Below are 144,179 nucleotides of genomic sequence, written 5' to 3'. Positions count from 1 at the left end.
CAGACTTATACACACACAAATACAGACACTGACTAGAATGAATGTGGTCTAGTGATGTAGGTTAACTAACTAAACCTGTGTCTTCACCACCCAAAGTTTCTGGGATTGAACTTTACTGCAAACATTTTGGATAATGTAATTACACATGTCAACAAAAGCGATAACACAGGTCTTGTTGATTTTAGACATTTTAATGTAAAATTGTGACACATATTTTGAAATGTAGGTGTGTGGTAATGTGGTGGCTCCACGATGAATGGAAATAAGATGAGGATGACACAGCTGTGACCTCTACAATATACACTGTTTCTGTGTGAGATTCACATTTTCAAGGGAGCACTAAACTCAGGGGCAGGAGACAGGTAAGTGCTCAGGGTCAGGAACTCAGGGTCAGGAAGGTCTGAATGGTGATCTTTCCAAGAAAGGGCCTCCTGAATAATGTTTGTTAAAGTTATATATTTAGAATTTCCTGATCAGCTTTATTCCTTCATTTTGGTAAGACCAGAGGAACACTAGTACATGCAGCTTCAGTAAATTAGATATTTGAAATCAGGAAAAAGCAAACTGAATTATTGAGGTCAATCAAAACTGAGAATCACAAATCTAATTGATTTGATTTTCTGGCTGTATTAGTTCTAGTCATACAAATTAAAGCTGTGCGATTGGGTGTTTCTCCTTAGAGCACATACTTGACTTCTCTGAATTTACACCTCAACTGGAGGACAAGATATCTTTAGTACATTTGTCCTGTAATCAAATATCATATATCATGAATTACAGTTTCTGAAGTAAAGATATTTATCAGCAGTTTAAAATATACTTTACATTACTCTGGTTTCTGGACTCAGACACATTAAATCTAAATATGTCAGAATCAGCACATTTAAAGCTTTTATGCTGAATATTTTGCATAAACACACATTTTTGTAGATACACAAATGCACATATGCACGAGGAAAAGCATACGAACATAACACAATGGCTTTTCTCAGCTTCCACCCTAGTTTCACTCTATCTCCATCCACACGCTTTCTCCTCTCTCTCTCTCTCTCTCTCTCTCTCTCTCTCTCTCTCTCTCTCTCTGAATATTTTAGTATTGATGAGCCCATTACTGATGATAACCCAGTGCAGCGTCAGCATCCTTTCTCCTCTCTCTCTGTCTCTGACACACATACTCGCTCGCTCATCAGGAGTCAGGTTACAACTCTGCTGCTGCTTTGTACTTCTGTGCATTTCTGTGCACGTGGTTCAGTGCACGTGCATGTGTGTGTGTGTGTGTGTGTGTGTGTGTGGCTGGTGGGGATCTGACTTCCTGGTGTCACTCCAGTACATTGCAATTTTGTTCAGGGTGACGGCAGTTCACGTGCATTCCTGCTGGCACACGACTGCACAAAACAAAAAACAGATTACATGGCTGATGCTTGTTTGCTGCAAGACGATAACAGCAGATAAACAAAGTGCATTGAATATGAACGTGTATTCTTGAAAAGGCTGTCAATAGCACCAACACACTCAAGCATCAAACCCAAGGACGTCTAAACTTAGACAGAATATGCACATGATTCCTGAAACTATACAGAGCTCGGTCGATATTAGACAATGTTTCTGACAAATAATAACTGACTCGCACAACTTTAATACAGAGACCGAAGACCCTAAATCTATGAACATATGCATTTAGTGACAGCATCATGCTCCATGTTTGGGGTTGTGTCCTGAAAATCCAGTTAATCAGACACCAGTTCATACAGGGCAGGTAGCTTCCAGACCGAAACACAACAGAGATTTCGCCGCCCTCATTTCGGTGCCTGAGGGTGGACTCTCTACTTGTCTCTGGCAACTCGTGACGTTGGTCTACATTAAGTTAGTGACTGTATTTCACATTTAATTCTGACACCGGGACGAGCAGCCAATGTCCGACCAATAACTGAGAGCGGTGAGCTGACAGGCAGAGTTGTAGAGTTGGTGGTGGTATGCACCCTGTTGTTGGCGATCCACCAGTAAACCGAGAGAGGAAGAAGAAGAAGGAAGGGAGGAACATGACAAACTTAGTGAAGCACCTGATGACTGCCTGCGTCACCCCATACCAAACACATCACGTTAGGTTAGATTATATGTATCATTTAACTTTGCTTTGTACTTTTAAAATGTGTGTATTTAAGTTAAGGTTACTTTAAACTGTTAAAAGTAAAAGGTGTTATATTTTAACTTCCAATAAAAAGCTGATCTAATCGTCTATTGTTGTTTTGTGGTTTAGTACTGGTAATGATAACGACACCAAACCCTGTTCATGACTGACTCCAGCCAGAGGGAAGCCAGGGAGACGAGCGGCTGAAAGTAATAGTATCAAAGATAATTGACCTTCACCTGGCAGATTCATTATTCCTCCACAACTCCAGTTATTTCCTCCTGGACCGGCTGTTAATGCCCGGTGTGAGAGGATTACTCTTTTTCTGATGAGGTGAATTATCCTGCAGTGATTTCCATTACAGAACTGAAACCAATGAAGAAGAAAGGGGATAAAGAGGACTTTTCAACTTTGAGCCAAAAAGGAGATGAAACTTGATATCAGAAAAAGAAAATACCCCAAAATTTGTCAGTGCATAATGGCATCACACTGTTATTATCCACAAAGGATGCTATTGACCCACTGACTACAGAGATCAAGGCATGTCCTGAGGGACCCTCTCCCTGTATATACAGTGTAGTGTGTGCGTACTGTTTGATCAGCAATGCGTTTATATTACAATCACTAAACTCAGTCAGCAGCACGCACGTCACTAACTTTAGCAGGAGCCATTGTGTGTTTACATGGCAAACTTGAATTTCATACACCCAGCAGAAGCCTGCTTCAACATGAGAGCGACCCTTCCAAGCAACAAGTGGGCCGTGGATATTTAAAAGATCATTTGTCCCCAAACAGGTGCCACCAAGAACACGTATGACGGACAGACAGTGGGTGAAAAACAGCAGGAGCATATAATGCAAAGCAGTTTATAACAACAACACAAAATACTGCCTGAAGAACGAATCCACAGAGTTTAACAAACACCTCCTCCGTGACACCTTGTCAGCACATGATAAACACTATAAGCCTCAGACAGGATGAAACTGTCCTGCTTTAAAGCATTAAATTGTCATAATGGTAACGACAGCCTCCATTTTACAATTCTTATCCTGTCAAAAACTTTTGTCTCCAAATTGTCAACTTTTCATTACAAGGGAATACATGCCTGAGGATCGGGATTTTATTTAAAGAGACTTTACTTAAGCTGAGGATGATGCTTGTTTTAAAGGAGAAAAATGTAATATTAAAACTTAACATCACCACATCTGATGATAGCGAGAGTACCACTTTCTACAAAAGAACAATTCTAAAATGATTGATAAGTTGTAGATAAATGCTTTATTGTGGTTCATTAATGATTTATTCTTGATTTGTATTGTTATTAACATAAATAAATAAAGTTTATGAATAAGAGGAACTAATCAGGGGTGTGTATTTGTGTTTTGTGTTGATTCTTCTTGTCTTTGTAATAGAGCAGTTACAAAGTTGTAAATTATTGAATGAGAATTAAAAAAACAACAAGGGACAAATGAACGATGATATCAAGATAAAATGCTTCATATTAGTAAATATTGACAATTATCACGATCAATGTTATAATTTAGAGTTTACCCTATTAACTGTTGTGTTTAACTCTGATTTATGTTCACAGAATAACAAAGTTGATAAACAGAAAAACATTTTACAAATCTTAGGTCGATCATTGACTATGATTCAGTTAATATACAATAAATATATGTTTAACTTGTGTTATTATTAGATTGTATATATATCCCAGCCTAAATATGATATTTGTTTATCCCCCAGCCTTTAAATAACTTAATAAATTAGAAAGTTGATTAGAAAGGTCCTGTAGACCTCATTTTGCCCAACCTGGCAACCTGGTCCCTTTAATGGCTTCCAAAATTTTATTATTACTTATAGCACATTTATAAAGGGTGCCACATAAGTTCCATCCCAGGTTGTTGCTGGACACCGAGACTACAACAGATCAGGCCAGACAGTATTTCAATCAAGGTAGATTCCTCAAAGTCAAAAAGCCTTTAGATTATTTCAACATAAAGAACGAGAGAATTCAATTAGGACTGTCATGGCAGATTTATCAGTCCCTGTTGGAGTATGGGAAAGGAAAGCAGCTTTATCCAAAAAAAACTGGAAGACACAAAGGCACAGTAAGGTCACTGAACTCCCTGTGGAGCAGTCTAGACACACTATGACAACATTTTAGTGATATTACATGATTGTGAGTGAGTGAGTGAGTGTATGTGTGTGTGTGTGTGTGTGTGGGTGTGTGTGTGTGTGTGTGTGTGTGTGTGTGTGTGTGTGTGTGTGTGTGTGTGTGAGTGAGCTACAGGGCTCCTGTCCACCGGTTCACTCTGGCATTTGGCAGCACGGTTAACATGGGCTCTTCACTGTCAGGGGGGGATAATGACACCCAGCAGGTCCCACTCACACTACTACACCGCGCTATCACCACTGTGGCTGTGGCTCAGTGCGCGGTGCCATGTGTCTGCAGCCATCCACTCTGTGTCTGTGCGAGCTACAGAAGTAAGAGGCGCTCCGGGACAGAGAAGCGCACACACACACACACACACACACACACACACACACACACACACACACACACACTCACACACAGTTATTATAGCGGACGCACTTACATCTCGGAGGACGGTGGCTGGCTACGGCAGAGGAGCGCGTGTCCGCACGCTTGTCCCATCGCGCATCCTGCCTCGCGCCTCACCGGTTCACCCGAACAACTGCAGTCAGAGGAGGAGAGGAAGAGGAGGAGGAGAGGAAGAGGAGGAGGAGGCTGCCTGTGCGTCTGTCTGCTGGGGGTTTCGAAGAAGGGGTGAGGGAGGATGTGCTGGGTGCGCTCTCTCTCTCTCTCTCTCTCTCTCTCTCTCTCTCTCTCTCTCTCTCTCTCTCTCTCTCTCTCTCTCGCGCGCGCGGGGATTGGTCGAGACCCGGTAACTGATACCGGAGCTGCGGTGCGCGCGGATATAAGGAAGAGAGAGAGAGAAAGGGATGGATGGAGGTAGGGAGGAGAGATACAAGAGGTGTGTTCGTGTTTGTGTGTTTGCGTGTGTGTGTGTGTGTCACGTTCAACGCCCCACGTCAGTCAAACTCCGCGTGCGCTCTATAAAAGTAGACCTCCGCGTCTCGTGCTCCGGCCCCTTCCACTAATCCATGATTGCAAATGAAAAGTTGTGTTGAATAAAACTTCCACACAACTGCCCCCGTGCACCCCCACACACAGACCCTGGACAGGATAGCAGGAGACCTTTCTGTCCCTTCACAAACTAAACAAAAAGATCTTATCTCCTTATGACAAAGCACGTGTTGCGTTGCCTCCAGTGTGTCTGTCACGGGACACACAGGTCCCAAGGTCCAACATCTTCTGCCTTTTATGGCCTGTGGGGAGGAAGCAGCAGGGATCCAGGAGATGTCTGGTGAAACCGGAGCCTTTGAAATGTTTGTTCACATTCAAGAGCTTGAAATACTCCACTCAGATGTCAGGAGTTTCTTCCCCAGGACTTTTGGATAATGGTTTCACTTGAGGCCTACTGCGAGTCAGTGAACAAATGTGACGCAGCATGTGAAAGTATCCATCACTGTGCAGCCTCCAGCCATTGTCCACCCGCAGGCTGTTTTCAGTTGTGTTGCCTGATTAAACCTCCACTCACAGTCATGGTAGCAGGTAAGCCCAAGCTTGTTTCAGGGGCTGTTCCTTTGGAGGATGCGGACCATAAATGATACGGCCATAGACCACGAAGCCAAATCCAAATGAGACGGCCTGGCCTGCGGGGGATTTACAGGATTTGGGTTTCCAGCTTGCACCTACCTTACCCGTAGCAACAGACCTGAAGCTGAACTCCACAAGAAAGTTTGAATGCCCATTGGTTTTAAAACATATAAACCGTTGGCTTTTTCAGTTGAGTTGGAGCTTGATCCTTACATTTAAAATTGCAAGCATCGTATTTGGTCATGAGCATTTTGGTTTAGGTTGGCCTGAACGGAAACCACCTGCTGGATTCTTCGCTTCTTAGGAATGAAAGGACCTATTTGAAGGAGCTTATGAAATCGTTATAATCTGTCCACAATTCCAGGACGCCATCCCTGAATTGAGGCTACTGAATACGTTAACATGGAAGGCAATGTTACGATATTAAGCTCATTAAGACAATAGTCTGGATAACGTACTGCCACGTAAACAAGGGAGTAAAACATTTATGCGATTAAGACGTGGATTATTTCGACCTTAGTCACATTATGTAGACATTTATATAAACAGTATAATGTCCTGTTGTTCTCACAACGAGTTCTCACAACATTTTGAAATACTAATCGGACGCCATAATCGGACCATATGCTTTTTAACATGTCAACAGGAATTTGAATGGAAAGCTCAATTATCAACTCATGTAACCATCATAATCACACTAATGTTTTACTCTTGATTAGGTCAATAGTCGGAGAATTTCTGTCCAAGTGAACAAAGTCCCTGTGATTGATTGGCATCATGTCCGTCTCCTCCTAGGCGTGTTGCATCTGTTCATCATCATCATCATCATCATAATCATAATCATCTCGTTCCTGATTATTTGTTCATGAGTTGGACGACCCCCTCCCCCCCACAGCTTCAATCTGAGCAGCAGACTATTCAGCCATAACTGCAAACACCTGTGTGACCGAGCAGGGCCCCTGTGTGTCCCGTGTTGTCTCGTGTTAATCCTTGTCGCAGCCGTGAGTTCCTGTTCCAAGAGGCTCTGAGATGTGGTGCTGGGGCTCCTCCTGTGTTTACATTATAGATGCCCCTTCATCATTATAGATTGCCCCTTCATATTTTCCTTTTACCTTTTGACAGAGAGTAATAATCCTGTGGCTGTGTTCTCTGAGCTGCTGCTGTTTTACTTTTTTTCCAGCCAAGACATCACTGGTTAAAAACTGGGTTTACAACGGACAATAAACGGCTTTGATGGGATATAAAATTCTGAGAAAGGTGGGCCCGACACTGATTGCAGAAATTTCCGGTCAAACATATAGTCATAGCAAGAAAAACATACATAGGTGAAACCACTAAAATGAATAATGCATCTCTAGCAGGAAGTGCCTTAGCAAGGCATGATGGTGAGCCAGTATGCACGACCAACATTTTGTAAAACAGAGTTAAGAGCTTCAGTATTAAGGCTGGGATGTACGACTGTTATGCCTCCATGCCGGCGAGAGACAGTGGCCGAGGGCATCATGTTTTAAAGTTGTCTGTTCATCCCTGTGTCCCATTCTTCGGAACAAAGTATTTCAAGAACACCTTGAGGGAATGTCTTCGAATATGGTTCAAAAGTTTGCTTGTACTCAAAGATATACTTATTCGGTCAAAGGGAAAGGTCGCTGTGACCTCACAAAACACATTGTTTACCAAGTGAAGGCATTAACTCAAGAACTCCTTGAGAGAACCCTTTCAAATTTGGCACAAATGTTCACAGAGACCCAAACGTGCTGTTAAGATGAAGTTGGTCAACGGTCACATAAGGTAAGGTCACAATTAGTTCAATTTGAGGAATTAAAAAGATCTGATCAGTACATTAATGTCCTCTATTGTAGTTGCAGGCCTGCATTCAATGTATTTCAATCCCAACAGAAACCATGTTTACGTACAATCTGTGGCTTGTGGATGATCTCCATATCACAGTCCAAACAGATGAAGTCTGACTTAAGCCAGACTATCTCACTGTAAGAGACGAACACCAGAAGAGATCCAAAAATTAGATCTGCTACATATCCCTCAGTATCTCTGTCCATCGCAGCAGTCTGTTATGTATCCAGATACTGGACTCAAATAACCTAGTAGGAATCTATTGCTGAAAAACCCCTGAAAAGAAGCCAATTTACTGTAAACCACGGACCTGAGGGGATGTTTTGTTTGTTCAGTTGTCACGTAGGGAAAAACCCATACGGGGGCATGTGGCACCTAATTTTATAAAACACTAATTTAGAAAATACAGAGGGACAACGTGTCTGGCAAGGAACTAGAATTTTAATAGAAGCCTTGTAGGTCACCCAGCAGGCAGTGTCAGATTCAAGTGAGGACAAGGCAGAGAGAGACAAAAAACATGGAGGGGGAATAGAGAGAGAAGTGACAGGAGAGGTGGAAGAGGAACCGGGGGAAGAATGATTCAGAGGTGAGCTGCAGTAGATCGAGAGGGAGACCGTGAACCTTAATATTTCAAAAGCCACGTTTGCCCCCATGTGTGTCTACGTGCGTCAATGTGGGTGTGTGCGCACACGTCACATCTCGTGTAAGGGCAAGGAGACCTATGCTATAGATCGATGGTGCTCAGCTGTTTCTCAACATGTATTTGTGTGTGTGTGAGTGTGTGTGTGTGTGTGTGTGTGTGTGTGTGTGTGTGTGTTGTTTTGGAGGACACTTTAAACTAAAGCCTGTGGATTCAGGTAAGTCAGTGTTTGCTCTAACTGTCCACTGGGACTTGGGTCAAAGAAGTGTCTGCAATTGATATATTTTCCTCTGAAGCATCAAAAAGCTGAATTTCTGAGCTGACGTTCATTGACGGAGCCGGTTCATAGATTTACTTAAGCAGGCTTTTTCCTGTATTGAGAATTGTGAGGTATTCACATTTCTCGCTCAGTGGAAAACGCTTCTAGTGATTATGTTTGTCCTAGGCCAAATAGATCACTATGGTCTGTTTATATATATATAGCACTTTTCTAGCATTAATGACACCTCAAAGCCCTTTTACATTCACACACACATTTTTACATTGCATCTATGATCAGCAATTTATCTATAAGAATGGCAGAGCCATCAGGGGCAACCCGGGGTTCAGCATCTTGCCAAAGGATACTTCAGGGATCAATGGCTACAAGTCGGTCATTATCTAATCAGAACTGTGGTCTGATGATGGTGCATTGGGAGAAGCCAGGGGACTGTCAAAGAAATTAGGTTTCCACTGGCAAAGAAGGTCCATGGACGGTTTTTATAGCAATCCATTTGTTTGTTGAGATTTCTCAGTCTGGACCAACCAACAGGCCAGCACTGCCGTCCACTGATTCACACCACCAGCTAGGAAATATAGTTTTCAATGTCATTGATTCAGTTGGACTTTTAATTTGCGCTCTCTTCATTAATCTAAAATAATCGCTTTAATCTTCAGCTTGAAATTCATCTCAAGCTCAGTGTTGCCTTGGTCTCCCACAAGCAACAGTAACCAGTGTGGTGAAACCTTTTTAACAAGCGCACAGAACCAAGCATGCTGATGGTATCATATAAAGATAAAACGGATTAAATGCTTTCAACCAAAGAGAGGGATGGTAAGAGGCTGCAGCTTTAATGTGACAGCAGTGCATGACCGGTGGCGTGCAATAAAGTGCACTGAAGCTTATTTTTTATGAGATAGGAAATTCCTGTTGTTCCAGTTTGTACTCAAACACAGAGAGACGAGCTGCTGCTGTAAATAAAACCAGAGTGATGAACAAAGCAGCCACAGCGCCTTTCATTTTGAAACTCTTTTTACATACGATTAAAACTGTGGCGACCCATTAATGTGACCCCAAACAGCCTCCTCCTCATTAAAAAACAATTTGTTTTTGAAATTAGAGACATTTCATCTCGCCGAGCACAAATCCAATGTGTTGAAATTGCGTAGCAGTGAGATGTTGTGTGTTATGTTTTAATCTGGCAATAAAAGGCCAGACAGAGTGTGAGACGTGCTTCTGTTTATGGCTTGGTGGGATCAATATCAGTACCACACTGGATGTTTGACTTGAGTCTCCCATGGCAAAGTCTAATCAAGGTCTGCAAATCAGATAAGGTCAAGAAAAACAGCGCGACTCGACGACTCCCCTGACGTCAATATAACATTTTGTAACCGTGAAACCAACATCTTCTTGTCGCGTTTAAACAAATCTGTGCAGCGAGAAATAAAACTTGTCAAGCTCGAGTTGATTGAGTTCCCCAGTGTGTTGCCCCCGTATCAGCTCCTCAAGCTGATTACATCAGAACCTGATTAGAGCCTCCGTCCTCAATCTGGAGTGTTTACTGACATTTATAGGCAGACCGATCTATCAATCGCTAATACTTCCTGGAATTTGAAAGTGCCGACTGAAAGAAGCCTTAATTATTTATGATTCTTTTCTGTGTCCATGGACTGATTGTTAAATAGCTTTCTGTTGAGCAATAGAATTAGTGATAATGCCGAGTTTAAACCGGCTCTGAGATACCATGCCTGCAGCGGACAATCAGAGTGGGAATATGTTTGAAACTGTAAGGACAAAAATAAGAAAAGAGAATGGAAATGTCTTGAAAGCTGCACTTGAAACGCAGCTTGTGCATGATTTATCAGCTCTCTCAGATGGAGCGGAGTCAAATCACACACTGTGGGCCGGACTGGGCCAGGTTGGCAAAGCAAAAGTGTTCTTTTCTGTGTTTATTGCTCAGATCACTCTGCCTTCACACTCAGCTCTGTCCACGTCCCTTTCTCAACAAATACACACAGAACAAATGCCTAAAATGTCCTGTTTACAATTTCCGGATAAGTGACCTCTTGCCATATAGATAATGACTGACCGGAGTGGTGTTATTATTCTGTGCGGTTAACGAGTAGGTGAGAGTGGATTGTTGTGTGTACAAAGTATATGTGTTTGTTGCTGGAGACCTTAATCTTAAACCTGCAATAACAGATTTTTGTCAAGCAGGACTTATCATGCCCATTTACATTGACATGGTAAAAGCAGTGGCTTGTTGACATATACATCAGATATGGAGAATTAATTTCAATGATTCAGTTGGAGACGTGTCTATTGGTCACCTGATACCTTTTTGCCTTTTTAATCTCAGTTTTTGGTCGCCTCCAACTACTCAGGGAAATATCCGTCTTTCTAGCAGTTAACTGCTCCAACATGTTCACCAGGTGGTTAACACTGTGTCTGCCATTTGTTGAGAGTCAACCAAAACAATGAAGTTGAAAGACATAATCAGAACAATGAGCTTTAAAAATTCTTCAAAACGCTGCATAGATCGGCTACATTATTTTAGCCTTATTGTATAGAAGACAGATCAGAGAATTATCACATAATCCGTGTGGGAGACGTCCTATGAGGGATTTTGACTTATCAAGTGATTGGATTTGTCGTTTAGATATGATGACATTTTGGGTAATAAATCGACTGGTGGCAGAGAAAGTAATCCCCTGTGGCGCTCACATGACTTTTCCGACATTTCTCACTCCTCCTATCTATCCCTCCTTATCGTAATCCCTTCTTTTCTCAGACTATTCTCCCTTCCCTCTTCCCCTATCCTTCCTGACTTCATCCCTGCTCTGCTTGTTTTAACACCTTCCTGAAACCTGCGATTTCTCCTTTCTCATTCCTTCGCCTTCCTCCATTACACCCTACCCCTTCCTTCTTCCATCCTGCCATTTCCACATGGATTTCCAACAGGTAAGCCTCTTTTCATCTCCAGCCAAACTCAGCCTTAACTGAAAACCCTATAGGTGCTGCCATCCTCACATGATCTTACATGGTTTTATCACAGTCAATTACGGCCCAGAGTTGTCCTCAGGGTGGAGCTTTCCCAAAACCAATTATAACCCTTCTCAAACTCTTTATCCTGCACCTTAGGATTACTTTGCTCCAGGTCAGGGCCTGCCAGCTCAGAGCTAAAAGCACAGTTAGTCCAGTTGAACGTGCCTGTGTGAAATAGTCCAGATAGCTGGGCTACACTGGTTCTACTTGACTTTATGATAAACGAGTATTCTCAGTTTCCGAAATGAACAGAGACGTAACCTCATTCTTGAGAGTGGGTTGTCTTTTGAGATACAGTACATGTACGTTTAAATAGTAATTGTGCATGCATGTTCACTGTATGTGCAACATGCATATTCACTATTCCTGCATCTTTCCCTGTGATATTTAACTGTGTTGACATGACTCTGCACCCTTGAATACATCAAGTTAATTACATTAAATCAGGAAATACAGAAAGAGAATTATGTTCAGCCCAACATTACACAGCTGTCTTTGAGCTGCTTCTGTGGGCATGCTTTAGTAGGCTGCTGCTTTTATAAATAACTTATCAGGGTTTATTAAATCTGCTGAACGGTTATTCTCTTTTACTGATGAATGGCAAGTTTTCAAGTGATATACTGTTATTTGTAATAATTCCCACAGCATACCCTCTGTAAAACTTCACAGTTTTCCTAGGATTAAAGGCATTGTGGTAAAATACGACTGGATCTTGTAAGATTAAGTTCACTTACAGTCCAACATCAAGGTGACAGATAGATCCAAGATGGCACTGAAGCTCCTGCATGGTCAGGACCATAGACTATATATAAAGATGGATGGCGCATCTCCACTGCCTCCCACTCTCCAGAAATGAAGCAAAAAATATCCCAAATACCAACGCTTCCATCTCGCGCATTTGGAGCCAGAGTCTGCCGATATACCCTCTCCACTGATAGCCAGTCAGTGTCAGCTGTATCAAATGAATTTATTAAACATAAACTTGTCAGAGAATATTATTTGAACTTTTGTCCCATCCACTAACACGGAGGAGGCAAGGTTTATGACTATACTGAAGCCAGCCACCACTTTTGGAGAGTCACTGTGTCATCCCTCTTTATACACAGTGTATGGTTATAACCAATAGTCGCTCTGGATTAAAATGTAAGTTGACCTTAGGCGGCGTAAAAAACATTTAATATCATTCCCTGTTTCCTTTTTTAATCAAAATATTTCTGAGTCCATGAGGAACGTTCTTTTCCAACAGAGCCTTACAGTGAGTTTTCAGTCAGCAGAAAGCCAGCTGATCACAGTTAGTCATGCGCTGCCACAATTTCTCTTTGTGGGTGTTAACATTCATTTATACAGAACTGGAGTTTTTATTCTCCTTGTGTCACATGAACAGCTTTATTTATTTATTTGCCCCGGACCAGCACCATGTCCTGTGCAGCGCTTTAACATAACCTGTAAAATCTTTACAGACTGTTAACAGCCAACCAGGCTTTGAGCTGAATTAACTGGGCCTCTATGGAGCGCTCAATGAACTGAGCAGGTTGAGTGGACATACAGTCCCTGAGAGCCGATCAGGAACCTTACATGGTTTAACAAACGCCAAGTAAAACGGACGGTAAAAAGACGACGTGATAAATGACCTTTTTCTCCAGGCTTTAAAAAAAAGGGACCGGGTATTTCTCATGCCCCTCGTCTGTGATGTGTGAGTGTGTGTTTGTGTTTGTGTGTTAGAGAGAGAAGGACTAGGAACTGTCTGACTGCTTCATCAGCTGGGAGTTATAGTCACTTTGGCTTGTCATAATATCCTCTGACTGCATGCCCTCAGATTGTCATTCCAACTGAGTTTGTGTGCGTGTGTGTGTGTGTGTCCGTGCGTGCATGTTTAGAGACAGTAACAGAGGGAGTGTTTGTGTGTGTTTTTTTAGGAGGAGACAAATGGCTGCTGGGTGAAATAACATCATGAATTAAAGGGAATTCATATGAGACGTTTGTGCTTATCTTTCCATTAATGTACTTAGAAAAGACCGCCTGACATTCACACTACCCCCTGCCATGCACACACACACACGCACGCACGTATTTGGAGGACTTTGCATGTGTGTAAGTGTTTTTCAATAAATGTTTCTGATGGTTCTTTGACAACCTTGTTACACTGCTCATTCATTAATTTGCTGTTAATGTGATGCACGTCAAAAAGCCAAATTAGTGTGATTGGATTTGCAAAACCAAGTAAACAAGTAACAGAACTTATTATAAATTCTTGTCCATGTTGCCATCAATACAATGGGACAATTTGATGTTTAAGCATGAACCAGTGGATGTGTGACCATGTCCGTCAACATATCAATACTCTTGTTACTTACCAGCAAAATGCAAACGAGTATAATGTTAAGTAAGAAGTTAATTATTTCCAAAAAAGATGCATCCATCCATTCAACAGAACTCCACTTATCCTTGTCTGGTCACTGGGGGACCTGGAACCAATCCCTGACGTCATAGGTCGAGAGGCAGGCCACACCCTGGACAGGTCGCCAATGTGCCGCAAGGCCAACATACAAACACAAACAACCACTCACAGGCCGTGTGAATTTTGAAAGGTGCTCTATAAATTTGGCGTATTATCATTACTGTTAATGACTGTCATTATTATATATTTTGATTTCAAATATCCAAACAGCCCTGTTTATATTTAAATAGAAAATGTGTAAAAGAAACAGTTTTTGACCAGGGGACTGTGAGGGCTATTATTAAAAAGCATGAACTGATGCTCCAGTTACTACCTGCATCATTTTGCATCACTGGTATGTAATGGCCCAGAAGTCGCCATCCATAGCTGTGCATCAGCTGCAGCCTTTCAGCTTCACTGAATTTATGCCAACTGATCTTGGAAGGTCTCTGTCTTCAGGCGCCTCCTTCAGCTCTTTGGCTGCCACCAATGAAAAGCAGCGACCAGCTCCTGGCCACAGTGTGATGCAGCTGCGTCTCTGATGGAGGTTTTGAACTGGGTCCATATCAACTCGGTTTCATTCGGCCGGCGGGGATATGAAAGGTGTTCCAAGAAAAAAAAAACCTCAATGCATTTTGGCCATGGTGCGCCTGTCTGGCTGCTCCCCAGAAACATGATCCAGCTCATCTATCCACAGTCTAGCTCTTATTTCACATCACCTGTGGCTCCGTCAGCTGCTGTGGTATAATAAACACGTTCCAACCACAGAGGACCTTTCTTCTTATTGATACACAATCACAAGCCATTCTCAACTTTTCATTCCGTTTGTACGCCATCGAATGACTAATTCAATTAACACTTGAACATATACGGTGTGATAAGAACTACCTACATTTTTACTTTGACTTCCACGTCCCATCAAACAACATGGAGAAGGGAGAGTCCATGACATACGATGCAGCCAACCACCAGGAAGCGTTGATTTAGCGATCATTAATTCTTATTCTATACTACTTCACTTCTACACTCTTCTATGCTCTGGCTCATTGCTAAGCTAAGTTTAGCAATGAGACTGAAAACAGGTAGTTACTATACATGCTGTTACATCTCCTCAGCAAAAAACGAAATCATCACCATGCCTATTTTACTAAGCTTCTGGCTTTAAAATGTGATTCAAATGTTCGGAGCAACTGACTCAGACATTTGCGTCCTCACATAAAGTTCAATGCTTGACTGAAAGCAGCTGTTTACAGTCTTTATGCTAAACTGAGCTAAGCTGATCACTACTTGAATGTTCAAGTTCCCCGGGGAAATTCGATTTTTAAACTAAATTTTCAATTCGCTCTCTGAAAGAAAGTTTATTTCCCCAAAATGTTGAACATAGTCTTTACCTGTGCTGCTGCATGTGATTCATATCGGCCATGACAGGGGACAACTCCTGAGTTGCACTGCGTCTCATCTGAGGGGTTGGAGCTGTTAATCTGACACACAACTCAGGAAAAAAACAGGCAGCCCTATCTAGGCTCTAAGAAGCAATTCCTGTTACCGGAGCCCAAATCTACTGCTAAACCCACTTTGTTTGCATTTACGCAAACACCAGAAAACCAATTCATTACAGAATTTGAGTTTCCACAAGTATCTTCTGTATCAAATAATTGGAGCAGGGATTATCCCTTAAGTGCAAAGAGACATGGGTAAACACACAGACTCTCACGCAGATGGTGGCATTCGTTGGAGAGAGCTGATAGGTTTCTCTCGACTTAGCGGCGGCCCCGGTGCTTCACGCAGGAACGCACGTCGTATGGTCGTTTGTGGAGTCACGCAGCCGAGACACAAGCAGCGAAACCAATAATGCAGTTTGAAGGAAAGAGGGGTAGACGGCGGGGACTTTGCGAGAAGAGAGAAATGAGGAGAGACAAAAGAGGATTATGGTGCAATGTCAAAAGTTCTGCTCACAAAACGTGACGGGAGATTGGACAATTGTGACTCAACAGACTTCAAATTACTGCACCTCTTCTGTGTGTGTGTGTGTGTGTGTGTGTGTATGTGTGTGTGTCCATCTCATTTAGGATACAATCTGTGTAATTTACAGTTTTTGGAAAATGTATTTTCTTGATAAACAACCCCCCACCCACACCCGCTTTACTGTGTGCAGAGTTTAGCCCTTTTCCAAAATAGCTTACGTAACTCTGATGGCATAACCCAGGACTACACACACACACACACACACACACACAGACACACACAGCCCTGTGGCTACATCATCTGCACAGTCTCTATTTTCTCTCTTGCTCTCTGAACAGCACCCGTGCTGCTTTGTGCTCAGAGGGCTGATCCTGACCGCAGACATATGATGCATGAAGGCCTCCTTCGTCTCTGGAGTGACCATCTTTTTTTTCTATCCGCCTGCTCTCGGGCTCAGACATTTTTATCACGTCATCACTGGATATTATATTATGTAAAATAGTAAGATTAAGATAGGTACATTGAGACGGTTGCTGGCCCGGTGGTTAGAACTGTGCCTGGGTTTTCATCTTCTGCTCGTGTCTAGGTGGGTTTCCTCCAGATACTCCAGCTTCCTCCCACTGTCCACAGACATACAGATTGGGGGTTAGTTTAATTGAAGACTCTAAATTGGAGGTAGGCGTGAATGTTAGCATGAATACTTCTTTGTCTCCATATTGGATAGTCAGTATAAATAAGGGATGAGGCGGTGGTCTAGTGGCAGAAACTTGGACTATGGGCAGAGAAGGTCTCTGGTTCGTCTCTGATTCGACTCCACGGAGAGAAAACAAAAGACGAACCTGGATTGATCTGTCCAAAAATCCAAGAGTCTCCCTACCCTGTCTAGTGCCCCTGAGCAAGGCACCTTACTCCCCCAACATCTGCTCCCCGAGCTCTGTACATGGTCGCTCACTGCTCTGTGTGTCCTGCACCAGATGGGTCAAAAGCAGAGATTAAATTTCCCTACCTGCATGAGTGTGCCTTTGCATGTCTGTGCATGTGTTTGGGACTAATAAATGCATCTTAATCATCTTAATCTTAAACGCAGGTGTGCATGAGGTTATTTGTTAATATAGGTACATCGAGACGGTTGCTGGCCCGGTAGTTAGAACTGTGCCTGGGTTTTCATCTTCTGCATGTGCCAGGTGGGTTTCCTCCAGATACTCCAGCTTCCTCTCACTGTCCACAGACATACAGATTGGGGGTTAGTTTAATTGAAGACTCTAACTTGGAGGTAGGCGTGAATGTGAGCATGAATACTTCTTTGTCTCCGTATTGGATAGGCAGTATAAATAAGGGATGAGCTATGGTCGGGGGGTTAAAATAAGCCGGTGTTGTGTAAAAAACTGATCGTCCCCCGTAAACTGATTGCACCGCCTTTTACATCTGTATTTGTAAGTTTATATACGTCTCCAGCTGCTTCTGGATCAAACCATTATAACTTGTGCACAAACTTAATATCAGTTTGGTATATACGTAAGACAGTGATACTGCTCAACTCAAGAAAATGTATACACCCACACATACACTCACCGAACACACACACACACACACACACACTCACAGTTCCAGTGTTCTGTCTCATACCTGTCGTTGCTGATGCTGACGTCATATTCTGCTAAGCTCACTGGTTCATATCATGGAGTTTTTGTCAGGAAGTTGTTTTATGCTAATCTAAGTAAAATGAAAAAATAAGTCTTCATGTCTCCTGAGGCTCAGTTTCTTTCTAAGGATCCAGTCAGAAAACAATAAGCTACACTAGTTATTCTGTGACTCTGACATGAGAAACGTGCGCAACTTCACTTCCTAAACAATCACATTGTGATTCTGATTCTGAGGGTGCGCTTAATTTATTGTTCCTGTGCAGACCTATTTTAGATTTTATTTCACCATCTTACCAAACTTTATTGATGTCATTTATTGTGTGTGTATGTGTGTTCAGGGATGCTTGAAGCTGGGAGCAGGAGGAGAATATGAGCCCCCTGATGGTCAGGGCAGAAGAATCGGTGAGAGTGTAAACTCTGTATAAACAGTGTGCAGGGAGTTTGAACTTTGCATTCTCTATTAACTTTGGATCTGCTGATGAAGACAGATTCCTGTGTGTGTTAGCATTTAACTGACGCTTATACTCTGAATGTTCATCACAAGATCCCCTCGCAGCCATTTATCATCATCATCTATCTCCTGGGATGAACACTGTATTGTTCATCAGGGTGTTTTCAGTCTGTGCCGTCTTTGAAATGCTGCTTAGCATGTCATAACTTTAGAACAAATGCCTATACGCACATAAAGTATTCCTAGTCCCTGTCACCTCACAGTTAGAAGGTTCCTCTTCAACGGACCCAGTTTTTGCACAGTTTGTCTTTCACATGTGTCGCTCTCACAACAACAGGAGACCATTTCCAGGACATTGAGGTGAGGGGTGGTGTCTGGGTATAGGGCCAGCAGGGGGGGGGGGGGCACATGACGCACAAATTCATTCATTTTTGTTTGCGTTCTCCCCTCGGGATCATTTCAGGAGACTATATGGAGTTCAGTGAGTCTCTGAAATGTGTTGTGTAGCTCCTCGTATTGTGTTCATTTTCAACACAGTGTGTCTGCACGACAGTGGTTTGTAATGACAGTAGCCGTCCTTCGAGACAGGAGGCGATTAAGACCCTGGGAGGGAAATCTATACACAACGCTGTGATCGTCTGTGTGAGCGAGGGAGACGGAGGGAAAAAGAAGATAAAAGAAAAATAGGTATACTCTCTGTCAACGTGATTATTTCTGCCACTGTGTCAGCAGAGAAGTGTGTTTGCCAGCACACACACGATGCCACCGCCGCAGCTGCCTTTACAATATGATACGCTGATATCATCTGCCCCGCGGCACATCAGGCCAATCAACTTGAATTAATCTGTACAGTGATTAACAGGCAGATTCCTTAGCCTGTTGGCCTGTGCACATCCTGTCCCAAACACACACACACACACACACACACACACACACACACACACACACACACACACACACACACACACACACACACACACACACACAGTGGCTAGTGGTGCACTCGCCCACAGCGTCTTTACAAGACTGACTAACCTACTAATAGCACTCTTCTCCCAGGCCCTCCCTTTCTCCTTTCTCCTTTCTCCTTCCTCGTTCTTCCTCCTCCTCCATCCTTCCCATCACAGCTCCATTCCTCTTCCACTCTTCTGCCCATCCTTCATTGAGCTCAGCCCAGTGCATTTCCTGATTGTCACGGTGTTCAGCATCTTTGGAAGAAAAAATAAGTGGTGATTATGAGATGACAGCATCTTAATAAATTGTTTGGATATGCTGCTTCCTATCTTCTTTCCTTCTCCTCTTCATCTATCATCCCCCTCTTTCTATTTTACCCTATCTTAATCACCTCCAGTTTCTCTCCTTTCTTTCAGTAAGCATTCATTTCGCATTTTTTCAACGCCTCTCCCCCCCCCGTACCTATTCTTTCCTCTTCCATCTTCATCTTCCTTGTCTGCCTCTAGTACCATCTTTTGTCCCATTTATATATCTCCACCTTTCCATTATCTCTCTCTCTCTCTCTCCACCTTTCCCCCTTTCTTCTCTTCCTCCCTCCAGTCAGCCTCGTTCCCCTCCTTCTCTTCCTCCTCCTCCTTAGTTCCTCCATGGTGATTGTATCTGGGAGATAAGTCGGGTGTCAGACATGAAAATGTTCTCCAATTTCTCTGTGTCGGCTGCTGGTGAGAAATCAGCTGCTGAGAGATAAAGTCAAAGAAAAGACGAAGGCAAGGTGGGAAGTGGAAAAAGAGTTTAACAAAGAGAGACTGGTGGAGGGGAAGACGGAGGCAGAAATGGGACGAGCATGTCATTAGCCATCGCTCATTGCTTAACTTTCATTAAGCAATTGAATAACGCTGTGAACAAATCTTAATCTTAAACAAACCAAATAATTGATTAACAACTTTTTATGTTTATAATTTTTTAATAATTTACTGTACTTTTACGGGGTTTACACTTAATTTAGAATCAGGTTTTTACTCTGCGTACTGGTTTTGTTTCCTTTGGCAATTTCCACCTGTTTCTAGTCTTTGTGCTGAGTAACTTAAACACTACAGCAAAGACATTTAACCTTTAACATCTCTTAAAACACTAGATATTGCAAGATCAAAATATGAGGAGGCTACACGCTCTTCATAAGTATTAATGTATCGTTAGTATAGCATGTAGACTGTTTATAAAGAGGGATGAGGAGACTGCTCCCTAAACCAAAGAGTCTTGATCACCTGCTGGTTAGACTCAGATCTCCTGATCTGAGTCTAATGTGTGGCTTTTATTATTTATGTGTTTATTCATGATGCATTGTTAGGTATTTAGAAAGGCCTGATGAAATACAATATACCTACTGCTATTATTATCTAACTATCTGTTATTATTATATAATAATTATTATCATTATGTGATTATATGAGAGTTATTTTTTTCATTTTATCAGCTTAAACGTTTTTCAAACTTCATTGTTTTTGCTGCACATGCTCTAAAGTATGTTTGGCCAGTTAGAGGTGAGACATGAGACAAAGATGGAGGACTGACAGAGACTGAAATAGCTGCTACAACAAACCTCTGGATGCGGTGTTTGCTTTCTGCGCTGCACCTCTCCCCTTTAGCCCGGCCGGGGCAGGACAGCGAGACAGTCGCTGTCTGATTGATTGTGCGGGAAAAGGAGAAGAGGAGAGCGGTTGCCATGGGGACAAGGAGAAGGGCCTCTTTCCCATCTTTTTTTTTTTCCTTCCTGCTTTTTCTCGAGGACCAGTAATTGGTGATAAGCTTGAAGGGAGGGGCTGGAGGGTGGTGGCAGACGCAGCCGAGCACGAATGATTTCGCAGGACTGGAGAAGTGCTGCGGGACTCGGCAAGTGTGAGTGTTTTTTATGAATGTATATATTATGTTAGAGTAAGACATTACTGTGTGTGTGTGTGGGGGGGGGGGGGTGTGTGCGTTTGTGTGTGTCTGTGTGTGTGTTCGTGTGTGAGTGGCCCTGTACATTTCCATACAGTCAGCTGGAGGTTACTGAAGTGGAGGTGTTAATGATATGTTATAAAGGAAATTGTTCAGATGAAGTGTTTCCAGCTGAGAGATGCTCCCCGTGTCCCCGCATACAATCGAACTCCCTCTGGATCACACAACTTCGCTCCAGCTCTGTTTCCATTTGCAGCTGCAGCCTGCAGGAGTGGTTTCAGGGATAAGAAGGACGACTGCACACAAACAAACACACACACACACAGACACACACACACACACACACACACACACCTGGGTGTCAAAGGGTAGAGAATCGAATGAGGAGAACAGCTTGGATTCACTTTGTTTACTTAATTCATGCCCTCTACACTGAAGCTGTGTGTTTTCTTGTGGCCCTCAGAGAGAGCATGTACTTTTTCAGCGTAAAGGTCAGAGAGCAAATTAGACAGGGAGACTGTTTGTGTTTATCTTGTGCAGAGGTTCGGAGTGCAGCACAAAAACATGATGATTATTGGAAACAACTTTTCGGAGACTTGTAGAACCAGACACAGTAGCTGAATGTGAGTGTTGTACTAAAACAAACATATTTTTACACTATTTTCCGTTCCGTTATATAAAAAAGCATATTATTCTTAGTTTTGGCAACTACTATCTATGATTGTGTGAAATTTGGTGCAGATAGATTGAATTTAAGGAGAAATTTTAGTCTTGGTGGGGGCAAGAAGTGTATAAATTCACCCGTTAACACACAATTCACGAAGCCCTTTATACACTGCTATACCCAAAACAGTTTATTGCTAAGTGCCCAAGGACAATTTGCCTGGATAAAGCCGAAACTGGAGGAGCCAGGGATCAAACCCCCAACCTTCTGGTTAGTGGACGAACCGTTCTGCCTCCTGATTCACAGCTGCCTGTAGTCTTAGAGTTTTGACATGAACACACACAGGCTTCACATCCTGCTGTTCTCAAGGCCAGCAGGTTTATGCAAACGAGTTACATTACCCGTTTGAAATTTGGAACATAACATTTGCACTGTTCTAATTTCAGCAGATGTCAGAGGCAGATGAGATCAGACAGTCAGTGTTGCAGCGTCGAGCATCGGCGGCTCCTCTCCGACAAGCTGATAGCGCACTGAACCACAAACCTCAACACGCTCAGCTCTCCTGAGAGAAAGAAATAACATTTGTCAGTGGGAGTAACTTTAATAGAACCGGAATTACAATCACCTTCATTCATATTTTCCTGTCAGTTCTTTTGTTGACATTTCATTTGAGTCTTCCCTCGAACAGCTCGGTCTGGATTGGCTGCAGGCCTCCTGTTTGTTTAACGGGGTAAACATGTTACATTCAGATCGATATGGCTGCAGGCCTGACGGAGCTGATAGATGTTTTCCTGTACTAAGTGAATTAACGTGTCATGTAAACCTGGCTTTCCTCGTTTCGCTTCTGCACTCTGGTCAGACGCCACGACGACTCTGGAGAGGAACTCTGCTTTGGCTGTGTGATATGAGACGTTCAACAAATCTTTAATTCAAGTGAAAACGTGGCCACGGCTCAGACTCAATGGAAACTCTGCACAGGAAAGCGATACAACATGTTTTAACCAACAGTCAGTGAGTATAATTACCACATGAGCTCACTGTACCTTCACAACTTCACTCATTTATGTAAATGAATGCCTGCAGAGGAGATTTTACATGTGATTAAACTACAAAGTTGCCGCCGACTCTTTAACCTCTCGTCTCATTAACTTCACAGAAATGACAATGTTATTCATGGCTCCAGTTCTCCAGGGAGCAAAACTTGACAACCAGTCCCTTCCCCCCCACCCTGCAGGACACCATCACAGCACTGGGCACCGAGGTGTCACAGGTGGTTCCTCTTCCTGCAACAGGAACGCTGTACAACCAGCTCTGCTCCCAGTAGAACTACATGCACCCATTATGGACTTCTGCTCTTTAATTCTGGTTTAACTCTCATGTGCAATATTCATCCTGTCTGTGCAATACAGTTGTTCATTTGCAATCCATTCACTGTACATATTCTCACACTGCACGTTTTTGTCCACAGTTTATCTGATTTTTTTATTCCATTCATACTTCTCCATATTCTGAATATCCCCTTACACTATTACACCAATTTCCCCTTTGTTGGACTGATAAAGGATTATCTTATCTTATCTTAAACCCTTGGCAGAAGGCCGACGTATCCTTCCCTCCCTCTCACCTGCACGCATCTCTTCACACCTCTTCAATCTGCCTGACAGATGCTAATATCACCGCCTGCTCCTGACAAGTCAGACACCGGGAGGGAAAAGGCTCAGGCCCCCTCAGTGTGAACCGCCTAATGCGGCTGGACACGGCGAGCTCAGCCCCACCGAGGAACATCAAAATGAAACGCAGCTCGGCCTCTGACAGGAAAGCTTTGTACAGTCAAACCGCGGCGAGGATCAACACCTTTGATGTGATCAGCCCTCGCTTGGCTGGTTTCCTTGACAACAAAGCAGAAAGACCAGGGTTTCTGAGGCTACAATAATTTAGTGTCTGACCAAAAAACCGGGCAGAGGAAAATACGTGAGGAACACGAACTGCACAGTCAGGTGTTGGCAGGTTGTGGCAGGTGGAGGAGTGATTATCCAAATGTGGAGTGACGTGTCCCACTGCAGGTGAACGTAGAGGTAGAACGTATTGGAAACAACTTTTCGGAGACTTATAGAACCAGACACAGTAGTTGAATGTGAATGTTGTTCTAAAACACACATGTTTTTACACAATTCTCCGTTCTGTTATGTAAAAAATCATATTATTCTTAGTTTTGGCTAACTACTATCTATGATTGTGTGAAATTTGGTGCAGTTAGATTGAATTTAAGGAGAATTCTTAGTCTTTGTGGAGGCATGAAGTGTGTAAATTCACCCATTTACACACAATTCATGAAAACCTTTATACACAGCTATATCCAAAACAGTTTATTGCAGGGACACGGGGTGACAGGTCCATGTGACGGAGGGGTGAAAGCTGCAGAACATTAACAACGAGCCGTGTTCAGACAATCCAAACATTTTGTCACATTGTGTTCATTACATCCATCTCACCAACGTTCAGTAGAGCGTTGCGGTGTCCTGAGTAGGTATAAAGTAAAAAATTGTAATAATAAATAAAAGAATCTTGGGGGAAGAAGCTTAACAGAAGCTGCCAGTTCTGCTCCTCATGCTGTGACATCTTTGACCGGAAGGCAGAGGGGCGTACAGTCCATGACGACGAGCTTGATGCTCTTGGTCGGATGCTGTTTGACAGAAATGTCATGGAATGATGGGAGTGGAGTCCCGATGATCCTTTCAGCCGTCCCGACCACTTTCTGCAGGGACGTCCGGTCTGAGACCTACAGTCTCCCACCAGATGGAGATGCAGCTGGTCAGTACGCTCTGAGCGGTGCCCCTGGAGAGTGTGGTAAGGATTTGTGTGTGTGTGTGTGTGTGTGTGTGTACACAAGTAAAGTGTTTATCAAAGAGAGACATAAACAGACTCCCACCATAAAGGTGGCTGTACAAACTAGAATGGGACATGCCTCCGTCGAGGCCCTTACCACTAATAGGTATCAGTTCTCTTGATATACATATATACATATACATACACTGTAAACTGTGCATATATCTTAACCATTAACATTCATCTGTATAAGCCCATGTATTTGTGTCAGATGAGGATTCAAACAGGACAGAACCGCATCACATAGAACAGCAACATCATTAAGTGACTTTTCCTCCACTCATTACTCACTGTGTTCAAAAAGAAAAAGCTCATCTCCTCCCCTGAAATCTGAGGGAAACTCAGGGACTTCTGGGGAGTTATCGGTCTCAACTGCTGTTTTATCTGATCGCAGTGCAAAACTTTGTCAGATTCACTGAGGCCTGATTTGGATTTGGGTAAATCTGTCTCGAGAGAAGTTAAGAAAAATCATGCATGGTTCACCGACTGTTCAGTTGAATTGCAAATGAATTTCAGTTTTATGGTTTAATTCAAACGAAGCCACCTTTATCTGCTGGAAAAAACCCCTGAAACATATCCTCAGTCTTGTTCTTACACAGTCACGGTCACATCATCAAGATCAATTTGAAGTTACTAAGTTAATTATTTCGACCAAGGAGGTTTGTCTTTTCTCTCCTGTCTGTCATTTTTTCTTTTTTTTAATCTATTTGTCAGCAGGATAACAGGTCAGCAGGTTTTGTTCTGTTGTTGATGTTTTTGTTGGTTTTATCGTAAACAGAATTGTGCAAAAACAGCTCAACTCAGGTGAACCCTGGGCCAAAGGAGAACCTTTCACATTTCAGTGCAGCTGCAGATCAAGGGGCAAAGACAGGATATTTTATTTACTTTCTATAACTGAAAGAAAAATGTATCATTTGGTTCTCAGTCAGAACATTCACTTGTCTTCTTTCATTTATCTACTCAAAGAACTGGGCAATCATGTGTAGATTTAAATGACTTGTAACTGCACGGCCTCGGTGGAAATGCTGCTGGTCTCAAAGTGGGCGAACATAAATAAGAGTCAGAGAGCAGCAGCCAAGATAAGATGCTTTTATAGCTAAAAACACTCACCTGATTCAGTAAAAGATAAACAGAAGATAGACCGGCCAAAAGGAACAAAAGAAGAAAAGCCTCACCGACTAACGGCACTCTACTGAGAGCCACTCTAGTTTGTGTCCTTTCTGAGTGTGTGTTCTGTTGTGTTAATGTTGCAACAATAACGATCATGACATTGTACAGGCAACTAACCATATTAGGTATTACATTTACCATTATACTATATATATTGAATGAATTTTACATTTGTTGTGTCATTATAACTGACTATTATAACAAGAATTTATGAAACGTGACACATGGGGCTGTGTGGGTGTTGGTGCATCAGGGATTTGTTGGTCTGCTTCAGGACTTTGTTCTGTGTCTGTGTGCAAACAATGACCACAGTCAGTATGTCCTTACGGACTCACACTGGCTTCCTGGAGCTGACTCAGTTAAGGCCGAACTTCACATAAAGGAAGCAGCTTTCCCGTCCAATGATGCAGTGAAATCCAATTTGCGTGTGACTCCCTCGCGCTGCACTCAAGGCTGTGGGCTCTGAGTGGAGATGAAGAATTCTGGCTCCCACAGGTGGATGTCCAGGTTTCTCCCAGAGCCCTGGCTGCTGTTGTCCCTCCTATTGTCTGTCTATCTTTGGACTTGTGGCACCACAGTGCTTTCGTTGAATTTGCATATTATTTCTGGGAGCTGGCAGGTGGGCTGGCAGGACCTGGCAGCTGCCGCCCTGCTGGCCCAACCCCTCAAGCTTGCTTCCCCAGTCTTGACTTTATCTTCTTCTTCCATTTGCGGCCCTTTCATCCTCATCCTCACCCCTCTGCTTTATGCAACCGCTGCTATGACCTATATAGTAAAGGCCATTTTAGTGTGTGTATGTTTAAGCATCCTCCCGTGTGTATGTGCGTGTGTGTGTGTCCCTCCCGGTGGGTCTCCTGTGCGTGTGTGAACAGTATAGTGAAGGTCTCCAGTGAGCGAGTCCCTCACGGGGCGCTGTCGGTGTGTGTCTCGAGGTACAGAGTGACCCTGATGTGTCAGATGGGCTTAGAAGAACGAACAAAGAGCTGGTGGACCTCCGTGACTCACACACACACACACACAGGAAACTTCCTCAGGGCTCTCCCTATGATCACTGTACCGCCCCCCCCCCCCCCACACACACACACACCCACACACACTTCCTTGAAGCACATCTATAGGCTCTACTTTATGGCTGTCGTGCAGCATGACATTACCATGAACCCCGCAGGCCTTACGGAAGTTTCTGTCCCTATATATTTGTGTTTACATTATACACACGTGTGATGCGTTGTGTACACGTTTGTTGCACAGCTTGCCTTGTCACAGGCGCCCTGTGGGTCAGATTATAATTTGACAGTGCACGTGTGTGTACGTACATTCATTTCATAAAAGCGCAAGAGCTGAAAGGGCAACAACCTTGTGGTGAAACACGTTTTGTCTTTTTCATTAAAAGGAAACGACACACACGTTAACTATCTGAATGTGTTTATTAGATTCTTAATAAGCTAAATCACTTAAATTCAGAGTTACAGAATTAGAAAATGGAAACTGAGGAGAAACCCTGCACATCTGAAGTGTTCACCTCCACCTGCAGGACCTTTAGACTTTGTTTTAAAACACTGACATGTTCAAATGACCAATTTGAAATTATTTGCACATACTGAACTTCCCATGACTAGAGTCTCCGCCCTTTTTTGATGCCGCCGCCAATCAGTTAAATTTCAGTCTGCGCACTCTCTCATACCAGATTCATTAGGTCACCTTGACCTTTGACCTTTGGCTGCTGAAAACTAATCACTTCATTTTTTCAGGCCAAGTGAATGTTTGTATAATATTTGAAGAGATTCCAACGAGGCGCTCTTGAGACACCTCACTGACTGGATCGGGGCGGACAACACAAAAACCTAATGCCTCTGTCCAATGACCTGCGCAGACAATAAGGGTCATTCAATGCAAACAAGATGAGATGGCTGATTAGTAACATTCAGAGGGAGGATGCAGAAAAACAGAGTTGAGTTCACATCACATCCTCAAAATGAAACCTGGTGGTGGCGCTGTAACTTCAGAGTGTATGTATACCTATGCAGAAGCCTCAGATAACTGAAGCAGATTAGACAAAGATATTGCAACGGGATCTTGTAACAGGACTTTAAGACGTTTCCTTCACAAGTGGACTGGAGTCGTCTTCTCCCGAGGTCCGAGCTTGACGACGCCTATTAACACATACACAAATAATCTGTACTGTATATACACATTATCGCTGTCACTATAAAAAGGTGTTTAAAACTAACATATAGCAGAACAGACCAAACAACAATCTACAGTCCAGCCTCCTCTGCTGTCCAAATAAATAAAAGATCTTCACAGCTAGTAGACGCTACAGGTGGCATCCAGGCAACAACACTATGCAGGGAGTGAGAGTGGGAAACATTCAAAGCATCTCGTAAGGCAACTGTGGGCAGGTTAATGCTTTAGAAAAAAAACACATATATACAAGTTTAGGCCCAAGAAAAAAGAAAGATCCAAGACGATGATGGACTGACATTTGCATCTTGTCGTTTGTGCACGGTTGTGTCATTTAAAAAAAACGATCCTGTGTTGATTGATTGTGATTGATTTACAGCCTAAACCTTAAGAAAACCGCTGGTTAATATAAAAACTGCACAAGTTCTGTACACTGCCACCGAGCATTGTTTTTGAGCAGGACCTGCACACAGAAGGACAGAGAGCTCTGCACCGGTCCAGACAAAAATCTGATAAGGCCGGGGGGGAAAAACATGGCTTTGATAAGTAAATATGTTTTTAAAATGTGTCTTGCATAAGGTGCACTGAATGAACTGATTTGAACAGAGAATAAGGGACAACATGGATCAAAGTACACTTCTCTTGTTTTAGCTCATGTTTAAAAAATGTTTAGCTCTCACCTGTGACCTATTTCCTTTAATCTTTACAACATAATGTTTTTTTCAGCACATGCTTCACTTTCCTTCACCCCTCACAAATACACATATTCACACATGGACCAATCGACAAAAGCACATATTCAGTGGAACCGTGACGAAGGCTGTAACTCTGCGGCAGAACATATATCGACCATTTCTCAGCTTTCTCTCAGGCCCAGTCTCAACTGAGACCAATCAACTGTCAGATATCAAACTTCAGATTTACTTACAATAGCATTTGTTTCAGCTGTTGAGCTGCAGGGTGATTCCAACAGCTCGTCGAGCAGTGACACAGAAAGAGCTAAAACGTCACAGAATTAGACATGTGTTTATGGTCTATAAACTTGTATCTTCTAATTAAAAACTAAGCACTCTATGCATGTGCCTACACTAACCCGACTAAGGCATTGACACTGTCCTGTAAAACCTTTCAGTGATTTCCTGACCAGTAGAAACATTGAGCGCAGATCCTCCACGTCGAGCTGATTCAGCAAACCTTCAGAGCGATTGTTGTCCGTCAAACTGTCACTTTAATGCCACCGCTGCTTCTACTATACATCCAGTTCAATTCATTTGTGCTGGGAAACCAGAGTGGGTTCTATTTTACACATGGTCCTGTCGTCCACACTGTATTTGGTCCGTGTCCTTTCCAGCAGACGAGGAGCAGACGGAGGTCCGAGGCCATAATCCCGACCCAGTGTGCGAGTCCACAACTGCTCTGTACAGTCACAGAACGATGATGTAATCGGGATGTTTAAAGTCCGTGATGAGGCCGACCATCTGCCCTTTAAAGAACAAACACCCAGATGCACAGTGATTAAATTCAGTGTTTACAACTTTTCCTTTCACAAATACTATAAATGCGTTTTCAAATCTCCTCAGTGAAACAAACATGTAGCTTTTTTATCCTTAAACCCTAAAATCAACTTCGCAGCAGCATCTAGGGATCAGGCTCAAAATGTCTCGGAGCCATGGCAACCAGACATGAGGCTGCCGATATGAAATGGGCTCGATGAGCAGCGGTCAAGAGAGCAGACACACGGCAAATACACAGTTCCACAAATACATCAACCCATCACCTCTGATCTTCCACTTAGACTCTGGGATATGTCAATTTCAGTGGAATTATAGTACAGGCTCATTTAATATAAGGGCTGCTTCTAAATAATTATTTTTACGATTGATTTATTTGTTTACTATCATTTTCATTCATTATGTTGTCATTTTATGTGGGGAATTAATGAAAAATGCAAAATAAATGGCATACCTCGAAGGCAAAGGAAACAGTACAAAACCAAAACATATGTTATTTGAGATGTATCACAATAAGTGTCACATTTGAGAGACTAATTAATAACTGAAATGTTCGATTCCTCATAGTAAATTATAGATTTTCTGTTGGACTAATTTAATAGTCATTCCAGCAATATTTAACAGTCACAGAGTCATTAGCTAGAATCTGAGCTTTTTATACCAGTCATAAGCTGCAGTAAGATTTACATGACCGTCAGCTGAGCATTTTATTCAGGTGGAAATTATTCTAAAGCTTTTTTAATTTATACACTTGATTGCTTGTGTCATTACTGAATTCATTATCCAAGAGCTCAGCATATTTTACAGCTGGAGCTATAATGATAAAAAATGCAATTATAGAGAGATAACAGAGTTAGTTCTGATCCGCTGTTACATCCTCACAGCCACAAGTTTTATCATCAACAACATATTTACATCAACTCAGATTATTAACCACACAAGAACCAAAATGTATTTAATCAGAAAATACTACAGTTATATGCTATCCACCTCCTAAGTAAAAAAACTCAGCGCTCATCCAGTGTCAGGATTGGCTGAAGATATGAGGGTTCTCTTATCGTAGACTCTGCTTAATGTTTTATGATGCCTGATGTTGACACAGTATTTAGCTCTATTGTTTTCCATTCTGTTGTACATAGATAATATTTACGTATACGTTGAAAGTTTTTTTTTTTTTTCATTACTGTTTCTTTCTAAGCAGGATTACGCAAAAACTACTGCTCCCATTTCCATTCTATTTAGTGTAGTGGTAGACTTCTAACGAATCAATTCAGAAATATTAATGAACAAATAACGCTTACAGGTGTGATATGTATGATTCAATTTAAAAGGGACTTTGGGGCTTTGGATGAGGTATGTGCTCTACTGGGTGCTATACTCGTTTTGATGTTGTTGGAGGTGCTGAGTGCTTCCTGGTTGTATCTGTGGACACTGTCTTTAATTTGTAGTTCATTCAAACTGAGACTTCAATTCCCTGGATGCTTGTAGTCACACAGGCCAAGCTGATTGACAGTTGTCAATTACACTCAGGTGAATCACGTGTTGTTGGGTGGCCTCTTGTGAAACCGCATGCATTCGAAGCCTGGACTTAAAATATATGTGATTACAGTTTTCAGTGTTAGGATGCATCTTTCCCCTCATTATCCACTTTATAACTAACCCGAGTGTGAAACTGTCTCACCTTCCTTGCAGCAAAGATTATCGAACATCTCTAAAGAGCTGAAAGATAAACAACAGAGGGGTTATGACACAAGCAGCTGGAGACAGTGATGGACTGAGGACAGAAGAAGAAGAAGAAGAATAAACCGGATTTCATTAATGATACCATAAATGATCTGAACAGTGACTTTACTCTGACTACAATGGGTTACTTAAAAATGTTGATCTTCGAGGAAATAAGTGTGAAGGAGAAGTGTTACAGTGTGAGAAAACAGATTTATACATCAAGTTATATCAACAATCAAGACAAGAGTGAGAGAATAAGTCAGACATCCTCCCTTTCACTCACATACACACACGAAAGCATACACACACGAAAGCATACACACACGAAAACACACACAGACACAGAAACACACAGACGGACGGACGGGTCTCATGTGAGCTGTCAGTGAGTCTAATGCAGACAGACACCCACTGACACATGGTCAGTGTACCATGTTCGTGTACTCCACATAGAGAATTTGACATCCTCTACGTGGAGTGAATATGCAGTGAATCCCTCCTCCACCTTCTTCACCCAAACACAAACACCCTGCGTACATCCAGCCTCTGCTGCCATCCCATCACCAAGGCACTACCACCTCGTCTCCCACTGGCAACAAAGACATTTGATCAAGTCAATCCATTAGTGAGATGTTAATCAATACAAAATAACTGGAAGGCAGCAACAGGCCGACCCTGGGATCTCCTTGATGCCGGTGGATGTAACAGCAGACTTACGTTGACTGTCTTATGTGTTGCTGCATTCTGCAGCAAACTAATGAGAGGCATGTGATGACTGCAAACAGCAGGAGGAGACAACTGCACATCAGACTGTGGATATTTTGTCTCAGAGGGCTGAGACGAAACGCTGAGTGAATTATTCTGGATGGCTGCGCTCAATTCTCAATGAAAATATAAGAACAGATGGAGTGGGTGATATTGATGTTGTTGAACAGGTCTGGTTTTATGTCAGTGTGCTTCAAATATAGTCCAACAAACCTAAAGTGATGATGTTTGTCTAATCTTTGCCGAGCATACAACTCTATGATCTGATATGGCAGCAGTGCTGTGGAGCTGTGTTAAAGGGATAGTTCCCCCCAAAAGATGAGTTTTAGGGGTTAACAGCGTTTCAGTCAAATCCAATACAATTGAAGTAACTGGGCGACCCCCCCCATCTTTAAAACACCACAGAAAAACAACAGAAAAAGACTCTATAGTGCTCCTGTGGTGATCATGTCATCCAAGCTTACAGACACTTGGATGACTACACAGAATGAACCATGAACAGTATGGAGCTATTTAAGGTGGGGGGTTTTCAGTTTGAAGACATGATCAACATCTACTTAAATTGTATTGGATTTAGCTGCAACGCTGTTTCCAGCCAAATTCAGTTTTTTCAAGTGTGTTTTTTTGTAGTTTCCTTTGAAGCCAGAGCGTCACCAGAAGAATTCAGTCTTGTTAGTTCTCAGTCCAAACCTCCTACAATATGAAGCTGCTACTGTCTGCACCTCTTCACATCAACTGGATTCTTAGACATTTATAGACCTTGACTCAAATAATAATTTATTTTCTGGACCGGAGATCCAGGCTCCTGAAAACACACATTTGTGTTTCATGAAGGAAAGAGCCCTGTAGTCTATTTTTGGTCAACGTTGTCCAAGAATCCAGATCCTGTCATAATGATTAAATCATGGATGAATCATTGAGCAGAGAGTATTGATCCTGCCCAGGTGCAACCCTCACCACCTGTGTCATTTTGACAGGAGAGAATAAGAAAAAGAAAACGTGCAGAGCTCCTCGTGCACCCTCTTACGTCTGCAATAATCAAAAGGTGATAAAGGTTTTACACAGTTTGTACAAGATGAACGCCAATTGGTTCTCCTCTCCTGAGGATCAAGGTTGAGGGTGTGGACCACCTGTTCAGCATGACTGTCTCTGATCAGCCCACAGCTTTAAATTCAGCTGAAGGGTTTTTCCTAGATTATTCCCAGTTATTGGTCAGTGACTCACAGCAAGCGGGTCTTGGCTGAAAGCTGCTACGCTGTTCCGCATCTCATTCTCACTGCCACGCAGCGGTATGAGTGACACGTTACCATGACGCGTGTCCGGCAGCACGCGGCTCACCCGCGTCAGCTTGAGTCCGTCCTGAGGCCACACGTTGCCCTCGTTCTTTAAATGACGAGTGGACAAGGACAGGGGGAAAGATGAGGGGAGGGGATTTTATAAAAAAGAAAAAAACAGGTGCAATAAATGAGTATCAACAGGATTAAAAAAAGATTTTAAACATTGTCTCTGATGATAAATGACCTATTGGCATTAATATATTATATTGAATTGTTTGTAGTCCTTAAGACCACTTCTAAAACTTATTGGATAATTTTCTTAAAAGGTCCTACAAGGAAGTTTTCCCTTTCGTTGATTGTGGTGCCTCTGTGGACAAAAGAAGTAGTGTTCCACTGTGGCAAAACATTCAACATATTCATTAAAAACAAGTCAGTAAAGACAATCGTCTAACAATATTAGAATTGATTTAATATAAACATTGAGTATTAAATTAATTTATACATGTAAAGGAACAGACAATACTTAATGTATGGGGGCATAAAGTTGGCTCAAATTTCAAACCACACCATTACACACAGCTGCTTGCCGGATGCACAGCGGTGAGGTAATGTTTCGTAATTGTCATTCTGATCTTTTGTGAGAGACGTGGAGTTGGTGAGGAACAGACTCGGGAGTGCTGGTCTGTACGAGTTAGCCGTTAGCCTAGCGCATAGTCCAGCCAGCTTCCCCGCTTCTGTTTCCTCTCCCTCCGCCTAAACATGGGCTTTTCCAGCTAAATGTCATAAACTGTTGCTCTGACTTAGCAGCCAATCCGTACAGTTGACAGACATTGAGAATAGTTTATAGAAAAGTGTGTGTTTGTGTGTGTGCATAAGATCACACCTGAATACTTAGAAAAGTAGCGAACCACTCCCTCATTTCTGTCTGGGTGTCACAGCAGAGATACCTGCAAATAAATAGAGGGTGATGAAGAGAGGGAGACAGTATGATACAAATCAGGAGGTAGAGTGTGTGTGTGTGTGTGTGTGTGTGTGTGTGTGTGAGAGAGATGGGAGAGAAGACAAGGCTCAGAGGCATTCAGAGGGTAACTTTGGTACATTTTTGTTAAAGGGAAGAGGGTCGAAAGTGTGAAAAACTTAAAGTGACACACTCTCCTATGACGCTGTGTAGTAGCACCACAAGCATAAACATTGAGTATGATTCCTAACTTAAATACTGAACTGAAAGAAATATTGATTAGAACCTCCAGGGTAAAACTTGTGTCCCCTCTCCAGGAAGTGTGTCTGTGTCTCTCTCATTTCTGTATGTGCACGTGAATATTTCCTGCCACTCAGGTTGCAGTCGCACAGCCCCAAGGGTCATCAGTGATGCTGTGGTGCCGAATGAATAAGCTTTATTCACAATTGTTATGGGCACAGATTCAACTCTTATTCAAGTGCGATCCACCGAGACACAACAGAACTCTGATGCAAACAACACAGAGAGAAATGTAAATACAATGAGGACAGTTCGCACGCACACGCACGCACACACACACACACACCTCTCTATAGTTGTAAAAGGTAAATGTTCTGAATTTATATTAAGCTTTTCTAATATTGATGACCACCCAAAGCGCTTTACAGCACAGTTTGCCATTCACCCTCACATTCAAGTGCATCTATATGCAGCACTTTTGCTAGCTCTAGAAAAACGAGGGGCCATTCGTTGTTCAGTATCTTGACCAATGACACTTCAGCAAGCAGATGGGGGAGACTGGGATCGAACCACTGACCTTTTGACTTGACATAATGCATTACCTTATCCTAACAGTCACAACTATATACCTAACCCTAACCTAATTCTAACTCTAACACTACAACCTACTCTTAAACCTAAAATAAAATAAATACATTTTTTAGGACCAGCCAAAAGGTTGGCACAAAGTCAAAATGTCCTCAGAGCACATGTGCAAGAGGGACATCAACCTGCAGGACTCCGTAATCTTAAATGTGACCTTTCAAAATATATATTTTTCTCTTCTTTTATATTTTATCTTTATATTTTTAAAGATTCCATTTGATCCAGGTATCCACCATCTCATCCAACTAAAATCTTTGTTTGCAACATAACTCTGGGTGAATGTTACTTGGGAGAGGATCTCCAGATGTTTCCTGTTTGGAGAGGATCAGTTGCTGGTGTACGTGTGAGGGACCACGTCCTTGCGATTAGAAGTGTCTGCTTGTTGGGGAAAAGGCGGTATCCATGAGTTCATGCTGAATCCCGCCTGCATGCCTAGATGGTACGAACTTTACGGATGTTGCTACAGCCTCCATCGCTAGATGGATTTTTCGCAGAGCTGCTGATGGTGCCATCCAATTTCAACTTTTACAAATAAACTACTGATCCTGTGATTGAGTTAGCAGCATTAACTATAGGATGCTCACCTGCACACACATACATTCTCTATATGCACGTACATCACTCTCTCATACAGGATAGATGAATGGCTCAGAGGGGATGTCAGAATTGACAGGTTATCAAGGGGGATGAGTTTTGTCATTTTGGTTTAAAAGGCCTCCTGAGTAGAAATAATACATTTACTTTTTATGCCATTGTAGATAATCATCAACTGCAGAATATATTTTTTTCTGTTCATTTATTACTATGGATTTCCATGAAACTACAGAATAAAATCTAATTAACATAGCCAAAATGAATCAGTTCTCTTTGAGCTTAAAAGCAGTGATCACAAGAGTGTGCTGAAGAAGTAGTGCCACACACTGGGTATATTAATAGGGCCTAATTGCTTTGCTGGAATAGAAGTAGTAACAGGAGGGTGCAGCAGGGTGAAGTAAGGCCCGGAGATAAGTTCAGTAGTGTCTGCAACATGGCACCTCCTCATCCATTTACTCCTTCGTATTTTCATTTTCTTTCTTATCTTTCACCACTCTCCCTCTCTCCAACTTTCTTTTATTTGAAAAAAATGTAAATTTCCGACTCGGTATACAGTATCTCCTCTTCAGTGTGACACTTTGACTCTACCTTCCACTTTCTCCCCCTTCCTTCTTTATCTTTCCTCCACACGCGCTCCCTCTCTCAGGTAGCTTTTTTTTGTGACAATGTGAGTATAACTAGGGGATGATACTGCCCACAGCCTCACGAAAACATCACAACTGTTTCAACTGTGCTGATGTCTAATGCTGTTGACACTGTCGTGCATAATGTAACATGAACACATGAGCAATGGGTGTACACATATAGACACAGAGGGATGTATATGTGGACAGACATGGTGGAGAATAGATATGCGACTGTGTTGGTGGTGGTGGTGGTGGTGGTGGTGGAGGGCTTGTTTTTTTCCCTCCTGGGTGGAAATGACCCTTTCTATGCGTCCTCCTCCAAACACTCACACCGTGATCTGACCTGTTTTTCCCACCTACAGAGAGAACTGCCAGCTTTATCCAACACTGGCCATGTTTACATGTACATGAAAGACGTGATCACACTGCCATCAAGAGAAAAATGCCACCGCATGCTGAACACAAGGACATCAGGAATGTCAGAGCAACTGAATAACTTTGCACTAAAGGCTGCAGTGAGACACAAAGCTACAGGAACGTTGTGTTATAGTATAAGGTCGAACTGCAGAGCGTTAGCTTACCATATCTTACACAGCATGGTGCAAATGCCTGGTTTCAGACAATAAACTGTATATAAAGATGGTCGACATTTTTCCACTTCCTCCGCCTATCCGGAAATGAAGCCTAATATTCCAGATACAAATGCTGCCATGGAGTCGCAGTTAAGAAGTCCTGCTACCGAAGTGCTCAACAAACTCTAAGTCAGTCTCAGCTGTCAGTCATTGTTTATATCATCAAATGACTAGAGAAAACCAAACTTACAAGAAATATGAAGAACTAGGAATATTTGTCAGCCTGACAAAAACTAAAACTATAAAACAGACAAGATCGTTGAGAACATTTATTAGACTTTGACTTTTTTGTTTTGTCCATGTCCCATCCACTAACATGGCAGAGGTGAGATATATGACCTATACTGCAGCCAGCCACCAGGGGGCAATTCAGACGCTTTGGCTTCACTTTTGGGAAACTGTTATGTCTTCCATCTCTACACAATTTACATTTTCATGTCCAGCGGCTACATTTAATTTGCAAATGTACTGGCACAGCATTTCAATGTTATCTTAAGCAGGCGCAATGTGAAGACCGTAATGTGAATGTACACAGGCCAAAAGTTAAAAACAGCTGACCTTTAAAGGGAATGATCGACGGCACTCTAATCTATTTATTATATGCTACATCCAAAACACACGAGACAATACACACAACATTAATCATCATCAATATTAATATTAATCATTACAGATTAAGAACAACCCATTTGGACCGTCCCCTAAATGCACATGCAAAATGCACTGAGATCTGAGATTTAAGTAGAGCCCTAGAATAGGACATGACAAGAATGGAGAGATGATTATAAATACACAAACACACACACACACATGCATACAGACAAAGCAGAGTGAATCTTTAAATAAGCCACACACAGGTCCAAACTTAAGTCATTTGATGCAATCTCTATAATTATAATTATTACAAATATGTCTTGAGCTGAGGTCTTGATACAGGGAACTGAGCATTTTAATAAACAATGTGTGCTTGTTAAATCAGACAGTGTGAGCAGGACTGAGCTGCGAGGGCTGTGGGCGGACGGCCATGTATCGTGTATGAAAGATGAACATCCTGAAAAAACAGCTACTGGACAGGTACTCACCACTGCTGCCTCTCCGGCCTCTCTTGTTTCACACTCTCACACACCACTGTGAGGCCCCAACTGGAAACACACAGATGAGGAGACCGAAATTAGTTCAACAGCAGTTCTGCTGTAACAGTGTTCATCATTCTTGGACATAACCTGCCCCCTAGTGGTCACTATCTTTTCATGCCCCCATGTATGTAAAGCTATTTACTACAGATAGTCACATTTCTCCAAAATTAGAAGATTAGCAAAACATTATGCAAATTATTATCCTTCAAAACTATTATGCTGAAAATGACGTTGCGTTATAGAATTGGCTTTCAATTTGTGTAGATTGTGTGTATAATGTGTAAGTCAATTCAAAATACATATTTACTCAAGATTTTTATTGAATTCTCTTTTGACTCAACCCATACCTAATAAAAGTATATTTGCTCCTACATAAGTATAGCTTTTTACAAAGACCATTTGGTCTATATAGAATGTTCACAGTAACAACTCATGACTCTTCTATAAGCCAGAGACAGATATTTTTTATTTTATTCAAATTTAAAAGTTTATCTTCTCAAAAGTCACAGACACAGATATTAAAGAGAGAAGTAAGTTATAGATCATTGTCGATTAGATAGTGGTTAATTTTTCCTGTCTTCCCTCTAGTACAGCCACCTGTGGCATTGCCACTCAGTATCATGACATCCGTGACATTCTGGAAACATGTACCCTGCACTGCATGTACAATACTCACCAAGTGGGAGGACGGAGTTTCTTCTTGATGCCCATGTAAACCTTGAGATTCTTCACAGGCCAGTCACGTTCTGGGCGGTTACTCTGAAGTCGCAGAGAGTGAAGGGGACAGAGTCAATAAATCTACGACTCCAAAATCAGAAAGAGTGAACGAGTTTGCACTTTTTGTCAGTCTTACCCTGATTTCCTTGTACATCCTGAGCGAGCTGGAGTTGAGGATGAAATATCGGTCATGGAAACTTCCAGAGGTCAGTCCCAATCCCAGGATGCTTCGCTCCTCTCTGAATTTCATGTTCCCGTGTTTGGATGCGTCCACTTTACTTGCTGAAGGGCAGATTAATAAGAATGAGGTTAGGAGGAAGCCAAACAATTCAGAGAGATTTTATTTTTTGTTGGGAGATGGCGTGTTTACTCAGGTAGAGGATCATGGCTTCCATAGCAAGGTGCTTCTTAATGAGCAGATGGGAGTCAGTGCCAAAGGAGTGAAGGATGGGTAAGACTCGCTCCAGATAGTGCAGAGGACGCTCTGAGGTGGGAAAGCAGTGGACACAGGGGGGTGAGAGAATGTGGAGTTATTTAAAATCATTCATTTATCATTCTTATTAAGAGAGAAAACACAAATGTCCCACTCAGACCAATAAAAACACTATTGATTGTTAGCGTTCAACATTTTCTAATAACACGATGTTAGATTCCCTCCAGCTCTTCCCATCACTCATACTGTTTTTTATTTCCTGTCTTACTGTCATACCAGCAGGATGGTTCTCTGACCGGTGATTGGAAATCTGCCAATCGAGTGTAGCTGGCATTTGATAAGGCAAACAGAGGCTTTTCCTCAGAGGGGAACCAGATGTACCACATACCAGGCTCAAAACAAACCACGATGCACAGTCACCGCACTGACAGGTATCATTACGCCTCTGGAGTTTGTGTCGCTGTGGTTTGCTCAGGTAGCAGGTTGAGTGAAGAGCTCTTCACAGGCTTTGTTTTGCCACAGGAGATTACATTTTTCATGCTACTGTGTCACAGATTGTATTTAGTCAAGTGAGCCTGAGTCGCTTTCAAAACCAAAACGAAAATAATGATATATCTGTACACAGACATAAAAGCTGGAGATTAAAAAAGAAAGTGGTAAAAGGAGATAACTACAAAATTAATACATATTTACTATTGTATTACATTCTATTGTTCCTTCTTTCTCTCCATGTCTCACCCATTTCCTCCTTGTTGCTGACCTCCCAGCAGCTCCAATACTCCTTGGCTTTAACAGGGATGTTGCGCCGGTCAAGAACCTCACATGTCAACTCTGCTGCCGTCATAGCACCAGGGATCTGAGAAAAAAAGGAACCTGGTTACTCCAGAGTTCAGACTTCCATCAGCACATGGTGAACGTGTGGCCAATATTAATCGAGCCAGTTTGTTTTTGTGAAACTCGTAGAAAAGAAAGGAATTAGACATTAAAAATGTGCAGTATTATGGTTAATTTAATAAAGTTCAGGTCACCTTAACATGTTGCTCTGCTGTGTTCTTTATTTCCTCCAGGTACACTGTGCAGATGAAATGTCCTCCAGGCTCAGTGCTCTGAAGTGACCAGTGAGCACGCACACACACACACACACACACACACAAACACAAAGAAAAAGGAAGACAGAAATACATCATTAGGATAACAAATAACATCATGAATAGATGCAAATTGACATCTGCATGCACACAACACCAACAAAGAGCTAATGTCTGAACTGCGTTACAGGTAAATTTGCATTAAGATTTTAAATGGTGAACACTCGTTACTCTCAGGCATGAACCGAACAACTTTGAAATAAATGATGTGGAGCTATGAGGGTATTAAATCACATTCTTATAAAAAATTTATCGAAGGGGCAGTTAAGTTCATTGCAACTTTTTGAACTGACTCCTACTTTACTTTGTATGGAGCAAGATCACTTGAGTGTTTTGTGTGATCATGTGTGTGACTCACGGGAAACTTTGTGCTTAGTTTCTCTCGCACTTGGATGATAGCAGTGATCTCCTCCAGCTGCTTCTTTAGCTGCTGCTCATCCACCTGTAAACAAGGACGCACACATTAATTAATACACACACACAATGTATCAGTCAACAGCTGGCCTAATACTTTAACTACAGCATAATAATCGTTCAGATCTCAGTCTGAAAGCCCCAGTGGCCCTGTGAACCGGTTTGTTACTGGTTAACCAGCAGGAAATCAGAGCTCCATGTTGAGCTAATGTCATTAGCATGAGGCTGTATTTTTAACTTTTCAAAACAAAATAATGCAGTTAAGATAACATAGTTTGGAGGTTGTTTTTTATTTGAAGTGAATTGTGGCCAAGACTGGAGGGATTTCATTTAGAGCTCAAAAGAGGAATCCCATCATCATTGTGCGTTTCCTTCCTCTCTCCCTAGCCTCCTTCTGATTTTAATTTTCAGGAAATAAACACAAAGTTATGTAAGAACATAATCTTATTACCACATAACTAAAACATTCCACTAGATAAGATCAGTTTCTATTCATGGGACAATACTGATGAGCATTTAAATGCTACTGGAAATAAACTAGATCTGACAGGAATCTGTTTGTAAGCTTCCTGTTGCAGCCAATTGAAGCTACCATGTCCTTTGACATCTCAGCCTTTCAGAGCCATGCAATCTATGCGGTTTGCCATTTCCTGATGTCACCACTCAAGATTTATGAATCAGGTTACAGAACAAAATGTTTTGCCCTCCCATCATTCCTCTGTCTACGGCAGGCAATGAGTCTGACCTCGAAGATGAGGGTGTAGTGCTCTATGAGCTCCTCTACGGCGCGGCCAGCAGTGTAATCCTTCCCATCCGTCTGGAACAGTGTGGGACCAAACACTATGGCCAGGTTATGGAGGTTCATTTGGTTCAGCTCAGAAAAACGTTGCACACTGAGACAAGAACAGGGAGAACACACATTAGCATGCGCACACAGACGTAAGAATAGATACAAGAGGATTATTTTGCTTGAGTGAGTGTCTCACCAGTAGAGGTGATTGATAAGAGCTTGTAGTGTAGCCTTGTTAACGCGAGGCAGTCTGTTCAACAACAGCTGGTACTGGGAGATTTTCATACTTTCATCCGGAATGGCTGTAAGAAGAGAAAGGAAGAGGAAGAAAAGGAGAAGGTTTTCAAACAAAGAATGAAGAGAAAGAGAGATCACAGAGAGCGTCAGGGTATGTGAGCGGGGAAGAGGAAAAGCACAAGAGAGAGAAAGGGATCAGTGGAAAGAGGGATAAAGATATACAAATACAAATGAATGCAGTAACAGAGAGAGAAGGAAAAACACATCATCATAGAGTAAGATTCAAATAAAAAGGAGTTAAAGGTGACAAGTTACTTAAAAATTGACTGTAGTGCTGTGAGATAAAGGTTTTATTGTGCCTTGACTTCAAAAGCAACAACATATCACCTTACTCAAGGCTGGAGCAACTGATCTGACAACTCAATCATATTTTTAATCTAGTTTCATAGTTAATAACGCCTTCAGAGTTTGATTAGTTAAACTTAAGGTGAAAATGTAGTTTTTAAACATGTTGATATGACCCTCTTGTACCACATATATGATAAGAGACTAATCTCACGCGAAATAAGTGACGACATGGCTGAGCATTTACACCACTTTAACACTGCAGTAAACAAATGCCAACCTTAAAAAAATAACTGATTCCACCAGCCAGGGTTTGTGATGTCATAAACATAAGAAACCAATCCTGTCAACTTATGGGAGGGGCTCGGTAGCTGGAAAAGGCTCAAAAAGCTGTGAGTGAGGTGACACACTGAGCAGGGGCGGGGTCATACAAGCAAAAGCAAAGACCTCAGTCGTGAAATGAGGTCGTGTTTAAGCCATTTCAGGGCCATGAGGGAAGATCTTTAATGAACAACCAATTGAATATGTAATTTTGAGGCACATATAAGAGTTTCAGGGGCTGTAATAAGTCAACGGAGTCTGACTTAAAAAGGAAAAAAGGCAGAACACCTTTTCCAGTTCCCCCCCCCCTTATATGGAGGACCATACATGACATAAGTAAAAATAAATAAATAAATAAATGTATAAATAAATACAGAAATAAATAAATAAATGAATAAATAAAAATGGAAATAAATAAATAAATACAGAAATAAATAAATAAATATGTTAATACCAAAAGAAATGTCAAAAGAAATGTCTTAAATATATTTTAACATTTATTTTTTCCCTGATGCATTTCCTTTGCATTTGCAGTGTCCTTATGCTAATGAGAAAGGCGGGCCTAACCGCAGTCTCATGCAGGATTGGTCACAGGAGTGTAATGATCCAGCCCTACTACTTCTGCATTTCAATGCTGGTGTCCAGTAGCTGTTTGCAGCGTTGAGCCAGTTCACACTTAAAATGAACTAGTTCAAGTTCAGAGGGTTAGTTAAGGTTATTTTTTATTGGGATGATTTAGGTGTCAGTAGTCCTGACTGTGAGCGTTACGTCTCGTGTTGTAATGAGCACAAGGAGCGAGCCGAGAGGAGGAGGAAACAGAAACTCCAGCTCGGTACAAACCACCTGCCGCCTCTGCTGTGATCATGAAGCCGCTGATCTCTGAGCAGATGTGACCAGAGAAGCTCTGTGTTTCCACTGTTTCCACTGTTCCACAGAGTCACTAACTGGCTGCTTCACGGTGAAGAGATCAAGTCTCAGTCACTGCCCGTGTCTCTGAGCGAGTGTGTGACGGAGCGCAGGGGCTGTGTGTGTGTCTGTGTAGTTCAGTTGACCAATCCTGCTCGAGACTGAGGTTAAGCCCGCCTTTCTCATTAGCATAAGGACACTGAAATGTGGAAATAAATAAATGTGGAAATAAATAAAAGTTGCAATAAAAGTGGAAATAAATAAATAAATGTGGAAATAAGTTTAAGACATTGATTTATTTAATTCTGCATTTATTTCCATATTTATTTATTTATTTCCACATTTATTCCAACTTTTATTTTTCGATTTCAGTGTCCTTATGCGAATGAGAAAGGCGGGCCTAACCTCAGTCTCGAGCAGGATTGGTCAACTGAGCTACACAGACACACACACAGCCCCTGCGCTCCGCCACACACTCGCTCAGAGACACAGGCAGTAACTGAGACTTGAGCTCTTCACCGTGAAACAGCCAGTTAGTGACTCTGTGGAACAGTGGAAACAGTGGAAACACAGAGTTTCTCTGGTCACATCTGCTCAGAGATCAGCGGCTTCATGATCACAGCAGAAGCTGCAGGTGGTTTGTAACGAGCTGGAGTTTCTGTTTCCTCCTCCTCCTCTCGGCTCGCTCCTTGTGCTCAGTACAACACGAGACGTGACGCTCACAGTCAGGACTACTGACACCTAAATCATCCCAATAAAAAATAACCTTAACTAACCCTCTGAACTTGAACTAGTTCATTTTAAGTGTGAACTGGCTCAACGCTGCAAACAGCTACTGGACACCAGCATTGAAAGGCAGAAGTAGTAGGGCTTGATCATTACACTCCTGTGACCAATCCTGCATGAGACTGCGGTTAGGCCCGCCTTTCTCATTAGCATAAGGACACTGCAAATGCAAAGGAAATGTATCAGGGAAAAAATAAATGTTAAAATATATTTAAGACATTTCTTTTGACATTTCTTTTGGTATTAACATATTTATTTATTTATTTCTGTATTTATTTATTTATTTCCATTTTTATTTATTCATTTATTTATTTATTTCTGTATTTATTTATACATTTATTTATTTATTTATTTTTACTTATGTCATGTATGGTCCTCCATACCCTTAATTGCCCTTTAAAGGTTTTTAAATATCAGCCCTTGACGTCTAATAACAATACAACACAAGTCTAAAGGGACTTCTTCCGTAGAAAATAGCCACTAATATTTTAAAACTGTGCTGAAGTATAATAGTGTTGTGAATGTTACCAGCTGCACTGAGCCAGTTGCTGGCATCCTCAGAGGTGAACAGTCCCTCTTCTAACTCCCTGAAGAAACGCTTGAGGGTGTTGGAGACGTCGTCCACCTGGTGCTCTCCTTCCCTGAGATGAACCCTGCGAGCATCACTGCGAAATTTCTCACACTGCGCGGCCACCCGTGAGTTCACACCGCTCTTACGATAGATTCCCTCAGATGTCAAGCCTAGACAAAGATATTGAACAAGAACAAACCCCAAAACAGTTATAAACACAGGTAATATACAGCTCTAACTGTAACACTTGGACCATCACTTACTTTGATGCCATAGCTAGATGAAAAATACCTTGGTCATTCAACTCACTAGAAGGATCATATAGTCCAGCAGAGATTCCAAATCTTAGTTGTATAGAGTGAAAAACACATAATATTCCAGCTAAAACCTTGTCTTATTTTTAAGAAATATACATTTTTGAGATGGGGTTTAGGACAATGATGGACAATGTTTAGCTTGCTTATGAGATGTGCGGATATGTAATTTAGTTCTTATAGATTTTGTAGATACACCATTCTCTAAAGAGTAAAACATGCAAATATGTTGCTCCTTTGACCACATATCAATCAAAAAAGGTCAATAACTATCAGTGCAAGTAATGCCCAGTACATGGTTTCTTTAATATTCTTGCTATCTTCCTTTTGTCCTTTCCCTGTATGAGCTGTATTTTGCAGCATTGTGATATAATTAAAATTCATTTTTAACCAAACTCACACCAGATCATGTAGTTCCATTAAGACAAACTTGAACTAGTTACAGAGACAAAAGATCCCGTAACAGTTCTTCATATGGCGCCTAACATCAAGCGTCTAGAAGAAGTCACTATAATATTTCAAACAGGTTTTAAAAACCCAACTCTTAGTCAAAAAATCAGAAGCTGGGTCATGGAAAAAATGACAAGGATCCTTCTCTCCTGGTTTCCCACAAAGCTGACCAGGGGAAAAACACAGTGTCAAGTGTTCACATTCAAGTGAAAATAGAGTATAAAGCGATGTGAAAACACGCATATGCAAGACAGAGGTATGGAGAATGACTTCCTTAGTATATGCAAGATGTGTGTCTGTGTCTGTCTTTGTATGGCTCTCACCGCACTGAGTGATGTAGCCGATGCAGCTGTGAACGATGACCGGTATGTCCGTCTCTGTGAGCTGCTGCTGGCCCAGCGTGTCCCCTCCGCTCCCCGCTGCCGTCTGGATGGCCGCGCACCAGCCGCTAAAATCCAACTTCCTCTCTCCCTCTATGTACAGAGTTCTGCAAAAAGAAAAAGAAAGAGCGAGGGGAGGGAAACGGATAGAGTAGAAGTTAACACGTTTAGACGTTTGTATCCGTTTAATGATTAGTTGTAAATGTTATACAATTGGGATGAATTTAAAAAAAGAAACAGGAATTACTCGTTCTTCTCACCTGCCTTTCTCCACCAGTACCAGCACTTCGTTGTCTTGTTGGATGGCTGTAACACACAAACACATTGTCATCGTTTTATTCCATCAGAGCAATGTTTCTAAATTGAACTGCATTCACAAAATATTTGTGATTCAAATTACTGTTTATCGTAAACATTATGCCTACAGATTTGAGTATGTACAGTATTTGTAACACTGCTGTTTGTGTGTGTCTCCATGTGCTTGTGTCTTCACTCACAGAGTTCATTAAGTTTACGAAGGTGGATCTCCTCCCCCTGGCCATTCTCCAGATGGGCGTGGAGTGTGGAGCCCACCAGAGCAAACCAACCAACTTTTGACGTTTGCAGGTTCAAGCCGTCTTTGCACTTCAGCCGCCCAATCCGCTCAAAACCAAGCCTCAGCAAAGGCTCTGCAGAGGCCGGGATAAAGTTCTACAAACAAGAGGAGATTGTGACTTTGACACACAATGCATATTATTAATCATTTGCCATCTCTTGTGATGATGATTTAACCACTGTAGTCTGTGTATTGCTGAAGCCCTGCACCAAAACTGATACTAATTAAATTCTTAGAAGGAACGCTCAGCCCAAAGCTCAGGGAATAATTAAAATAGTGTCAGTGATGAGGTCTATTGTTAGAATTATAACAACATCATTCTAACAATACACACTTTGCTGCATCTATTACACAAAGGAATGTTGGTTATGTGGAGTACAGCTCTGAAGAAAAATAAGTGAATCAGAAAAATGAGCTTCATTACTTTACCCTGTCCTTATCAGATAGATAATTAAGAAAGATAATTTCCAAGCTTAACATAGGTGGAACCTTCAGGAGAAAGTAGGAGGGTTTGTGTTTGTAGTATTAGACCTCAGTATATAATTGGCACTCACCTTGGCAATAGACTTGACCCATTCTTTGTGGCCATCTGGATCATCAGTGCCAAACAGATAGAGACGCTCTGACTCAGAGTAGAGTTCAAAGGTATTGTCATACCTATTGAAATGCAAGGTTAGGATATTTAGTTTTAGCCATGTATTATCACAGTTGTTGTTATCTCAGCCCATGAATATGTGTTTACCCATGTCTTTCAGGTGCGTCGACAGCCAAGCAGACGATCTCTGAAGCTTTCAGAGCTCCGTTGGGGTTCGCGTTCTTGTCACTCTCATAGTAGCTGAAGGTGCCATCATTCAACACACACCATCGGCGACTGAACTCTACAAGCAAGAACAAATAAAGACTTAACAAGCATGAATTAAAGAATGTTAATCTTTAGATTAATTTAGTCTTTTATTTTTCGCACAGTGAAGGAAGTCGGCTAATTCTTCCTATTTAAAGTTGATGAGCTAAGAGAAAAGCTTTATAAAACAGACAGTTAGGTGTGAGTAGAGTGCGTTAGTGGTGCATAGCGTGAGTGAAAACCTTCTTTGCCCTTTCGTTCCGAGATAGCCCGAGCCATGGATGCAGTTTTGAATAGGAAGCCATTGTGAGACACACAGGGTGGTGCTGAGTAGTGTACCGCCTCCATGGCCCTGTCCACATGTGATTGTGGCAGCTCTGCAGGGGGAATAAAAAAAAAAGTTAAATATTCAATTTAGCAAAAACTCACTGGAAGTCGTTTGGTTATACAGCATAGTCTAATACTAAAACATCCAGAATTCAAATTAATTAAATAATGTAATGGCGTAGCGGACATAATGAAATGAGACTACGCTCTGTAACATTTAAACAGGAATATGAATAGAATATTCTATTAGGAAGTCATATTTGAAATAATGTATTATTCTGAACAAGGTCAATAGCCTGTATATTGGCGTCCATATAAATATGGTCAATGTGACCCTGTCCTTGCAAACAGTTAGACTGTACCTGTGTTGAGATTGTGGCTGAGTAACTCAGCCTGTAAGAGTTGTGAGTGTGCGATGGCCAGCGAGAGAGGAGAGGGCCAACTTGCCACACCAGTTGAACAATTTACATCGGCCCCGCAGAAGATCAGGCTTAATGTCTCGAGCACATCAGTGCACTGCACATTTATACATAGAGCCTGAGGAGGAGGAGAGAGGAGGGGACAATCAGTACAAAAAGACACACAAGAGGAAATTAATATATCGAAAAAGAAAACATGGGTTGCTTGTTGGCATCAATAACAATGGGCTGTAGTGTAATTAGTGCTTGAATTCAGAATAAACCAGATATTATACATATATAAAGACACCAAACGTGTGCTGTGGAAATACTGTGTTTCAGAGATATATATATATAGGGACATGAATCTAAGTGGCCAAACACAGTATAGTATGCCACTCTGGTCATATAAAATGGATCCAAACAGTGTAATATTTTTATACTATTTCAAAACAGTCATACAGAAATGAGATTTGAAAGTGAGACACTGAAAGAAAAGGAAGGAAGAAAAGCTTAAAGGGGGAATGACTCAGGGAGATACAGGAAAGAGGACTAGAGTGGGCAAGGGAAGAATCCAGTTACAGTGAGAGAGAGAAGGAAAATAAGAAAATAAGTGTAACAATGACACAAACTGATAATAAACTGATGACTTTTGCACTGTGGTCCTGCAGCTGCTGCTGACCAGGCTGAAACTGTAGATGAGATTCTCTGTCAGCTTCTTTGTTTCCGAAAACACAGCTTTGTCAAACCAAAATTAAAACAACTTCAAAAGATCTTGATCCAGAACCATTAACAGTATCATTTTGCAAGCAGAAATTAGGGTGACTGGAGAAAAATGGGAGAGAAGAGAGGTTGGTGAAGAGGGTCAATGGAGGGAGAAAGAGGGAGTTATATTTGGACTGTAGCTTTGCCTCAAAGCATTAAAGTACCAAATTATGTCCATAAATTTTAAAGAAAGAGGAAGGAGGGGGAGGATAAACGGAAAGATGTAATGTCTGAGAAGAGGGGAATGCAGTGTTTTTACAGCTGAGGAACTCCTACTTATGCAAATGTTCACACATACACACGCCTGCGCACACCCCCCCCCCCCACACACACACACAGACACACACACCAGTCTGTCTTCGGTTAAAACCAATAAGCTCTTTTGGATTTGATTGAGAAATTCCACAGCTCTCTGTCACACATTCAGGCAGAACCCCTCCTCTATTTAAGCACATCAGAGCCTCTGCACACACATGCAAACAAACAAACCAATTAACAGACTAAAATTGCACAAGACCGCCCCCCCCTCGAAATGTACACACACACAGACACAACTCCACATGCAGGTGTTGTAGAGACGGTGTGAATGCAACAATAGAATTGGTTTATAGGAACAGTAACAGTAAAGATGAACTTGGGTCGAGTATCAGCACCGACTCATAAATCTCCTGCTTCTTGACCATACGTATCTGGGTCATGTCTTTACAGATGTAGGTTGCAAAAGCAGCCGTCACCTCGTTCCATCATCACAGTATCTGGTTCTGGGGTTTGACATGATTCTTGTGTAGGTGGTGAAAGATGTTAGTGGTGTTTGAGTAAAATGTAGGATTTGGTTTGCAGAATGATTTGCCAAGTCTAGATTTTTGGTCTTCTGGTTTTATGTTGAGTATGTATACCCAAACCATGTCCCTATGACAGAAGTAGTCTCCTTATCTTTTTAGGTAGAATAATAATAACAAATTATAATAATATTATTATATATTATATATTATTACTTTTCAAAACAAAGTGCTGCACAACAAGAAAATAAATGGTTAAACTGCAAAAAAGTACATGAATTATAATGATGATAACAATAATGGAGATTAAAGACCAAAACAGCCTGGCACGGTTGCACCACAAATAAATTCAGAAAAAAAACGCCTTCCAACAATTATTAAATATTATATTAATATAAAATCTATTCTTAGCAGAGATTTAAAAGGATGACATCAACTCAGACAGCCTTATTTCCTCAGGCAATTTATTCCAGAGCATTGAAGCCTGAGATGATCAGAGATATAGCCTGTGACCATGAAGAGCTTTAAAAGTAATAAATAATATCTTAAAACCAGAGGGGCAAGCTCGTTGTCGTGTCTTGGTTGGTCAGAGCCCTTCTCCTATTTGGGGAATTCCCACACTGTGCCATGATCACTCTCCACCATGATCGTTTGTGCTGCCTTCAGATAAATTTTTGCTGTGTTGAATAAACCCAAAATATCCCTACTAGGAATGTGATTTGTGAAATACAATGTACTAAACTGTAGGGCGTATTATGAAATGATACTCATTTTTCTACCATCACACAGTCCATCCTTTGACCACCAGAATCGAATCAGTTTACTTTGAGTTAAAGTTAATGTTTGATCTCAATTTAAGGGAATTTCATCATAGCATTCCTGAAGTATCACATTCACAAGAATAACATACACAACTCCCCAGCCGATTGTTGAAGGAGTGGAGGCAATAACAACACCGACTTGCATCACATATTGAACAGCGTTTACAAACAACTGCCCAATCTTAGGAGGCCAGAGTTGTTTTGACGACTCTCTGAATGCTTTTGTGTTTCAATACAGCCGATCAAGCTAGAGAGAAAGGAGCAGTAAAGAAGGGAAGGAGGGGGTAACACACTGCTCCCTTCAGAAGGTTGGAAAAGGACACCTGTAATCAGGGCTCAGAAGGTGAAGCGAGTGCAACAAGAGAGAGAGAGAAAAAGAGTAGAGTCACAAGAGTGGAAGAGTTCAAAAGAATTAAATCAGAGTCTGAACAATACAACCTGAAAGAACCGAAGGAGAGGTGAGTGTGGTCTCATGGATCAATGAGAAACCATGTGACAGACTGAGCAAAAACCATTGGAGTGAGTTTTTTCATTTGAACCTTTCTCTGCTTGAATTTGGGTGCTTCCTCTTTTCCTTTGCCTGAAAAACAATTGACTATACCTTACTTGAATAACTGACCTCTCCAATTAATTGCTTGCTTCCGTTTATCTATAAATCGAACCCATTTTTTACTTATTTTTTGAACTTCTGTAATCCTGCTCACTAATAAACGAACGCTTATGAACACATAACTCTCCTGGCACGGGTAATAAGCTTATGTTCGTTCAAACTTTTGACAATCAAACATCCATCCATTATCAAACACGTTCCTCTTTCAAAGGTTGCAGGAGGGATAACCAATGTATCACAGAGCTGACATGTAGATTTTGTATTGAAAACATTCACACACACACACACACACACACACACTTAAAGTCTCCAAATAACTTCTTAGTCTACTCCGCTCCAAACTCGTGGCCAAATCAGGATTATAACAAAAACCTTCCTGCAGTAAGATGACAGCGCTAATGACTGCACCACCCGGCCTCCCCACCATGTTCAATGTCTCAGACTTTAAGCCAGAGAAGTCAGAACTTAACATCGGTGCCTATGGGTCCACTTTAGCCACCATGCTGTACCATAGAGTGATACACTTGAATTTGGTGAAAGACACAGTGTAGTGATGATATCTCCAACGAATGTGGCTCAGTGTAACCTGGTGGGATGACACATTGCAAATAAATGCTTATGTATTTGTTCCATGTGGACATACATGTGATGTGAGTGTAGTGCAATTTATCAAAGCCATTCCCTCTGACCGAGTGAACCAATCAGGGGAAAGCACAATGAGGAAATGGGTTGTTTGAGTGTCTGAAGACCTCACGCCCTCCAACATCTGCTGCCTATGAAACAGGCAGTAATGTAATAACAGAAAGAAAGAGAGAGAGAGAAAGAGAGAAGCAAAGGGAATTCAAGAATCTTACCCAATTTCCCCAGAGAGAGGGAGAGAGGGAAAGAGACAGAGAGATATTATCTGGGTGTGTCTAAAAATCACAGGCCTACATCTGGCCTCAGCAGTTACACTGGACCCGACTGGAGGGAAAAGGGAGAGATGAGAGAAACGGGAGAAAGAAAAATATTGTGATAGGAAGATGAAAGCATTTCAGTGAAGGACATTAATCAGAGACTGATTGCACTTGGCTACAAACTCAGCATGATGCACAGACGTGAACACATGCGGCTCATTCTGCTTTGTTCACTTTGATATTACAGTGTGTTAAATGTCCAGCCAAAACTACTTCTACATTTATACGTGTACATATGTTCATATTTAAAGCCAGATGTTTAGGAGCTGTTAGCTACATTATGTTCCTTCATTACCTCACCAGGCATGGTTTACTGTGAGAAGGATGGAGAAGAAGGTGGAACTGAAAATCCAGACAGATGAAAGAGAGGAATGAATATGACATGGAAAACAGAGGAACAGACAAAGAGGGGTAAAAGAGAAGCACAAGAAAGCAGATCCCATCTCGAGCAGATCTACCTGTTGACATGACAAGCATTCATGACACACTATCCCACAGTATGAATGGGGAAATGAGAGGACTCGGCTGGAAAGGGGAAGACAGATGGGACAAATGAACGAGTAACAGCCAGGAATATAAAAAAAATAAAATAATATGTCTACAGAGGCCACTTTCCAAAACCCTAAATTCATAAAAACAAGCCCGTAAAAGAGGTTTTACTACAGCCACAGCAGTTCACTTTGCTATTTAAGCACCAATAACATGCTGATTGTCCCCGGCATTCAGCCAACACAGACGCGGTTAACACAACCTCAACCAGACTGGTAGTGGCTGTCCAAGTGGGAACATATTTAACTGATCCTCTGCTATTTTTTTTATCCTAATAACAAAAATGGTTGTGTGACTTTTGTTTTAACAATTGCAACATAGGTGTATTGTAACACGAGTTGTGACATTGTCCTTAACTCACACTTGGCACACATACTCTCAAACTGTCAACCCTCTCCTCTGTGTGAAATAACTCACAGTCAACTCTCAGTCCTCTCTCAAACATTTCTCATCATTCACTCAGTGGGTTTTGGTTTTGTCTCCCTCTTAGAACATAAAAACACTTCAAGCACTTTCAGATGTCAAGAAAAAGGCTTCAAAAAAGGCTCAAATATCAGTGTGATGTAATAAATCAATGGAGAAAGAAGGAGGAAGGCCCATTTTTATTCCTATCACACAAAGTGACGAAACAATCAGACTTTACATCCTCCCAAAATGAAGATCCAAGTTGAGTTTAAAAGGTTACAACGGTGTTCTTGCATAAAAAATATATAAAAGTAAATTAATGAATCAGTAGTATCAGTAGTTGCAAAAGAGGAAAGAAAAGGCAGCATAGAGTCGGATGAAGGGACAGAGAAGAAAAAAAGAAATGACGTTCATTGAAAGAGGTGAGTCTGTATTTACATCAACAGCCACACAAGCCAGAATACACATTACATGCCTACACACAGACACACACACACGCACACATTAATATGCAAATTAACATATCAGCCTACTCCAGTGAAAACCAAATAAGCTGACAAACAATAACTCTAATGTGCACCCACTAAAAGAGCTACAGTCTCATGGCAATCCACACACTTATACTTGGGCTTGTTTAACTCCACTGAGATCCCAAGCTGTCACAGACTCAAAGTCCATTGACACAGATTCCTGCGGTCGCACACACCTTCCCCCCAGAAAAACACACATTCACGCTCACATTCTTCACAGAGTTCATCGAAAAGAAGGATCAGATGCAGACTCACAATATTCTTTCACCACACTGTCCTACAGCTCAGCTCCCACAGACACACACACACACACACAAAACCTTACCTGAAAGTTTCCAGTTCCATTCAGTCACTCCTCTGTTTTAATGGCAGCAGACAAAGACACGCCACAAAAGCAACCAGTGTTAAAAGAAGGAGCTTGTGATGCTTCAGTCTGACAAGAAATAAGAGAAAGAGCCGGGACTGAAGAGATCAACTTTCTTCGGCAGTCCCAGCCAAACAATGAGGAGGACAGGAGGAGGAGGAGGAGGAGAGGCGGAGTTACGGCACATTCCAGCTAAAGCAGTGTGTAATGATGTCACATTCAGGAAAAAAGGGAAAAACAAAGAAGAAAGGAAACAGAGAAGTCGAGACATAAAAGTCAGGATTAGATAAACAAACCTGTATGGAGCCCATATCTCACAATCTATTACTTATCACTGTTTTGATGAAGAAAAGAGAAACAGAGGTATAAAAGCAATCAGATTATATCTCTCTCTTAAAACAGAAGAAACCATGTGTCCAAAAGGTACAACACAAGATAACAAGAATAGCAACATGGTGAGAAAGTAGTAACAGGAAAGGAAGACAGCAATCATGGAGGAGGAGTGAATGAAGGAGGACCAGCAATTGAGCACAAACAAGCATCGATGGGTGTGCATGTGTTTGTGTGTGCTTGTGTGTGCGTGTGTAGTAAAAAAAACTTCCTTCATCTCCCTCTACACTTCCCAAACACAGTGACTCAGTCACCCACATGTAGACACACAGACATAACCAGCTGAAATGGTTAAGTGGAGAAAATAGAAGTCACAGTCAGCTGCTGAATGTGACTCACTCGCACACACTATGTGCGTCCGTTAACAGTCAAGTAACAGTAAACAGTAAGTGGGTTAAGCAGCTGAGACATTTATTGCACTCCGTGGAGCAGAGCTAGGGCACAATTAAAACAAACCTCAATCGTATACCGTTCACAAACTGTTCCCCTAAAGTCTTGTGTGACTTTTACTCACCAAATATAGTGAATGAACATGACGCAGATTCAGACATGGATGAGGACACAAGGAGGGATGAATAGACAGGTACTCTAAGTCCCGGACTATGTTGTAATGTCGCCGTTAAAGGAGCTTCAGCTGATTCTACTATTCCATTTTATAATATACAGAGGCTTAACTCCTCCTTCAGCGGCGGTAAGCTTGGTTCTCTTCCCATTTCACTCTTACAGTGTCCTATCGAAAAAGGCAAAAATGCCCCAAACTATCTTTAAAACATATATATCAATCCATCTGTGTTTATCCAAAGCAGGATACATTTGCAAACAATAAAACAAACTATGTACTCTACCTTTAACTTTGACTGTGAATGTCAGTTATGAAGGTTATTGCACTGGTAAACTGTAAACTGTTCTTTACATGTTAGACTGGTTCTGTAATATGCATTGGTCTTCACCTTTAGACTCTAAAAGTTGTATTTAGACAAACTTGTTCTATGCTGTTTTTATTTAGTTTCATAGGAGTCATTGTGTTTCTCTGTCAGTCATCTGTTCTATCTTACCAATCAGGAAAACAGTGACACTGAAAGTACAAAATATACTGAATGTAATAGCCATTTATTTAAAATCCTGAAATCTTAGAAATAGTATGAGGAGTGAGTGTGTATATACATGGTGTTTGTGTCTCTGCACATGCAAAATCCAGACATATGTCGACTAAATGAATAAAACCAACATCCACAGTTTTGTCATAGTGGATGGTTAAGGCAACATCTCATCTGGCTCTAAATCCTCCTTGCGTACTGAAACCTATCTTATACAAGAAATGACTAACTCTTCTCCCCGAAGTAAAAATATCCAGAGAAATACAGACCGAAACAAATAATCAAAACAGAGTTCAACTTACATTGTTGAGCTCTCTCTGGTTTCCATACAGCGGGTGGTACTTTCTGTATTTTCCCTGGCGGTATTTGTTGGCGATGAACCGTCGCCTTTCATCACTGCAGCTAGAGGGCACCAAGGCCTCGCTCGGTGGGATGTTGGCTGCCCAGAAACTGTTTACCCGCTCGTTGCCAATCAAGAGGAACACCTGCATCACAGGTAGGGTTTAGGATCAACAAAAACTTGATATTACAGTACTACTGTATTATGTTGTGTAAGTGAACCTCATAAAAAGGAAGCGCTGTTTGATTTGACCTGCAGCTCTACGAGAGTTTAAGCAGCTAAATGCCTCGGTCATGAATAAACAGTTATATGCAAAAGAAGTCTAAGTGCAATAACCCATTAACCAGGTCCTTCAGGTTTTAGGATTTGAGTGTGTCTGGATATGTGTTTGTGTTTACCTGTATAAGCTCCTCTGTCCAGACTTTCCTGTCCATCTTTAGACTACGGACCTTGGAGATGCTAGGACCCAGTCCTCTGTGCTCTCCTGAAGTACACACATAAACACATATACACAACAATTACATCCTGATAGTCACACTACTATAAAATTCTACATGAAAGCAAAAAATCCAAACACACAAACCTGCGCATCGTTTGCAGATCACCACACATAAGTTGATGGCAGCCCATTCCGGCTTGGGAGCCCCACAGTCAGCGCAGGCACTGTTGCTTGACTCCGCCCAGATCCGGTCCGCAACCTCGCTATTGGACAACGCCTCACCTATGGCATTCCGCATGGCGTCCACCCACTGCTCCCTCAGCTGATCGGACTCTGCTATGAAACTACGAACAGAGACAAACACACGGTCGAGTGTTAGTGCCGACATGACGGTGTCACAGCCAACAAGAGACAGAAAGGAGAAGGCCTGTCTTGGCAGTGCAGTTGTGTTTCCTTATGAGTCTCCTGAGAACAGACTCCACTCTGCTCCTCCTTTGCAAAATGTACTTGAGTCAAAGACTGGAAACTACACAAGCAGATACACACATATACACACACACAGACAGATTTGTGGCTTGACGCAGACTCTCATGTCTGAATCCTTCCTCTTCTCATACTTGCTTCTCTTTGTGCTTAAAATACAGGCACACACAGACACACACACACACAAGCATCGTAAAAAATTGTCTACATCAAAATATATGCCAAAAACACACTATTACAAAATCCTCTTGGTTCCCTCCTGAATTATCTTGAGTAGATTCACCAGACACAAAAACGGCACATGCAGAGACAAATACACACTAGAGTAAATACACACATTTAGTAAATAGAGTAAATGACTGAGACCAAGACACACACTGACACACGTTCCAGCTAAATACTAACACACAAGCCTTTTCAGATTGCTCCATCCTGTCAAGCTGAGCCACTGCACTGCAGGCTGTGCGTGGTCGGCCAAGAGACCACACACACCACAACAACCCATGCACTTGTGCAAACACACAAACCTTGCTCCTCTTCACAGACAAACACACACACATTCATACAAAGGGCTTTTCACATTCTCCAAACATGTCCAGCTGAGGACTCTGAGGACAGATGGACGGTGGGAATTCTCAGTAAAACATCATGATCTAATTTCCCATGACTATACAAGCAACAAGAGCAACTCGGCCACTGACTTGCATTGAACAATGTTGCTCTTTGAACTTGAGGACTGTTCACATAATACTGGGAGATTCACACATCTAGGATGAGAGTTTGAGTATACTGTTTCCACACAGCAGAGTGAGTGTGCGAGTGTCTCTGGCGTGTGTGTGTGTGTGTGTGTTGCATTTGAGTGTATAGTACCTGAATATGCGGTAGGGTGTTGTGAGATCAAAGTTGCGTCGTTCAGAGTCTTTAACATTTCCTACATTCATCTCAATGGATGTGATACCAACTCCAATACGATAGTCCTGAAATAAAAACAAGGTACATCATTTCAACTATGTTTTGGCTTCCATTATGTATCAGCATACACATTTTAAGTATAACATAATTTTCATATATCTTTATAGAAAGTAGGATTTTCCTTCAAAACGTTGATATGTCAGTTTTTTATTAAATGTTTTATTTAGTTAAATAAAGATCAAATCACAGTGATTTGTACACATCTCATTTCTGCACACATCAAACGCAGCAGGGTCCTTACATCCATGTGTTTGTAGAGGTAGACCTTATCTGAGGCGACGACAGTGTAAAGTTTGGAGCGTAACCCTTTGAGCTCCAAATAGCCCTGATAGTCTGGGGTCAAAAGCAAGCAAGGGCTCATGGTGTTGCGCGGATGACGCCCCCTGCTGCAGTCCTGTAGTACAGTCACCCAGTCGTTTCTCTCAGCTGAATAGAGCAACACGGTTTGTAAAATATACATGCAAAAAACGTATGAACTAGAAACGTGTACATTTGTTTGTGTAAAAGACAGGAACATGAAATATTACGATGTAAATAAATCAGACAAAAAGTGACAGACCTTCGCTTTCAGCCCTGAAGATAAATGTTCGATTGTTTGTGGCGACCTCAAACTTGAGCTCTCCCACACTGGTCACATTAGTAATGTAGGCCAATGAGATGATCCCCTTGGAATAAACGTCCTGCAACACACCATACACACAGCAAAAGCATTTTTTGTTATACAGATCCATATAGACCATTCAGCATGAAATGAGTGTGCATTTGTTTATGTGTTGTTACCTTGTCATTTTCAAAGTATCTCAGGTAGTCAACATCCAGTCTTACCCATCGTCGCTGGTAATAAAGGGCTCTGTATAGGATGTATGTGATGACAGACAAACAAACGCATGAAATAAGCACATTTTTTGGGATAATAACATTTACTTTAGCACATAATCTGATTGTGATGCAATTATAGTTGTTCTCTTTATTTCTCCCAAATGGGACTAAATGTAATTGAAAACTCACAAAACTTGTCACACTTATCAGTCGTGGGGAAAACATACATCTAAAAATGGTTCTTGCAAATGGCTGAATGCTTTGAGGTGTGGACTCAAATGTTGTTGTTTTCCAATCAGATTTGGCCCAAACTTCAGGTTTAACACTCTGCAGTTATCTTTATAATTGCACAACAAATTTTCCAAGTGAAATATTTGTTGCTTTGAAAGGTGCTCTTTAAATAAACTGGTTTGACCAGAAATGGAATAGCAGCACTGCTTACAGGTAGTATGTTAAACTAGGTCACCATTTTAGTTGAAGTATTATTTCATTGTTATTTATAATTAACGGGTTTATGTACGGTGAAAATCATACATAGCAGTTGACCTCTTTAACATTAGCAGGATGCAGTTTGTGTGTGTATTTGTTGCCAGTTATACCCCTGAGGTGGATTCTTGTCCAGCCAGCCCATCTTGATGACGGCAGCGTGCTGAGAGCTGTCGTCTTTAGACGCTGAAGACAGTCTGCCCGTGGCAGGCAAGTACACACTGGCTTGTGCGGTACTGAGGCCACTGTCAGGCCATTGGGTAGAACTTTGGAAGAACAAACATTGCATACAGACTTAAACACTATTAAAGTCATCCAATGTTAAAAATCAACATTTTGAAATATGTCACCTGCTCAAGGTGACATATGATCGATTTTGAGTGAAATAAGCTGTCAACGCCATGGCTAAGTATTTCCACATTAAGGGCACAGTCACACATCGGTGGAAGCAGGCAGATGTCACTGATTAAACTACACTTAAATTGAGCTCCACAAAAAGCCACACTGTGGATTTCCTTTGCCACAGGAAGTTAATGTTCTATTCACACCTGCCTCACAACGATTGGAAGGATACTGAGGTTTGCTACTCTCAGAGGCATGTATGTGTTACTGCGACCAGACACTGCAGTAAACTTTTGCCAGTCCAAAAAAAACTGTTTCAGACAGGCAGGGTTTGTGATGTCAAAAACCTAATAATATAATGGTCTGTTGCACAATAAATGTCAGTAGTGTTCTGATGACCAAGAGTCACACGTCTCTGCGGTTGCTCATTTGTTTAACTAGTGAACAGCTTAAGTATTTTGTGTTTCTGTGTTTGTGTTAATGCCCTTTTCTCTCGGTGTGATCATGCATGACTCACTCATCCTCATCATCCAATTGCTCATCATCACTGCAAAAAGAATTGTATCGCCCCTTTATTCCACCGGGTACTTGCAGGGACATATCCTATTGGAGGAGACAGATGTCAGGCACATTTCGAAGAAGAAGAAGAAGAAGAGGAGGATGAGTGTAAAAGACGAAAATATTCTCACACGCTTACCCTGTCTGGTGTTTTCATGCTATGAACACTGGGGTTAATGAAGTCTGGATCCTCATATTCATCAGAGTTATCATCAAGTGAGCTCTGATCTAAAGGAAAGGAGTAAAAGATGAGAAGTAAGCTTTGCAGCTTGAGCTTGGTTTGCCAGTAAACCTGCATAATGATCCAAGAATATTTTTAAATCATGTAATTATGTTCCTCCTCTCAAAAATCCCATTTAGACTTTAGTGAGGAGCTGAGCCAAAATTCTTCAGTGGCAATTGCCTCAACTAATCATAATAAATTAACCATAACCAGCAATACATCCTTTAAAATTGTGTACAATTTAATTGGAATCCACCTGAGTGAGTAAACTCAGTCTAGTCAACTGGTTGTACATGATAAGAGCCAAACCAAACTATGAGGTCAAAAGGACCTACAGAGCATAAACACAGGATTGATTAGAGGCTACAAACAATTCTGCTGCAAAGTTATTCCATGAAAAGTAGTGTTTCTGGAGTTTGCTGTTAAATAAAATGGCCTAAATAGATGATCTGTGTCTTTTCACATGTTAATGGCCATGTATAAGTATTATTTTGTCGGTGTGGTATGAGTCAATATCGATCGTCAGTATTTCCACTGGCAAGTGGGAAGGGTTAAAAATATTTTCGTGCTTAGTTTATTTGAGTAGATGCAGTGTGGCTGGTGCAACTATGTATGTCTCCATAATTCAACCGTTCTCTACATGTGACATTATCAGACCTGAGTAGTTGCTATAGGTTTACTTGATAACAGTAAAATATACTTATTAAATATATAATTTACATGACTACAGAAAGAAACTGCCTGTGAATGATACGAAACATGATATAATATCAAATTTTTTAAAATGATGACTATAAACAGTAATTAAAGCTAGATTAAACATATCCATAAATTATTGTAGAAGTCTTATTGTCTCTTGACTCTTATACGTTTTTTTTCTCTCTTTTAGTGTGGAGGAAAGTACATAAGACCAGACAAGTATATTAAAGAGGCTGATGAGAGTAATATGAAATGTATATATGCATAGTAGCTTATCGTGAAAAACTACTTTTCGGTGAGCTTAAAAACTGTACCACCTGTTGCATAATGCTAACAAAGAGCTAACGTAAACAGACTCATCTAATTCTGGTTTAATAAATCCATATTCATGATCTTGAAAAACAGACAGGAAACATTAAGTCAAGGGACATTATAGTGTAACTACCTTTTAAATACCTTTGGTTGTCTTTCCCGCTTCTAGTTTTAAGAAGAATTTTGTCTGTCTCTCTTTCATTTAAAATGAAATCGTTTTTTCCACTACGGGGCTAGCACACACTTAGTAATACCCAACTAACTACCTTTTTGTTCACAATGAACTGTTAAGCGGATAATTATTAGCGAAGCTTAGAAATTATTGTAAACAGTCTCATCAAGAAGGGTCGGTTTCCATAGGAACTTGATTTTATCAAATATCCTCAGAAGCAGGTAAAAAAGGTCAGATTGGAAATACTGTGCGTTTTTCGCTGAGAAATGCTGAATGTAATCAAAGCAGTATCAGTGTAGTTATGTCTTGAGGCACAGCTGTTTGTGTTTTTGTTCCCTTCTGTTTATAGCTGATGTATGGATAAGCTTATTTTTGTACAGTTGCATGTGTATATATAAGGAATTAGGGGTGTTTAAGTACAGTATGACCTGGAATGTAATTCAGCCATATAAGTGTGTTATTTTCCATTCCTTGAAGATAAAATACCAAAAATAACACTAAAAAAGGATCTAATGCTGATTATTCTACTTACTGAATTCACAGGAATGTCTGGAGACACTCAGCTCAGCGTCAGGTTGAGTTGAATGTTGTGCGTTTTCTTGAGTTTGGGGTGTCCTTATTCGAGGGGGGACCTGGGGTGATTGGTCTTTCTGCATATCATCTGTAACTGTCTTGGTAGGAGAGGCACTGAGGAATAAAGGCGTAGAAGACAGGTCAACAGAGGTCTGGACATCAGGAGACGAGTCCTCAGATAGCATGTTGATTGGAGATCTGGTGAAAATTCCACACAGACGGGTGATTCTATACAATCCTCTGCTGGGCGGACAGCCCCTTCGACAAAAACACCAGCCGTCTTTTCTCTCATTCCAAGGTAAAAACTGCTACTTGAGGCATCCCAAAAAATCCACGAGCAAGCAGCGCAGTTACAGAGAGATCATCTCTCTAAAAAACGCATGCATGAATCCCAGAACTGTGTCCAACTGGCGTCCCTCTAAACTCCTCCGGACTGTGTTCTCTCTAAACCTATGGCTTCAGCAGCAAGTCTGAACCTGCACCACTTTTTAAGATACCGTCCCCATGTAAACACAGCATACCTCTGGATCCCCCATGACACATACACAAATACAGTGTGTGCACTACAGGTTTTACGGCATACCAATCATACAATATACTGTGCTGTAATATTCTGATGGTGAGAGTGCCAAGAATCTTCATGACTGGGTTCATCACTATGCAAAGACAGAAGAGCTTTCACAGTAGAGGGACAAGCTTTATGGGAACCGGTTTAACAGAGTAATTATCTAACATCTAACTACGCTAGACAATACCTTTAATGAAAATCCTACTTATTATGTGTTAGTGTGGCTTCAAAGTCATAAAATGTATGGGCGAAAGAGCAAAAATTGTATGATTTAAAATTGAACTCCCATGTCAAGTGAGCCCGTTCTAAAAGTTAACACTGAAAAGGTAACACTTACTATAAAGTTTTCCCACTCAAGAGAGTCAGACTGAAACACGATTGAGGTGATGGTTTATTTCTGGGTTGAGGTACAGAGCAAGCTGGAAGGGAAACACTGACTCTCCACACAGGGGGTAGGGGTAACTCCCTTATTCGTGTGTACAACTTGAGACACGTAGTGGTGGTATTGACCAAGGAGTGCAATGGCAGCTGATGGCGAGTAAAGTCACTATTTTTCTCTACTTCACTATGCATGGGGACTCTTTCGCATAACCTCTGAACTGGAACTATTTTACAACGTCCAAGATAGTCCAGCTCGGAGCCAGGCATGGCTGGAGGGGCCGCCGAACAGACCGTCCCATGGTTCATGGGCCTTTGGGTGGAGGAGGTCAGGAATTTGGCTGAAAAGTGTGAGTGATCCGTAACCTCACTAGTCACATGATCTGCCTGCACATAGGTAAGTAACCCATACCATTCAAGTAAGCTGCACACACACCGCGGGGGTTAATTAAATGTTAGCAGGTGAGTGTGAAAGAGTGAGGCCTAACATTTAATAGTAGCGGCCCATTCCGGGTAATCTCATTACATGGATCAACAATGAATCAAAACTGCTGCACACTAAAATTCAACAGTATGATCAGGTCTTCCTCAATGCAACACACTCATATAGGATCCTAACGGCAACATATGGAGAATAACACATCCATGGAGCAAATTTTAAGGAATTCCCTCAGGTTTTCCCGAGATATTCTGTTGAATTCCTCTGAAGCGCTCCTGAGATAACGCATTATTCAGAATGAGAGAGATTGACAACAGGATAACCCTTGTTGATTGGAAAGTCAAGAGTGAGCAAACAGGTTCCCGTCCATCCAGTATTGAGAAACTTCCTCTTTATTCCTCCCTCCTATGTTTATTTTCTTCTCATTAAAACCATTTGCGTTTTAAAAATAATAAAAGATATCGGTAACACAACAATGCTAAATAGTATTTTTAGCTTGACAAAATGTGAGACTGTGTTCACAAAAATCCTTAATTTATCCTTAAGTTAATATATTCACCAACTCTGAGTCAATTAGTAGTTGAAAAAATATAATTTTAGTTTATACAATTCAGAGTGTATGTTACTTTATGATAGATAGATTTGACATACTGGCTGTAAAGCAGCATTCAAACAAATCATTTCAAATGAGGCTCCATCATATGAAATATACTAAGCACTGATGCAGACTAATTTAGTCTTCAATTGATAAATAAATACGAGTTATTTCTTAGTTCTGTTCAATAATACATTAGAAAATGATACAGAAAACTTACAAAAGCAGGAAACTGACCTATTGACACAGTTCCTTCTTGTCAGAGGAAGAGAACTAGCGGCATGCTATATTTAACTTGCTCTCTGCTAGCTTACAGATGACAGTATAGGCTGAAGAAACAATGACTATTCCTTTCTCCCCCACATGTACGTTAGCTTAAAAGTCTGGGGAAATATTCGACATTATAACCCAAGATCAACAGACAACAGCATCCATGTGTTAAGAGTTAGCAGTTTGCTACATAAGAGCAACACCAATTTAGTCCACACATAATTCATTTGTCAATAGAAACAGTCAGTATGTAATTGAAAATAGGGAAATGACAACTAAACACACCAAGGATTCCTTTACTATATCTAATTTCCCTGCTTTAGTATTCTTCACTGACTGACAGGTAACTCACCAATGTCAATACCGTTGGCAGTTCTCCAGGATGTACAGCCCAGGACAAAGCCAACTTACACTTACTCTGATGAAAACTCATGTAAACATAATACAAGTCCCACTAAAAAGGCACAGATAGTAGAAAACTGTGGCTGCACACGGCAAGAGCACAAAACATGATCACAGCAGATAAAACAAAGCTTCCTGTTTTGATACACTGACGTAACGAGAACAGATTGAGGAGGGAAAGAGGAGCACCTGCTAAAAAAACAAGTTCAGACAGACAAGAGACGTGTAGAGATATGGTTTCAATCAGCATTACCTGTCTCGACATATTCAAAAAGGAGTCCAGTTCAGTGATGATACAGACACACATCGCAGAAGAGAGGGGAGAGAAGAGGAAAAAAAAGGGGTAGGAGGAAATGACAGGCTAAACAAGAAATGGGAGGAGGCAACCAAGTGCAAAGGCGAGGACACACAACAGCAACAAGTGAATGTGATTATTTGCTGGTCACAAATAATCTGAAGGTACTTCCTGGTAATAAATCACTGTTTTATTTTTTATCTCTTTCTCTCTTTTATCCGCTGTGTCAGAGAGGCTCATGATGAGGAGGGGTTTTAAACCACCCTGCGTTCTCCATTGTAACTTCCCTTCTTTCTACAGCCAGCTTCTCTTAAAAAAAGAAGCCACAGCGCAAGCTCATGTTACTCATTACAGAATCCAAACCCCTGAAGCAACGCTGGTGACACAATGCTCCGGTGTGACATATTAAAGTGCATACACAATTGTTAAGAGAAGGTTACAATGGATCCTGTGGAAACAATTCACACGTGCACACCCTCAAGGGGTCAGACAGACACAAGTACAACACAAACAGCATTCAGTCTTACAAGCATGTTCATATATTTCTGTTACAACTAGGCCACTGAGTTTTAGGTCCACTCAGTCAGTCAGTGTGATTCAGTATGTCAGTATCAGGAAGTGTAATTTTGAATTCAGGAAGTGTTTAAAAGTCACTAATAACGATATCTGTGTCTAAACTGTTTCTAAGAACTTCCAACCAACACTTGGTAGTATAGTTTTCAAGTCAGGGCTAGTAATTATTTAAGAGTGACCAGGCTTTTGCTTTTTATGGTATAATATTTTTCTTTTATATTATCTATCTTTTTTGGTTTTTGTATTTTTCTGTTTTATTTTGTAAAGTACTTTGTAACCTTGTTCATATAAGTGCTAGAGAAATCAAGTTTTATTATCATTTATTATAAAAAACTTTAACTTAAATTTGAAGTGATGCATTTTACCAGCTTTCCCAATAGGGGGCAGCACTATCCTCTGAAATGGAACAAAGGTTTGATTCAAAAACACACACACTACAGACAATCACATTACTCACTTTCATTTTGCTTAGATATTGTACCATCAATTAAAAACATATTTTTATATATTAGAGATACTCTTTAAATACCAATCCATTTAAAAGTAAATGTAGACAGTAAACTGAGGGGGTGAGAACCCTCAGTCTGTCGGAGCACACAGGAACAGATTTGGGCTAACTTAAACCACGACAGAGGGGGACTAGCATCACCAAATTTAAGCTCTCAAGTTATTCTGTTGTGCAGTTTTCTCTACATTGCTATAATTGGATAAATGACAGATGTAATCAATGTGACAGGAAAGAAGAAGAAGTTTTGATCCACAAAAATAGGAAAAGAGCTGTCACACCCCTTCACTCTGCACCTGCTCATGGCGATGTCACAAGATCCACGAGTGAAACATTGTGTGCGTAATAAGTTCACAGACAGCCAAACAGAAAACTCAAAACCCTCTAGAAAAGCTGCTTTAACATCCATTTAAGAAAACAGTCTTACCTGTGAGCTCGGGGTGACTGTGCAGGAAACCTCTGCGGGATTGGTGGAGGGCCTTTAGGTACTCCCCCCGCTTTTGGAGGGAGAGGAGGAGCGTTTCTGTCGTGGCTCTGAGAAGCAATGGGAGAAACCGGTGACATTTTTCTCCCTCCATCAATTACCAGATGTTGGGCAGCCGGCTGAATGGCTAAAGTCTCTGGCCGGGCGTGTGTAGAAGCATGGGTAGGGGTTCTGATGGGGGTTAAACAGGGGGACACGCTCGGTGCAGCTGGAGCTTTAACATCGCGTCTGTGGAGTGTAGGGGAGACGGGGTTACGGGCAGGAGGTGAGGGGCTCAGGGCAGACATAAAGCACTGTGGAGGGCAATTGGGGGTGCTTCGTGGGGGGACAGGGGGTAAAGGGGGTTCAGACATTGGAGAAACAGGAGGAGCGGGGGGACAGTCCACTGGAGCACTAGAGCGAAACTTAGTCCTCTCTTTAGGCACAGGTTTCTCCCTCTCTCTATCTACCCCTCCATCCCGTTCTTTGTTTTTGCTTTGTCCAGGTGCTGTTTGTCTTTGTTCAGGAACCGACTTCTTCTCTCCTCCTTCCTTTTCCTCTTTCATTCTGGACACTTGTCTCTCCTTAGGGACTGGTTTCTCTCTTTCTCTGGGAGTAGGGTCTGATGTCTCTCCATCTCCTTTCTCCGTTTGCTTAAAGATAGTTTTTTTCTCCCCTGGAAGAGGTACAGGTCTCTCTCTGTGTAACACTTCAGCATGTCCTGTTTCCTCAGATCGCTGATCCCTCTCAGACATTAGAGGCCGACTGTGCATGTCAGATTGCGTGTCACGATTACCATAAGTTTTGTTCAAGCTAGCCAGGATGCGTCTCTGGTGACCCGGCAGGGTGATGCCCATTCCCTCCAGCTGATCTGGTGTGAGGTTGTGACACTGCCGCAGTGTTGCCAGCCCAGCGTTCCGAAATGCCTCAGAGTACTGCTCCAGACGAAGAACACATAACCAGTCCCACACATCTGCACAGCACTCCGACTGAGACATGATGTGTGTGAGTGAAGCAGGCGTGAGGGCAAGTCCACATCCGCAGAGAAATGCAGACTTTGATAAATTTATATCATGGTTTACAAATCCTGTGAGAGGGGGGGGGGGAAGAAACACAACATAAGAAGAGGTTTTCAAGAGGAACAAACTAAAAATAGCACTTGTGTAAACTCAGCTCTATTTCTCACGTGCTTATGCTTTCGCCCATAAAGTTTTTTAGTGTCTATGCAAACAACTCGTAGTTTCATTGGCAGCTGTGCACTTACCCGTAAGCGGATTGCAATGTACTGTAGTTCTATTTCTCAGGCAAGAACCTCTCTTTCACCCAGACTCTGTTGCGTGTGATGGCGTTGTCACTGTGCGTACCAAGTTTCATGTTTATCCTTCCAAACATTTTTTGCCTAATATTACTAATTTACAGACAGACAAACATCACTGTGTGTGTTTGTGTGTGTGAGAGATGAGGGTGATGATTCTCACCTAAGTAAAAGAGGAAGCTAGCCCCTTGATAGTAAGATCCCAGGGTAGTTTAGTCATTTCGATCAGCCCTGTCATTTTCAACAGCTTCAACAGAAGACATGTCTTCTTTAATATTACTTTACGTCAAGCATTTCTTTTAAGCACTTGAAAACCGCACTTGAATTCAACACAAGCACACCAACTATAGGAGGAAGTGTTCTTGACAAGTTTTGGAACACACTGCATTTTCACATTTGTTTCTACCATACTCTTGATTGCTGCATAAGTGGAATCAAGGCCAGCTTCCCACAAAGCCGACCCATCCCTCTCCATCAACCCTCCTAACATACCATCCACTCAAGGTTTTATTTCTCTAATCCAGAATGTCTTAGGACATAAATAATGTATCAAGATAGCGCTCAAACGGTCCTAGTCTCTCGATTTTCCCTCTCAAGGCTTTAATTCACAAATAGCAGAAGGTATCAGCTCTGAGCCTTCACGTGACGATAGCCTGCCTGACAGTGAGCAACAGCTCAGTGAGGACAGCTGTGATGAATAAACTGAAGCCATCACATAAATGAATTTTGACACTGCAATAACAATTTGCTGCTGTCAAAAACAATATTTAAACACCCACTGCAATCACTGTGTTTTATCACTCTGCTTGCCAAGACATAGCCATAAATACAGTGTGTCCTAAACACACACACAAACTAATCAGTTTACACAGCTATCTTTGTTAATACACAGCATTGGGTCAGTGCCAGAGCAAAGATTTACAATTGAATACATGTAGATGTTGTTGCAACTTCTTTTATAATCAACTAAATGCCACTAGTACAATTCCTCACCTGACTGGACCACTATGCTATACCATGCTATATACTACTATGCTAACAGTAGGTTTTTTAGCCATGGCATTCAAGTATCACAGGGTACAGGAGCTGGTCTTTTTCAAAGGGAGTTACTTAAACTATAGTCTCATTAACTCTGCCAAAGATTTGTTTGTTTCTAAGCAGGATATTAGATATAACTATCTGCTAATCCAGACAGGTGGTGGACTAGTGGCAGAAAAATTGGACTATGTGCAGAAGGTTACAGACATCAGACTGGAAGGTCTCTGGTTCAACTCCTCGCAGTTACAAAAAAAAAAATACCTGGATGGACAAACCCTGGATCTGCTCCAAACAGGACTCTCCCTACCCCCACTGTCTAAGTGCCCCTGAGCAAGGCACCTTAGTCCCCCAACATCTGCTCCCCGGGCGCCGTGCACGGCTCTGTGTGTCCTGCTATGTTCACCAGATGGGTCAAAAGCAGAGGAGAAATTTCCCTCATCTGCTTGTAGTGTGACTGTGCATGTGTTTGGGATCAATAAAAATGTATCTTGTATCTTGCTTACACTGTGTAAAGGGGACCTTCCTTTTGTAAACGTCCTCTTCCTTTTCATTTCAAATGAAATATAAAATAAGATCACGGTTGAATTACCTTTTTGTAATTGTATTTAGTTAGGATAGAAATAACTGTAGCTGAACGTTGCTTCATTCACAGTACATGCACAAATGAACATTAGCTACCTGACAAGCAGCAGCCCATACAAAGAGATAAATACTGACAGTTGGTACTTGGAAGTGAGGTAGCACAGAATAAACCAAAATGACCAGACACAAAAACACTATTCAGCAGTATGTGAGTGTGTTAAAATGAGAGTATTTCCTGTCAAACACTTGCTCAAACAAGGCCGCAGAGACTTGAGGTCCGTGTGAAGTTGCTCTAATCTTTCTGATCAAAAGGTAGTCGCACTTCCTATTTTTGAATTGAGGAACTGAGAAAACTAAGAAACTGTCTGGTCTTCAGCTGCCACAAACACACACTGCATAGTAGACTCACCACTCTCATCCATCTCATCACAGGGTATTTCATTGATTAACATTCATTACCTGCAGCATTACTCTAGCCTTTACCATTATTACCATTGCCTAACCCTTACATTAACCTAAACTTAACCTTAAAACTTGTCTTCACTTTGAAACTTTCTGGTAATTAGTGATTTATGTTGATGCGACGAGTCCTCCATATGTAGCTATAAGGTCCCCACAACCTCAGTAATACCAGACTCACATATACACTCACAAAAAGGCTGATTAAGGGCTTTCTGGTCCAAAGTGCTGAGGATAAAAATAAACATTGTGTTTGGACAAATATCAAGAGAACAGCTAGTTGAATGTGTGTGTGTGTGTGTGTGTGTGTGCAAGATTGGGAAACAAATGTGGTAGAAACTAGCATTTTACTTTTAATTTATTTATCTCCACTCTCTCCTTCAGTCCGTCCCTCCCTCCCTCCCACTCAGAAAAGTGCCAATAACAGGGTCTCTGTGCTGCCTGCACAATGGATCATTCTGTTGCCCAGGCAAGTGCACACGTACACACATCAGACACACACAAACAAACACACACACACACACGAAGAAAACACAAGGTGGGGACTCACTGTTCAAGACTGGCCATAAACCCCCTCAAACAAGTGCGCAACTAATATCATTGTGTGTGTGTGATTGAGAGTAAAAATATGGGTGCTATAGAAATAGTTTTTAAGGCATCATATTCCTTTTTTTATTTGCCATGTTCAATTTTCTCTCTTTTACAATTATTAGTGCTGCCAATGTCAGGTTTGAATCCTCCCCACTGTACAAAAATGAAGATAAAATATCCCAGATACAGGTCTGCTCATTTGTGATAATTGCATGAAGCTGCAGTAAAAATGTCCCAACATTACATGTGCTGGACCAATAACGAGTCAGTCTCAGCTGTCAATCATGATGTATTACCCCATCTTTATAGCATCAAATAACTAATTTAAACCAAATTTAATAGAAAAAAGAAAACAGTGTGATAAGAAGTATCTAAAATGACACAAACCATCTTTAAGAATAATTTATTTGACGTGTACTTTGAAATTTTAGTTTGGCCCATGCCCCTACCACTAACATGGAGGAGGGGCTTATGAACTATACTGCCGCTATGATGATGATTTGGCTTCACTTTTGGGAGGCGGACCTTTCATCCCTCTTTACATGCAGTCTATGGGTGACTTATAAGGCAATGTTAAAACAGGCAAAAGGATGTGTCTCACAAACTTTCACTGGCAGTGGTAAAACACTTAATTAACTGGTTAGGTCTTAACTACCTCTTCATTACTTGCAAGACAGATCAGGAATTATTCAGGCACACAGGAACTATTCAGCTCAAATACAGCTCAGCTCAAATCTCTTTCCTCATATTTCCCATCTCTCTTTGTTGTTTGACAAATACTGTAAAGCAAAAAAATACATTGCTTAAACATAATGGCAGGAAGAAAATAGAATCAGCCCTGTGTGTCTCTTTACCGGTCCTCTCTGTGTGCCAACTTGGCGAGCACATAAAGTAAGAGTGTGTAGCATGTATGTGTTGGGACTGTACTCAAACCCTACTGACCTGAACCCTAAAACTAGGTCTGAACCCACAAACAGTCGTTTGAGGACGTGTGAACCAAGCAAAACAATTTCCCCACTTTCCCAAAATGTCCCCACTCCATAAAGCCTGTAACTAGACCTGACAATGATTGAAGTACCAGTGCGGAATCACACAAAGGTCATGAGGTCATGACTCATACCCACCCCCCCCGAACACACTGCTGCTTTCAGTCCACTTTCAATAAAGGACTGAGTAGTGACTCAGTCCTGCCAGTAAAGAACCACATTCACACAATGTGAACAAGCCAATGTGTGTCCACACATAAACATTACTCACTCAAACGCAAATGCCTCTGACTCTCGGGGCTTCAACATCTCTCAGAAGGATGTTTCCCAAGGCAGTGCACCATAAACTACCACATTTACCTATAGGAGTCAATTGCTTCTTGTCATCATCCACAAGTCATGAAGTTCTGGTTCAAACCTCAGATGCTTTAAAACAAGATTACAACTAATTCTAAAAACTGGCCACAATATTGGAAACACCTCTCAGTTCACTGCTGAACAACTTCAGTACAAAGTACATCCACCAACTCCTGTGTTAAGCAGTTTAAATAATGTTTAATCTATGATCTTCACGAAGGTCGGATTTATTCATAGCTTGTTTACCTTACAAACTCCAGCAGAGTGAAGAATATACCTTACAACCTCTTTAATGTTCTACTTCTAGAAACTGCTCACTTTAAAAAAAATAAAGCTAATCTAATTTACACAAGATTTTTAGTCACAACAGTCAACAACATAATCTCAGCCACATCCTCCGGTTACTCACTTCTTGCACAACCTTCATCCTGCCTGTGTTATTTTACGGTCAAGCTGCTCCATATGTCCTCTCTCCCATACACCTCATAACAGAGTGTTTCAGTGGCAAGTAATCATGTGAGGGTGCGAGACAATAGAGAGGGAGACAAAGACGGGGAGAAAGACGGACGGAGGATAAAGAGAGAGACAAAGCTGTCCGCTGTAACTTGAAAATTGTAATGTGCATTCTCTGTAAAAGTAAAATCCATCAAATTAAGATTATGAATGTACATTAGGTTAATTTAGCATACGTTAGCTTTTATACAGACACAAAAGGAAAGGTTAATTCTGTGCTTTAATAAAAAAAACTGTAACACTAAATTATGTGGCTGTCAGTACACACTTGAATCTATCCAAACAACAAACAGTCAAGCTCCTCGATCACCAGGTTCCACTACAGGACAAAGTCAGCATGTCCTTGAAGCTCTTTGATAGCTACTTTCACATTCCCCATAAACAACATTAAGTGGGTAATTACCTCGCCTTCCCTCCCGCTCTTTATTTATTTGTCAGCATGGATTACACAAACACTACTGTACAGATTTCAAGGAAACTATGTGGACTGATGGGACATGGGCCAAGAGAGGGCTCATTACATTTGGGGGTGGTTCTGGAAAGGGGGAACCAGCATTTTTCCTTTTTTTCCCCCACTTTCTTTAACATTGCTCGACAGGATGTTTTTAAACATTTTCACGGATTTTCCAAAGGAATACTTTGTTGATGAGAAGTACTTGGCATATTTAGGACATTGATATAGTGTGTGCAATTTGGTCTTGTGTTAGTTTATAGGACTACTCTAAAACTAATGATCTTATTTCCAAGAAACTTAGTGGAAGGATGGGGTGTGGGCCAACATAGATAGAACCTATTTAATTTTGAGTTGGATCTGGAAAAAGGGGCAGATTCTGGAATTTTTAGGTGCTTCCTTTATCATTGCAAGGTGGGGTGTTTTTTTTTTTTTTTTACATTTTCTCTAATTTCCTTGAAAATATTGCTTGTGGGATAGTTGGGCAATTCTAATGTTTTATGAGAATGGCAATGCTTTTCAAAAAGGCACATACATCATTTCTTAATTGCATTTACATCTGTTCATATATTTATAACCCTCTTAAGTCATGTGCTTTGCTCTAATTATCGAATACAGAAGTGATAAAAAACATTTCTGTTTCATTACCCATGCAGAACATCGGTGTGTTTGGGGCAGCTATTTATGGTTTTCATGGTTGAAAGGTTCTGCTTTTGAGGGAACGCTGAACTCTATACTAAATCTTGTATTGAAAAGAGCATGAGCAATCTAGTCGTAGAGAAGTTTGTCCATTTCATGGGCGGATCCAGGGGAGGGTCTTGGGAGGCACTGACCCCAGCTGAAGTCTTATTGACTGCTGAAGTGCCCATGTTCTTTCAGAAGTTTTTTTTTTTTTTTTTTTAGATTTAGGACAAGTTGGGGACTGTCCTTTGTACGTTTGAAGATCTTCTGCATAATTTAAGTCACCAGCTACCAGTATGTTAGAAGGTGTTAGCTGCCACCAGCAGATGTTATGGGCCTAACTTCAGTTGTGTGCCTTAGCGTCATTGAGTGTTTTGGTCTTACAACCAACGATAAAGGCTGAACTTGAAGAATGTTGAGGCTAAAAGGTAAGTCTGACGAGTACTAGGATAGCAATGTGGCTCTATGCCTTTTTTTAAACTGAACACTGTCCCATTTTAGAACACAGGACCAGATTCAAATAAACTAGTCACTTACAATAAATGTGAAAATGTGTTAATAATTAAATGAAGTGCCCTATGTGCTTGAACAAGGAACAAGTCTAAGTCTACTCAATGATTTGCGGCTTTGCTCAAAGCTTTAGATGTAACAGTAAACAATAAAGGTAATTAAATGTGCACCTTGCTGAATTGTGAGTGGTGCATGAATGTGGTCCCCGGTTTAGAATGATCCTAGATCAACCACTGGTCTGTTTTCAGATGTTTTACCCCCCAGGCTAAGAGTCTTCCTCTGTACATCACACAGAACACAAGGGTGTCGCAAAAATAATTACTGCACATTTATAAAGGGAAAAACTGTTTCCGCTGACAGGGACCATTACAATTTCACAGTTTCACTATTAATCACACCATATCTATATACGTACTCAGCATATAGCACATATGGGTGTACCATCGTAAAAAAGCAGAAATAAGCAAAGTGTTTCTGTGTAATCTGCTGTAGCTGCAGATTGAAGGAGATACGGAGTAAAGACCTGGAATACCACCTGTTGGCACCTGCTGACCAGACAGATGCTGGGGGGGGGCATCTGGATGACCCCCATCATTACCTTAACGACTTGATCCTATGGTCAGATCCATCCAATGTAAACTGCTTCAATACGAATGAATTCCACTTGGGGATAAATAACAAGCCCCGGAGAGAGGGAGAGAACGGCCGTAGAGAAAAACAATCCAACACAAGTTCACAGAAGCTGGGGAGCAGGACTGATTTCCTCCTCTCTGGTGGACTTTCGAAAAAAAGCAGAAGTGGACTCAGCAGGTTGAAGGGAGCTCTCGATGCGGTTTTCCTGTTCTCGTTGGTTTACGCGTAAACTAAACTACCGTTATTCCGTCCGGATAACGGACGTGTACCCAGGACAACACGCTCTCTGTGTGAAGCACTCCGGTGTTTTTAACGCTTTTTGTCACAGTTCTACGGGAATGAAAAGTTTGAAATTGTTGTCGTTCACGTACCTTGCCGTGTTCCGGTGTGCACTAATGTCCGGTGCCTGAAACAGGCTGTGGGTTAGAGATTGTGGGCGGAATTTAAAGGCGACAACTACGACGCCGAAGGCGAAGAGAACATTTTTCTCACGGCTGAAATCCAAGAGAGGCTTCACCGGTAATTTTAAGACAATGAGAAGAGACAGTTCCGGTTTGGCCCCTTCAATGTAAATACATACATTGATAATGAGTGGGATGGTGTTTTATTGTGCAGCGATTTTTCGGATGTTCTCTGTTGATTGCGGCCAAAGTGGTGCAGCAAATTTCCAAAAGCTTCCGTGCGGCCGTCATGTGACCCCTGCAAAGACTGGACTGTTTTGGTGAAAATGCCCTTTAACTGCCTGTTGCCCCACTGACTGATCCCTCCGACTCACTGACAGATCACACCGAGGGCTTTAAAGGACACGTGCCTGGGGAAACTTTCCATTCCATTCGTGTTTTAAACTTTTAAGGGTTATGGCAGAAAATTAAAAAGTATTAAATCTCTATTGGCACACTATTATAAGAGCATGGGATTCTTCAGAGTTCACTTGATGTACGCTTTAAAGAATAAGGGGAAACCAGTCTGGACAAAAGACAGAAAACTGAACTTGAAGAATTATTAATTCAAGTTTCATAGTTTTTCTGTTAAACACAAACTTGACTTGAGGTGTTGTTTTACCTTACTACTGTGGAAACAGCAGCAACAGTGTTTGCCTCTAATGTGATTTCACAGATTGAAACACTGATAAATGGGACTAAAAATACTGTGTGCCCCATCACACTCTACACTGCAAATAAAGTTATGGACTGGCTTTAGAGCCCATCACAGCACTGAAACTGGACTTACTAAAATAATCAGTGACCTCAGACTAAACTCTGATGAAAACAAGATTGTAATTCTATTCCTCTTTGACCTGAGTGCTGCTTTTGCTACAATTGACCGCCACATCCTTATCGTGTAGAGAAGTTGGTTGGTCTGTCTGACAGTGTCCTATGATCAAAACATACATTCAAGGGAGGAAGTTCTATAACAGCTGTTTGGGGGTTGCACAGGGGACCTTCCTCTGACTTTTATTAGTCTCACTGTACATAATGAGAGAGCACAATGTTTGTATCCATAGTAATGCAGATGATACACATCTGTACATTGCTTTTCAGCCAATAATTTACTCACTTTCTTTCTTTTCTGTTTTTATGCACATTTAAATTTATTTTGATTTTTTATTTCCTTTTCTTTAAAATGTCATTGTCACATGTTCTGTCTTACTTACATTTTTAACATGTTGTTATTTTTGTAAACATGTTTTTTATTTTTATTAACATGTTTTACTTATCTGTATTGTGCCTTAAACACTTGAATGAAAGGTGCTATACAAATAAAATTTATTATTATTATCATTTTATTAATATTATTAGTCTCTCAACCACATAATGTTACTTTAAAAACAGAAAAACATTCAATAAATATCATAAAATCAGCACTTCCGAGGCCTTTTGTTTATTGGAGTGTGTTATTTTGTTAAGACCTATACATGCCCTGAGTAAACAACGAAAGCTGTACATACGATGATTATATACAATACATGTGCAAATGTATCTATCATTTCCAATAGAGGGCCATCAGTGTAAACTTATATGTGTAGTGACACTACGTAATATTAAACTTATATTATATGATTTGAACAGAGTTTTTAAAGCTCCCTGGGTAAATTTATTAGTCACTGATTATGTAAAATCACAAAATCTCATTCATAAATCTCATATTGTTGCCCTCTTGATAGTGGAGTATATAAGCTGAATAAGAAATGAATGTCTTCCTGTCAAGTCCGTGAGCCCAACAGATGGTATGAACAGGTATAATCTTGAGAACAATCTAGTCTTCACTATGACTATGAATATAGATCATTTCCTCTCTGTTGCGGTGGCAGTGATGTGGCACCTCTATGCGGCTGCTGATTTCTCAGTTGTAGGGTCCCATTAAAACCAGAAGAGGGCACTGTTCACCCTCAGAGAGTTTGCGAGTTGGATATAAGGTAGATCAACCATAGCCTCAGAGAAATACTGTAAATCATGAAGTATCAGAAGACTATAACATTTATGAACCACTTCATCCCATTCGGGAGTTTACATGAATGAAAGAAAGCATATATGTGTGTGTGTCACATTTGTGATTCAATGCTGCAGCCAAGGGTCCTACTGGGCAGCCTGTATGAACAATACACTGCCTCTGTGACTTGGCAGTGCTGTTAACCATTTTACTTCTGACCTAGAGTAAAGATCAGGAACTGGGCCGTGGAGATTAGTTTAGGGAAAGGAGCTGGAGGAAGAGAGTCTGAGCTAAAAGTAATTACAGGGAAGAAGAGGTATAGTTGTGAGAAAGGTGTGTGTGTGTGAAAGAAAAACAAAAGGAGCAATAAATGAGTAAGGCAGAGACTGCTGAGGAGATAAAACTGAGACGGGTCGGCAACAAATGAGTACAGGACTACAAATTGTTTAGAGTGAGAGAAGGGAAAAGGAAGAGTGGAAAGAGGAAGAGAGGAGATGGAGGGGAAGGGAAGAGTGCAATTAAGCATAGAGGACTATGGGTCGTGGATGAGGAGCGGATGAAGAATGGATGTTGATGAAGAGATTGGAACAGGAAGAGGTAAAGAAAGAAGGCAGGCAGAGACATCGAGCAAAGGATGAAGAGCAGATGATAAAGGGGCAACAGGAGAGACGGGGGAGAACACAGAAGATGGAGGGAGGGAGGAGGAAAGCGTGGAGGAGGTGGGGTGGTGATGAGTCATCACCAGGCTCTCAGCCCTGGTGGGCCGGGTTGCTGTGGGGGCGGCAGTGTGACACATATGCAGGAAACCCATACAGAGGGATGTTGGCCGTCATGTGGCATACATGTCTCCTCCTGCTGCGGGGGCGGGTGGGAGACAATATAGGGATGCCACTGGGACACACACTCACACACACACCTGCACAGAATGATGACGGCCGAGAGTGAAGCCTCATTAAGACTCTGAGGATGGATTGATGGTTATATCCAAAGGCAAAGAGACAAACGGCCAATACAGATGGCAGAAGCCCCAGAGCCTGAGTACACCTCGTGCCTTTGTGCATCTCTCACAGAAACGTACCTGCCTCATTCATTCTTTATTAGCTGGTGCAAAGGCAGGGGCGGAAGTGAAGAGGCAGACATGGAAAAAAAAATTTCAAGCAACAACGTTAAAGGTCCAGATCTCCTCTTACTGAGTCAGACTGAAAGCATCCTGGTCCGTTTTCCTCAGCTTCTCTGCATTCAATGTGTTCATTGCAGCTTTCAGTCAGAGGGTCTACCCACATTGCTGTTTCTGATTGTGTGTGTCATACAAGACCAATTAGCTCATCACAGGAAAAGGGAAATTGTGGCCGCTGTGCACATGCTGCTTTTACTATATATGTTCTCTCACTCTTATTCTACTTATGGAGGTAGTGGAGGAAACATTGCATTAGGTCACTTCTGCTGTGAAATGCAAAATCTTGTCTCTGTGTCTCTCTCTTCCGTGCGATCCCAAATTTGCCATGCCAACAGTTTGGGGGACATCTAATTCTGATTGAGGCCCCTGCATGTGTGCATATGATGTGGAAACATACACATATGCAAGAGCGCATAGTGCAACTTAAATCAGGCAAACACACATGCACAAGTGCCAGAGAGTGAAAAACCATCCAATCAATAGGTTGCACGTCATAGTAGTTTTCGCTGTTCTGCAGTATGGATTTAAAATCAATGGATTTGTACTGTACCTCACTATCCAAGAATGTGTGTGCGAATGAGAGATTGACCATTAAGGAACCATCACGCTTATTTTAGCATCAGCAACATCAGAACCATGTAAATCTGCCGTCAGACAGACACACACGTCAAACACACACAAACAGAAAAAAATACTCAGACCAACACTGAAATTTGAAAACTTTCGTAGGAATCTGTATTGAATTTTTAAACTCTACATACATTCATACATCTCTCAAATAAGGGAGCAGACAGTACGTGTGAGTGTAAAATCTGTATATTTGTATGTGTGTGAATTTGTGTGCGTGTGTGTGTGTTTGTGAGATGGGTGTTGCAGGTTAGGGTTTGATGTTCCAGCTGCCTTCTTCACACCTGCATATTTATCATGTGCTTACAAAATGTGACAGAGAAACATGAGTGCCAGGGAGGCAACACGGGCATGTCTGAGAGCATATATTTAGTTTCAATGAACAGTGTGTGAGTGTGCGTGTGTGTGTTTGTGTCTGTATCCATTTGTCTATATAAGTTTGTTCTTACTGTATACATCCCCATTAGGGGTTGCACCAGTGTTTTCCCAGGAGAAAAGAAGATTCAATTACATCAGTGAATCTTAATGAATATACTATACAGTATTTTTACTCTGAAAATCTGCATAGGCCTTGATTAGAAAATGTTGATATAGAAATCACATAAGTCTTGCAGCCCCTTTTGAGTGGAAGGGTGGGTTTGTGATGTAAGTGCATCTATGATGCATGACTGTAAATGTGTGTGTTTATATATAATGTATGAAAGCATGGGATCAAGAAGGTGAAGTATGAGTTGGTCTGTGTGCATGAGTGCTTACATACATGTGACTGTCAGTATATCTGCGTATGCAAGTATATGCATGAGTGTGTGTGTTTGTGTGTGTGTGTGTGCGTGTGCGTTAGTCGCTGTCTTCTCTCTCCTGAGTCTCGGCCAGTGAGCTTTCATCAATATTCTCCAGGCTCTCTGCACGCTGGATGCTGAGCTCAGAGAGTGGGATGCTGGGTAATGTAGTCTGCTCAGGGTAGAGCCAGGGCTTAAACCCAGGGTTGTGTTTCTGCTTCCACTCCGGATACTTCAAACAGGCTTTGTTGATCTTCTTCATTGCCTAGAGGGAATGACATTTTTTTTTAAATTGTATTACAGATCTGCAATGATGCTGAACAAGTTCAACAGAGAAACAGAAAAAGAAATAATGTCAGTGATCACCAGGAATAATTAGCACTTAAATGTTTTGCCAATTTAAATGTTTGGTCAACACTGACATGAGGGGGATTGAACTAAAAACTCAACATAGTTGATCTATACAATAGGAGATGGATAAAAAACGACAATTATATAATCCTAAAGAGATAAAATGTCACATATAGAAAAAAGAATAAAGATGAATATCAGAAGGGAACTATTGGTTGGGGACCTTGTGAAATGCCTCATGGACATACAGAGCCCTTCACACATTCCTCAGAGCATCAAAGGTACAGGAGCAATCATTTATTTATGAATTGTGAATGATAAACAAAAGATTCTTCCAATATTTATTATATTCAAGTATAGACTCTGTATCAAGATGGAAGACGCATCTCACTTCCTCCCACAATACAGAAAGGAAGATAAAATATCCCGTATAAGCATGCGGCCATTTTTCACATTTGGCCCCAAAGTCAGGACAGTAGCAATCAGGGGATGGATCCTTGGTGTGGACGTCCCCTCGATACACACGCTCGACCAATAACAAGTCAGACTCAGCTGTCAATCATGACGTTTCACCTAGGTCTTTGAGGGCGGCATCAAATAGCTTATCAAAACCAAACTTACTGGTTAAAAATTTACACTGGAACCAACAGCAGTGTGATAAGAACTACCTATGACAAAAAAAAATCAATATTTGAATTTATTTGAAGTGTACTTAGAATTCTACACTTAAAATTCATTTCCACTGACATTGTGGTGGCAGGGTTTAAGAGGTACCGCAGCCAGCCACCAGGTGGTGATCAAGATGCTCTGGCTTCACTTTTGGTTAACTGTCGTCCTAATATACAGTCTATGTATTGAAGTCATCAGCGTGGTTATGTTCAGTGGGATTTATACGTCTCACTGAGTTTCTATTTTTTCACTCCATCGTAAAGGGATTTCTCCCAGGATGCCGTCTGCCTTTCTCAGGAGAGTCTTTGCCCTATTTCCACAAATGTGCATACATAGGTTACAGCAAACAACTGCAATAACCTGTATGTGTTGAATGTGTGAATGCATATTTAACCTATATTTAAACTCTGCATGTTTCTCCTCGTGGCAGCCTCTGTGCTGTGTTTAACCTGAACCCAGTGTCTGTGGATTAACACACTGACAAACGCACAAAACGCTCTGAATCTGCGTCGATCTGCAAATTACTTACGCGAGGAGCAAGGTAGTGAGAAGACTTGTTGACAACCCACTTGGGTAATGAACCTGCAAAAAGAGACAGAGTGAGCAGAAGGAGAGAGAGAGAGAGAGAGAGGAATTGAGAGAGAATAGAAGACAGTCAGAGGAAAAAAGGAAGAGGAGGATGGGGGAGATATAAAATAAGGATTTAAAGGCTGCTTTACTGCATGTCACGTCATCTGGGATCAAAGTGAAGCTCTGAACAAACGTCACACTCAAACACACACAGAAACGCACAATAATACACACACTCTACAAATGAGTGATTAAAGAAATTTGCACAATAAGCACTCGTATGCAAAAGAATGACAGTGAAGAAGTGAATTAAATGGAGAAAAAGAGACATGGAGTAATGAATAGAAAATGAGACCAATAAGAAAGAAGGGAGAGAGGAGAGGAAGAGGGACAGATTGAGAGAGTCCTTCATATGGTTACTATGACAACTCATTTTGACATAAAGGCAGGGGAATGAATCATTCATTAGAAGTTTGATCGTGTGTCAAGCACCTGAATGTGTGTGTGTGTGTGTTCAGTCTTTCTGTGATTTTAGTCTGAGTTTTATCCTTGCATGCTGATAACTGTGTGTGTCCATATGTCTATAGTTATGAGGGCCAATTCATTGTGAGGACATTGTGACTTTGTGAGGACATATTGGCTGGTCTTCATAAATTCAAAGGGCTGTTTGAGGACTCGGTTTTAGGGTTAGGGATAAAATTGGGTTTAGGTGAAGGGTTAGGGTTGGGCATTTACTGTAGGTGTGATCATTAAGGTTAGGATAAGGGGCTGGGGAATGCATTATGCCATTGAGAGAAAAGTGTGTATGTGTGTGTGTGCGTGTTTGTTACCTCGTGGATCTATGTTGGCCATGTACGTAAGGGTACAGGCCTTGGGCCCCTGGCTCTGGATCATGTAGCCAGTCTGAATGGACACAGCTCGCACAATGTCCTTTTTCTGAGGGTATTTCTGGAGAGACAACACACATAATTCATCATCCTTGCGCATTGCATCTACCAGCAACCTGGTTATCTCTCAGACGTGTCCTCGATCAGAACAAAGAACACTGGAAAATCTTAATTTCTGTACATTTTCCTATTCAATTTATTGATTAACTTTCATACATTATAGCTAAAGTAATCCATCAGTTAATGCAAATAATACACATATTCAACCTCAAGCACAAATATTCCGAAATCCCTGCTGCATAAAAACAGCCATTTTTAATACCTGCTTTATGTAGCTAACACGATCTTCAGAACTTTGTCTTGAGCTCTTTGTGAACATTTACCCTAACATATAAAGGGTGTGCAGAGTCAGCACTGGAATTCAAGGGGGATTCTTGTGCAGTTTTTAAGCTGCCGGTCAAGCTGATTTTCTGCTTCACAGTCATATTTCTAATGCAAATCCAGTCCAATCTAAACCCTGTGAGTTACAAAGCAGCACAGGCAAGCGTTAGCCCACTATTCCCAGCAGCCAGCTCATTTGACTACATATCTAAGAATATTATTCATGACTGTAAATTGCAGTACTGGTTAGCCTGCGCTAATTGGGACAGGCACCAATCCCACAGATCAGCTAATGACCTGTTATTAGAGGAGAACATCAGATAACTTATCTTTTCCTGCTATTTGACTCACAGCTGAGGCACCTACACTTCTTAACCAATAGGTTCCATTGTAGGAATTTCTCCTGAAAGATTTTGTAAAAGTGTTTGTAACATTTTTTGGAAACTCTGTATTCACTTGGCTGAGCTAAAGCAGAGGATTTGTTTGTAGGCATGACTGAGGGAAAGTTGAAGTATCAGTAATGCTAGCATGCGAAGAATGACAATGCTAGCATAAAGAGGTTTTGCAGGTACATGTAATGTTTATGCTGTTTACCATAGTATACCATGCTCACATGCTCACATGCTAATGCTAAAAACGACACTGCTAGCGTGATGAAGTTTAGCAGGTATGATATTTAACCCATTGATTAGAGTGTTAGCATGCTGACTAAATCTTATGTTTAACAAGATCACCATAGTTAAGCATGTTAGTATGCATTTGGCAGGTATTTTGGCCAAAAACCAAAGTATTTGATCATACAAAAATTACTTGATTCTCTCTCTATAGGGAAAGTTTACGTCAACAGGCCTCTTCTGACTATAATTGGCTATACAAAACGTAATTATCCACCCACTAGTGGTTGTAATACTTTCAGAATGGAACAAAGTAGTGGACCAGTTGTGGCATTGCATCTCTGCAGCCATGCTGTCACTGTGGCTTAAAGAAAGGTACTCAACAGATCAGCTGATAGAGCAGTGGTTAGCTGTAGCACTTACATAAACATATAAGCCTCACATGCCCAGAATTAATTAGAGTATAACAATATGCCCATTGTCCAATGGAAGATTTAGCAATGGAGCAAATTAAAGATACCGGAAACAATGGCAGCTGGGTCATAAAGGTGCTTTTTCGAACCTGTCAAGCTTAAATAATCATGGACGAGAGATTATAGAATGTAAAGTCAGATACAGGACAAGTGGGCTGACTCCTGGCAGTGGATGCACAAACTCAACACTCCACTGAGTATCCCCTTGAGCTGCGCTTCACAAGTCAAGCTCTCAGGTACTACTGACTATCAAGAGTGACCTTGGCTAATCACACACAGTCATGCACACTCGTATGGAACACACAACCCAGTTTACACACACACACACACACACACACACACACACACACACACACACACACACACACACACGCACACACACACACACACACACACACACACACACACACACACACACACACACACACACGCGCTATTATGTTTCTAACCACTTATTGATGCAGGAATGCGGAAGGCGAGACGGAAGTCAACAGCCAGCAGTCACATGAGAGGTCTTATCCTTCTGTAAACACGATAATAGTGAAGGAAAATGGGATTGAGGAACAGAGACGGGAAAGGAGGAAAAGAAGACTGTGAAAGGAAAACCAAGAAAGACAGAGCAGTAAAAGAAAAACGAGACATGCAAAAAGAGGAGAGATAGAAGACGGGGGGACAGGGCCAGAGAGAAAGAGCTAACACGGTTCCTTGATTAACTTATTGTTCTTAGAAAATCAATTGGCAATTGCTCGATAATTGATCTATCATATAAGTTGGACAGTGTCAGACTTCTCAGTCATGAGGACTTGCAGTTTTACATTGTCTTAGTGATAGTGCATTTAATACCCATTGGTTGTACAAAACAAGCTGTCCACAACACTGTGAAATGCATTTTCACTGCTTAATGCCATTATAAAGGGTTGGGGTTAGTGTCGCAGTGTTCTCTAATCAGTCGGTTTTCTCTCACTGACCTTTTTTTAGTGAAATTACTCAAATTCTTAAAGAGCATGAATGTAAGCTGAACTAAAAATGCACACATATTCAACTGAATTACATAATATGATCCAACACTTAAGTTAAAGCATTGCCAGTCACACTATAGCTATCATTTCCCGAGGTAAATTAATCAAATGCAGGAGGTACATTTACACTCTGGTAAGGGGCCAAATTGTCTCTCCAGTTCCCCTCTGGATGCACTGGTTCCACTTGAGTAGACTGTTAAATGGCTAACGCACACAGTTTTGTTTTGCTACCTTTCCAAAGTGCAGCACATTGCAGCACAACGCCCTTAAGCTACACAGGATAAAAGTTCACTCAATGTGATCCCGGAATTAAGGACTTTCTTTAAAAATTGCATGTTTATGTGAATTATTATTATGTTTTTACATTTTCACATTTTCTTCAAAGAATAATTTGAGGCTTTTTGGGCCTTGGTGTAGGTATGCCATGTTCCATGAATTCATGAGTGCCATAAATGCAAAACCCCGGGGGAGTGTGTGCAACGTGTGTGTGTGTGCGTTATACTCACAACATGTTTGACGGAGTAGTTCATGATGATATAATCTTTCCCTATTGGCAGCCAGGAACGAAGTGTGATGACATCACGGTTCTGAAGAGGTTTTGGACACTTCCCTGTAAATTAAAAAGATAAATCTGGTGAACTCAACATTGTGGATCAAAATGCACTTGTGTGTATCTGCTTCCCTTCACAGGCCCAAATGCAATTAGTGAGCCGAGGACTGACGTAAACAGTATGTGCAGCATATGTTTACACGTGAGTGTACCACATACATGAATAGTAACCGACATCCGCATTGACCGTGAGTTTCCCGATGTCGAAAGTCTCTATGACGTTTGTGTCCCATTTCCGTCTATATTCGATGTCATGGAGCACGTCGTACATGGTCTCAGCTGACACGTCCTTGCACACCATCCGACACTGAGAGACAGAAAAAGAAGTGGTTTTAGTCAGGCAATGAAGAAGAAACTACAAAGAGCTAACACAGCTGAATTGACTTGCTTATTTTGCTGAATATGTATTTACAATATAACCAATGCAGGCTATGCAGCAGGAAAATCCATTGAATTTTAATGCAGCTCTATGCCTTAAGTTCATAGTAAAGTGCTGTGCCAGTGTTGAGGAGAACTACAGAGTTTGCTGCTATTCACGCTGACAAAGGTAAGAGCGAACAAAAACCACCCCAGCACAAAGTCAACATCCACGCTTGATCTGATATGCAAAACCAAATAAATGAATTTAGAGGAAGTATGTAAATATAAGTGTGGAAGGATTCTGCACACACTCAGAATAGGACAGATAAGGCAAGTGATGTGTAAAATGATTAGACATCAGATGGCTGGAGAGTGTCAGTGTCTGAGAGCAGAGTGTGCGTTTGTGTGTGTGTGTGTGTGTATGTGTGTGTGTGTGTGTGTGTGCGTGCGTGTGTGAAAGAGGTAGAGAGATGGAGAAGTTGTTCTAGAGGCAGACCATGGACCACATATGAGTCATTACTAGCTAGACCTGAGCTCTTAAATGGAAAACAACACATTCAGAACAGGACAGAGACAAACACACATTCACACACATGCGCAAACACACAGTTATGAGAGTAAAGGGGAAGCTGAAGGTCTGGCTGCTCAAACAGTGATAGGTCCCTTGCTTTGGACAAAGGGATTAGGATATGTACAGTTTAAAACCAGAAATGAGATTGAACCATGTCCAGCTGCAACCCAGATTCAAGCTACATATCTAAAATGAATGTAGGTGGAAGTACACTGGCGACCATTTTGGGTCAAAAAGTCTACCTCAAGAAATCTTAAAGTAAAGTATAGGGATATATTTTAACTCTCTGTGGATTTAGCTGTTTATCTCCATATGTGTTGATATGGAACTAGTCTTGTGTAGTTTTGTCACACAGCTTGTTAATGAAACCATGGGGACTCATGCCTCTGCAAGGGTTGGAGTAGATGGCAGTGTACATACACAGGCCATGTAAAGAGCGGTCTGCAGCCCTAGAGTCAAGTTGTTACTACAGTTACAATTATCAGGGGGTTTAAATAATAACAGTAGTCTTAATAATAACAACAAGGTGGAAGAGGAGGGAGAGTCGCAGAGAGGTAAAGACATGATAGGACAAAGCTATGGAGATTTAGAGTCACAAACAAAAAGAGCAAGTGAGCGGCCAGAGAATCGGCCGAAAAACCGAGTCGGAGAAAAAGAGTAAATGAGAAAGAAATGGATGGAGCTCGTCTGTCCCAGATGGATTTGAACTCCCATCACAAATCAGTTCAGAAGGTTTGAAGCTCCGCCTGTACCATCATGTTTCCTGTGTTCCCCGTGGGCTTAATTTGAGAAGATGATCATCGTGTTCACACTACACTGGGTTTACCATTGTTGAAACAGGAGGTCTTCTCTCAGTCACATCCATACCAAAAGCTTGCAAAATATCATGTGCTGCACATATGGAGAAATGCGCTTGCAATTTAAGGTGTTAACTGTAGAGCTCCTTCAGATATGAATCAGAGCAACTTAGAGGAGACATGTGTTCATATTCATTCATTTTAATTTGGGTTATTACTTTTAAATGTTGAAATGCTCTAATGTTCAGAAAACACACTTTCCTCAGACTGTCCATTGCTGCAGCTCCTCTTTTCAGCCTGACTGAAATGATTTTAGTTCATGTCTCTTTGAGGCCCCCCTCCCTATGAAGCCCAGTCTGCTCTGATTGGCCAACTGCCTACTCTGTTGCTGCTATTGGTCATCTGTTTCCAAGGTGTGAAGTGTCGACATCAGAAAAAGATGTTACCCACTTAGAAGACACCGACGAGTGTGCCGAGATAATTGTGGTGATAAGAGCCGACGTCAGTGTCGGGGGGTTGTTATGTCACTTCCTGTGTCTGTCTGCTGCACAAACACAAAGTAGTGATGGTCTAAATGGTGATGGTTATAGTGATGGTGTTTGTTGTTAACATGTAAAGTGAGCGTAGGTCAGCAGGGGAGTGAGGCAATTTGGGAATGATGTCATACTAAAGGGAATGAAGCGCAACTGTGAGAATGGAAAACTCACAAAAAAAAACATTTATAAAAAGGCTTCAGGCAAAGACCCAAATTAAGTTTAATTGTTTCTGGGACCAGAAAACACTAGAATTGTCAGTTGACCCATTTGGATTCCACTTGTTCAAGAAAAGTAACAACAAACTTGTAGCAGGTTTCTTATATCTGGAGTTTTCTTGCAGGTGACATTCATCATATGATGTGACATTTTGTTACGAATTCGCTGTACGAATAAATGCAAGACAAATGTAGGATAAGAAAACAAACTACATGGCACCCAATGTTACTAGGTGTGTTATAGCTACATGCACTCACTGCTGAGCCCCTGTCATTTAAATCAACTTTATTTATAAGTTCCTAAGACACAGACAGAGCTCACAGGGCTACACCACAGCCAAGATGTCCCAACACAAAAACATTCAGAGAGAACGAGTAGATGTGAATCAGGGAACAGGAAAATAGAGTTGAATCCATATGACAAAGAAACAGAATAAGATTATTTAAAATGTATCACCTCATTAATATATTAATCCAGCAAATCACTGGATCTTATTAATGGTTCTACTGAAGAGGTAGAATGAGTTATGATTTTGCTCTCAGACATTGATTCATACTATGGAGAGAAATCTAAAAATATGCGTTAGATTCCAGTAATTCATACTCAGAGATGAGATGGCTCAGTCACATGAGCAGCAAAGAGTCAAGTGTGAAAGTATAATGCTCCAAATATCCGGGTAAGCAGAAGGTCACAAAGGTCAAATAAAGCCAAATGCATCGGTAAATACACAGTGGCCATGTACACACGTGGTACTAACATGTGGTTTTTGTTATCCAATGACAAGTGGACACCTCTAAGTGGGTGTGTTCACACCTGGCATTAAAATCTGGCCCCATTTACATCTCATGATCGGAGCTCACGTCCCTGCTCTATACAAACAAACATGTATGTAATTTCTGTTCATGAAGAACAGTGTGGGGTCACATCAATTAGCAAGGAGCTAACACAGACGACAAAAATGTGTTCTCTCTCACCAGAGCTTTGTGAAAGCCACAAAAATATATTTATCTAGTTGCAAAAGCGTCACAGAGATTAATCATTCACAAATACTTTCAAACCCACGTTCGGAGTTTAGAGGTTTTAAATGAAACTAGTCTGCAAGTCTTTCTCTCACAGTCCAAAGACCTACAGATTGGGGTTAGGTTCATTGGAGACTCTAAACTGACCGCAGATGTTAATGGTTGAAGCATGTGACCTGGTTTAGCAGAGGCTAATGAATGGCTAGTTGCTGCTGTTGTACAGGACTGAATGATATATCAACTTAAACCTCATTAATTAACGTGTAAAATGTAATACACAATTATTTTTTTCTGAAGATGTTAATATAATCTGATTATTGTGATCTCTGTAAAGGTATATTGATAATGTATTAGTCTGGATTAGTACTGTACAGGTGTAACTTTATATATATGTATAAGTGGCCACAGAGGTGTATAAAGCCTACAATATGAAAATTACAAAATACATTTTAATACATGAATAATACTCCAATAATATATCATCTAATTTTAATACACTTTCAGCAGAATTACTTCTTTTATGTGTATTTTACTATTTATACTTCTATCAGTCATTTTTAGAGAATAATTTTGATTGCAGGACTACTAATATATTGTATTTTAATATAATGTTAGTATGAGTATGGAAAGTCCAGGGGAAAGATCTGTGTGTCAGAGACAAGCTCATTTACTGTTCAAATATGATTAGAGATTGTTGAGTCATCCGATGCAGAGCTGACACAGCGAATGCAATGACAATCTAATAAAGTCATAGTTTACCCAAGAATGAAATTTCACTAATTTTCTACTGTGATTGAACCAGGTAAACAGATCCGGAGGACAGAGGATTATTTAGGCTAAAAACATGTAATTACCTAGTTTTGGCAAAAATGTGGGATTACTGATACTTGGATGACACCACAGGAGCATTGTGGAGGCATATCAGGTTCTCTTTCCAGTTGGTTTTTACGTTTGAGGAATTGATCACCATTTACTTCAATGGAATTTGATCTGGCTGTAACACTGTCAACCCCTGAAACTCCAAAAATGTTTTGTTGACTCAAACACTTCACCCACCCCTCCATCGGCACAGAGGTGAGTAGTGCATTTTTTTCATTTCTGGGTGAGAAAGTCCGAATAGTTTAAAAACATTACCTAGAAATGAATGGGTGAGTGTGAGAGGAAGAGAACGGAATAGTGGGAAACACTGCAAGTTGATATTACAGATTACAAGCAGAGAATGCCTGATGAATCCTTCAGGCAGGACTGAAGGAAACACGGTTCTTTCAATGAAATGACATACTTGTTTCTGAATCTTCAACATGAACTCACCACATTGGAACAACAAAAACACATAAAGTCTTCACTTTGATTGGGTTTTTAAATGAATATATACATGAAATATGCCAGAGTTCTTCTAAAACAGATAATCAATATTCATAAGGTATCAAATTTGAAATCTGTGAGAGAGCACTGGATGCCTTGTACCCACAGACAAACATAAACAGTGCAGTGGAAAGAGAAAGAATGGAAACAAATGTGACAGATGAAAGAGGAGAAGAGAAGGGAGCAAAAGACGTCCAGGACAGAATGAAGCCTGCTCAATAGATGTGTGGGTAATTCGTTTAGGCCCTAATTCAGTAAACTAAGCAGATGATGGAAGGAGAGATGGGGGTGAAAGAGAGTTTATAAAAGTCAGACACGGGGGGAGACAAAACGCAGGTACACAAACAGAGTGTTTGTGAAGTTGTTTCTTCGAGCATGTATTCACTGTGCTGGCCGCCCACACAGGGAGAAGCCCACGACCTGTGACCCCTGCACATCCCACCTACTCCACCCGCCTCATTCCATGTCTCGCCCACTCTTGTTCTCTCCCCGCGATTCTCTTCGCTCCATCCTTTTGTCCCTCTTACCTGTCAACTCTCATCATTTGCTCCCCCAGGTGCTCATACATGATCGTGGGAGACAATTAGGAAAAAAATTAATAAAGAGGGGTGAGTGTGTGTGAATCAGAGCCAGGCATCCCTCTGTGTCAGCGTGGGAGCGGGCAAACCCAGGAGTGTTCATTCGGTGTGTGTGTGTGTGTGTGTGTGTGTGTGTGGCAGCCATCTGACAGTTTGTCAAACTATTAACTACTAGCACACATATATATATACACACACATTGTGTTTGTGGAGTCATCTGCTGACAATAAATGCTAAATACAAAATAGATATTATTATCATCATCATCATCATCATGTGGATATTAATGATAATAACCATTATTATTATCATTGTCATTGTTGTTGTTATAATTGATGATGATGATGATGATGATGATGATGATGAAAATTCTCATTGTCGCCATCAACATCATCATCACAGTCATCATCGGCATTGTATTTGTCATTATTACTAGCATTATGATTCTTAGCATTATGATTATTAGCATTTCTAATATCAGTGATGATGATGATGATGATGATGATGATGATGATGATGATGGTTAGTGTGACTGATTACCACAGTGATTACACTGTGATATAAAAGCCATTATTGGTGAATATGGCTGTGGAGATGATTACGATGATAATGAGGCAGATAATAATTAGACCACTGATGATAATGACGATTGCCAGGCTGTTCTCTCTCTCATTCTCTGATTTGGATATAGTGCACTGTTGTTGTTGTTGTTGTTTTGTTTTTCCTAAACCGCCATTAACGCTATATAGGAAAAGAGAAAGTGAGGCAGCAAGAAAGGCTGTGGAAAAAGCATTGTCAGTCTTTAAATAGAGAAAATGAGTGGTGCGTCAAGCTACTGCAACTGTCATGTTTACATAAAGATAGAGTGCCGGTTACATTATAGCTCTTTGTCCCGCCCAGACGCCAAATGTGTGTGTGTGTGTGTGTGTGTGTGTGTGCACTTTCTACTTTAATGTTTACAGAAGCTGTGCTGAGGAAACACACCTGTCATTTATGAAAAAGCATGAATAAGCAGAACAGTACCCTCTGCAAGCACAAACACGCAAACACATGCGCACTCTCTTTATTACACACCTCTCCTTTAGCACACACAGGACATAGCCTGAGGAATCGCAAGGCAAATGATGGCTGAGTCACACAAATCTGATAGGCAACACATACACACAAAAAACACCTGCCTCACATGTATAAAGACAGGGGGGGGGGGGGGGGGGGGGGAGAAAATCCCTCTGCTGTTGCGGACCCTGGACAGAAAGATAACACCCCTATGCACACAGACGCACGCCCATGCACGCACACACACAAATGCACACAACTTTATTTTACAAAGTAAACACCTGGTGGCTCACTCACGCGCCTCAGATCCGGGTACACCAGCAGGAAAGCACGAACACACACATTGACACAGAGAAGAAAGTGTCCAGTTTCTGTCTCTAAATATGGGAGGGAGGCGTTTGTTTCTAACTAACTGAAAGTAATCACACGCTCAGCTTTGCTCAGATCAGTAAACCCTCCCAAAAACCTGACAGCTGCGAGGCCAAATCCGACTCCCAAGTGAAATTGACAACATGACAAGAGCTTGAGCCACGAAACGCACTCAATTTTCAGTTAGTGTCCCGGCCGACAGCAGAAGCTAGAGTGTCGTGCGTGCTGTCATAGTGAACTGCAGCTGAAAGTGTGATATAGCTGTGTCTTTTGTATTTATTCTTTTACTTTTAACAGTCTCCAAAGGGCTGTGGGTCCCAGATTCTGCTGAACTTAACTTAAACTTTCATCATTTATTCAAGTATGCATGTATGCATGAATGTCCTGTAGATATTTAAACATTTTAAATACAAAAGCCAGGTAAGGATGGGCAGAGCACCTGAGGCAAAACATGAATAACCTTTAAATAATTGATTTTGTTTGATCATTTTAATTAGGTTCTTGTATACAATTAAAAGGAGGATGTTTGTTGTATTCAACTTTTTATTTTAACATATGCAAACAACCAGAGATAATGAAATGTTTTTTATAAGTGTGCTTTTGAGAGTTCAAGTGAATAATTGGTTTTCATCTGGGCCTCTGTCCCAGAACACCATCTAAAAAAGTAATACTAAGGACTGTGGTCAAATATTATGTGTTAGGTGATACGCAAAAAATGTTTTCGAATGGCTTAAAGTGGCTCCTCTGCTAATGCATAAACTCCCAAGACAAATATTCACAGTGGCCACCAACTGCCACGGCTGCTGTTTGCATAGATAATTAAGTTTACTCTCTACTCTTACCTGAACTAGTGCACCTTAGTTATCATGGCCCAAAATAGCATCTTTAAATTGCAAATTTTGAATGGATAGCAAATCTAATTGTGCAGCAGTTGACATAATGTATGATCCACTACCCACAATGACGTGCTAATGGCTGCAGATCATAGCTTCCCTGGTGGAGGTTCATGACGTGTCCCTGGAGAATGAAACCTGCCTCCTGCGGCTGACTCCTGCTCTCGCTGCAGGACATTTCTTATATTAAGTATCAGGCAGTAATTCACAACCTGATCACTACACACATTTCTACCAGTGAGTCTAACACGGGATGTACTCACTACACTATGATCATGGAAATTAGTCTACAGTTGCACTGGTACCATTAGATTGGGACCATTTCATTACACCCCATTTGTTTCAGTGTTTACATTGTGACAACATACAGCACATACAGCACGCTATCACTGTGTTACTGTGGAATCTGGTTTTAGTGGTTGGGAGAAGCCTTGGCAGCTCCAATGGGGCGATGCAGCAAAGAGCGGGGGGTTCAAGCACTTCAGCAGTTTGGATCATGTGGGAATTTAGAGTTCTTCTCTGCCAGTGTGATTAAACAGCAGAGTTTTATCTCTCCCCTTTCGCAGTGTGTTTGGTCAGACGTTCCCACAAACGTGCCCTCAATCTTTTTCCTATGAATATTTGTAACAGAGCTCAATAGAAATGCACTAGATTAAGTAGGGCTGGTGGATAAAACAATATCAATAATTATCGCAATATAATTTCCATTAATAGGTGTATTACAAACGTTTAATATATATTGTTATAATGCTTATATAAGCACTGTCAGAAACAGAGGCTGATCTTGGATTTTTCTTAAATCGGGGACCATAAAGGGGCCCCCCTTTAAACAAGAGGGACAATTATATGTTCAAAACCCATGCACACCTCCTCACTCAGTGAGGCACAATCCTTGTGTATTGTTAGCTCTGTATTATTCATCATTGTATATTATTATTAAATAGTTCCTTGTTCAAACATTTTGTGGAATATTAGAAATAAATCTTAATATATTGACATATTAATTGTCAGTAAGTGTGAGTAAGTTTATTTCAAAAATAAAAAACTACTGACAGGAGAGATGCACTTCAGGGGCCAATCAGATCCACCCCCACTCCCCATGGCCCCGCCCCTGGTGGGGAGGCATATCACACATCTGATCTGCCTCAGAATGTTTCCTTATTTGTCATTCTTAGTTCTTAAAGAATTTAAAAACCCAACTCAACAGCAAAAGTCACTCTTTAAACGTAAAAGAAATACTAACGTGATATTTATAATACATGTCACATTATTATGATAATCTATAATGATATCTGTATAAACGATGAAAAAAACAATAAATAAGTGACAAAATGCAGGAAAGCATGACAAGTAGGGACATTGCTAGACACAAAATATTGCTTATCCATATGGGTAATTATCAGGATAACTTATTTATCGTGATAACTATCATTATATCATGATCATGATTATATTGCTATTCACCACGTGACACCATCTATCATGCTAATTATGGATATTGACCGATTTGTAAAATGTTTATCTCGATAAACTTTTTTTCCACATCATCCATAATTCTTTTTTTAAATGCGAACCTGCAAAACACCCCCCTGGAGTGGATTCACAGTGGGATATATTTCATACCTGTGGACTTTAAAGTGGTCTCACCTTAATTTTGTGGACGGAGTTCCCTTCCTCCAGACCCTGGGTCCACACAGTGATGCCTCCCTTGTTGCAGCTCATTCTCCAGCCCTCCTCGGACAGACACTCGGCCTTGAAGCTGGCGAACGCCCCGTCATCCGGGATGGTCACGGTGTGTCCAGACATGGCTCGTTTACCGGGAGACGGAGAGCAGACTCCTGGTGGGGCCCGGCTGGAGACACGGAAGCAAAGTAGAGCCGATGGCCGGCCCCTCCTGTCCTGTCCGGTCCTCCTCTTCGACTGGAAAGAACTTGTCTAATTCAATATCCTCCCTGTGAGCAGCTTTGGTGGGCTGTCTTGTGGTGATCCGTGAGCGCGTGTGAGTGCGAGCGTGCGCGGTCGGGGAGGTATTACTGCAATCAAGCCCCGCACGAGAACAGCTGCACACCGGGAGGGAGCGGAGCCGCGCACGGGGAAGTGATGGATAGAAGGACCCCCCAAAAAAGATTGTGTGGTAGTTGATGGAACAAGTTGAGCAGTCCTCACTAACGGCCGCTCCTCTCACAAACCATATGCTTCTCTCTCTCTCTCTCTCTGCAGTCCTGTTATCATCTCCATCGCCGCGTCGCTCGCTGTGGCAGGTGGTGGAGGAGGAGGAGATGCGGTGAGCAGTAAGAGGAGGAAGAGGGGGGAAGAGGAGGAGGAGGAGGAGGAGGAGGAGGAATCCGGCTGAGCAGACAGGAGAGACGCAGAGATGGAAACGCCCCCCCCGTGCTGCCTCTACGTGCTCCTCGTAAAGCTCACGCGTTTATAGCCTCAGGGACATTTTGTTCAGTGGAATTCTTTTGATTGGAAACGAGGCAAGCGGGTTTCACGACACGATCAAATAAGTCACGACACAGTACGATATAACATGCGTTGATGAGAAGCGATACTGTACCACATGCTACGATACTATACAATAAGTGCGAGCTACATGTTTGTGGCAAGTAACGTCCCCACCCTTCACACGTCATACATTTGACATTTATTCATCTCTATTTCTATTTTTTTTTTTTACACAGATAAGAACCTATGAGTGTGAAATAAAGCTGAACTATATAAACTATAACGGTAACAATCATACAATATGATAGAATACGACAAGGTACGATGCGATATGACACAGTATGATACGATTCAATACATGATACAATACAATTCAATACAGGACGACTTTCAGGCCTTCGTTTGTTTTTTTTTATTTCGATACAAACCAATGAGTAACTATAATATACTATAACAACTATAACAATGATACAAAATGATAGGATACGATACAATGCGATACAACACGATACAATACGATACAATACAATACAATACAATACAATACGATATAATACGATGCGATATGACCCAATTTGATGACATTATACAAAACAATACCTTTCAGGCTTTCAGGCCTTTGTTATGTTTTTTTTTTATATGGACATGAACCTATGAGCCTGAAATAAAACAAAACTATATAAACTATATATTTGATACAGTACAATGCAATTTGATAAGTGTAAGCTTCATGTTTGTGGCCAGCAATGCCCCCACCTCTCATGCTGTGCTGAGGGATTCTTTGTATAATTTTATGTTTGATTAACTGAGTCAAAAACTGTGATCATACAACAGCCTTAACTGAAACAACACTAAGTGAAGGTGAGTGTGTGTCACTTGCTGGAAACAGTATGTTTCTCAAACATGCCTTTTTGGAGGACATGCTGTTCAGTGGCTAATACAGGAAATTCCGCAGTTTCCTGCAGGACCTGAACGTACCCCGCGCTACCCCAGCATGCAGACAAACCTGTCAGTAAAGTAGTTCGTTCACGGAGCAGCGGGGGCGCGCCTGGCTGCAGTTGGCTGACGTGTAGAGTCACTGGGAGTCCCCCCCCCCCCCACCCACCCCCCTCTCTCTCTCTGTGTCATGCTTCGTGGTGAAGCACACAATGATGCAGTATTTTTGAAAGTGCACTAACCTCTGTGTTGTATCTCCTCACTGCAGGCTGTCTCTCTCCATCCTTTCTCTCTCAGTCTCACTCTTTCATCGGTCTCCCCCTTCACCTTCAACATGTTTAAGATCTATGGGTGTTTTTGTGACATCTTCAGGGCCAAAATCATCTGAAGGGCACTATAACATTTAGTTCTTAGGATCACATGTGTACATCTACCTGCTAATTCCACAAATGTTTCTCTCTCTCTCTGTCTAATTGTGGAATGCAAATCTCGCCTATCTTTAATCTGATCAAGTTCACACTCGGCATGCGTGTTGCAAATTCCTCGAGAAAGAGCAATGCATACATTATTAATAAAAGCTTAGACGACCAGCGCTGTCAGTAGCTGTCAGTGGGGGTTGGGGCGGTGAAGAGTCTGTCTGCAGTTGAACCGGTCTTCCTCCTAAACTATAGTACTTGTCAGCAATTGGGTCAAAGAGCGTGTCAAACAGCTTATATATAAACCACACACGGGAACAGTAGTAAAGCACATTCTGTTCAATTCAATGAAGAACATTGTTTATAAAATCTTCATTGCAGATAAACCAGGTAGGATGAATGTTCACGTCACTCTGCACCATAGACTTAATAAAAAGCTCTCCAAACAATGACCAGCTCACAAACAATAAAAAGTGACACACTGTTGTAGAACTGTTTGAGGTAGACTTACTAATGGCAAGGAATTATTCTGAAAGCAAGCAGCCCATTCCAAACAGGCATGACTGGGAGCACTAAATTCTGAAATAGTCTAAACAAGAATTGGCAGTTTTTTGTGCTGTTAAGTTTCATTCATGGAAACATTAACCACGATCGCCAACCTAACATGGTGGTCAGCTATTATGAACATACACATAATGACCTGTGCATCATTGTCAGAGTATAACTGTCATTACTTGGGTATGATTTCATGGAGTAAATTAACCTAAATGTTATCGAAACTGTCTTATCATCAGTGAAGTCAGTGTGGTGCAATGCAATGATCTTCTCATCGATACTCCAGGTTTTCAACAACAGACCTCGACCTTTGACCTCCTGGCACAGTCATGTGAGAAGGGAATTTGGTCACCTGGATGAGCTGAGCATGAGTTTAATGGGAAAACGAGATCCGCTCACGACTAGTTCCAGCTGTGAGTCGAATGTCTGCTGTGGAAATAAAAAACAGCTCTGTGATCGGAGTCATCTGAACACTATAAAGAACCAAGAGTGAAGAAAACTTTTATAGCATAATTAACATAAGTGAGATACATCTTAACAAATTTAAAATGCAAAAAGGACACATTTTTCACATGGAAAGAAAAGGAGAGTTGCTGTGTGATCATCAGACAAAAATACCAGTCAAATCCAAAACATGTCGAAAGCTATCTCCCACAGTCCAAAGACATGATGATTAGATAATGGGAGGCTCTAAATTGAGAGTGAATGATTTTGTCTCTTCGGCCCTGTGATATGCTGGTGATCTGTCCAGGGGGGAGTAATCAATTGTGCTGACATGCAACACAAGTAAAAACCACTGAACAGACGATTTCTGTGGGATGTCTTGACATGTCACCAACTTCAACTGAATTCTGTTTAACTGAACCGGTTCCAGTTCCTCTGTTACTGAGTTTCCACTGGTGCATCGTGCAGGGACACTTTGTTAAAGACACCAGTTTCCCCTTTATGTTGGATCAGTCTGTGAACCGTGCAGCGGACTGTCTCAAGACACAGCTTGCATTGTTGAGGAGCACATAACCATGACAGATCTTTGTTTCGTAACAAAACACTTTGGGAACAGACACGGGCCCGCACATATCGACAGGCTGGTGTGGGTGACTCCAGCTGTATTTGTTGGAAGAGAAAGAGAGGGAATGTAATGTATCGTCAGGGATCCACAATATCAGACCCACGCTCATACTCCTGGAGCATTTAGAGAGAGAGGACTGGTGAAGGTGCCAGTGGATTTATGGTGGGGGAGCGTGTTGTCCTCTATGAATCATGTATGGTGAGTGCACAATGAGCATGCTGCTTGCACACCACACATCCGCCTAATAAATTACAGCCCTGCTCCACAGAGGGAGGCCCCAGTCCTCGACACAAGGGTTCTGCTTCGATTGAATTTCAATCACAACAAAATAATATTTAGACAACATTCTTTCCTTGATCCTTCTGTGTCTCAGGTCTGCGGTTGTCTAATGTGGGGCCCATGGCACACTTATGATACATTGTTATTCTGTGTCGACACTGGGAAAATATTTGTATACATAATTGATATCTCTTACTAAGACATTTCTATTATGTGGTTTTCTAACATAAGTTGAAGTGTAAAAAGAGACATACATGTATCCCACATTAAAGAGACTTTCTTTATGTAAATAATATATATATAATTGCTTTAAAACATGTATATACCATCTGCATCATGGAAAAAGGTCGTTTCAAAATTCAGTTTCACTGCAAATTTCAAAACCTTAAAGTATTATGCGGTATATCAAGTATTCTGTGCAGGAAGTATTACATTCATGCAACATTCCACCTTTGCTATGTGAGGCAGACAATTCCTGCTTTGTAGGTATGTGTGTGTCTTTCACTAGAACAGAAAAACTAGTACAAACAAACAAAAGACTCACTTCTATTCAAATGTGTTTACATCATGGAGAGCGGCAGGAAAAACTATTATGTCAAATAGCATATAGAACTTTTACTGCTTCCGAAGCTGAAAAATGTTCAGTGTTCATATATTCAATCATTACTAATGAAAGAGGAAGCAACGTTTAGAAAATAACAAGTCAAATTTGAATTTCAGTGAAATGAACGTCAGCATGATAGCGTCAGCAAACTCCTCTTTGTTTATTTTCCCGACATAAATCATAATTATTCTGCACAGTTTCCCCCTGGTCATCATGGTCACCTCCCCCTACAGCGCCTCATGTCACCAGTATGAGAGCCACTGATCTACACAGTAACAAGGCTCACATGAGAGAGGGGAAGGAGACTGATTCCGGCCTATTTGAAGCATTTAAATGAACTAAGAGGAATGTGAAGCATTTGACTTGGAAAACCTACAATAATGATGCAGAAGAGAAAGTGGGACCAACCAGGTTACATAGCTTGCATAGAGTTCTATATTTAGCTTCTGCTGTTTGGAAGTGAGCCTAAAGTTGCCCAGTTGTAAATAATGAGGCCCAAATATCCGAAACAAAAGTGGGCATTGTTTTTGGCAACCATGTGTCGCTATGAGCATGGTGTAATCTGGATCTGGACCCTAAAGTGGGCCATGTGGTAAATGGTGAATTTGGCCACAATAGCACAAAACTAATGTGGTTTGTCTGGTTGATATGCACTGAGGGCCTCCTAGTGGCCCAGAGCTGGCACACAGAGGTTGACCGCTCAAGTGCCGTCACTCCAGGCGGTTTGTGTGTTTCCTGTTTCCTGATTAAAAGGGGAATCTCCAAATCATGTGTGAAATCCACTAGTGGAATCAAAGAGACTCCCTGACTGGACTGGTTTGGTGCAGGAGAAACCACACCAGAAGAGTGCGTTGACGCCACCTGGCGGCCACAGTGGTTCTGACAACGGGCAGGCTCCAACAGCTTGTCTCATCACATTTTGGTTAGAGTGACTGTCCCATTGATAACATGGGAACACGAAGGCACCAGAAAAACAAAACAAATGGTTCCCCATCGGAATCCAAAGGGAAACAAAAGAGGAACACAAAGGCTAGTTAACTGTAAAGAGACATCACCTCTTGTTTCATTCGTTTGAATGGGACTGTTACACTCTACCGATGTTTTATATTGTTGTTATTGATCCAAATTGGCATATAACACAGTTTAAAATCATCTTTTCGATGAAACTGTTATTTTAGGCAAGAACTTTCAAAACCATCCGTTAGAACAGGTCGTGACGCATGCGCACACAAGGACCGACTTCATGCTTAATGAAACCTTTTTTTCTTGAGGCTCCTTCTCCATCATCGTGCCTCTTTGCAGACATGACCCACTTTAAGCAAACCAGCAGGTGTTGAACACCTGAGAGAGCTGTAGCTGGTTCAGGCGAACACGGAAGTACGTGTACGATGCACCTCTAGCCACAGTGGCTGAACCGTGTAGCTGCTGCCGAGTTGAACCACATTTCCCAGAATGCAGCGCGCGTACTGGTGTCATCCTCGCTTGTGAAGCGCTTGTTTTGGTTCTGCGGACTGTGACTCCCCGCCTGTCACCCTCACCGGGCTTATAGCTGAACTGACGCGGCTGTAGAGCGTCCTCTGTCCCCGGGAACCACTGCCGCATCGACGGCTTCACCTCCCCTGGTTTGCCGGTGAGTGTATCGCCATGTTATCGTCCGTCCCCACCAGGCTCATCATTCGAAGGTCGCGCAGCTTGTCACCGTGCAGCCGCGTGCTCCAGACCAGCGCGAGCGGCGGCGCGTGTCAGGGCGTCCGCGAGACACCGGCGGAGTCGAACCGGAACCCGATCGTCTCCACGTCGCGCGTGTCCAGAAGGGGGATTTTAACCGAGGACCCCGCCGCGACCAGCGTCAACCCCACGGTGCAGTACCACCACCTCGCCCCTAGGTGGCTGTCCAGCCTGGAGAACCGCCGCAGCTCCTGGGCGGACCTGGCCAGCAGGGGGCGAAACAACAGCCGCTACTGGGAGGAGAGCGGCGGAGGTCAGGGCCGGGGCTCAGGGGGAGGAAGCGGCCGGACAGGAGCGGCCTCTGTCGGCGTGCTCTCTGCTGCAGCCGTGGCCTTCTGCCTGAAGAAAGACTCTGATGACAAAGGTAGAGACACAATCAGCTGAAAAAAAAACAACAAAAAAACTACTGCTTAATGTTATTGTTGTGCATTTTAATAATAAACTCTTGAGTCTTGACATTGTACAGTCATAGAATAAACACACTTTTCTATTATTAAGTCACTCATTATTTTTGTAAAGACAAGTTTGGTGATAGTCAGAGTTAATTAATACTGTGGAGCCAGACAGAAAATAATATTTGAGGGCTGATGCTTATATTAGGAGGTAAAAACTGATATATAGGCAAATATATATATAAAAATATTGGCGATAGTGTCTAAGATGTCATTATGAAACCCTATGAAAAGAACTGTGAGAGACTTAAAACGGTCTAATCATGACCTTTATAATAATGAATGATGAATAACAAGAAAACATAAATACAACAACTTACAAACAACTTGAATTAAGAAAATTAACACACATTTACATCTTTTCTCCATTGTTTATTATGTAAAATAAACATTTTCAGATCAGTAAACACTAACGCCCATACGATTGGAATCAGAAACGCTCCCATCGACTGATCTTTTTTGTGGTTGAACCGACAAATCAGTCTGGCTCTAATTTTCCTCTTTCTCCTTGTGTAATATTTTTTGTATCTGTTTCTCTTTTTGCACCATCAAGGTGATACTCTTTTGGAGGCAGCGAGGACCAATCAATCTGAAGAAGTGACCAGGTATTAGACTTCTTGTGTTTATCACATGTTTTTCTACTATTTCACAGACATGTATATACAACAACACCTTCCATCAAATCATTCAAGGACAGCTGCAAGTACTACCCTTATTTTTCATACAATATAAAATAACTCCAGTGTCCCAGCCCAAGTCATCTTCCTGAGCAGTTTTTCTAGAATAGTCAGGAACATGTGGTTTTGGAAACACCCATTATCACCTGTAGTCCCACCACTAACCACTAGGTGGAAGAAGAGCATCGTCTGTGTGTGTATTTGTCTGAGTAGGTGGTGTTTGTAGGATGGAAGTTCACACTACACACCACTCAACACATTTTTACCACATAGACTTGAGTTAACTTTTGTTTGCATAACATTTATCTTTTTAGATTCACAAATCCGATAATGTAAACACATGCAATTAGTTTAATCTGAAACACGTCGTGTGTGTGTGTGTGTGTGTGTGTGTGTGTGTGTGTGTGTGTGTGTGTGTGTGTGTGTGTGTGTGTGTGTGTGTGTGTGTGTGTGTGTGTGTGTGTGTGTGTGTGTGTGTGTGTGTGTGTGTGTGTGTGTGTGTGTGTGTGAGAGAGATACAGCAATGCACCATGCTTGTAGAACTTTTTGGTCCCATCTGTCTCGTTGATCATATTTCATAACAAAGGGATAATGGGACCCTGCAACACCTCTAGAACTTTGTTGTGGAAATTACTGAGCAAAATATTAAAGCATCTACTACGTCCTATTTACCTTTGGATATGTTTACAGACATGTTTACAGACATCACTCTTTATGTTGACATGTGGTTTGATTTCCCATTAATTTCGCTGTTCGACCCAGATATAAATCAGATTAATGTGTACAATCTATTTTAACTGTATCAAATTGATGATTGTTATTGTGTGAAATTTGTGGTGTTGTATATCGGCATCCAAATCCATGTACTTGAGTATGTGCATACAAGTGTGAATCCATGTGTGTCTCCATTTGTGGGCTTGTGTTACCTGTGGCCATGTGGCAGATGGTGTAGGTGAGAGTTCCAGTCAGCAGGTCACAGATGTGTTAAGTGCTTTGGTTTGAGTTTATAGAAGTGGTGGTGTGTCAGGGTGTGTCTGCTGAGTGGCACGAGAGAAAGGGGAGAGCTCTGTTAAAAAAAAAAATCCTCAAAGATGGTATCTGTCACTTAAAGTGTTTATCACAGTGTTCATTTTTCCGTTAAGTGGTTTTAATGAGTTATTTCATGCAAAAAGAACGAGGAGAAATATCATGACAGCTGTGACTGGCTCGTGATTGGTCGAGTGTGTGTATTGATGGGACTTCGCTTCCATGGCGCCATCTCCTGATTGCTTCTGCCAAATCTCTGCCTCCAAATACAAAAGATGGCAGCGTTCGTAGCCAGGGTAATTTAACTTCATTTCTGGATAGTGGGTGGAAGTGGAGATGTGTCGTCCATCTTTATAAACAGTCTATGGGTGAAACCTTCCTTACGGCCCTGATGTCTATTTCCTCCAGTGTTTTAGCAGTAGTGTGTGACAGTGTTCAGTTTTTCATTTTGTGCAAGGTCTGATGTGACAGTTAGATCCAACATTTAAAACATACAGAAAATGGAACCAGCTATGTTAGTTACTTAATTGCAAGTCCACCTTAAGAAGCAGCAGAGAACTGTTTCCCTCATCGTGGAGCACAGTTCATCTACAATTCTGTTCTATTCAGTCATGTGTTTGCTATCTAGAAGAACGTGAAGAAGAAACCAATACTGCACCCTGAGAAATTTGGATGTAGCTGTAGTGGTGATCCATTTCCTCATAACAAACTCTGATACAGTACAGAGCCACAGAGCATCAGAGTTGAGTGCAGACCAGGCTGAGGCCACCATGTTGACTGTAAACACTCACACACAGTGTCTGCCGGCTCAGCACAGGAGACGACAGACGGATCCCTCACACACACACACAGGCACACGCAGGGCTGAGCTGCCCCAGTACCTGATGTCATACCCTCAGGGAGAGAAAACCCGACACACACCTGGCTTACACCGCAGACATTAACTGGTCAAAGAGCAAGTGTGTGTCTTCAGATAAAGACAAAGACAATGTGTGTGCGTTCATAATGTTGTGTCTAACAAGGCAGGTCCATGATAGTTAAGCAGCTTTAAATCCTTTTCGTATGTATTCATTCCCTTTCGAGTAAAGAATAATAGTTTTTCTAGCATCATTATATCTCTGTATGTGCTAAGAGGCAAACATAACACTATACTAATACTGTTTTAGTATTATATAGAAGCATGTGTCTGATTTCATCTGCTAAATCTTGATTATTGAAATGTTTAAATCCGAATCCCTTTCTGTTTCTTCCCCCCCCCCCCCAGGCTGTTAAAGGAAGGCGTTGACCCAAATTGCCGCCACCGTCTCGGTTGGACCGCTCTCATGGTGGCAGCCATGAACCGACAGCATGGGTCAGTGTGTGTGTTTTACAGTTCGCCCTCCTGGATGAGCAGATGTGTTTTGGTATCCTGCAGCTGTCTGCATGACTTAGCTGTGGAGCATATGTCATCCACGTCCCTGCTCCAGTTGTTACAGTAGTTCTTCAGAAGTGCAAAGTGTGACTTTCAGACTGACAGACGGTCTTTACCCATTCCCCCTTCTCTCTGCCCCAACAAATTAAATTAGCCTCCTGGCCCCCAGAACACACACAACAGAGAGAGGGGCCGAGGTTAAGGCTGGGCCAAATCCAATTTACCCCTTTTTTTTTTCTCCATCAGGACTCTGGTCACTTGTTTTGTTTAAGGGCCTCACAAGCCTCATGAGAACATGAAATTTGAATATGAAAATAGCGTAAAATGAGCTTACTTTAAATCCTTGGGTAACGGCTTCTGTGTCCTCGAGTTTTTAACATAGGGTGAATTCATGCCTCAAAACTGCCAACATCTTAATGCACTAGTGTCCTCTAATGCTTTGATATTTATATAAGGTTATAAGTATTGAATCAATGAACTGATTCTTCAGTTAACATTGGACATTTGTTTTGATAATTTCTTTCAGACATTTTTCAACAAATCTATCAAACAGCCCCTTAAATGTGAAAACATGGTTCTTTTAAATTAAGGAAATTGTAATGTCTTTGGATTTTTGATTAAAGGAGTGATATGTACTTAGGGCCCTCTCAAAGTTTCTCTTCCATTTTATAGTCAAAAATCAATCATACATTCTAAGATGAATCATTAATGAATATTATTGTTAGCTAATCCTAAACATCATCATATATATATATATATATATATATGATGATGTTTAGATGTGTATATATATATATCATATATATATATGATATATATATATGATCATATATATATATATATATATATATATATATATATATACATATATACATATATACGATACGAATGCTTGAAACCTTTCAGACAGTAGTATTTTCCTTTTTTGTGTCATGAGTGGCTGCCGGTTTGAAACAGGAATTTTATTGTTTGTAATGATAAGATTTGTTTGCATGAGTGTTTTTTTATACAAATTCGTGTGTGTGTGTGTGTGTGTGTGTGTGTGTGTGTGTGTGTGTGTGTGTGTGTGTGTGTGTGTGTGTGTGTGTGTGTGTGTGTGTGTGTGTGTGTGTGTGTGTGTGTGTGTGTGTGTGTGTGTGTGTGTGTGTGTGTGTGTGTGTGTGTGTGTGTGTGTGTGTGTGTGTGTGTGATGAGTGCTATAACTCAGCGAGGCAGTGACACTCCTCTGTGTTTAATCCTGTCCTCCAACCCCCCAATGAGCCGTCACTGCTGCAGGGAAGACAGAACATCGGTTCACACACATCACTCACACACACACATACACACACACATTCATATCCACTCACAAAACATCCACACACACACACAAAGGAGGATGCATGTGTGAATACATGCATAAACACACGCACAAACAAGGCGAGTTCATTCTAAATATCTTACAGGCCAACTGTCTATTACTCAGCCACACACAACTTTATTTGCTGCCGTTAAGTGAAAACACAGTGAGCATTACTCATGAGAAAGGTCTAGCCCGTAGCTACAGTGTCAGTATGGATCCCAGTGTTGAATTATTTCACCCCCTCCCTCACTGTGTATTTATATTTTACTGGACCAGAAGTGATCACTGGGTTTCAGGAGACAGTGGCTGTGTTTCAAGATTTGACCACATTGTCCTTTCAGTGGAAAGTGTAGCTTTCAACTGTTTCTCTGTGTAGCGTCCACCAGGAAGCGCCTCTCGTGTTCAGGGGTCGAGGTGATGCTGGATGAGGGAATCAGGGGTGGAGTAGAGGGGTAAGAGTTGAGGCTGAGACATCGAGGGGGTGTGTGTTTGCTGAGCTTTGATGTGCGGCTAAATCAGGGAGGCGCAGGGCCTGGCTCAATGTTTGCACTCTTTAACACACAATACCCATCTCCATCTTTCTTTCTCTCCCTCCGTCCCTCCCTCGCCGCATTCACGTGCACAATGAGCGCTCAGCCGAGTGAGACGCCTGTTGACCGTTCCGACCTGTCGGCCGAGCGACTTGATGGGGAGGGAGGGAGAGCGGAGGGACGATGGAACGAAAGGATGAGTGGCTCGTCGGGAAGGAGAGGGAGAGAATAGTTGAGCTGTGGAGAGAGAGTGATGTGGAGTGGGATTATGGGTTTGGGACTGGGATTAGCTCAACTGAATAGAAGTGAAAGCGCTCCCCTGTGAAATATTATCATCTTTTAGTCACTGAATCACTTGCTGTATGTGTTATCATTGATTCTTACATGTATTCCTCTCAGTTCTCTATAAATACATATTCCCTCTGGTGGCCACAAATCCACATATGAGGTTTAGTGCAATGATTTTTCTACATGTGCACATCACTGCAGTTTTCTAAAACAGTATCAATCATGTGAACACAGACCTGGAAATGATGTGAGCTCACATTCTCTCACAGCAACAATCCAGAGCTGAAAGTTGGACATGGACTTTGCTCTGCCAATTGAACAGAGAAACAGTGGTAGGGTTTATTGGTGTTAAACTGAATAATTAAATGGAATTCAATTAAATGACTACTCGGATTTCCATGAAACTTGATGGAGAGATGGGATATGACCCAAAATAAAATATTAAATGGTGCGGATCTGGACGAAGATCTGATGATGAGGAAGCTTTCACAGTGGATTTTATGATCTGCATTGTTTTGTTGAGTTAGCTTTAAGGCTTGATGGAATTTAACAAGACTGTTGGGCCTTGGTGGAGGAATTTGTATCGTTTTAGTAAACAGTGTTGTGACTTAACAGTAACTATTCAAATTTCGATGCAGTAACAGCATGGACAGTAAAAGGAGTTGTTCACCTTGATGAAGTTCCAAAGATGTGTTAATTTGTTCAAACTGCAGTAAGATCCAATCACCTGCTGCTCTTTATCAGGCCAACCATATTCAAAACTGATCTGCTGATGAACTATGTTTTTAAAAGACCAAAACACACTGGTGCATAAATAACCAGAGACATTTTAGGTCGGTAATTCCAAGAATAACCAATAATAAAAAGATTTTTTACATGCATATTAACATAAAACTTATTTGTTCAAGCAGTTACTCATAGCAGTGTGTATTTTGTGAATAAACTGGATGTTTCCTAAATATTGCAATTATTCATTATTACTTATTTAGGTCCTCTAACCTTACATATCAAATTCATTACCGAACTAGTAGGGTGCATATCATCCCCGAATGAAACCATATTTAAATTAACTAGATCCAGACTTTGGCACCAAATTTCACACACTCATAAATATCAGTCCCCTAAACATGCCAGATTTGTTTTCATCAAGATCCATGAATGATTATTTGAAAACACAGTCTCAGAGTGCGGTGAACTTCTCCTCCTGGCATCTCCGTGACCCCAGGTGTGCACCGGATAACACAAGGTCAAGTGAGGTCCAGCGTCTGGCCCAGGTGGTCAGAGACATGGATGGTCAGTTCAGCTCAGGTGTCCATTGTAGCAGTGGAGAGACGGAAGTGTCTGCTTCCTCTGTCTTCCCTCCAGGGCAGGATGGGAAACCAACACCAGCCCTCAGCAGTCAAACCAGTCACCTGCTGGTAAACCTCAGGCCGAGCTCAAAGGTTGAACCTACCATCCCTGGCATCAATGAAGTGAATGATGACTGGCCATTAACACAACTTTGGTGCAAATGCAAAATGATTTCGGAAGAATAGCGCCCCCTGGAGCCCCACATGGTTAGTTTTGTTGGGCTCTGGGTCCGAGCGATCAAGTGGTTTTCATGCAGATAAAAAAACAAAGCCTATCGATGTGTTGAGTAGAGCTCTGACTGTAGTACCACTCACTATATATTAAATAAAACGAAAAATATGTTTTTAGTTTTTAGTCTTCAACTGATCTACAGTTCAGCATTACGTCTGAGCTGCCACTCTCAGTCAGTGACACACTTCTCACAGGAGATTGTACCCACTCACCAAAGTTACATTGAGCAAGAACAGGCGTTTGGGGTGAGTAGTTGGAATCAATGTGGCATCGTTCTCCATATTCCAAGTCAGTGAACCATTCATGTAATATTTCCGGAACTGTGTGTCAATCTATGGCTCTCATCTCGAGAAACGTTCATCACATTGCATGTCATCTATCTGACGCTTTTGTCCAAAGCGACTTACATTTAGAATTCATTGGGGACCATTTTAGGGGGGGGGTTTCAGCATCTTGACCAAGGACACTGTGGCATGGGCTGGGATTCGAGCCGCCAATCTTCTGGTTTGACGACAACTGCTCGACCCCCTCAGCCACACCCGCTGACCGGGTTCATCTTAACGGCCTCACACTTCAAACTGTACTGTTAAGAGTCCAAGGAAGTGCAGCGCTGAACGTTGTGCGACGTGAACACAATATACGTTCAATTAAAAATCAAATTTGAATAAACAGGTGACCAACCCTCTGTAGCAGCAGCGGCTGGGACTCATCAACGTAAGTGACGCTGTCCACCACGACAACAACTGATTCTCCAGTGAAGGGTTCTGCTTACTGAGATGAACTCCACCAAACTTTGAATAACCAGGTGAAAAGCTCTTTGTGCAGCAGCGGTGGTGCAGCTTCAGGTTTACTCGTCCTGCAGTTTGCTTTTACAGTTTCAGAAACTGAAGTGCAACCAGCACTACCACAGGCCAAACCAACGGCCCACTCCAAACAGGCATGTTGTCTTGAACCGCCCCATTCAAACTGAGTTTAAAGCTGCTGTTTGAAGGCCAGCAAAAATCCATAGTGTTACTTTACTGAAGGTAAACTTTCTAAAGCCATTGAACACAACTGTTGGGTAGTGTCTGATGGCTTGATGATTGGTTTCCAGCACTTCACTGGAAGGAAAAGGGTATGAGATCCCTTACAGATGGTTCAGTTAACAAAATACTGCTTATATGCCAGGTTACAACCTGCAACAGCCACAGAGGACTGAGACAATGGACCCAAGTCTGGCAAGGAAATTGGAGATTTGGAGGCACTAAGCTCTGGGACAATAAAATGATCATGTGATTTGCAGGTGATTTTGCGGGTAATTCTAAAATTGTGTTAGAAAGTCTGTAATTTAGACTTTTGAGAGACTTAGGGGTGGAGTCCTTGTCCTTGTTGGGAGTTAAACCTAATTAACCTTTGCATGCCTTCAGTTTGGCTTCAAATTAGTGCCGCAACTCTCCTCCTAAACGTCCCAAATAAAGTTAACCACTTGATGATCAGTTGATTAGTAAAACTATAAAGTCTTTTCAAAAGCTCATTAGTTTTAGCACTACGCTGTGTAATTAAATCTCCCTTCTTTCATCTTTTTTAGCGGCACTTCCCTCCTTTCATCCACTCCTCCTCCTCCTCCGCACTCTTCCTCTTTTTATCCCTGCGTGTTGACTTTCCTGATGCCATTAACCCTTTTCAGACCATCTCATTTCTTCACACAGTCCTGCCCAGCCTCGTGTGACCAACACACACAGTTCGAGTTCGTGTGTGTGTGTGTGTCTGTATGTGTCTCAGAGGATGCATCCATGTGTTTGTAGAAGTGCTTGCAAGGGTGAGAGCAGAGCCCTCCGTGGGTCACGCCACCCCCCCCCCCCCCCCCCCCCCCCCCTGCCGGCCCACAGCCACAGTGATACAGTAACAAAAGGGGACCTCCCCATAGTCCTTTCATACCCGCTCAGCAAGGTCACACACAAAGACCTGGTCAGGCTGTTCTCAGCCTCGCTCTCCCACAGGAACTCGCATGTTCTACAGTCGAGACACTAACTAAGTCTCCAGCTAGAGTGAGGTCATTAATGGAGAAACCAGAATCATTATTATCCTGAATTTTCTTAAGCTTTACTGATACATTATTATGGTGATATGCTTGAGTACTGTGATGTGGTATTAGAGCCTCTGTTGCTTTTTTTTACCTCTGCCATGGAAGTAATGCTTTCACTCGGATCCTGCAAAGATACCAACTAAGGATGGTGCCTGGGGAAAACTCATTAAAGTTTGGTTTATATTAGGGTCGGATCCACACATTTCTGTTTTGGTGGTAACTATTATGGCAGTCAGCAGAACGCGTCCTTATGGAGGTTATGTTTTCGCCCCTGTCTGTCTGATTGTCAGCAGAATTACACAAAAACAACAGAATGGATTTCGACAAACCCTTTTTTGAAGAATTTCGTTTTGCCCCTTCTTGAACATAGGTAGATGATGGTGCTCTTTGATTTCTTCCCTTTTTTCTCATGGAATATTTCAAGGATCTTGACGTAAAAAAATCTGGCACATTTAGGGGAATCATATCTAAGAGTGTATGTAATTTCGTGCTGCTTGATTGACTTTAAGGCGACTGTATGCTGATGGTCATTCTAGTTGTTTGATAAATGATAATTTTATGTTTTGATAATCCCTTGACAGTCATCATATGCTGATTGCAGCTTCTAAGATGTGAAGACTTGATGCTCTACATTATCATATCTATCAGTAGACTTTGGTTTAGACGATTGGTTGGATAAAATGGAGAATTTATAAATGTCACCTTGCGCATTTTTTGCTTTTTTCCAAATGGACATTTTAGAGAGAAAACTGCAGATCAATCTCAACTGGTTATTTCCCGATTTCCATTCATTCATTAATGCTTCAAGAATTTAATACAAAATAATAACAATGTTTTATATTTTTATAAAATCTTTGTCCTGTTTTAATTCTGATTTTCTTTTTAAACAAAGCCGCTCCATCATTGAGCTCATGTCTCATTTTAAAGTGCAGCTGTAGCATGTTAAGTGATCAGGTTTGTGTATTTCTAAGAAGACCACCTCAACCTCTTAGGAATAATCGTTATTGCTCCATTTAAGTGTGTTCAGGCCACTGCCATAACCATTTAGCTAAAAAATGATCCATCACTCTCTGCCAGGATGAATTACATAGTCACAGGTTTAATGGCAGCCAGCAGCGTACTGGCTGGGTTCATGTTTCGGCCATCGCCCCCCGTACTCCTCTCCCAGTCGCCCAGAGGAGCTAACAAGCTACTGTGTGCACGTCTGTGTCTCAATGTCAAAGCCATTGCTCACGTTCATGGTGGTAAATATAAAGTGTGTGTGTTCTGTAGACGGAGAGACGGTACCTGGAATGTCCGTCGGGTCACAGTGAGTGGTGTTGCCGAGGTACTCGTGTTTGTTCTATAAGGGCGGTACGCTCCAATGAAGGACTACACACAAACACCCACTCCAACACACAGACACCCCCCCTTTAACTGCGCCGGAAACGGGCCCGGCCCTCGCCCCCTTCAATGTACACACGTGTACATGTCCCGAAACGGGCGAGTGAGTAGTGAAGGGGAGAAGCAGACGCTAAGAGTCTGTACACCGTAACGGGAAAGTAGAGAAGTGAAAGTGAATCAGATGAAAGAGCTGTGGTCATTTGAGGAATTGTATATTTCCAGCTATGTCTGTGTGCATCTAGTTTGTTCTCTAACAATTACTCTCTTGCAAAGGGTCTAGACTCTAAATGGAAACAAGTGTCGTCCCATTTCCAAATCCAGTCGATATCCTACTTCCAGTAACAGAGCTCATTATGGCCTCACATGGCAAAGATGCTTAAATGTGTTTAAGGGAAACAGTAAGATTTTGAAACGCAGCAATATGGGATTACAGCACAGATTATCTCTCCAATTTTTGTTTTGATTCAATAGTGTATTTTCACAATAGCAACAGAGATATCCAGACAGGTTTCACTGTCCACTGCAGGAACAGGTCTGCTCTCATTTGTCTTTACTTCCATGTAGAAAGGTCATGTGTCAAGCTCTCTTGAGAACCTTAGGTCCTCAGCAATACACCCAGGGTTTCCATTAGAATTCATTCAATCTATGGTGGTAGCGTGGGTGCTCATGCACAGGAAAGAACATCACTCTCGTGCAGATTCGGAGTGAATGTTACACAGACTCAAAAGTGAAAGAAAACGTCTGTGCATGAGAGAGACTGAGTTTTAAGCCACTTGCGGGTACTTGAACTACTACAGCTGAAAATATTCAGTCTGACGGTCTGTGGGCGGTAAAAACGTAATCAGCACAGTTCAGCAACGTAGCAAGACGTCATGTTAAAGATCTCTTATGTTATAAGGAAATATTTTGGTTAATTTGTTTTTCTCTTCACAGTCACCAAGATGCTGCTCATTGTGGAAACTGTTGGGTTTCTCTACAATTTTTTACATCTCGAACTTAAGAAAGGCCTTGAGATAATACTAGTATATAGCATATAGTATATTATGATTTGGTGCTTTACAAATAACTATTAATTCAATTATGAAACTGTGGCAGGACAAACACAGCAGGCCAACACAGTCTAGATGGTTAATGGGAAACACTGTATACACCTGCCAAGTTTAGGCTAAATCATTAGAATAACTTCACAGGAGCTAATCTTAATAATACTCAGACTCTTTAGTTATTTAAATCTTTACCCATTCACATCAGGTTTTGAGTGGCATCCTTAATTGTCATAATCTCCTGATATAAATTCCTCCTTATCAAATCCTATTATTGGCTCAAAATTACTTTACTTGAACATTAGCAGGAATTATGATATCTCATTTATCAGCCACCAATATATCATCCATCCCCGTGTATAATGTCATTATTTCTAAAGGAAAATTTGTTCAGTTTCCAGCATCAGTGCCTGCAAGCTGTTTTGGAAATGCAGTGATTGCCTGTGTGTATTTCTGCCAGGGAACATTAATGTGGATTATTACATGTGTATAAATGTGTGTGTTTGTGTATTTTGTTGTTATCCAGTGTGGTGAAGGTTCTGCTCGAAGCTGGTGCTGACCCAAACGCAGGAGATCACTTCAACAACGTCTACGACACCTCGCGGGAGAAAGGCATCCACTCCCTGGAAGGTTAAAAAACAACAACATTCATTGCGTGCGTGTGTGTGTGCGTACGCGTGTGTGTGTGGTTATATATTACACATATGAATCCCAAGTGTTGGACATTATGAGACATTATAATTTGCATAAGGATTTGCATATGTACACGTTTCATTTCTTCTTTATTTGTTTCGGATGTTCCATGACAAGTATTGTGTGTTTTATTTGTTTTTCTCCTGAGCTGCATACACAGTCATGCACAAACACACTGACAGGATGGCACAGGCGCGCGCAAACACACACACACATCACCACCACCCCCCCCCCAGTCTGCGTTGGGTTTCTGTAGACATATTTATATGGGATATGTATATTGCAGACATTTATATGGCTGTCAGGTTTGGGTCCACGTGGGGCCCGCGTAGCGTGGGGAAGCGTTTCCCAGACGCACACTGATGGATGGGCTAGGGGGGCCTGTGCGACGCTTTATTGGGTTAGCTATGATTATCCCGCCCTGTCTCTCTCTCTTTCTCTCTCTCTCTCTCACACACACACACACAAACAATGCAGAGAGAGACTCTCAGAGCGACAGAGGAAAAAGAGTGGGATGAATTGAGCAAGGGAGGGAAGACTGATGATGCAAAGGAGGAGGAAAAAGAGAAGCGGTGAAAGAAAAAAAAGGAGAATAGGGAGAAAGAAAGGGAGTGAGAGGAATGGATGTTTGGAGGTGTGTTAGGTTAGAGGGAGAGAGCGATTAAAGGGAATGGGCTGGATGATGGCAGGGAGAGGAGAGGAAGTCTGGAAATGGATGAGACAAAGTTATTGGGAAAGAGAGAGCACAGGAGGGAGGAGGGAAGAGGGCGCAAGTGATGAAAGGAGTTGATGGATGCCGAGGAGGAGAGGAAGGAGGCAGAAATATAAAAAAAAAGGGATGATGGAGGAGTGGCACGAGATGAGCGCTCTTATGAAAAAGAGGAGTAAGGAGAGAATGATAGACTATCTTGGTTATTAGGAAAGAGAACAACAAAGCAGGCCCCATAACACAGCTTGCATTATTACAACCATGTCGGTGAGCTTAAATCTGTGAAAATGAACAAGTCTTTATAAGCTGGAAACAGGAAGACAATTCAGTAGACTGCAGTGTTATCACTGACACTCTCTCTGGAGTCTTGCTGTTGAGTAAAAAATATCTGGGTTTTATGTTAAATTAGTTTGTTAATTCATCTTAATCATTCAGCTTTAGGGAATGTACTGTGAGCATCTCAAGCCCCAACTAACATCTGGCTTTTCTCTGCGATGGGTTTGGATATAATCGGCTTTCACTCCCGGGTCAAATGACTCTGCTGTAAACACAGCTCCAGATCCGATTGGCTCTGATGGAAACGTGGAACCCAGGTGAACTTGAGCTAATTTGGCAAGACAGCGAGGTGAGAGAGTGCCTCAGTTTTTGTTGTTTGTGCCATCCAATATGACACACTGGAGAAAAAAAAGAAAGGCAATCCCCTTTTTTCTAGTGGGTGTATACCTGAATGGAAAAAAAAACGCCATAAATCTTCTAATTTTGGTGTAAAGAGGTTTCAGATTGGATTCATAAGACCCTGTTTAACGTTTCCATCTTTGAGCAATTGTTTAATTCTCTTAAATACATTTGGAATATTTTGTCAGACATCAAATTTTTGTGTGTGTGTTTCTCTCTCTTATCTCTAATCTTCCGGTCCTCTGTACAGTTCTGGTGTCCAGAGAGGACGAGTTCAGCAGCAGGCTCAGCAGCAGGGCTGGTTTCCGTGGCTGCACGGCGCTGCACTACGCCACACTGGCTGACGACCCACACACCGTCCGCATGCTGCTGGAGGCTGGTAAGTCACAGTGCATCCACCCTAACCCCACCCTAACCCCCCCACATTACTGTCCTTGTTGGACAACTGACATTTTCCAGATAACAAACCACACCGGCACGATCAAATCACGTGATGTGTCTTGTGTTTTTTTTTGGGTCCAATACGTTGAGATTCCCAATGTCGAAGGGAAATGTTTATTAACTGGTCATATAGGCAATGTTGTGCTGGAAAATTATGCCAAACATTCTCAAGGTAAATATCTTTTGATGTGGTATAAAAAGGCCAAAACAAAAGCATTAAAAAATGCCCAAGATATTGTAGGACTCCTCAGGGAAAGTGGAATTAAATGTAAAGTCGAACCTGTGAACATTTGACATCAAATGTGAAAAGACTTTACTTCTGTTACATCCACCATGTTTTCCTCCAACCTAAATAGTCCAAGCCTGTGGCCGACATGTGAGAGTAGTTTCCCGGACTTCACTACGTCTCTTCACTTTCAACACTTTCATGTTCCTCGTTTTATTGAGTTCTCTCGAGGCTCTCCGTGCGGACCACCACTAATAAAGAGAGAGGGAGAAGGAGGATTGCTGACGGAGGAGTTTTGCTCTCCCTGCTCAGATCAACCATGTCGGTCTTTGATGAAGGAAAACTCCAGAAAAGAGAACAATTCAGGTTCTTTCGGTTCTTTTGTACTGAAAACGTTTTTAGTTTTTTTTTATGATATTACAATGGCAGTGGAAAAAACTGAACCAGCTCATTCATTTACTCAATTTAAATCAGAAACACTACTAGCCACCAAATTTACCTCATGCCGACAGACAAACGCCTGGCTACAAACCAATCAACATCTAGTATATTATTTATTGTCCTGATGAATCAAGAAGTTCCATTTTATTTATGCTCTGATTTAAAGCCATTTTTAATTTTAATAATGTTTTATAGTAGCGTGTGGAGACCCGATCTGAGCCCCACCCGGCGGGTCCCGAGGGGGTTAGCGCTAGTTGGGATCTGAGCGGCACTCTATTTTACATCCCCCTTTATTAGGATAATATTGTTTACGTTAATTAGGTAAAGAAATTCATTAAAAAATGTACCATGTAATCATTTCAGGCGAAAAAATACTGAGTCATACACCTTAATATCTAATTCAGGGGTCCCAGATTTACCCCGACATATGCTGGACCACTGACTTTCCTCTTTGGTGTCCTTGGAGCTGAAGGCTGCTTATTGTCTCCATGAGCTTTAAAAAGAGTTCCATGTATCATCATCTTAACGCGTCCACCCCCCGAGTCATATAAACAGTATTACAAAGCTCATTTGAAATTGATCACTTGTCCCCCTCTCCATTCACCCCCACTGCATCTGCACCTGTCGTTGACTCAGCTCCACTGGACACACACACACACACACCCACACACACACACACACACACACACATCAACACACTTGTGGACCCTGAGGGCAGAATATCCCCCTCAGTTTCCAGGCGAGTGGCTTTTAAACAAGCTCTGCCTAGTTGAACTGTGACCTCTACACAGAACATGCCCTTGGGCTAACTCCACAATCACAGGATGTGTGTCTTTTTATGTGTGTGTACGAGTGTGTATGTGTGTGTGCACTCAAGCCTCCATTTCTGAATATTAAAATATTCATGTATTCATGAATGCTTTTATCTTTTATATTTACTTCAGTTTCCAGTCGCCTTTTTGAACCTTACCTTGGACGACATTTGTAGTTGTTCCTTTTTAGGCTGATGGGTTTTTAATCTAAAAACACTTTTGGATCAAACACCACAACCTCCACCACCCTCACTGTACACACACACACAAACACACACACACACAAGCAAGTAATAACGTCGTCTTGTTTATGTTTATGATGGATGGTGCTTCCGAAGCCGGGTCTGCCCGTCTCTCCCGTCTCACCCCTGTGCCTGTAAGCACTCTCAGTACGCTTAAACAAATCAACTCGTCTAACTCAATCCAGTGTTCTGCAGTCGCATTTTTGAATTAAAAAGGTACGAAATTTCACAAAGCAGAGACATTTGCTTTAAAACAATCAGATTAAAGACGGGTTTGCTCATGACTTGCCTGACTGGACCATGGCAGGGTTGGCGCCACTGTCGTGGCCAATAACAGTCGTGGCATCACTTACTTTCAATTACGAACACGTCGCCGATAGAGTGTGCGAGTGTGTTTGCGCCAGATTTTCTATATGTATAGACATTTGTACGTGTTTTGATTCCTGTGTAATTATTCTCAACAAAGTGTGTTTAATTTGTATTATATCCACTTCCCCTTTGTTGTCTTCTATCCATCCCTTCTTACATCATCACCCAAAGTCTTATAACCTTCCATAGCTTCAGGACATCTATGAGGGTTTGGGTGTGTTTCTCATTTTTTCCCTCATGTATGTGCACATTGTGTGTGTTTCTAAATAGTTGTGTGTATCCTCCACCTTGTTATTTCCCCTGTGTTTGCGTGCGTCCATGCTACTCCATCGGCCGTCGGTTTGCTCTTTTGGCCTTAGCCGGCCCTCGGCTCACATCTCCATCCATCACAGTCTCCAGGCCCACCCTCGGGCTCCTCTGCAGCCCTCCAGTCCCCTCGCTCTACCTGCGGAGGCTCTCTAGCTGTTCCCCAAGCTCCACATCAGGCCCGTGGCCAGAGGCGCACGATAATGGGCGGCTCTGTAGGTGGTAGGGGGCTAGAGGAGACACACATGCTCAGAGACGCACACAAAACAGATACAAGGACACACACACAAACACACATACACACATACACACACAGAGAGACCAGCAGGGTCTCTCTCCCACCAGCTGCAGTGAAAGAGAGGGAGGAGGAAATAGGAAAGAGGAGGGGACTCCTAATAGGCATAACTAAAGCGCTCCTAATGAAGGGATCCTCTGTATGCGTGTGTGTGTGCCTGTGTGTGTGTGTCCCTCTGTCTGTCTGTGTGTGAGTGTTGTTAGTGTTGATCCTGTTATAAAGTGCTATGGCCCAGAGGGTTGGCCTGATATTAAAGCCCTAAATGATGCTATTTATTATGTCCTCTGTGTGTGTGTGTGTGTGTGTGTGTGTGTGTGTGTGTGTGTGTGTGTGTGTGTGTGTGTGTGTGTGTGTGTGTGTGTGTGTGTGTAGGGTACTTTATTGCTTTCCTCCCTCATGTTTTTGGTGGACGTGGGGGGGTTAGTGCACCACTAGTTGTTGAGATCGATCGCTTGCTGAGCAGGTCACAAAACTTAGGGGTTTATCGATGATCATCACAGTGATTATTAGTCTCTGTGGTCGTGCACGGAGCAGAAGAAATACAAACCTGCACCTGTATTGATTACACTGTGCAGTTGCTGAGTGCAGCTTACTCCGAAAAACTCCAGATGGGTTTTCTGGCTCTTAATGCACAGCTAGCAATACGTAGCCATATCGTATGGTGCTTGAATGCACCATTTTTTAAACTGTTGAAAATATCTACCCTCATCAGGTTAAAAGGCACAATGGAGACCTTAATATACACTCGATAGATGTAGAGGACAGCATTGTCACTAACAGTTTGTCAGTGATTTATTTTAATCATCCCACCTCCTGGTAACAGAGAGATTTCAGTGGATTTCCCTGCCGACTAACCATTAAAGTGACACATTTCATGTCACTTCCATAAGTTTGCACTGTTTTTCCTACATTTCCTCTCACGAGTGTCAGTAATGTCTTAAATTGAATTAAGGCCTCTGACTTTTTTTGCCAAAGATTGTTGCAAAGTGACTCGTCACAGAAGTTCTCTTGAGCCTCCAGCGGCTCCTGTGAAGTAAAGCGAGGGAAATCCATGTATTGCAGTCGTGTGTCATGATTTACGATTTTATTAGGGTCTTCATTTGCATCTGTTGCTCATCCTGGTTTCTCTTCTCGTTCATCACAGTAGAACTAAAACTACTGTCAACTGTGATGTAAACAGTATTTGTTTTATATATTTGAGACACAAGAGCAGGACTCAATGTCGTTTCAATAGTGCTGAATCAAAATTCTGTGTTTTATTTTTTATTTTACAAAAAACTCAAACCTCCTAAATGTTTCTAAATGAATTGCTAAATAACTGTAAAACTGGCAAGTTTTATTTTCAATCAGAGACTGATTTAATCATTCAATATCAACTGGAACACTGACAGAGATTCAAGCTGTGCGCAAATATGTGTGATTTGAACGAGTACACAACTCTCAGGGAACGCAAATCGAGAAAATTATGGTCAACCCTGGTTTGAGGCTTGAGTTCTCCCGCTCTCTCCCTCTTTCACACCAAAAGTAAAGGCAATAGTTCCCATAATATATTTTAAAAAGAAGAAAAGGAAATGTGATGTGGATCTGGACAAAGTGCTGGATCCAGGAAATGTGTGAGTTTTTCTTTAACAAATCCTTGATAAGGTATTTGTATACATTTTGCCCCATTTTCCTTGGAGAACAATTCTTTGATCATTAGGGGACTGATATTTATGAGTTTGTGAAATATGGTACAGATCCAAATATAAATCCTGATCTAGCAGATTTAAATATGATTTAACAAAGGGACTGTTGGGCCTTGGCCGGGGTATACACTCTACTGAGAACTATTCAAGTTGAGTTATTTTAAAACATTATTAATTCAATTTTCAGTCGTTGATGTGATGGAAACATGCACCTGTTTGTGTGGAGGCACGAGTGCGTGGATGTGGTGGCTCAGGTCAGGGCAGAAGGCACCGCTAACCATCCTCTGTGACAAGCAGGGCACCAGAGTCCATCCCTGGCACACTTCACACGTGCTGTTTCTTTGTTTCCTACGTTTATACTCCAACCTCTTTAAAGAAAATCTGTTTAACTAAATCTTTCCTCCATTTGACCCTTCCTGCTGTGTGGAAGTGTGTGCACCTTTGTGCACCAGCGGCCCCCAACCTGCATCAACCTGCAGTGTGTATAGATTGTATAACCGTGCAGGGCGTTGGTGTGCTGGTGTAGGGGTCAGGGTGTGTATTATTGGCACGAGTTGCAGATATGAAACCCCCACAGGGTCATTGCATGGCCCTGCTGCTTCACTGCAGTTAGCTTCCTGAACCCAGGCGACCTCTCACCCCTAACCTCACTCACTGGATTGACGTTTTGGGCCTCCTGCTGAGGCAGTTGCTGCACGTTCTTGTGATTCTCAAAGTAAAATCAACAATAGACATTTTTCATTCAGGCATTGCTGCAAATGATTAAATGTTCATTCAATAATTTTTTTCATTTATGTTTGTTTGTTTTCTTTTGCACAGGTGCCAACCCCCTGCAAACCAATGGTTTGGAACACACTGCAAGGGCCTATGCTAAGGAGGGAGACGTGGGTGCAGTGCTGCTGGAGTGGGAGGGAAAAGTACGACACACACACTTTGTTCTGCTTCCGCACGGGCCGTGCAGATTGTCTAAGCAATTAAAGCAACATTAGTTTCTATGCAAACGCGTGTGTTGATACTGAAGTTGTTTCCTGTGGCCTGGTCTAAACGACTCGGCACAATTCACTCAACAGACATCTGTGTCATTTACTTGTCCCCGTGCAAACAGACACTCTCTCATCAGGAGGTCTGTGTCAGTGTGCTGACTGAGTGACAGGTGCTATTGAGTATTAGAGATTTGAAAGCTGGCTGAGGTTAACAGGGGTTAAAAACCTGCTGAAGAACAAAGCTAGTATATAATATAAACTACATGTAATTTAAGACAGTTAGGATGTTGGTGGTAATGTTGTGTCTTAGGCTGCTTTCAGACATGTTTCTGAATTTGGGTGAGTGATTGGGTGGATGTTGATGTTTCTGACACGCTACCGATTCAAAACTGGAAAAATACAAAAATCTTGTATTTGTTAACTTGGAAAGACATCGAGATTTGAGAGCAGAGAACACATCTGCCCCGAACAGTCTCCTGCTGCATTCTATATTAATGAAAAGCAAACTACGGGAAATGTCCAGACCCATTTTTCCGAACATTGTTTGGATTTCATGTCTGAAAATAGCATTTTCTAATTATGATCCAAGACACATAACATTTCTGATCCTCAGTTTTATTATCTGAGCATATTGGTGCACCATATTTCATTTATATCTACAGCGATGCGACCCAAAGTTGTGATGACTTTACCGGACATACCCACATGACTTTGGTCATATGAACTAAGTGTTCTTGTCTTAACAGATCACAAAGCTTTGAAATAAAAACTGTATTGGCACATGGTGAAGGCAGTCTTAAGACTTCATGGGTTTCTCACAGGACAAACTGAGAGGTCTCCCTCCTCTTGGTATTTTACAGGTTTATAGTGGTATAAGTGGGGTCTGCTGTTTTCTTAAATCAAAGTTGAATTATCTGTAGTTATCCAGCAGCTTGACAGCAGGCTGGAGATAAGCAAGATGGAGAGAGAGAATAAACAGGCGGCCTCCACTGCAGGCTGAAAACCTGGAGTCTGAGGACACAAAGAGGAGAGGATGAATGAGGCATGGCGCTGGCTGCAAGAAACAAACAAAGAAAGAACGAGTGAGATACACAGTGGGCGAGAGCGAGGGAAAGAATCGAAAGTGGAAGAGAAGAAATAGATGAGCAACGAACGAAGGAGAAGAGAAGTGGAAAGAGATCAAATCAGCAGAAGAGAGGAAATGGGAGTTGGAGAAAGGAAGGCAAAGGCAGATAGAGAGAGGAGGAATGTGTTAAAGAGGAGGAAGGCAGGAAGCAGATAACTGCTGGAAAATGGAAAGGAAATTTCGAAGTGATGGAGAGTAAAGAGATTTCTAGAGGAGGAGAGATGAGCAAAAGTTTTGTTACATAATTTTTCTTAAAATGTGATGAGGAAATTTGGATTTATCACTTGGCTATGCTTACGAAATAATGTTATTGTAACAAATATCTGCCTATACACACTGTGAACTCTTTAGTCACGTCATAATTACGTAATGACTGCAAGGTACCTTATAAAGTATTAAATAGCTATGTTTAAGTCCTGCAAAATGCCTGATGAGAGACGCTTATCTGAAACATCTTGTATAAATAGATGGACAACACGGCAGCTCCTAAAAATGATCATTAAAAATAGGGTGAAACGTCTGGATGATAATAAAGACTGACTCACGATAAGTCGAGTGAGTGTATCGGCAGGACCGCGATATCACGGCTCAATCCCCTGATCACAACTGCACAGACTGAGGCTGTGTCCAGACTCACTCACTATGCACTATATAGTCCACCATACAGTATAGTGAGTTCACCATTATGTAGCGGTGTCTGAATGTTTAGTGAAATTTATTTATACCCTATAAATAGACTCAGGTTAAGGTTAAATATAAATGCCCAGAATCATAACTGTGCCATTGCAGTCTTTTAGATCTCATAGTGGGTTCAACTTGTGATGTTAGAAAAGGTGGTAAAGTAAACAAAGGTGATGATGAAGAGGGGAAGGAATAATAAGAGACACCTTTCATGTTCTAATGTTGGATTTTCAGAGGGTTGATTTCATACACGGCCCATTTTAATCACCTTATGCCCTCTAAAATGTTCCCTCCTGCTCTTGATTCATTGACTGTCTTCTTCTTTTCTTTATTTTTATCTCCATCTAGTTCCAGGAGGCACAGGCTCGACGGGAGGCAGAGGAGAGGAGGAGGTTCCCCCTGGAGAGGAGGCTGAAGGAGTACATCATCGGACAGGAGGGGGCCATCAATATTGTGGCCTCAGGTAAACACACGCAGAAAGGCCAACAAGTAGACACACACAAAACATATATGTATGTATACACATTTTTAAACTTTCCTCCTCCTCTTTGTTACCACGCCGCCTCTTTTTCCATTCTCTTTATTACCCCTCTCTTTTTCAGCATGTTCTTGTTTTCCACTGCCCTCTGCTTCCGCTCCTCCGCTCTCCTCCCTTCCTTCCAGCAGTAGGCGGGTTCAGACAGACCAGCGGAGGCTGTAATTGGTTAATTGTGATGAATGAGCTGTCTGTCAGGCATACACAGGTGCTGTGTGCATATGCGTGCGTGTGTGTGTGTTTGTGTGTGACAGCTGAAGAGGCCAGGCTTGGAGCCGCCAGTTAACACGATTACAGAGAGGAGACATACTACAGACCCCCTCCCCACACTCATCCCCTCCTCCTCATTTACTTTCCCCATCTTTTCTCCCTTTTCTCTCCTCTGTTTCTCCTTCCCTCTCTACCTCTGTACCCCCTCGACCTCCATCACACCCACTCCTTCTGCTTCACCCTTCTGTCCTTTCCTACTCGCACTTTGTGGCCTTCACACACCTCCTGAATCTCTCCATCATCGTTCCCCGCGCTGTGCTGTCCATCTCCTGCCCGGAGGCAGGACTGGACAGCAGACAGGCAAAGTGATGGAGACCGAAAGAGAAAAAACAGATGAGCCAAGTGGGAAAAAAAACAAAGAAGAAAAAAAAGGGACGAGAAGATAAGGGAGAAGGAGCGGAGAACCAGGAAGCTGGGAGCGTTGACTAAAAGACAAAGACAGCGAGTGAAGTGCACAGAGACGGGGAGGGGAGATGAGTTAGAGCACAATAACACTGCAGACAGTAAAGAGTTGATATTACACCAGGCATCCATGGAGGCCATGTATTGATCCGCTCCCTCTCAGTGTTTGTGGGTCTGTAGAAAGAGGTTGTGTGTTATTTTTATGATGTTGGACGTTTTCTGTTTAGATTTGTGAAAATAATCAACTCTCTCCGAAAGCAATAAGCAAATGTAATCTGTAATGAGTTACTGATAACACATATCCCAGTTTATAAACAGCAGAGCAAGTTGGATTTGAATTTTTTACTCTGAAAGTCAAATACTTCATAAAAATATTATATTCATAAAAATCTACACACCGGAAGACATACAGACTGTATGGATGGCATGAATTGGGGTCCCAGAAAGAAGAGAGAATCATGGGACTTGTAGTCTTTGGCAGGGTGATGACTGATTGTTGTTATCATGGCAAATTGTCCTGAAAGCCATAGAAGACATCGCCACGGTGATAAAGGAACAGCTTATTGATCCCCGAGAAGTATTACAGTGAATATATCACACACACACACACATGCTGGGAGAGGGAGTGAGAGTGAGAGAGCATGCTGGATGGCAAAAAGAGGCCAAGAGGCAGACAGAGCATCTATCTGCAGACCTTTACAAAAACACATAGTATGGAATAAAAATTAGGCAAACTGACAGAGGAAGAGAGGGAGCAGAGATTGAGAGATGAGGAGATTGACCAGGAAAGGGATATAGGGATATATTTTGCAGATAAGGACACGGCAAATGAGAAAAGGATGTAGAGATAAGGACAAAAAAGGGCTTCATATGAGCAGACCGAACAGAAGCCACACATGAGAAAGGCATACCTCTAACAATTTCAATTCAACCAAGCAGCACTACTTTATTTAAGCTCATAGATATCATTCTTCTTAATGTGCCTGATTTTTTTTTTTCATCAAGATCCACAAATTATTCCCTGAGAACAAAGTGAAAATATTAAAAAGAATGCAGAATAGAATTGGAAAGAAGAAATGATATAATGGTTTGAAGTTTTTTTTATGTTTAACTTTGGTGTGTTTGACCTGAACTCCTCAACAGCTGGGCTGCTGTAAAACACACACACACACACACACACACACAGGAAGGAGGTTAGATTGATCCAGGTTTAGCTCTCAGGGCTAAGAGTTATTGAAGAGAATCATCCCTCTGTAATCATGTTAGAGACAACCAGACCTGCCCAATGCACACTGCTCTGAGTGTGTATATCTGTGTGTGTGTGTGTGTGTGTGTGCGTGCGTGTGTATGTATGCATGTGCGAGAGAGAGAGACAGAGCTTTCATTTGTTTTGTGTCTCCTTCCTTTCCTTGTTGTTGTCAGGCTCCTCTGAGAAATGTCAGTGTGCCCTTCTGTCAAAGTCGCTCTCAATCAGCTAAAACACACAGAAGGTTACGCTGTCATTCACACGGCCATTGATAAAGCAGACTGGGCTTTGGAGCCCCTCTTGTCACTATTCATCTCTGACACACTCGTTTGTTTCTCTGGCTCGTTCTCCCTCTCCTTATCTCCATCACTCCTCTCTCTTTCCCCTCTTTATCTCCTACATCCTTGCTCCTCTTCCCTCTCCTTATCTCTGTTCCTACCTCTCCACCATGTCATCTCTCCACCTTCATCCCGTGTTCCTCTCCTCCTGCCAAGCTTCAGATCCTCATGTTTTATCAGCTATTAGTACCTATAGTTTAACACTTGGATCAATGTTTTAGCTGCTCGGAATCACAGACAGCTTTTGGGCACAGCAGTGTACAGTGAGTGAATGAGGCGAGGAGCATCATGTTGGCAGGAGATGCTTTAATGTGGCATGTAGTCATTGTTTGACACAGAAATCAAACCAGTTTTGATACCACAGCATTTTAATGCCATTGTTCTGACTGCACGTGACAACTTGCCTGGATTTTGAGACCTCTGAGTCTCATCGTTGAGGCTCATTGTCTCAACTTGTGTTGCAAAGTGAGATATTTATGACTTTTAAACCTTTTCAGAACCCTAAAGCATGAAAAGCCAATGACAATTTGAGAAGAATACATAGAAGTCAGACACATTTTAGCAGCCTGGACCATTCCCAGTATTTTTAGGTCATGGCTTTTACAAGATTGAATCTCATTTGTTGGAGTTAAACAGATTTCATGTGGAAAACACCTGAAGGACTGGCAGTATTAACATGACCAACACCAACACACCCCCCATCAGGTCAGCTAGCACGCGCCCCTTATGCAGAGGCTGGAGTCTTCTTGCAGCGGCCACAGGGTTTGTGTCTTCCCTGCACTCTGTACCCAATTTTATTTTTATTATATTATCAATATCAAATTACAAACTAGATTGCAACTATAATACTCTAAGTAATACATTTGTTGGTTTGATAGATATAGAATCAACTTAATTTTGTCGAATATTGTTTTCCAATGTATTTGTATTTATAATGGAGATCTTGCAGATTTCTATTTGAAGATGTGAAAAAACAATAATATAAAAACATACAGACTCTGATCCACCTTAAGAGGAGGGAACACAGGTTGAGAAGGAACCTTTGAACAATAGTAACGTATCAACACTGTTTATTCTTACAAAGGAAACATTGGATTCTGAAGATTCCCCTAGATTGATCCCACCATGTCTAAACTCGGAGCTCTGTAACAGCATTTCTGCCAGCATCAGCTGCACTGGGAGTTATTGAGGTTAATGCAGACTATACTTAATTAGCTGAAAAATGAAATCTGCATGTATCTGTCCTTTAGCTCTACATGCACCAGTAATCTGTGCAGCAGAGCCTTCCAACTTCTAAAGGCAGGACGTACAAACTACACAGACATTTTCTTACCAATGAGAAATGTAGAGTTTCAAATTAAAGTAAAATAAACGTGTATGGAGTGCGTGAGGAAACTGATTGTTCTGCACGGAACAAACAAAAGACTCGGGAAGAGACCCGGATTCAAACCGGGGACTTTTTTTTTGCTTGAGACAGCATCACTGAGCCTCTGTGCCACAGCTTTGATCCCGGTGGCTCTGTTCACCCTCGTCTTTGATTTTGGCCCCAGCCTCTCAACAGGTTCGGATGGTTGGACCGGTTTGTGCTCGGGTCTCGGCTCCTTCGGTGAGCGACTGAAACCACGGCCAAATACACTCTCTGCTCGTCTCCGATCCACCTCATCATCTTGTCTTTGTGTATGTGTGCGAGAGCGGTTGCTGGGGTGATGGCAGGGTTGGGTAGGCACTCCTCTTTAAGCGAGCGTGTGTGCGTCTGTGTGTGTGAGGCTGCGATCCATGCTAAACTGATTTCGCCATGGCCGCGCCAGGGAGGCTAACACAATTACTGCTGGCTAATGGCCCCACTGACTGAAGGGGGGAGGATTGTGGGCAGCTTTCTGGAGGTCTCTCATCTCGCTCTCTCGCTCTGTTTTCTCTCGTCTTTCTCATTTTTTTTCCACCAAATGTCTCTGACCCTTTTCTCATCCCCGCCTTCTCTCTCTTTTATTGTAGTTTCTGGGATACCCGCTGCCCTCGGGTCAATCTGGTCCAGTTGGGTGAAACTTGGACCAGGTTGCGCAAAAGCAAAGTCAACAAATGCAAATGACGGAAATAATAGCCTCCCTTTCTTTTCTTTCTCTGCCTCCCTGTCTGTTCCCTCTTCAGCCATTAGGAGGAAGGAGAATGGTTGGTACGACGAAGAGCATCCCCTCGTGTTCCTCTTCCTGGGTTCATCAGGAATCGGTAAATCACTATCTCATCTCTCACAGCCAATTCTTCCTCTTTGTTTTGGTCTCATGAAGTGATGTAAAAAAGAAAAAATACACTTCGGGTTTGCTAAAAGTCGCTGCCAAAATAAACACTCGAGCAAGTCAAGTTTCCACTGAATGCTCATAGAGTGAAGTGTATTCTCTTCCTGCCAAACACATTGATTTAAATGACCAAGAACACACAAGGCTACAAAGGCAGGTGTCACTTTGTGATAATAAAACTATCTTTACATTAGCTTTATTCAACTGATTAATTTAACAATGAGAAGCTCTCTTTGATTAAATTAAGACCATCTACGTAGACACTTGGAGAGTGCACAACTCCAACAAGGTTAAGGCCTTACTTGGCAATGTTAAAGAGAGAGAAACTGAAACCACTCCATAATTCTGATCCACAAAACTTTATGAAAATTGGTTTGGTAGTTTTGGGTTCATCCTGCTAAATAACTAACGAACTGAAAGTATGCAAAAATGTACTAACCAGTCATGGTCATGTTTTGTTGTTCATGTTCAAGTTTTTAACCACACTACAGAATCTCAGTGAGTCTCTTAGCTGGTTGGTGGTCGTTGATGACATTGAGAAACATTCACGGTCCCCAGAGGATGAACACCACCGACTTTATGAACCCCTGACTTTTCCTTGAGTGGCATCATTAGGCCAAATGTTTTTATTTTTGTATTTGCTTGACAGTGTCACTAAAGTCAGTCCTGGCCACCAAGACTCAATTGGTCTGGTGGTTTTTCAATCAGTTTCCTTCAGGGAACAATAAAGTTGATCAATCAGTCAATCTCCTCGGAACCAGGCTCCTTGTGGTTGATGATAAATCAGAACTGGTCAGTATCATGTAGTTATACACAACAAAGATAGCATCTTCAGAGTTGTTCACAGTGGTTCAAATTACACACAGATCCTTGTGGATGGTAGTAGAACACATGGATGTGTTTGTGTGTTTTCTGGAAGATGGATATCAGGACTAGTTTTGGCATTTTATTTGATCAGTATTGGCTCCATGAAGTCCCATCCATTTTTAATACAACACATTGAACTCTATGTACACAAGCCATCATCAGAAACACGTCCGTGTACAAAACAATCAATCACGGGTACAAGTGGACGTAGCCCAACAAGGTGTTGAGGACAAAATTCCAAAATTACAATGTGAAACCAAATATAACAAATCAAATGTAAACAGTGTGATACAGACATGAGGCTTGATTCAAGATTTCTGGTGTGAAAACGGCTGAAATCTGTGTGGTCAGGTTCAGTATTTAAAGGACAAAGCTTGGGACGTCTGCAGTTTACACGTTCACAAGTAGCAGGAAGAAGTGTGTCAGGGTGAAGGCAATAAGGAGACGGAGGAATATTATGGGATGAGATAGATGGCTAAAAAAGGAGGGAGATGGAGAAATGACAGGCCAGAGAGATAGATGAAGGAGCGACGGTGTTCATATTCTCTGTTGCCTTCAGCGACAAACTGTGGCCATCAGACATCAATATTAAACAGAGCAACAAGACGCACACACACTCATCATACCCATATGCATACCAAACGCAGGACATCAATATCATATATGAGCATTTATATGCAGAATATTTTACCGACAAACATAATGTGTTCTTCTGGAGAGCTGCAGATGATTGAAAGCTTGGTAGAGGGAGGCTGTGGGAGTGAGGCCGGCACTTAGAGAACGAGAGAGATCGTCAAGTCGGGAAGACTTCCTGAATTCTCTGCATGCTGATGTGTGACAAAAAGCAGGGACCATCTGTTTAGTTTTTTTTACCTCCGCCCAGGGGCGTTTCAAGGGACTTTTGGGGTCCCAGACAAAAGGGACCTGGGGGGGGGGCTACACCGTTGTTGTTGCGGTGGACTAACATAATAAGCTTTTCTCGGGGGGGGCCCTTTCAGCTCGCTCTTGCACAGAAAGGGTTTCAACGCCCCTGTCTCTGCTTGATTTTGTTTGTTAGTTTGTTTGTCAGCAGGATGCGCAAAAAATACCAAACATATTTACATTAAACTTGTTGGACGGATGTGACGCGGGCCAAGAAAGAACCCAATGTATTTCAGTGCAGATCCAGGATTCATTTTGACTTTTGCAATATTGAGTGTTTTGAAATATTCACTAATTTCTCAAGAAATTATTATTGGATCTTGAGAAGACTTATATCTATGAGTGTGTGGAATTTGGTGCAGAAAGTGGATTGTTGGCTTTGCCTGAGTTTTGCGCTCTACTGAGTGCCATTCTACAAAATAAGAAAATGGGAGCAGGGGCTTGTTCCTGGCGGAAACTGAATAATGAAATAATGTCTATGTCTCACAGGTAAGACGGAGTTGGCCAAACAGGTGGCCCGCTACATGCACAAGGACATTAAAAAGGTACACACACACACATAAACACACTGACATTGTTGTCTGTTTAATCTATCTTTACAGAGAAAAATGTAAAAATAAAACAAACCAGGGAAAGGAAAAAAGAATCGGTCAGCAAGAGTAGAAATTCTAGATGTGGATAATGAAACTCGAAATATAGGATGGACAGACAAATACACACTCACTGTGTATTTTCAGGTGTTTTACCTTTTGAATCAATAGGCGGACACCAGGTCGTCTCGGAGATATAAAACACTTATAAGACATTTAATTGAATAGCTCTTGCCGCCTTGAAGAAATGACAGACAATTCACTTAGTGTTGGTTTCCACGGTAATGGTACATTCAACCCATTCAACCGAGCACAGCAGAAAAAACACACACACAATACGTGCAGCGGTTTGAGGATTAATCCATCTCGTGATTGCAGGGTTTCATCCGTATGGACATGTCCGAGTTCCAGGAAAAACATGAGGTAAGATACTGGTTACCTGTATATATGATCATTGAAGTTATAAATGACAGTGACAACATTAAGCAGCTAAAGGTTTTGGTTCTTAAGTCATTATTTTTGACGAGAGCAGAACTGCTCCTTTACTGCTGCAGAGTCATGACTTCAGATTTATTCTCCTTCGCACAATGGATGCAGACATTTTTTTTTTTTATGGTTTTACCCTTTTATGTGAAGCTTCGATGATGATTACATTCGATCTGAATTACTTACATTATGTTGTGAAAATATAGATCCACATCTGATCCATTTCCCCCAAGGATTTGCAGCAGAATATAACATTTCACGAAGAGCAGAAGGAAGCAAGACAGATGAAGGAGTTTTCATGTGAACCACATGTTTGTGTCCAATCGTTAAACTCCTTTTGACCCGTTGTTGTCACAGGTGGCAAAGTTCATCGGCTCTCCGCCGGGGTACGTGGGACATGAGGAGGGAGGTCAGCTGACCAAGCTGCTGAAGGCCTGTCCCAACGCCGTGGTCCTGTTTGACGAGGTGGACAAGGCTCATCCTGACGTTCTCACTATCATGCTGCAGCTCTTTGACGAGGTGTGTGTAGAGCATGAACACACACACACACACACACACACAGATAATATGTCATATCTTTGTGTTTCTGTTTGTGTGAATTGAACTTGAACAAATCCATCTCTCCAACATTCCTGCTGTCCCTCTCCCAGGGTCGCCTCACAGACGGTAAGGGGAAGACCATCGAATGTAAAGACGCCCTCTTCATCATGACGTCTAACGTTGCGAGCGATGAAATTGCCGAGCATGCACTGCAACTCCGTCACGAGGCCGAGGAGGTCACCCGCAGAAAGCTGGCTGACAAGCTTGGTGAGAGGACCACAGACAAACACCAACATATTTACATAATTAAAATACAAAGACGACTGTGAAGTACAACCTTATGGTGTTTTGTTCCTTGAGACATAATATTACAAATCATCATCTCACAGCGACAGAAATACTTGAACAGGCTCCCACATTGGCAACACATGAAAACTCCTCCTGACACACTGCTTTGCATTTCTATCTGTTGCTGTCGCTGAAGATCAGCCTGATGATGTGAAGTCTGTTCAAATAGTTTGGTTTGTCAGATCATTTGAATTTATTGCTGAGACATTCACAGCGTCTTGCAAAATAATAGAGATGATAGTTTGCCAACACGTTCACACAAAGAGTATTTGTGATTTGATGTTAAACTGTAAAGACGTACAGTTTGTAGCCATCAGCAACCCTCAGGTAATAGAAGCAGAAGTGAAGTTAATGCTCACGTTGTGCTTTTCCCCAGAGGATGTACAGAAAATTGATGACATCAAAATCTCCCGACAGTTTAAAGAGTCTATGATTCGGCCAATACTGAAGGTAAAAACTATGACATGAACACAAAAAGGAGCCATGTTGTTTGCACAGAGTCTTACTGCAGTTGGCCTCAGAGGCTATACTTGTCATCCCTAATTGTTTGGTTCCCTCTTAGGCTCATTTCCGGAGGGACGAGTTTCTCGGTCGGATCAATGAAATTGTATACTTCCTGCCATTCTGTCACTCAGAGCTGCTGCAGCTGGTCGGCAAGGAGCTCAGCTTCTGGGCCAAGAAGGTGCGTAACACTGTTCACAGACAAGTAACACGACAACCTGAACTTCAGTTATTTTAATCTGAGAAACAGATAATCTGATGTTTGTTTTCGTTGAGTGCTGAGGGAAGAAAGACAGCTCTCACAATCCTGAGAACTGAACAGACCATGATGGGGGTTATCACTGGTGTTAGCGATTGTTAACTTGTAGTGGGATTTACCAAGACCAACCACCATCACACGTTGTGCAATTTTTCATGTAACATCCCGAGAGCTAAACCTCTGTGTGTCTCCAAGAGAAGAAAACAGGAGATTTTCCCTTTAGACGATCGTCCTCGGAGCAGTCGACATCTTTAACGTGTGTGTCCTCCAAGCGGGGATACACCCTCACTGTGCAGCAGCGGCCGATCTGAGCAGGAGCACGCGCAGATCAATAATATCTGCCACTGCTACTCACTATAATGTGATTACTGTGTTTAACATGTGGAGCCTTCATCAATATTTAATTATTAATATTACAGCTGGTCTCCTGACGGCAAACACGGGCCTGCAGGCGACTGACAGCGGCCTGACTCACGACTCCTACTCAGTCCTTCTTTCAAAGGCTGCCGTTTGGGATGTGTGTGTACTTGTGTGTGTTAAGAGTGTGCACGTCTTGTAGTATCGTGTCTCTGTCTGGATGTGGCAGCAGTGCAAACGGCAGAAGTCTCATCACAGAATCCTCCGGAGCCACTGTTCTGTCCCTCGCTCCTAATAAACAAATGAAATGTTCCTCATTATGATCTTAGCAGCAGTGTTTCTAATGTTGTCATACCAGTGTTAATGTCTCAGGAGTAAAGCCTGGCATCTGTTTTTATTGAATGGAGCGTTAGCATCAGCAGCTAAATGAGCCGCGCTGATCACTGCTATTGACTGGTGTTTGATTAAAACGCATTACGCGCCTGTTGATTAGCGCTGGCAGACATCTTGCGTGACATTATCTCCTTGTGTCTTTCCCTCCCTCTCATTTCTTCTCCATCCGTCTCTGACACCAACCTCTCATTCTGATTTCCCTGCGTTTCTTACTCTTGTCTTTTTCTTTTCTCTCTTTTTTTCATTAGGCCAAGCAGCGCCATGACATCACTCTGCAGTGGGATCGCCCGGTACTGGACCTGTTAGCGGGCGGGTACAATATGCATTATGGAGCACGCTCCATCAAGCATGAGGTATACACACACTGTTACACACACACTGTAACACACACCCTGTTGCACACACACTGTTGCACACACAAGCCGTTTTCAGACATGACCTGCGGATAGAGTCAAGAAAATCAGGTCCTGAGTTTACCCAGAGTTTTCCTCTCACACTTGCACAGCACAGTGGGAGGTTCTCTGCACAGATGTGTTCACAACAGCAACAAATCCTCTGCATTGTTCAGGCAAGAGGTGGAGCAGCCGGCTGCAGCAGACAGAGACAGGAAGTAACGTATTAACTCTGATGCAGAGCTCACTGGGTTTTATTTACAACTCAGACACCGCTGTCGGCTCTTATCAACACAAACTGTCCTGACATCTTAGTCTGTGTCTTCTACGTGAGTGACATCGCTTGTTCACCGCAAGATATTTATTTTCTTTTTAGTTTTTTTAATGTTTGCATCTGTTCAGCATTGGAAGTGTCATCAACTCCCCCCACTCACTCGCGGTGAATCCAGCAGGGGATCCCCTGCTGTGATCTCACACTGGATTCTCCTACATGTCTATGGACTTTATACTGGGAGGCCAGGCGGGGAAAGTACTCGTTTAATCCAGAGGCTCTCACTCAGACATTTGCGTTCACACGTGCACCTCCTCCAGAGAAAATACAGTGTAGAGTCTGAAGAGGCTTGAAATTATAGAATTTGTATTTGAGGCTTTTAAAGATGCTTAATTCAGTAAAAAATATTTGTAGCATTTTCATAGCCGTATGTGTACTCGTTTTATTTGTTGTTACACAACTAAGACATGTTCAATACAATTCAACTACACACATGTTTGAAACATTCAAGGGAGACAATCAGATTTTAAAATGTTCCTTAATTCATTAAAACACCCCATTAGCCATGTTAATGTCTTGGATCTTCTTTAACCTTGATCTGCTCCAAAGGTTTCTTCCTTGGGTCATGCCTCACCCCTCTACAAAATTTAATGGAAATCTGTTCATGGTTTAAAAGGACAAATAAACTCTGATGAAAACCTCTTGGATGGAGGTAATAAAATGTAATATTTGCCTTCATTATAGATTCAAAATGAAGGTTCAGATAATATATTTAATCCTAATTTATTTAGAACCTGTCCGTCATGAGTGTGATGGCAAAGACATTGGTTTAATGTAAAACAAGTATGAATCTATTTTAAATCCTTAGACAAAAAAAACACCACTGGATAATTCTTGAAAGTTACTTTCAATTCAGTTCAATTTGATTTGTGTAGCACCAAATCACAATAAACATTAGCTTAAGGCACTTGACATAGTAAGATGCAGACCTGACATAATACCACAATGGGGAAACACTCTGCGGCTGTGGAGAGAAACCTCTCGCAAGTCAGCAGTGTGGGCGGCCATCTGCATGAGGAGAGAAATGTGGGAGAGAAGAGAGAGAAACGTGGATCCATTGTGTAACCGTCGTATTGAGCCGTTGTCTAAAAGTGAACTTAGAGAGGGAGAGAGGTAAATATTTGGTCTGTCACACAGATGAGCATAGTGTTCAACATCAGTCCCTATCTTTTCTTTAGGGACCGAGCAGCAATGTTTTGGACCGAAGGTGTAGAAAGTGAAAACAATCTTTATAAACTGAAACAAGAATCAACATAAGAAACAAGTGTCTTAGGAAAAAAAAAGGAAAACTTAGATGTTTCAGTTTAGACTTCATTTTATTTTAACACTTCTGAAAACCCAACTCTTGCCTGAGCTCTAACCTCTTCCCTGCTCCCTCAGGTTGAGCGGCGGGTCGTCAACCAGTTAGCCGCGGCGTACGAGCAGGAGCTGCTGCCAAAGGGCTGCACGCTGCGTCTGTCCGTCCAATCAGACGGCGAGGAGGAGCAGAGCTCGCAGAGTCTGCGGCTCGAGGTGGTGGGAGCGGACAGCTCGTCCAGGACGCTGGACATCCGTCCCCCGCTCAGCCCCGAACACTGACAAAGAGCTCACATCACACAGGATCTCCACAGCTATGTATCCACACATGTACACCTACCACACATATCATCGTCCTCTACACGGTGCTGTGTCAGGATGGAAGATTCATGATGGATGTTACCAATAAAATAACCTCTGATAAATACAGCACCGATGCCTCTGTTTCAGTCACACATGCAGTAACCTCATGCCAATTTGTCAGGAAATATAACAAACACTCTGCTAAAGTTAGTGTTACAACAGGCCTTCATAGCAGCTGCAGCTGAGATTCAGAACCATGCAGACAGTTGATATAGAAGTTACGGTCGAGCCTTTCAGTCGTCGCCCAGGATATCAGGTTTGAGTCTCGCCTGTTTTCTCCACGTGCCACACGCAGTTCACAACGAGATACACAGTGAAAATGAATCTTTCGCCACAGTTTCAATGTCTCTCAGTCGAATTGGACACAAACATAACAATGTGCTACACTTCCTGGTTCAAAGTTAAAGCACTCCATCCGTTCATTTGTTTTAACAAGTGGTCGATTGTCGCAGTATGTAGGCCACCTTTGGTTTGAGGATATAACAGACACCTCATGTAGCAGCTCCACAGTAGACACGGCCCCTGTGTGAACCACTGAGGAGCAGCCCCTGCTCCCAGTGTGACTCGGCCGTTCAGCACTGACTGTGAGATGTAAATGTGTCGCAGGTCATTGTTGTAGCATAGGAGCTTCAGGGTGTCTGTGCAGCCTCGTCTTCATCACACGTATCATCAGTGGATCGATGCCATCGTATTAACTAATAGGAGCTTTGTTGCATTGTATTCGTAGAGGATCCACTGTTAGCTCGTGAAACGTTTACGCCCACTTTGTTGAGTAGAACACTAACACTGAATATTTATTAAAGATATTATATATTGTATATTTAAGTTGAGGCAATGAACAGTTATTTATGGAGGATCAACTAACGGAGGTTCAAGGATCTGTTAGAGCTTTTGCATGTGTTTGCAGAGATGAAGAATGGAAAAATGAAGAAAAGAATAGAAACTGTAAAAGAAAGAAGTTATTTATTCCATGACGCCAACATTTAAAAATAAATACGAAACAGCCAATTTCTCCTGGGAAGGTAAATGAAGCATCAATGACCAAAGACAGTTTGACTTGGCCTGTGTCACTTGAATGCACATCGCGCATGTGGAGAAACACTCACCAGCAGAGTTACATTTAGAAATGTATGTTTTAAAAAGATAAAACCTGCTTATTCATTTCAGTAAATAATGTGTTAGTGGAGGAAAGGAACGTGTATCAGTCACTTTGAGTTATAGATAATAAAACCTCCTGGTGAATAGTTTCTGTTGATGCATGTTAAAGTCAAGAGGCATCGTCTGTCACGGCGGCGCTCTGGTGCTGTACAGTGTGTCTCTTTGTGACAATAAGAGAAATTTAGAGTCGTAAAGAAACAATAATCAAAGTGTTGTATCATAAATGTTTGAGCGGCATGTCGACGAGGCGCCAAATGTAATCGAGCGACATCCCTCATTGTTGTTTCCACTGTGCAAATAAAGTCGTCACAACAAAAAGGGGAATTCCTCTGTTGTGTTTTGTTTTTTTTGTTGCATTTGTGCTGCCTCTGACACTTCTGATGGATGGATGGAAGTGTGTGTGTGTGTCTCTCTCTCTCTCAGTGCAGTGCCTGGGTGGGAATTCAGCAACAATGACGCATGTCCACCTTGTGAGACGACATGACAGAGGAATTTGATTGGAATCCAGCTCTCTCTCTCTCTCTGTCTGTCTGTGTGTGTGTGTGGGGGGGGGGGGGGGTGGGCCGTGTCAAACGCGGGGAGCAAATGCAGCAGCGCGGTAAACGCCACAGAAATGTGGAAAGCATCACACACACACTGACACACACCATGCGGGAATGTCTTCCCTATGGGGAGGAATTAGCATCCAGGAGAAGGACACATTGAGTCTGGCCCTCTGCTCGGACCCCCCAAACAACACAGTCACAGACACAGTCACAGACTGCCGCCTCCTGTGAAGAGGGAGGGTTTCTCATGTTTATAAATCATTCCCCAAACCAGCATTATTGTAATATAACACTAGTATTCATCTGTAGGGCCGAAACAATCAGTCATTTAATCAATTAGTTCATCAGAGGAAAATCAACTAATATTTCTCAAGAAATATGCAAAATAAAACCCAGCTTTTACATGAGGATTTTTGTGAATACATTTTTGTGTCTGTCACACGGAGCACAAATATTGTGTTTGGCAATTTGGGACGGCATTAGAAAATAGTTTGGGGTATTTCTTTTAGTTTACTGAATAATCAGTTAAAAGTAGCTAAAAAAAGTTAGTTACAGCCTGGATCCTCAAAGCTTGAATACCTCATTGAAATGGATAAACTCTGTCTCCTTTATGATGTGTACACTGTAGTTTTATTGAGGATTTTAATGATGAATGATAAGAATGACTGTTTCTTTATCTAGCTAACTTCATTTTGTGGTCCTATATCTACACAGATTCTCTCTATCCATGCTTCCTCTGTGGTTTAATAAGCTGTAGTTTGCTGTGTAAATAAATAGTCCCACACCTGAAGTGTCTGGATGTTGTGAGGCTGAGTTGGGGGTTAAACTCTTGATGCCCACAGAGAAGGAAGCAGCAGACGGGGTTTGAACACTGGACTCTAGCAGTGGCAGCTTCTAGATCAGGTTTTGCTTTTATACCTCAAGGCTTTTCCCATCGCTTATAATACACATCTGCAATTTATGGTTTTAGGAAGTCAAGCTGGCACGAGGATGTGTGTGTGCGCGCGTGTGCGCGTGTGACGCACGTGTGTGTATCCATTTACCATCCCCCGAGGAGGAAGACAAGAAAAAGAGGAGAAAGAGAAGAGGCTCTTAGTCTGTCCGTCAGGCTATTTCTGACTGCTGCCATTTCTCTGATTAGATTATGGAGAAACAGAAACCTGGCCCTCCATCGTCCTAACCTCCCTCTCCTCCCTCTAGCTTGCTGCAGTTTGCTCACTCGCCCCCCTCCCTCCATCCATCCCCCCTCTCCTCTACCTCTCTCTCAGCCCTTCCTTCTCCCTCTTCTGTCTGTCTCTGTCCATCCATCTGTCTCTCTCTCTCCCACCTTCTGCTGATGAGGAATGAGAGGGTTAAACTGGAGGGAGGGACACATGGAAGCAGAAGAGAGTGAATATGTACAATATTCATTCGTGCAACAACATCTTTATTTAAGTGAAGAGTATGATGCTTTATTTGTTAAAGCCAATGAAGGCGTTCCCTTGGAAGTAGGTGGAGACTTTGCATTAGATAGAATCCGAATTCACAGAATTGTTAACATCAGTCCTCTTCACATGCCTGATATTTTTCAGCAAAATGTTTAATTTCTTTTCATCCAGAAACTGGATGAAAAGGTGAACCACACCGAAATGTAATGGTCTCTTCCCTGACCCATACCACATCCTTCCAGCAAGTTTCATGAGAATCCTGTTGGTTGTTTTAGTTTAACCTTGTTCACAAACAAAGATATTCTCATTGTCAGAGTTAAAGTTATGATAGGAGCTGTGTCCATGCAGGAGCCCGATCCAACACTTCTAGACTATTACAGTGAATGCGGCAGACACAGCAGGTTAACCAAACAGTGATCCTGTCCTCTGCTGATGCTGTGTCAGTTATTTGAAATAGAACTTATTTTCCTCGGAACATGCATTATGTTAACCAAAAAGACATGTTTGACCAGGGTGCCAATAACAAACCCTGCTGCCCTTTAGCGGTGCGAATTCTCCAAACAAAGTGTAATGAACCAAACTACATGATCTATGCGGAGCCTATAGGTTTGAAGTGCAGACTCCGAATCCTCACATCAGCAGGTTGAGTCTGAAGGGGGGGGGGGGGGTTTGGTGCATCTCGCTTCATCTCCCTCTCCACGGTGACGGCTCGATAGTGAAGCTGTGAAGTGCCTGGAAAATGCTTTTTAAAATCCAAACTGTTTGACATGCAGCAGCTCTGGGGGTCTAGTTGTCCCCGCTGACAGCGCCGAGGGCTCCTGAACGCCAACCTCTGCTTGGTGTGTGTTGCTGAAGTTCAGGTGCGTTTGATTTCAACACCTTGGCTGTAGCAGCTGAGTGCAGCAGCAGCAGAGAGGTGCAGCGTGCAGCCAGGTGGAGGTGCTGAATGATGAATGACTACCAGAGGTTCTCCCATTATCATATCTGTCCCCCAGCTCTTAACGGGGGATTTTCATCCGTGTCCCTCCGCACAATACTCTTACACTAACACCCCCTCCTCTCCCTCACTCCCCTCTCTTTCTCTCTTTGTCCTCCCCCCCCGCAGGAGAGCGATCGATTTCACCTCCATTACCTCAGTGCACTCAGCTGCAGGATGGAGATGCTCCTCCGTCCTGCAGCTGCAGTGGGAGCAGCACAGATATCACAGGCTGCACAAATAGCTGCTTTCAGACGTGCAATGAACTCCGGATAATCTCATAACCTGCTCTGGAGGGGCTGTATGTGAAAACGTAAATGTCCCAGTGAGAGGCCCTGCCAGCGAGCCCCCACTGTCCTAATGAGCTGATGGGAGAGAACAGCAGAAGATCCTCTGGATGAGTCAACGCCAGCATGTGGGTGTGTTGATGACATTACTAACATGCGGCAGACGCAAAACCAAAAAGAAAACAAAGGATGATAAAGCAGTGCTGTACATTTAGAAGGCCCCTACGAGGATCAAGCCTTTGGTGATAAGAGCCGATTGTTGATGAGCTGTAAACAAACACCAAGATCTCTGCAGCAGAGCATATACGTTAAATCCTTCCTGCTGCACCAACCCTAGACTGAACACTCTGAAGATTTCTGTTTTGTTAGCGGATCTGAGCAGAGATTCTCCAAATGCGTTTTTCATTTTGGGGACATTCTGCGGCTTCAGTGAAAGCCTTGGGACTCTCTCTGCCCAGCCCCCTTTTACAAACTCAGGAGAGTGTCCGAATGAGCCATGTGAGAACCCAGCAGGAGATCCTCTGGAGGATTCACTACCAGCCAGTGGTGTGTTGGTATCTTTCTAACACGCAAACAGACACAAAACTGCAACAAAAAGAATACAGATAACTTCAGATGAAAATTTGGAGCCATATACACACAGGAGAGGGTGACAAAGATGTCTGACCAGAGAATCTGCTGCTCCTGCTCACGTGTGAGAGGGAATCTCTGGAGAGAGCCTCTACCTGAACATGCGACATTCTCCGAAAAATGGTTCATAACCATTTTGTGTGTTTGCTCTATTCAGATTATCTGACCTTTAATGCGTTAATGTCTGGAGCTGCGGGTTGGGGGGGGGGGTGGGGGGGGGGGTTGCACACACCGGATGCCGTCAGGTTACCGCAAGGTGATCACGTGACAATCCAACCCTCCCCTGGGAGAATTAGCATAAAAGACGAATAAAGGACCCCACCAAGAAGAAAAAAAACACACACACCAGTCTGTCCTCCTTTCTCTTAAAGAAAAGGAACAAATCCATTCCGCCTAATTCGAACCTTGCTCAGGGACAGCTCGCGTGGCAGATTGCAGCCTAATTAGTTTAGAGGGAATTTAATTCAATTAACTTTCCACAGCTCCGCGCGCCCCGCCGCTGCAGGGCTGCTTTCAGAGCGCGGGGCCAGAGCTGCAGATCTAATTAGCGTGTTTGGAGAAGCTCTCCATGCGCGCGGCCATCCCCTCAACCGCTCCAGCTGTGGTGTGCGTGCGTGTGCGTGATATTTGTGTGTGTGTGTGTGTGTGTGTACCTTGGTCTCTCGGGACCGTTTTTTTTTTTTATCCTAAAAAGCTTCTTTTTTAAGTAACATGCCGTCGTCCATTAGGATAATACAGGTCTGGTGGCGCAGTGGAGAGATGGACGCAGCATGAGAATAACCCGCAGCTGCTCCGCGTCACGGCCGGGCTGCTGAGCGCGCGGCCGCCTCCCGTTCGGGCGGACTCGAATTAGTCCGAGTGTAATTTGATTGGTTCAAATGAATGGCCGCATTTTTGACTAAACTTCAGGCTGATGAATGCGAGTGCTGACAACGATTCTGTGTCTGTGGCCGATTATTTAGGTTTAGAGAAATGTTTGATCCAATATTTTGAAAGATAATTTATGGATATTTAGATTTTTCTCTGTGATGATGATGAGCACGTGTAGTGAAACTGTTTTGGCTCTAGATTTGGCCCACATCCCTTTATGGACTGATGGCACTTGGGCGGTCAACTCCTGTTGGCCAGATCTGGGACACAAGTAAACCATAGCTACACCGCCTGTCAACCAAAAGATGCCAAAGGTGGCCGGATTAGTTTTGTGCTGTTTGGGCCATATTCACCATTTACTATGGACCTCTTCAAGCTCTCATCCAGATTTGACTTTGCCCAGAGCACCGCATGTTTGCCAAAACAGGCCAATGTTTTTTTTTTTTTTTTTTTTTGGTTATTTGTTTGGAGGGGGGGGGGGGGGGTATTTGAACACATTTACCATGTTACAAGTGGTATATTTTAAACTTACATCCATTTTTTTTCCTGGGTCCGTTTTATATCTGGGCCAACATTATGCTTCAGATCTGAAAGTCAAAGATCAATGAAAATAGGATGAGGATATGAACAACAAAAGAGCAATAAATCACATATTTCCCATCCATGTTCTCATGGTCTCTGTTGTGGTTGTGTTTCTTAGTATGAACAGGTCTAAATACCTCTTTTATTATATTATAAAAAAGCTTCATCCTCAATTACAGCCATTAAAAATTGCAATTGCCAACATGCAAAATACACTGTCTATATAGTTCTTTATATTTCCCTCCTGCAGAGTGGAGCACCAGGCTCAGTCAGGACCCTGCAGAGTGATTTTAAACAGGTGCATCACCACCAGGCCTCCAGCTCCACCACAACAAGCTGGTGCTGTGGCTCCGTCTCTAACCCGGTTACATACGCACCCTCGTCTCGAGCCGGAGCGTCACGGTACATTCCGGTAATTGGGGATTGAAATGCGGGGACAGGCGCACCGACGGGACCCCCCACCCCCAACCCCACCCTGGCCGGGAGCCCCACCACCACCTTTACTTCCCTTCCTGCTCCTCCCTCCCTCCGGCACCGTCTCTCATCCATCATCGGGCAAATCAAATGCGCATCGCCGCTGCAGAGACGCGCGGGCCGGTGTTAACGGCAGGATCCGTGATTTTTTATTTGTATTTTATGCGCGATCAAACCCACCTCCGGGGGGAAAGAGGAGCTTGTGGAGGGACGATGACACGACGCATTTCAGTGACGGTGCAGGTGGAGAGGCCGGCCTGCACTCAGCCCGGATCAGGATGGAGGTTGTAAAGGAAAAACATGTCCCCCTGAAAATCCTTTTAAAATCAGGACACCAAAGAACTGTCATTAAGCTGTTGATAAACATTTAAAATAGTTTGTTTTACAACCGTTTTAAACTGCAGACACGTGGCGAGTACAGATACACTTCAATGCAGCGAGGCCTAATACGATCTTTTGTGTGCGTCGAGGTAATTCAATCAGCCAGTGCGTATTTTGCGCACAAACAAAATACGCAAATGTGCCAACTAGATCAGCGTTAATGGACTCGCTTGTGACAGATTTCTACTCTTCCCTCACTTCCCTCCATGTTCCATCTGCATTGAAAGGCTATAGTCACAATAATTCAATATGTACAACAACAAGATGTCCAATTAAATTCAGAGGAAGAAACGCACGGGAGCGGGCATGTGGCCAGCAAATCGTTTCGAAATTTAATATATTTATTTAATCTATGAATTAATGGCCAGTTGATAATAATAAAGATATAAGGATCATATAATCATGAATAATTTGCAGCATAATCTACATAAAATTAGATTAATTGATGACTTGTGTTTATTTTACATAATTACGCGCACCTTAAAACAAAGAAACGGGGGTATTGTGTTGATACAGCTTCTTTCAAACACTGCTCCTTGATGCAGTGGAAGTTTGAATTGTTATAAATATTAAAGTCTCTCTACTTCACTGAACCCTCCTCACTAGGCCTCTGCCCCCCCCCCCCCCCCCCCCTCACCACGCCATGTAAAATCAGTTTGGCTTCATGTGGCTCTGACTTCAATTAACTCTTAATAATCATCTCCGCATGTATCAGGGCGTTAAACTGCGTGTTTCACAAAGGACATCTCACTGCCCAGACCTGAGAATCAATAGCTTCCTGGCTCCAGAGGCAGGAAAGTGTCTCTGGGCACACGGGCCATGTTCTTCGTGGCGCTCCCATGATGGATGGAGCAGGCAGCCTCCCTCTCTCTCTCTCTCTGACTGACTGACTGACGGGCCTCGGACCACCACCGCGTGTCCCGGGACAGATCCCGGCCTGCTGGGCCTCCCGCGTGGCTTTTCTTCAAACCGCATGTGTCGCCACTGCCACATCCTTTACTCATCCCTTATCCCCCTGTCTCTGTCCACACACACCTCTCCATCATCGCCACCCATCCGTCACAGAGCCCAGTCTGCGCCACGACGCACACCAATTCCTCGAGGCCAATCTGTGTCCTAAATCAAGGTGGAGCAGAGAGAGGATTCAATTAAGATTCCTCTCCAGATCATATTAGAAATAAGCGAACAAATAAATATGAATGAATTTAAATATGTGGCGCAGGGCTGCTGGTTTTCTCCTTGAAAATAAAAAGACCTTAAGGAAAAGCGTTTAGTTTAATGGCTGCCCCCTGACATCCCCAATAAATCGCATTATAATAGAAAAAAAGGTTCATTCGTTGAAGGTATTAATGAAGCATGATAGAAGAAGCCAAATTTACTAATCAATGAAAACATAAAACTAAACACAAAGAAATTCAATTAAAATGAGTTTTATTATATCACCTTAAGTGCTATACGCTGATAAACCAATGGAGAGATATTCTTCATATGGAGACTGGTGGGTAATTACAATAGTGCTAATCCCTCCGTTTACATAGTGTTTTGTCCCCTGTTGACATTAAATCCTCATCATTTAATAGTGCATGACTGCTTTCCAATAAAAGAACAAGAATAAAATGTGTAATGGTCCTTTAATGCTATCTCAATCATAACTCTAGAAACTGACAGTGCAAGATCCCCCCCCCCAGTGCTCCACACATGGGCCTATAATCCCTATAGTCGGGGTCCCTCTCTCTCAGGGGCCTTCAGGAGCCTCTAGGGGACCATTGTGTCCCCTCTTCTGTTGACTCAGACGTCATGAATGCCAAAGCTCCCCGTTACTGTTTCCGTCCCATCGGCCCATGAATGTAAAAGTCCAAAGTTAAAGCCTCCGCAGCGGAGGAGAGAGTCTCCCCCTGCCGCGCGGCGCGGAGCACTAAAGGCTGGATTAGCGGCCTGGAAGGCAGCGCTCTCTGCTCTTTGAAGGGATTAAGGTTTAAATGCGTGAAAAGC

General features: G+C 42.0%; 3 protein-coding genes across 8 annotated transcripts; 1 reads left to right on the top strand and 2 right to left on the bottom strand.

Annotated features, from left to right (window-relative positions):
• Positions 1–27,124: 27,124 nt before the first annotated feature.
• LOC133951317 (arf-GAP with Rho-GAP domain, ANK repeat and PH domain-containing protein 1-like) lies at positions 27,125–75,006 on the bottom strand. Of its 6 annotated transcripts, none has more exons than XM_062385191.1 (34): positions 74,236–75,006; positions 66,119–67,241; positions 61,626–61,780; positions 59,827–59,915; positions 59,647–59,732; positions 58,901–59,053; positions 58,263–58,332; positions 58,042–58,162; positions 57,724–57,908; positions 57,381–57,487; positions 56,172–56,371; positions 55,987–56,072; positions 55,551–55,733; positions 47,947–48,121; positions 47,500–47,634; positions 47,159–47,294; positions 46,971–47,073; positions 46,319–46,511; positions 46,082–46,127; positions 45,765–45,928; positions 44,635–44,847; positions 41,708–41,813; positions 41,467–41,614; positions 40,666–40,749; positions 40,188–40,265; positions 39,898–40,015; positions 39,097–39,210; positions 38,863–39,008; positions 38,686–38,768; positions 37,956–38,015; positions 34,062–34,125; positions 33,209–33,284; positions 31,093–31,130; positions 27,125–29,378 (listed from the first exon to the last, which is right to left on the bottom strand). In XM_062385191.1, exons 2-33 carry the CDS (start codon positions 67,150–67,152, stop codon positions 31,123–31,125), a joined length of 4,719 nt encoding a protein of 1,572 aa, XP_062241175.1. In that variant the 5' UTR covers positions 67,153–67,241; positions 74,236–75,006; the 3' UTR covers positions 27,125–29,378; positions 31,093–31,122. The 6 variants fall into 6 exon arrangements, with proteins under 6 accessions (XP_062241175.1, XP_062241174.1, XP_062241172.1 ...); XM_062385190.1 differs by having other exon boundaries at positions 27,125–29,383; positions 74,236–75,005; XM_062385188.1 differs by having other exon boundaries at positions 33,126–33,284; positions 74,236–75,004.
• Positions 75,007–78,584: 3,578 nt separating this feature from the next.
• Positions 78,585–94,916, bottom strand: stard10 (StAR related lipid transfer domain containing 10). Its single transcript, XM_062386542.1, has 6 exons — positions 94,265–94,916; positions 85,017–85,164; positions 84,754–84,857; positions 81,704–81,821; positions 80,833–80,885; positions 78,585–79,548 (listed from the first exon to the last, which is right to left on the bottom strand). The coding sequence occupies exons 1-6, from the start codon at positions 94,421–94,423 to the stop codon at positions 79,342–79,344; spliced, it is 789 nt and encodes a 262-aa protein (XP_062242526.1). The 5' UTR covers positions 94,424–94,916; the 3' UTR covers positions 78,585–79,341.
• A 5,460-nt stretch (positions 94,917–100,376) lies between these two features.
• Positions 100,377–134,921, top strand: clpb (ClpB family mitochondrial disaggregase). The gene is made up of 16 exons (XM_062386376.1): positions 100,377–101,016; positions 101,658–101,709; positions 104,072–104,158; positions 112,974–113,077; positions 114,775–114,903; positions 120,161–120,258; positions 122,480–122,594; positions 127,068–127,145; positions 129,491–129,546; positions 129,970–130,014; positions 130,435–130,596; positions 130,728–130,884; positions 131,342–131,415; positions 131,528–131,647; positions 132,724–132,828; positions 134,579–134,921. Exons 1-16 carry the CDS (start codon positions 100,569–100,571, stop codon positions 134,774–134,776), a joined length of 2,028 nt encoding a protein of 675 aa, XP_062242360.1. The 5' UTR covers positions 100,377–100,568; the 3' UTR covers positions 134,777–134,921.
• Positions 134,922–144,179: the final 9,258 nt, after the last annotated feature.

The sequence above is a fragment of the Platichthys flesus genome, chromosome 4, assembly GCF_949316205.1.
Source record: "Platichthys flesus chromosome 4, fPlaFle2.1, whole genome shotgun sequence".
NCBI classification, from domain to species: Eukaryota; Metazoa; Chordata; class Actinopteri; order Pleuronectiformes; family Pleuronectidae; genus Platichthys; species Platichthys flesus.
This window is presented reverse-complemented; position numbering and strand designations above follow the sequence as displayed.

Coding starts and splice junctions, on each gene's coding strand:
- LOC133951317 (XM_062385188.1), bottom strand. CDS start 67,152: ATGTCTCAGTCGGAGTGCTGTGCAGATGTGTGGGACTGGTTATGTGTT. Junction 59,054..59,646: donor CAATTGGATGATGAGGATGA/GTGAGTCATGCA, acceptor GTTCTTCCAAAG/TTCTACCCAATGGCCTGACA. Junction 38,769..38,862: donor GGATGTACAAGGAAATCAGG/GTAAGACTGACA, acceptor CTGCGACTTCAG/AGTAACCGCCCAGAACGTGA.
- stard10 (XM_062386542.1), bottom strand. CDS start 94,423: ATGTCTGGACACACCGTGACCATCCCGGATGACGGGGCGTTCGCCAGC. Junction 80,886..81,703: donor GGCCAACATAGATCCACGAG/GTAACAAACACG, acceptor CTCTTTTTGCAG/GTTCATTACCCAAGTGGGTT. Junction 79,549..80,832: donor CTCACTACCTTGCTCCTCGC/GTAAGTAATTTG, acceptor CATTCCCTCTAG/GCAATGAAGAAGATCAACAA.
- clpb (XM_062386376.1), top strand. CDS start 100,569: ATGTTATCGTCCGTCCCCACCAGGCTCATCATTCGAAGGTCGCGCAGC. Junction 127,146..129,490: donor CCTGGGTTCATCAGGAATCG/GTAAATCACTAT, acceptor TATGTCTCACAG/GTAAGACGGAGTTGGCCAAA. Junction 130,885..131,341: donor AAAGCTGGCTGACAAGCTTG/GTGAGAGGACCA, acceptor GCTTTTCCCCAG/AGGATGTACAGAAAATTGAT.